The 144,179-nt window shown below is 41.7% G+C and overlaps 7 protein-coding genes and 1 long non-coding RNA gene across 16 annotated transcripts in view; 2 read left to right on the top strand and 6 right to left on the bottom strand.

Annotated features, from left to right (window-relative positions):
• The window catches only part of LOC310878356 (ras-related protein Rab-11A), a 9,984-nt gene extending 3,060 nt beyond the window's left edge, over positions 1 to 6,924 (bottom strand). The window contains exons 1-4 of the mRNA XM_083792666.1: positions 6,784 to 6,924; positions 3,993 to 4,188; positions 1,899 to 2,092; positions 240 to 320 (exon numbers count right to left, since the gene is read on the bottom strand). Coding sequence (XP_083648792.1) covers positions 240 to 320; positions 1,899 to 2,092; positions 3,993 to 4,188; positions 6,784 to 6,823 — 511 coding nt within the window. The 5' untranslated portion in view covers positions 6,824 to 6,924. The remainder of the gene's footprint in view (positions 1 to 239; positions 321 to 1,898; positions 2,093 to 3,992; positions 4,189 to 6,783) is intronic.
• Positions 6,925 to 18,178: 11,254 nt separating this feature from the next.
• LOC310877548 (BTB/POZ domain-containing protein 1-like) lies at positions 18,179 to 25,367 on the bottom strand. 2 transcript variants are annotated; one of them, XM_083791455.1, is made up of 8 exons: positions 24,774 to 25,367; positions 22,044 to 22,200; positions 21,149 to 21,254; positions 20,854 to 21,051; positions 20,458 to 20,587; positions 20,106 to 20,193; positions 19,853 to 19,999; positions 18,179 to 19,122 (listed from the first exon to the last, which is right to left on the bottom strand). In XM_083791455.1, the coding sequence occupies exons 1-8, from the start codon at positions 25,196 to 25,198 to the stop codon at positions 18,964 to 18,966; spliced, it is 1,410 nt and encodes a 469-aa protein (XP_083647581.1). In that variant the 5' UTR covers positions 25,199 to 25,367; the 3' UTR covers positions 18,179 to 18,963. The 2 variants fall into 2 exon arrangements, with proteins under 2 accessions (XP_083647581.1, XP_083647580.1); XM_083791454.1 differs by having other exon boundaries at positions 20,458 to 20,650.
• A 9,037-nt stretch (positions 25,368 to 34,404) lies between these two features.
• On the bottom strand, positions 34,405 to 36,564 carry LOC310878443. Its single transcript, XR_014570901.1, has 3 exons — positions 36,470 to 36,564; positions 36,104 to 36,262; positions 34,405 to 34,451 (listed from the first exon to the last, which is right to left on the bottom strand). It is a non-coding gene; the product is annotated as an uncharacterized lncRNA (long non-coding RNA).
• Positions 36,565 to 38,043: 1,479 nt separating this feature from the next.
• Positions 38,044 to 80,224, top strand: homer2 (homer scaffold protein 2). Of its 2 annotated transcripts, none has more exons than XM_083792756.1 (9): positions 38,044 to 38,437; positions 53,594 to 53,750; positions 64,225 to 64,356; positions 65,447 to 65,539; positions 68,395 to 68,537; positions 69,392 to 69,548; positions 71,050 to 71,160; positions 74,145 to 74,225; positions 78,277 to 80,224. In XM_083792756.1, the coding sequence occupies exons 1-9, from the start codon at positions 38,433 to 38,435 to the stop codon at positions 78,463 to 78,465; spliced, it is 1,068 nt and encodes a 355-aa protein (XP_083648882.1). In that variant the 5' UTR covers positions 38,044 to 38,432; the 3' UTR covers positions 78,466 to 80,224. The 2 variants fall into 2 exon arrangements, with proteins under 2 accessions (XP_083648882.1, XP_083648883.1); XM_083792757.1 differs by having other exon boundaries at positions 68,428 to 68,537.
• Positions 80,225 to 85,522: 5,298 nt separating this feature from the next.
• whamm (WASP homolog associated with actin, golgi membranes and microtubules) lies at positions 85,523 to 106,337 on the bottom strand. The gene is made up of 11 exons (XM_083759510.1): positions 105,703 to 106,337; positions 103,352 to 103,525; positions 101,906 to 102,056; positions 100,536 to 100,705; positions 97,604 to 97,796; positions 93,340 to 93,524; positions 92,423 to 92,509; positions 91,103 to 91,198; positions 90,546 to 90,900; positions 88,580 to 88,719; positions 85,523 to 87,747 (listed from the first exon to the last, which is right to left on the bottom strand). Exons 1-11 carry the CDS (start codon positions 106,288 to 106,290, stop codon positions 87,595 to 87,597), a joined length of 2,292 nt encoding a protein of 763 aa, XP_083615636.1. The 5' UTR covers positions 106,291 to 106,337; the 3' UTR covers positions 85,523 to 87,594.
• Positions 106,338 to 107,163: 826 nt separating this feature from the next.
• On the top strand, positions 107,164 to 122,318 carry fsd2 (fibronectin type III and SPRY domain containing 2). 3 transcript variants are annotated; one of them, XM_083759851.1, is made up of 14 exons: positions 107,164 to 107,272; positions 107,621 to 107,905; positions 108,859 to 108,948; positions 110,785 to 111,018; positions 111,182 to 111,204; positions 111,463 to 111,584; positions 113,170 to 113,334; positions 113,749 to 113,883; positions 113,991 to 114,144; positions 114,879 to 115,012; positions 115,772 to 115,904; positions 116,058 to 116,234; positions 117,263 to 117,480; positions 119,212 to 122,318. In XM_083759851.1, the coding sequence occupies exons 2-14, from the start codon at positions 107,648 to 107,650 to the stop codon at positions 119,220 to 119,222; spliced, it is 1,854 nt and encodes a 617-aa protein (XP_083615977.1). In that variant the 5' UTR covers positions 107,164 to 107,272; positions 107,621 to 107,647; the 3' UTR covers positions 119,223 to 122,318. The 3 variants fall into 3 exon arrangements, with proteins under 3 accessions (XP_083615977.1, XP_083615975.1, XP_083615976.1); XM_083759849.1 differs by lacking the exon at positions 119,212 to 122,318 and having other exon boundaries at positions 117,263 to 118,074; XM_083759850.1 differs by lacking the exon at positions 119,212 to 122,318 and having other exon boundaries at positions 107,621 to 107,896; positions 117,263 to 118,074.
• On the bottom strand, positions 117,867 to 135,271 carry LOC310855022 (KH homology domain-containing protein 4-like). The gene is made up of 14 exons (XM_083759852.1): positions 135,134 to 135,271; positions 130,859 to 131,105; positions 130,169 to 130,288; positions 126,833 to 126,906; positions 126,356 to 126,408; positions 125,782 to 125,984; positions 124,486 to 124,694; positions 124,041 to 124,101; positions 122,828 to 122,885; positions 122,336 to 122,571; positions 119,198 to 119,302; positions 119,022 to 119,107; positions 118,791 to 118,933; positions 117,867 to 118,338 (listed from the first exon to the last, which is right to left on the bottom strand). The coding sequence occupies exons 1-14, from the start codon at positions 135,160 to 135,162 to the stop codon at positions 118,214 to 118,216; spliced, it is 1,749 nt and encodes a 582-aa protein (XP_083615978.1). The 5' UTR covers positions 135,163 to 135,271; the 3' UTR covers positions 117,867 to 118,213.
• Positions 135,272 to 138,277: 3,006 nt separating this feature from the next.
• pde8a (phosphodiesterase 8A) overlaps positions 138,278 to 144,179 on the bottom strand; it is a 72,510-nt gene continuing 66,608 nt past the window's right edge. For 3 of the 5 annotated variants that reach the window (XM_083759620.1, XM_083759622.1, XM_083759623.1), the window contains exons 21-23: positions 143,316 to 143,480; positions 142,011 to 142,140; positions 138,279 to 141,472 (exon numbers count right to left, since the gene is read on the bottom strand). In XM_083759620.1, the coding sequence (XP_083615746.1) occupies positions 141,366 to 141,472; positions 142,011 to 142,140; positions 143,316 to 143,480 (402 nt within the window). In that variant the 3' untranslated portion in view covers positions 138,279 to 141,365. Of the gene's footprint in view, positions 141,473 to 142,010; positions 142,141 to 143,315; positions 143,481 to 144,179 lie in introns of all 5 variants that reach the window. The other 2 variants (XM_083759624.1, XM_083759621.1) reach the window with 2 other exon arrangements.

Consider the following 144,179-nt stretch of genomic DNA (forward strand, 5'->3'; position numbering starts at 1 on the left):
AACACGCGAAAGAATATCGTGATAATATCGTTTATCATGATGCGGCTTGAAAGAATATCGTGATAATACTTTTGTCCATATTGCGCACCCCTACGAGAACGCCTGCGTCACTAGCTCCCCATCTGAAATGGCCTCAACAGTGAATTGTGTGTGCGTGCGTGCGTGCGTGCGTGCGTGCGTGCGTGCGTGTCTCTCTCATGTGTGAGGCCAAAGTTGGATGTCAGAAAAGGCACACAAACCTGTAAGAATAGTCTGGAATGCTGTCTCCACGTTGGTAGAATCCAGGGCCGACGTCTCCAGGAAAGATAAACCATTCTTTTCTGCACGGCAGAGCAACAGACACAGTTTTATCAGTATATCACATGTTTAGAATTCCACAGATGTCAGGCGAAATATGCAATTGAGAAACCTACACACAGCATAATTGCCAGAGCTTCTTCAGTGCATCACACCTAACCCTTTTTCACTGTCTTTTTAATGTTTTTATAGCTTTTAGTGTTTATTTTTTTCTAATAAAGTTGTTTTTATTTTGTTGTTACCTCTGTAAAGCCCCCCCCATGTAAAGTGTCTGGGGTCATCCCTGTTCCCCAGGTTCTATGTTCCCCACTTACATTAGGGTAAGTGGGACTTCAGGACTTAAGTGTTTTGTACTATACAATTGTATGAATAAGTACAAAATGTTTGTTTTTGTTGAGTCTGAGCAATTATGTTTTATTTTATTTTATGCCAGTGTTAATTTTTTGTTGGCTAAGACTAGATAGTTTAAGTAGCCTAGGCAGGCCTAACGTTCAATGGAGTGTTCAAATAATTTGCTACTAAAAGTAACACTAAGACTAACTTGCTAAAATACTTTTAGTCTTACTAGAATTACTCAAATTACTAGGTTAGGTTTCTGGTTTAGGTTTATTCTAAGTGGGGAACAAAGAACCTTTTTTGCATGGTGGGGAACATAGAACCTGGGGAACATACAGTAGGTACGCTCCCAAAGCGTCTTTGGGTACTCAGAAAAGCGCTATATAAGTTTGAGATATTATTATTATTATTAATTATTACACAATTTACAATTTAGGCATTTAGCAGACGCTCTTGATCCAGAGCGACTTACATTTAAGCAAAAACAAAAGCATGGTATACATCACATTATATATAAAAAGTAGTTATCATGAATCATGTATAAACTAAGAACGTAACAGTGGAGTATCTATGTCAACTCTACAATATACATGTGTACTATAAAGTGCTATGACTACATAAAATGCAATTCTAGTGCTGTCTACATAACGAGCTATAAGTCTGTCTAAAATACTATCTAAGTCTACATAAAGTGCTATCTAAGGGGCTAGGCTAGGGCAAGTGCTACGGGCCATGGTGGAGTCTGAAGAGGTGGGTTTTCAGACTAAATGAATACTGAATGCAGCATACTAAATGAATGAAGTAGTTCTTCTTTATCAAATACATATAGCACATTCCAAGCATGTTCCACTGGTTCCAATCTGGTTCCCCACTACCTCCATCATGTCCCTTCCCCCTCCATCAGGTCCAGTGAAGCCAACCTCCTGGTGTCCCCCAGGATCAAGCTCTGTACCTGGGGTGATAAGAGCTTTCTCTGTAGCTGCCCCCTCCCTCTGGAATGCACTCCCCAACCATATTAAAGGATGCACCCTTTCTTCCTTCAAAACAGCTTTTCCCAGCTGATTTATTTTGTTTTGCACTAATTATCTTAGAAAGGTTGAGTATTTAGAAAGGCGCTAAATAAATCTGAGCTATTATAAATTGAATAATCATAACATAATCGATTATGAAATGGTTAAGATGAAGCCCTTCTTCAGGTCCACCACGGCAGCCAAACACCTTTTGTCACAACAACACCACGGTTGCTTGTTTTATGCTGATCTCACCTGCGAATGCCCGTGCCTCGTCGGTGGGCACGGCCCTGAGGTGGCGCAGGTCGCTCTTGTTGCCCACCAGCATGATGACGATGTTGCTGTCGGCGTGGTCCCTGAGCTCCTTGAGCCAGCGCTCCACATTCTCGTAGGTCAGGTGCTTGGCGATGTCATAGACCAGGAGCGCTCCCACCGCCCCGCGGTAATACCTGCACGGAGGGAGAGGACGGAACAGTACATCACATGCGGTGGATTAGATACAGTTAAAAGGATACGTTTGGACTAAAATCCACACGAGCCGCCATAGTCTCTAACACCGGCGTCATGACCAAGTCTCACGAGGAGTGGATGGAATTTCCCCGAAAGTTGGGCCCGGACGGCTGGCGTAGCGGTCTGCGCACCTAGGCTGGTAATCCAGCCTGACATTGTGTCGCGGGTTCGAGTCCCAATACCGACCACCTTTGCTGCATGTCCCCCATCTCTCTCCCCATTTCCTGTCAGTCTATATCTATACCTATCAATAACGGCATAAAAAGGCCCAAAACATCTTAAAGAGGGAATACATTCTTCCAAAATTGATCTGTTTTAATTAGCACTACGACAGCTTGTGTAGGACAACCATAGCATAAAACACTTTTGACCGCAACAAATAGTGTAAGTACGTATGGGCTCTGCTCTATGGTATGGGGTCTGATTAGGACTGCTGGGGAAACTGGACGACTAGACTCTGCAGGAGTTGTGTTGGATCGGTTGTAGCGTAGCGCAGCCCAGGTAACGCACCCATTGAAATCACAGTAACTAAACGGCATTACTGAATGGAAAAAGGTAGCTAGTTATTACCGCAAAAAGTAATTGTTACAGACAGTTGCCCGCTACTTTGCAACGCGTTAGACCCAACACTCCACTCATTTTTAATTGATAGCTCTACAAGTTACCCAGGACCACAATGGAAACAAGCCCTCATGGCTTTCTATCTATGTAAAGCGCTTTGGATAAAGTGCTATATAAATGCACCATTTACATAGTAATACAAAAATAAGGCTTAATCATTCCATCCATCAACGAGTCACCAAGAAAGACCCACACTGTGTAGGCTGTAACATTGCTGTTCCAAATGAAAGTTAGTTAGTTTAGTATTTTATACGTCTGATCCCTGCCTATGCACCCATCACTGAGCTGATCAGGTGTGCATTGTGCATAACACTTTGCTGTTTCCTGTAATTCAAGTTAAGTGAAAATGGTGCTTTGGCATCACAATAGAACGTATGGAATGGAAAAGTGAGGAAAGGTAAGTGTACCGGTATGTGTATAGCACATTTCAATGAGTCACTTCAACACAAAATATTGGCATTAACGTTAGTTACCGGGGTCTGTGACATGTGACCTGATGCATACCAAACCGGGAGTCCTTGACATTAAAAGATAGGTCTTCAAGAGGGTGTCTGGGGCCCCTAGGGGGTCCTCAGAGGCACAACACGGGGGGCGCCAAAACCCTAGCATCTCTATTCTGAGGGTAACATAGGCCGGAAATAGAAGATCTACAAGCTCACAACGAGAATGGGAAGAGACAAGGCCGGGGAAAACATGCGGGCGGCCCGGTTGTAAAAAAGAAAAGACAGGCAAACTGGGGCCCGCCGACGGCCGGTCCCTGATATACACATATATATATATATATGGATTTTATTTATAATGCACTTTACATTCCATGGAATCTCAAAGTGCTACAATAGAAATGCATAAAAGAAGATTAAAACATTGAGGGAAAACAAAACAGTTAGGAACAGAAGCATAGCACATTTTAACAAGAAAGCCTTGTTAAAAAAGTAGGTTTTTAGTTATTTCTTAAAGGAGTCAATCGACTGTGGAATATATATAATATACCGGTATATATAGCTAAACTCTAAAATGCAGATTCTTTCCTGGTTTGAATGGGTTAACCGATTTTGGGCGGGAACCCTTTTTGGTGTTAGCACTATGTTGTGCTTTAGCTATTTTTGGAAACATAGCTTTTTCAGAAAACTGTCAGGACGTAGAAGACATTTTTAGAATCTGATCTCAGGTCAGAATGGGTTAAAAAGGGTTTGAGAACCAGTGTCCGTCGGTACTCACGCTGACGTGATAGCGCGGTAGCGCTCCTGCCCGGCCGTGTCCCAGATCTGAGCCTTCACCGTCTTGCCGTCCACCTGGATGCTGCGCGTGGCGAACTCCACTCCAATGGTGCTTTTGCTCTCCAGGTTGAACTCGTTGCGGGTGAAACGTGACAGCAGGTTACTCTTGCCCACACCAGAGTCACCGATCAAAACCACTGAAAACACACACAATGAAGCTAAGTTAGCCAGCGCCACGACCAGCACACCGGCAGTTCTGTTGGTTATTACAGTAAGCAGGGCAGTAGAACAGGGCAGTGGCACACTCAATGTTTCACTGACATTTGGCCGACACCGATATTTAGAAGTTTGAACCTACTTGCTCATGTAGGTTGATAGAATAATCAAGAAGCAGATTTTGTTTTAATTATGTAGACAAATATAATATATAATCGCACATAATCCTGTCTATTATACTTTGTTGAACAATGGTGGCATGCAAATGGCGTGAAAATAACAGATCTACAAGCTCACTTAGATTTTATTTATTTTGTAAGTTAATTAATCACAATCAAGGTTACAAAGTCGTCTCGCCCAGCCCTACACTGAACTATGAAACACACTAAGAAATAGAGTTTCATGCAACAGGAGGACAGTATAGTAGGTTTGAAAGCGGTTTGCATAAGCATAGTTGGTAGAGTAGTATCAAATAGAACACTACAGGAACTAAGCATGTTCCCTGTTCATAGGACACAACATATACAGGAACCTGTGGTTAAAGGCTGTGTAGGTAACCGGAAGAGTGGGGAGGACATCTAAACATTGTTAAATGTTAAATTGTCTATTTTTCCCAAATATATTTTTGTATTGGAAAATGGTCTTAAGTTAAGTAAAGTACACATGATTTTGAACATGCTTGAACATGTCACTTTAGGCCTAATTTTTCAACTGCTACAAACTGCTATACAACCTATTAGCAAATCATTAGGGGCCTAAACAAATAGTTGGAGGGTACATTTTAGGTCTTATTATGTTTGCATGTTCAAATCATGTATACTTTTATTTTTTTCATCAATTCTCAGAAACAAGTACATTCCCAATCAATTATTTAATATCTTGTTAACTAAATAAATCACCCAAAAAACATTTGCCAGCAAACTTTGCAGGAAACCGGGGTTCAAATCCAGGGTAGAAGATGAAAGTTACATGGTGCAGCTTTAAACAAATAACCATACGGTTGAGAATGTAATTCAAATTATAACAACAACATTAATAATAGTCACATTAGACACATTACACTTAATATGACATACTGTATATCCAAACACGCAGACAATATAAGAGTTTGAGTTTAGTCATAGTCTCTTGAATAGTTTATTTAGTTCTTGTCACATTTTAGTCACCTGCAATGTTTTAGTGTTAGTCTACTTTTAATCGAGTAAATATAAGATTTTAGTTGACTAAATCTACAGTAACCACTAGCCCTCCAAGCAGAACCCAAATGCTACTGAAGTTTCTGACATTTGTTCGACCCAGTGCATTGGGTCCTGTTCCACGTCGTCCATGCCACCTGATTAAAACATTTACTGGCTCATGTTTACATGTTTACCGCCTCTCCGCGCTCTTTGACGATATTCTTCAGTATGAGGCTTTCTGAATATGTAAAGTATAAGTACCCATACATGCCGCTGCGAATATCTCCTGTGGCGCGGAAGCCGTTAAGTATTTTTAATATATGTTTGCCCGATTTGGAAGCTTGGATTCTTCTTTTCCTTCCTTGTTTATTGACACCTCATTGTACCGCCTATCTGGCTAGCTAGTGGCGCTATAGCTATGACACAGCAGATCAGAGGCAGGGACGTAGCCTCACAAGCCAACCGCACACCGGGAGGCGGTACAATAAACGGTAAACAAACAAGAAGAAATAAAGCGACCAAATCGGTCAAACAAAGATTAAAAATACTTAACGGCTTCCGCGCCACAGGAGATATTAGCAGCTGGATGTATAGCTACTTAAAGTTACCGAATTCAGAATAACTCAAGGAAAATAATGGCGTCACATGCCGCGGGTCCTATTTTAGAGAGAATCTCCACTTCCGCATATAGGAATTTCCATACGAAAATACAGTAGTGAGCAGGGACCCAACGTAAAAATCAACAAAATATCAGAAAAGTTTTACGTAGGGTCCCGAAAGGGGCTAAGTAACCACTTAACTGCCACATACTGTTGCTTGTCAAAACAAGAGCAGGTCTACAAGCTATATCACATAGATATTACAGCACGCACACACATTATGAGTGTTTCATAGCTTTAAAAAAATATATAATTATTTTACTAGTACTTTTCTGGGTGTTTTATTGTATTTGTATATTTATTTATTGTCCTGAATGTATGCATTGACCTGAGCAAAACAAATTTCCCTTGTGGATAAAGACATCTAATCATTTAGCTTGGAACCGTTGTTCTACTCTACTGGAACTGTAGCAACACCGTCGTACTGCGGGGTTATAAATGAGTCCTTCTTGTTTCTTGTTAGCAACTATCAGCTAACATTAGCCAACAGGTCATTTACTGTCACCATTAACCTAAACGTATATGAAGAATTGCTTCAACATTGCGAGTGCTACATCTTATTATAGTTGGCATCATTCGGCAAAACACAAGAGGTCACAATAACTGATAAATGTGTTGAAATACAACTGACAGCTAGCCAGATAGCTAACTAGCAAACAAACTAAAAAAAAAACGTTAGCCACCCAAGCTAACCTGGCTAAAGGGACAAAACGCTTAGGTTCTACATATCGGTTTTTACCTTTGAACAAATAATCGTATTCGTCATCTCTGGTCCCCATTGTCCCGCGGAGCAATTAAAAATCCTAGGATTAATTACAAGTCTATTATGAATCAATCTTTGTTGCAGTGAGTCTGCTGCTGCTTCCAGCGAGCTAACGGGATTCTGTTTGGAAAACCCTACTTCCGCGTTGGCTTCTTCTCTACGGATATGGGAGGCTCATTCTCCGTCTATGGGTGAAGGGGGTCAGTAGCGCCTCTCCCGACAGAAAGCGGCATGACACTGCAATGTCGCCCATCTGAATACTGACCCTATAAACAATTTAGTATTATTACTTGCGCAAGTAGAGCGCGCAAGTAATAATTTCGCCCGGTCTCTTCCGCCGTGACAGCTGTCCCGCCATTCGATGTTTATGCAGAAAAACATCAAATCTGTGCCTGTTTTGCTGGGACCAAACGACCACAAATGACCATATCTCTTACGTCATCATTTAGAGCTAGTCATACGTATACTATATACATAATCAGTAAAAAAAAAAATAGCAAATTGTGCCTGATCTGCTGGGACCAGAGTACGTGGTGTGTATATGTATGACTAGCTCTTAATAATGACGTAAGAAATATGGTCATTTGTGGTCGTTTGGTCCCAGACTCCCAGCAAACCAGGCACAGATTTGCTGTTTTCTTGCATAAACATCAAATGGCAGGACAGCTGTCACGGTTTTTGGCGCAAAGTAGGCTAACCACAGTATACCGCTAATCAACTTACAACTACACACTCTATATAGTATATGTATATGTATACGTATGTCCTACGTCATCATTTACAGCTAGTCATACGTATACTATATACATAATCAGTATAACATAAAATAACATAAACAATTAAATACAAATCCAACTACAGATTACGGAAGTATTTTAGATCATGTATATTTTAACAAATGTGAAAGTATTATTACAGAAATTGAAGTTAGAGACACATATTACTCTGATCATGATTTAGTATTAATATCACTATAGTCCAACATGAAATACATTTAAAACAATTGACAATTTACAATAAGTAATACAATAATTATACTGTATAATATATTTTAATTCAGTTTATATACTTTTTTTTCATCACATATCAATGATTTATTTTTCTTTGAAAATAAAGATAGAAACTTGAACCATACTTCATAAGTCTAGGTGTTTACATGCATAAAGTAGATAGGTAGCAAATAGTTACACCTAATAATTAGACATTTCAAACGTTCCTTCACAGAGATATTGAGATTCCACCGTTTACAGAATAATTATACTGTATAACATATTTTAATTCAATTTATATACCTTTTTTTTCATCACATATCAATGATTTATTTTTCTTTAAATAACTAAAAAGGGATCCAGAATATATCTACATCGATAAAACTGTATTTCTTATATAGATAGAAACTTGAACCATACTTAATAATACTAGGTGTTTATATGCATAAAGTAGGTAGGTAACAAATAGTTACACCTACAGCGGTTGCGCGCTCTGCTACAAGCAAGTATGCACTCGACAGAGTGCAGTTCTAGTTTAGTATAGGTTTTGCCCACTCAAATTAGTACTGCGACAATGGCCCCCAGAAGTCGGCATACCCCTACCGGAGTTAGGACCAAACACAACATAGTTTTTCCTCATCTCTAAGGCCTCCCATACATGAAATGGATTCTTGTATAAAAATATTTTACTGCAAAAGTGGTGAAATTGTTATTTAAAGTTATACACCTCAAACTAAAAATAAAGCCTGTCCGTCTGGTGGTTGAGGCACTTAAAGGCATGTAGATTCACAATGGAAGCTCTGAGAGGTTCAAAACTTGGCATACTTGAAGCCAGAACATACCTCTACATTCTAGAAATTCTGAATGTCAATATCTGAATGTCAATATGAGATATAGTCATTTGAACACATACCTACAGTAGGCGGAATTGTACATCTATGTAGATGTCTTCTCTACTTTGTAGTGACTCTGGAATGGATTGTCATAGCAACACATATGATGGCTTGTATGAAAGGTGAGGTTCTACTGAATCCAGCAATACCAATTGTGTAAATGTAGCTTGCATAATCGTGGAGTTATGCCACAAAACATATATGGTGTCCCAAACGGGGGGAAATAAAACTAATGAAATCTACAGTATCACATTAGTTTTATTTTTACTTCACTTATCAAGGGTGGGAAAACATAAACAAATCACTTGAGTAGAAGTCCCTAAAATGTATGAAATGTCTCAAACTTGAGAAATGAGAAATTGTGAACAAATAGATGCCGCTTCAATAGAGAAATATGCAAGCCTAGATTGGAACTACTAACTATTATTATGTTGCAGCACATGACCTGGATGTTCCCTCATCAAGCTCAAATCTCAATATTATCCTCATAAATATAAATAATCAAGTTATTCATTTCTGTTATTTGAGTTATTTGGTTACAGTCAAGTTATACTACAGTATTTGACTCCACTTGCATCTTATTGCCTACAGTATGTGGCTTTCTTCATAAAATGACAGGTAAAATAATTTCACATATTTTGGAATGTGAAAAGATGAGATGAACCTTGTCAAATCAAGTAGCTATTTAGCTGACTGGAGTGGAGAGTGACCTAGCATTTAGTTCTCTTTAGTGTAACAGAGCCTACTGCCTGTCCAGTACATTGACAATAGCAGAACCCTGCCCTGACACTATTTCACCAGAATGGAAAATAGACTTAATTAGTATCACTTGTAATATGGTTACTGCACATATACTATAGCCTAAAAATAGTGTGCGCAATGCACAACATAGATACTGTACAAATTCTGAAGTGTGTCTTTAAAATTTTACCAAAATGGAATATTGGATCCAAATCTTTGTATCATCTTTGCTAAACAGTTGGAAAAAGGCACAAAACAAGACCCATAATGTATAAAGCCCACGGCAGAAGACCTTCAACACATACTAACTGTTGTTCAACAGAGAGATGATGTTCATAAAACCCTGGCAAACCCAAATTCAATATACTCTCCTCTCCTCATCATATACTGTATCATGTTGAGAAAACTACTCCAGTAAGACCAGAGTGAGAGCATGCCGTCTCGTCAAGAAGACTGAATAGGGTACAACATTGTTGAATAGGATACAACATTGTTTAACATACAAATATATTGTTTCGTTTGTGGGAAGGCCAGCACAATTGATTGATTGATTGATGGATTTAAAAGTTTATTAGACATACATGTAAAAACAGCAACAGAGTACAGTCATACAATCAGTCCAAAAGGGATAGCACAAAAAAGTCCTTGCGGTCTTGTGCAATCAGTTCATAGACAAAACCAGGACTACTGGTCAGAGTACCAGAGACAGGGCCTTCACATGGTCACTGGTCAGAGTACCAGAGACAGCGCCTTCACATGGTCACTGGTCAGAGTACCAGAGACAGGGCCTTCACATGGTCACTGTTCAGAGTACCAGAGACAGGGCCTTCACATGGTCACTGGTCAGAGTACCAGAGACAGGGCCTTCACATGCAGCATCAGAAAGATTGGTGAAGTTGTACATCGGCTGCTCTCGTACCCAGATCTCTTTGCATATGATGACAAATATCATAAATGCTACCTAAAACACTAAATATCTAAACGAAATATAGCAGCTATAAAACAAAGAATTAGAACAGCAGACCAGTAGCTATGTCAAAGCTTTTATTAATCTCACTGAAGTAGTTAACATCTTTCTTTAAATAAATGAAAGTGATGACAAGTCATCACTTTCAATAAATAAGAGTTATGACATACTGAAGACACTGGTCCATGGTTTTCTTCATCGATATATCTGCAGGTCTATGTAGTAGTTCTGGATTTTCTTGGAGATTTGCATCTTCTCTCATTGTGCCCATTTCCCATGGGCACACTTTTAGAGCATGCAACATCAGACTTTCCATGTTCTACAAATTATAATGCTGTATGTTTCCAGGGTTTGTATTTAGACAATATCATCTTCTTCCTCAGAGTTAGTGTCTTCAGTATGTCATCATAACCAGTGTTGGGTATAACGGCGTTTAAACAAACGGCGCTACCTAACGTCGTTATTTTTTTCAGTAACGGGTAATCTAATTAATTACAATTGTCATTGTTACAACGCAGTTACCGTTACTGACAATGAAATGTGCTCCGTTATTATGTTGTAGCGTCCCCAAGCTTTCTGTTACCACGGGCCGGCTGACAGTGTGTGTGTGTCTGTGACTCTGTGTGTGTGTGTGTGTGTGTGTGTGTGTGTGTGTGTGTGTGTGTGTGTGTGTGTGTGTGTGTGTGTGTGTGTGTGTGCGCGTGTGTGCAATGGGACTGCTGCTGCTGTTTCTCCTCCTGCTGCTGCACACATGAAGCCCAACACACACCGGCTCCGTCCGTCGCGCCGCGTCGCGTCGCCTGGTGCGCCGATAGAATCAGTTCTATTTTCCAGTCGGCGCCGCGCCGCGTCGGACGGAGCCGGTGTGTGTTGGGATTCACACACGGTTAGAATAAAACAAACATAGCAGTCAGTTGTGAAAGCTTGATGCTACACAGACCATGCTAATGCTAAAGCTAATGTTGACAGCCTGACTGCATGCGTGCTTGAGAGAGAGAGAGAGAGAGAGAGAGATGCAGGGGAGGGCCTCTCGTGTGTGTGTGTGTGTGTGTGTGTGTGTGTGTGTGTGTGTGTGTGTGTGTGTGTGTGTGTGTGTGTGTGTGTGTGTGTGTGTGTGACTGACCACTGACCAGTTCTGAGCCAATTTGTGTCTTTAATTAGACAGTATTGTCTACCAGTTGTCTTGTCTGAAGTTGTTGGACTTTTGAGGTCCAAAAAGTTTGAGAGCCACTGGTGTAGGCAATTACACCTGGTTTACTGTTGAGGTTCAATAAATATTATATTGAAGTGCAATACATATATTGAAGTTGAAATTTATTTCTCCCTCATGGCAAAAGGTTATTATGTCTTATGTGTAAGTTGTAACTTGTAAGTACCTGTCTATGCTGTTCTACTCTATGCATCTTGTGAAACCTGCTCCCAAAAACAATCCAAATTCTTAGACATATTACAACTTTTTTTACGCAAATAGTTACTTTTCCTAGTAACTAGTTACTTTTACAATAGAGTAATTCAGTTACTAACTCAGTTACTTTTTTGGAGAAGTAGGCCTAACTAGTAACTATAACTAATTACTTTTTTAAAGTAACGCGCCCAACACTGATCATAACAGTCAAGGAGTTTATATACCGTAAATGGAAATTGGTGCATTTACAGTATATAGAGCTTTTATCCAAAGCACTTTACATAGATTGTGCATTACATTCACACATTCAGTCACACACCGATGGCAGAGGAAACCATACAAGGCACCGACCTGCACATCGGGATCAATTAGGGGTTCAGAGTCTAACTCTGGGGGAGCCCTGGATCGAACTGAGAATATGGTATGATATAGTACTACCGGTATATTGTTAGTTCACACTGAAATTTGTCTTGCGAACCTCACGGTTCTCCATCCAGCCGCTCTATTGGCCACTCTATCCCTGAGGCACTGCCGCCCGGCATATTAGCCTACCGGTATTATACTGTATATTGTATATTTGTCATCATACACAAAGAGATCTGGGTACGAGAGGAGCAGATGATGTACAACTTCATCAACCTTTCTGATGCTGCATGAAGGACCTTAAGTCTCTGGTACACATACCAGTACCAGCCATAATGGCTGTCAGATGTTCTGGTCTTGTACTGGCCTTCACACAAATGAAACAATCTCTTTGTATGTTAAACAATGTTGTATCAACCCTATTCAGTCTTCTTGATGAGACTGCTGCAGGCATGCTCTCACTCAACATTTGCAACTTGCTCATTACTGCAGCATATTGTCTGTATATAGAGCCACGGTTTTATGAACATCATCATCTCTCTGTTGAGCAACATTTAGTAAGATCATTTTAATTTTGAGTATCTGCCGATACCGATTTTTCCCCATCTGAAAATTATATTTTTATGCAACTCCTCCAATATCACAATAGTACAATATCCCAAATCACGGACAATATACAGTCTAATATCATGATATGGATATCATATTGATACTAGGGATGTCCCAATCACATTTCTGTGCTCCTGATCTGATCATTTAAACATGTCATGATCGGCCCCGATTTCCGATACACTTCACGTGACATTATAAGATCACATAAGATGCACATAGGTGGAGCCAAATACTGTAGTATAAATTGACTGTAACCAAATAACTCAAATAACAGAAATTAATAACTTGATTATTTATATTTATGAGGATAATATTGAGATTTGAGCTTGATGAGGGAACAGGCTTTCGCCTTTGCTGCCCCAACCCTGTGGAATGCCCTCCCTAAGGCACTCAGAGATGCCCCTACCCTTCAAACCTTCAAATCCACCCTCAAAACCCACCTCTTCAATATTGCCTTCCCTAGCTAACCCTTTTCACTGTCTTTTAATGTTCTTTAGCTTTTAGTGTTATTTTTCCTTTTTCTATTAAAGTTGTTTTTAATTTGTTGTTACCTCTGTAAAGCCCCCCCATGTAAAGCGTCTTTGGGTACTCAGAAAAGCGCTATATAAGTTTGAGATATTATATTATTATTATTTAACATCCAGGTCATGTGCTGCAACATAATAATAGTTAGTAGTTCCACTGTAGGCTTGCATATTTCTCTATTGAAGCGGCATCTATTTCTTCACAATTTCTCATTTCTCAAGTTTGAGACATTTCATACATTTTAGGGACTTCTACTCAAGTGATTTTGTTATGTTTTCCCACCCTTGATAAGTGAAGTAAAAATAAAACTAATGTGATACTGTAGATTTCATTAGTTTTATTTCCCCCCGTTTGGGACACCATATATGTTTTGTGGCATAACTCCACGATTATGCAAGCTACATTTACACAATTGGTATTGCTGGATTCAGTAGAACCTCACCTTTCATACAAGCCATCATATGTGTTGCTATGACAATCCATTCCAGAGTCACTACAAAGTAGAGAAGACATCTACATAGATGTACAATTCCGCCTACTGTAAGTATGTGTTCAAATGAATATATCTCATATTGACATTCAGATATTGACATTCAGTCTTTTCTAGAATGTAGAGGTATGTTCTGGCTTCAAGTATGCCAAGTTTTGAACTTCTCAGAGCTTCCATTGTGAATCTACATGCCTTTAAGTGCCTCAACCACCAGACGGACAGGCTATATTTTTAGTTTGAGGTGTATAACTTTAAATAACAATTTCACCACTTTTGCAGTAAAATATTTTTATACAAGAATCCATTTCATGTATGGGAGGCCTTAGAGATGAGGAAAAACTATGTTGTGTTTGGTCCTAACTCCGGTAGGGGTATCTCGAAAACTAAAGCACTTTTTGACTGTTTGTTGCAGGAATAAATGGCACCTCGTCAGATAATCCCCACACAACTTCTGTGAACAGACTTTACTGTAGTAGCTTTTCATAAATTATATTTGTACTTAGGCTGTCTGCTGTCATGAAAGTTTATAGTTAGATAGCTCTGTAGTTCCATACCCTTCCTGCTTTCGATTCTGCGAATTTATTCGCAGAATCGAAAGCAGGAAGGGTATGGAACAGAGCTAATAGTTAGAGAAATTCAAAGTCCAGCCGTCTGCTGTCCAGCCTCTCCCACCCCTCACTGGGGAAAATTCTGGCAGGAAAACAGAAACGGGGCGAGTCATCTTGTTACCGCCCATCTCGCCCTGCACTCAAAAAGCTGTGTGGTATGGTTCTATTATGAAAAAGGATAAATATAGGATATCACAATGTAGAAATACTCTGTTACAAGTAAGTAAGTTGTATTTGAAATCTTACTTGAGTAAAAGTGCAAAAGTATTTGGCAACAAAATGTAGCCTAGTAGTAGGCTACTTATAGACTACTGTTACTGTAGTAGTACTGCAGATTTGCAGCATTACTGTACATTTGTACAATGAGACTCATTGTACAGTAATGCTGCAAATCTGCAGCATCACTTGGAGGGAGGCAACCCATAGGCCTTCCTATATCACATTCACAAATGTGGTGGATTTTGAAGCAATGGATAATAGCAATAAATAGCAATGGATAATAATAATAAAGGTCTTTGCTATTAGGTGGTCTTTAAATTGGCAAACTTGAGACTTACCCTGTCAAGTTTGACAACACTAAATCACAACTGTGACTACTGTTCATCTCTACTCCTGATTCATTTGTTCAGCAACCAATGTTTTATAACTGAGACCTTGATATATTAATCTAAAGCCTATGTGCCACCCTAGTCTAGTGCACAAAAAAAGGAAGTACACAGAGTATGAGTCACTAAATTTGCAGCCTCTGTACCCACGTTTATATTCTCGCGTACCTCACGTGATGTCTTCAATTCAAAAGACTAGAATTTCGCGGGCCTGCGAATGCATCCTCGATGCATGGCAAATGGGAAGGCAATAGCAGGAGGGCGATGCGAGTGCAGTACTGTACCCCTTTGTACTGTACTGCACTCCTTAGTATTGTACTGCACTCCTTAGTATTGCACTGTACTGTAATGTTGTCCTCTGTACTGTACTGTACTGTACTGTACTGTACTGTTATTAGTGTTGTTATTATTGTTGTTATTATTACATGGATTATTGTTCTGATGTGAGCTTGTTTGTAAATTAGTGAGTTTACAAAGAAGCTTATTGTTATTATTATGATTATTATTAGTAGTATTGTTATTGTTATTATTACATGGATTCCAAAATTGCTAAATATAAAAAAATATATATTTTATTATTGACATTTTTACAAACAAATAAATAGGCTAGTTACAGTAGCTAAGCTGCCCACTTAAGCACCCTGACCACACCCAGCACAATGACATTAGCACCCCTGGCTAGTTACAGTAGCTGCCCACTTAAGCACCCTGACCACTGCAACAATGACATTAGCACCCCTCCCCACCCCAAGGATGGCCTATAGGTGAGGAATGTTGTTTTTCCAGTTCTAGATGGGAGATCATTAAGATGCTGCTGCATCCTGTATTAAGATGCATCCTTACTTCCTTCCTTTCAAGCAATGGAATTTAATTGAATGCCTGGAAAGGTGCAAAGGTTGCACATGACCTATAGGCCACACTGAGGCACTCCAACACAAACACATGAAGCTTCAGCTGACACAAAACAACACCACGCTGTGTGTCCAAAACACACAATAACTCCTCTCCCACCGATGTCATGTGTTCATTTATCTTTAGCCATAGACTCCATTTGACCCAAATCAACACCAATGCTAGCCTGTTTGTCCAAAACATACTATCTGCTCTCCACGTTTCTACTTCGCCACAACCTAATGTTAGTAATAAATCTATTGTTGTAGATTGTGAGAAAGGGATGTCAGAAAGCCAAGCGTTGTCTCACAGCACAGCACAGCACCATCACTCCTGTCAGCTAGGGTTGAGCTGCAGGGTCGAGCTGCTTACGACAACACTGTCTGTCAGGCGTACTGTAGTAAATATACAATTTACAATTTACAATTTAGGCATTTAGCAGACGCTCTTAATCCAGAGCGACTTACATTTAAGCAAGAACAAAAGCATGGGAATACATCACATAAAAGCATTTATCATGAAACATGCGTAAGCTAAGAAAGTAACAGTGGAATATCTATATAATGAAACTATACATACACTATACATATAAACTATACATATTTACTACTATGCTATACATATGTACTATGGCGTGCTATGACTATATACAATACAATTATAGTGCTGTCTACATAACATGCTATAAGTCTGTGTCAAATGCTATCTAAGGGGTTAGGGTAAGTGCTATGGGCCATGATGGAGTCTGAAAAGGTGGGTTTTCAGGCTACGGCGGAAGATTGGGAGTGATGCTGCAGTTCTGACTGCAATGGGAAGTGCATTCCACAGTTTTGGAGCCAGAAGGGATATATATATAATATATTAATATATATTATATTATTATTATTATATTATATATAATATATAATATAGGACTAATATGTGCATGGAATGGATAGTGTGAGAGTCTGGGTTCAGCACACACTCGCAATTGCGGCTGGAGGGCGACGCGACACACACACACACACACACACACAGGGCAATGTGTGGATAAATCACTGAGAGTTGTAAAGTAAATAAGACATTTGAGTGAATGCAATGTAGCCTATGTTAATTCTGGGAGCGTGCAGAAATTATTTTGCATAGAGAGATGTGTGGTAAAAGTGTGGTTCGGTCTAGAGCACGGATAAACGGCCATGTGCTCGTGTACCCCCTGTCTATTAGGGTAGCAGGATGACAGTCACTGTATACTATAAGGGAAAATCAGCTAAAATGTGTGGCAAATCTGCAAAAAAAGAATGCTTACCACTAGCTTTCTTCACAAATGTGTTTATAATGGTCGAATGGTGTCACCTATCAATTTGATGACAATATATGACAAATTTGTTCAAATTTTTGTAAAAAAGTTCTTCATCTTTTAGGTTTTCTGAGCTCCAAACTGAGCAACCAAAAAACTTTGTGGTTTTCTGAATAATTAGGCTAAAACAAGTGCTCTGATTTGCCTGTGGACTGTGATGTAACAGTTCACGAATCCAATATATGACATAACAATTTGCCAGCAGATGTCACTGTTGAGGGATTTTGCCTGTTTTCATTGCAGCTCAAAAGGATTCAGAACTCACACAGAAAACCCCAGCCCACAGAAAATCAACTGAATGTTCAAAGTTCAGGTTGTTTGGGTCTAATTGAGGTCATAAAACCTAAAAGAAAAACGAAAAATAAATGAAACTGAATGTTATGAAACCTTTACAAAATAACATTCTCAAATTTCTATTATGATTTAAATAGCAAGTGACGTGACAAACTAGGGGGTTTTAATGATTCTGATGTGGCCATGGCCGAAATGTACATTCTGCATAATGAGTAGCCTACTTTCTACTTTTGGGACTTTAAGTAATTTTTTTATACCAATAGTTTTGTACTTTGACTAAAGTAAAATTTGAATTCCAGACTTTTACTTGAAACAGGGTTTGCTACATTGCAGCATTGATACTTTACAAAATGTGAGTACTTTTTCCACCTTGTAGCAGGTGAAACGAGATGCCATGCATTGCATTCGTATCTTTGCATGTCATGCTCTCTCTGTCGCTATTTGAAATGAATAAAAGCAAATAATTAAAAGTAAAAAAAAAGTTCATTCAATATTTTTGTCATACACACTCGCCTTTTATTAGCCCTTGGAAGTAACTCCTAACCCTATGGACCATAGCTAACGTTTATATAAACCCATCTGGTCGATAAACTACACGGTATACCGTGTAGATACTGTATATAATGCTCACAAAAGCGTGATGTTAAAATGAACACAGAAGTGTTTTGAAATACCCCTTTTATTGCAAAAACAAAAAAATATAGCCAACTATACACTAACAACTTTATCCTAATTATTTGTTGTGCAACAGTGGCTGAAAATGACATTTTAAATGCAATGCTTTATTTTTATTTATTTTTATTTGCTGGAAAATCTGTTCTTTTTGGCAAATAACATGTGAAAACTATTAATTAGGCATTCATTTTTTAATGTTGTTTTTCTTGTACTTAATAAGTGCTAAGCAAACAACACAGTAAGATAAATTACAGCATGTAATTTACCACTGGCAACGCACACTGGTACACAGTTCTCATCGTTATGAAACAAAAAAACTTGAAGACACCTGCTGATAAAATGAAATAGTAGTGCGTAATAAAATATGGAGATTCTATAGTTTCTGTAATCACACTAGCAAACATAGGATGAAATGACATTGATCAAAAGTGAGTGGATGCCTATGGTCTTACATATTGAGACTTTTGCACTAGGTCATGACTCTTGACAGAATATCAGTATTTTGATCATACTAAATGTGCCTCAAAAGATCTTTTCTAAACAAAATAAAATTGATTTCCCTCAAATGTAGGCATTGCCAGATTCCAGCCCCGCAAATACATGCACACACACAGATGCATACACACACACAGTCACACACACACACACTCTTTACTCCAAGCGAACACGAGGCACAGTCTCTCCAGTACTCAAGTCTTTCCAGCAGTCTGAGGTCGTCCTGTACAGTGTACCTGGCTGACACGATTTTATGTTTAGGTAGGCTTATGTATAGTATATGATCTCTGGTATCTGCCCATCTTCCACTGAAGTACCATTGTTATTTCCAGGCGAGCTGAAGAAGAAAAATGTTGTCTTGGTCCCCGTTGCTGATTCCTGGCTCACTTTCTTCAACCCTTTGGTGCCATAATGGGAGTCGGGGCCCTGCGTATAAGATAGCGGAGCATTCATTGCACTTGCTCAGTGGTGGACAAGTGTAGATACTATGACTAGTGGAGTCAAAAGTCAAATGTTTGTCAGTGAAATGTAGTGGAGTGAAAGTCAAGTATCCAAAAAATACAAAGTACAGAAACAGTACTCAAGTAAATGCACGTCATTAATGTCCCCCACTGGGGGTCCGTACGCTTTTTCGACCCACCAATAGTCCGACATGCGGAAAACGACCGGATTAAGATTGGTGAACATGCGTTAAGATTGGCTACCAGATTAAGGTTGGCGAACATGCGTTAAGGTTGGCTACCGGATTAAGGTTGGCGAACATGCATTAAGGTTGGCGAACATGCGCTGCTCCGTGCTTGTGGTTAGGTTCGGGTTTGAGGTAGGTTGTCGTTGTCAGACCAATGACTGGTCGGAACTTAGTACTGCACCCCTCCACTGCACTTCGTCAAGCCTGGGCATTCGTAAAAACATTTAAGTGCTATTCATGCATTTCAGAGTATACAAAATCACTGGAGCTCAATTAGGTGCCATGGAGTTTAGGTCTATACAGGTCCTCCCTACAATCAAACACTAGTAGGTTGTTAAATAAATAACCTTTATCTTGCTGAATGTTTGCCAATTACTGAAATCACCCAGGGCAGTGTAGTGGTGGGGCTTGAATGAAATGCATCCTCATCCATGGCACTTCATTGATCCCACTACAGCAAATACTAACCTTTAAAGTGGCACAAGCTGTGTAGCTGACATTGGGTAAGATCTCCACAGGTTCTTTAAACATTACTCTGAATGTATTTGCTGTGCCGTCGCAACTGAAGCCTGTGTCATTCTGTCCAAGTGTTAGGCTTTTGTCACTCTCTATGATCTACATAAAAAAGAGAAAAAGGACAATTACTGAATGGATAAACAAACTTGCATCTTAACTTGCATACTTAAATCTTTTATCTTTAACACAGTGACATTTAATTTACCTGTATGTTGACCTGATAGTCAGTGGGCCCATGTATTGAACCATAGAGGCCAAATCCCACTATTGATATTCTTCTATTAACATTGAATCTGCAGAGACAAAGTAGAAGAGATTGTCAGCACTATTGCATGTTAGCCATATTAGTCAATGACATTAAAGCACTGGCTCTCAACGTTAGGCCCGGGGACCACCAGGCATCCGAATTTACTCTTATTTGTCTGTAACTCGGAGAGTGTACAAATGGAATCAAATCAAATTTCTACACTCAAATGAACACTGAGGATTTTACAGTGTACATTGAATGGGATCGCTGCATTAAAATGAGCTAACCATGATAGGGCAATGAGTCTCACCTGATCCTGTCACTGGTACCACTGTACCCCCAGCGACTCTCAACCTGCTGGAACCTATTTATACTGCATTCCTTTCCCCTGAGGCAGCAGCGAGGTCGGTCATTGTAGTCTACGCGCGGTTTGGGGTTTACTGTAAAGTGTAAAAACAGATTTACCACCTCCCGATCGAACAATATTCCAGACTGGGCAGGCCCTGTTGCACAAGAAAAAATGTCAAACTGATTGTTTTCTTTGAAGTTTTTCTTTTGGACAAATCAGACACATGAAAAATAACACAGCACAGGAATACTTTAATTAATGTCCACACAAGTAGATATTTACGAGGGCAAGATTTATATATTTTAATAAAGAAAATAAGTGTCAAAAAAAGGTTTTCATTTGGGGTTTAAATTTTACCTGCAGCAAACTCCTCTACAGTCATGAGTGGAAAGCGGATGAGTTTGAGTGCTTTTCCTAGAACCTTCTGTTTGTTCTCTGAGGTCAGGGGAAGCTGTTGCCTGTAACATTCAGCATCTGCCCAGCGCACCACTGCCCCAAACAGACGGTTCTCGCGAATGCCCAGGGTGTCTCTTTCCAGCACCGCACACAAGGTGTCTGCACATGCAAACGGACAAACAAAAATGTGGACCGATTAAGAACTAGGGAGTACTTTTTCAGCAAGACAAACATCTGGTGATAGCCATTTACATACCTAGGTCAATATCAGTAAAGCCCTCTGCGTTTATGGCATCAGCGGTGCTTTTGTCAATTGTATCCAAGCAGAGGCTGGCAAGCTGAGGTTCATCAAATAGCCGGGCCTGTGGTGACGATACAAAAAGAGATTTCTCTTTTTTTTTTTGAACAACAAGTCAAATACTTTCACTTTCTTTGAGTATTTCAGCAGATTAAATCCTTGGGTTCTTGCTCCCTTCAGCAGCACACCTAATTTGAGAAATTGTATTTTTTTATCCATCAGATATTTTGTGTTTCGTTGTAGCCCACTGTGTTTCAATATGGTGGACTGGACAAAGCTAGGTTTAAAAGAGCAACCGTTTTCTTTTTTAGATTGTCGAGTGATGTGAAGACCCAGACAAAGAGATCTATCTCGTACAGTTTGACATCCAATCACACCCTGGCTTGTTCGTTTGAATGTGAACTCTAAAACCCATATCAGGACACAGAAATATATTCATCTCAATTGCAACTGTGCAGTGATAGCAAAGAAAGGGACATTTATTTTGTAATACTTTCTGACAAACCTCAAATGATGTCTTTTCCGACCAATACTGAACTGAGAAAAATAATGGTCAAGGAACTGAAACTGATTATGTGTGCACTGTGCACGAGATGAGTTGATCACTATTTTGCCACTGAAAGGAAACAAGAAGAAAAAAAAATCTGTCGTTTGTGGAGTTCGTAACAAAACGGAACCTCCAACGTTTAAACTCGAATCCATGACTGACAGCACCCCAGCCATGAAGGGCTGTGCTCACAAAGCTCAGATTTCCCCCATGCCTGGCCAAAAAGCGGCCAAGTAGCTTGCATGCCTGAAAACATTAGATCTTCCAACCCTGGTACAGTACAGGTACAGTATGAAATAAGTTTACCTGAGTTAGAAGCATGAATGCATTGTCAGCTCTGAGATGTTTTGTGAGGAATTCTACACAGTGCCCCTCCAGTGCAGGTACCGCATATTTCTTAGCCGTGTACAGAGTTGTCATCACAGTCTCTGGACCTATGTGAATCTCGTCAGAATACAGAAACCTGGAGCGAAGGAAAAATAATGGATAATACATTTACAAGTGTGGGTGGATGGTAGGCCTGTCACTATGACATATCACCTGATTGCAATTATTTGAGACATGCACAATTATTTAATAAATCGTCATAATCGTGAATCGTTTCCACATTGAAGAATGTCGATACATTTTCAAACAATAGCAAAAATATCAGATGTGTTGCAGTGCGTTGTGAGCTTGTAGATTGGCTATTTTCACTATTATTGTTTTAATAAAATGTTATTAAATGTCAGTCATTTCTTTGTATATTTAATTGTTATATATCCCAACTCTTGCAACTTGTGCAACCTAGCCGCAATTGACATCACTATATATTTTTTATAATGGGTTGAATCTAGAGTTGCAATACTCCATTGACAGCCCATTGATCAAATTGAAATTTCTGATCTGCTTGAATTAAACAACGTTAACATTTAAGCCGTCGGGCAAGCTTGAATTATCCTCTTTCAATCTGCAAAGTGTTTGTTTCATAAAAATCCATCGTAGATATGTTATGAGCTACTTTCTGCTAAGAAATGCCATGCAGAGTTGCAGTGATATTTTAAAATGTTGGAGTTTGGAAGCACTCGTTTTTATTAACGGTCGTGCTGCTGCTTCCTGCATTATGTGCAAATTCGAAACAGGTCGTACACAGAACCGTTCAGTGACTTTGACGAGCACTTCCAAACTCCAACACTTAAACAAAACATAATCACCTGCACAGATTCTCTTGACAGAAAGTAGCTCATAACATGTCTATGGTGGATTTTTATTTAATACTCTCACTACCCGTTCAAAACATATCAAAATAAAGGTAGTGGGTCGCACACACCAAGACTTCCGTTCAAATTGTTTATTTCATATTTGAACAGGGACAAACGTTTCGGCTATCCAGCCTTCATCACTGATTTTTATGAAACAAACGCTTTGCAGATTGAAAGAGGATATAATTCAAGTTTGCCCTGCAGCTGCAATGTTGGTGAGTTTAACGTCGTTTAAGACAAGCAGATCGGTATTGCAACTCTGGATTAATCCCATTATTTAAAAATCTAGTGTTTTGGAACTTGCAAATTGCGGCTATGTGCAACCTTTGTTTACGGAGCCTAAAAGCCAAACATAAATCTTGTGACTTTAATTTACATGTTCTAATGTTAATGTTAATTAAATGGTTTATCGCAATAATTTGTGTGACAACTAATCATGACACACAGTTACACCTGGCCTGAGCTAGAAGACTACACACAGTACAGATCTGTTGTACATCAAGTTGCATGCAATGACAAATCAGTCATCCCCACAGCCCACACACACTCGAGAGCACCAGTCATGACAGTAATCTGCTCTTCTGTCTTGTAATAGCATGCCAAATCTACAATAATTTGTGAGGGCATAATGAATATTATGTCCTGTGTGCATCGATTAACTCGTTGCAGTATACTCACACCCCGCTGTTTAAAGACATCCCCCACCTCACAAATCTGTATAGCAATTTGCAGTTTTGAATACATGGTACTCACTGCAAGGTAAGTTTATTTGTATAGTATATTTTCAACACAAGACAATACTTTCAAGACAAGAATTGCCAAATATGTTGATGAATTGATTGAGTACAAACATGAGCAGACCTTGATTGTAGGCTACTGTAGTTGCCTGTCCATTAGCCCCTCTCGGAACCCTCCATAAAGCTTTTCTGAAATTTGGATGAGATTTATGTAGGGTCCCTGTTCATAACTATATTTTCGTATGGGAATTTGGGAAAGCGGATATAAATATGCTCCGTAACATCGTATCTGCGGCGTTTGACGGCCTGTTTTCCTTTGAGGGCTTTTGAATACGTGAACTATAAGTACCTATACATTCCGCTGCGAATATCTCCTGTGGAGCGGAAGTATTTTGTTTGACCGATTTGGTCGCTTTATTTCTTCTTGTTTGTTTACCGTTTATTGTACCGCCTCCCGGTGTGCGGTTGGCTTGTGCGGCTACGTCCCTGCCTCTGATCTGCTCTGTCATAGCTATAGCGCCACTAGCTAGCCAGATAGGCAGTACAATGAGGTGTCAATAAACAAGGAAGGAAGAGAAGAATCAAAGCGACCAAATCGGTCAAACAAAGATTAAAAATACTTAACGGCTTCCGCGCCACAGGAGATATTCGCAGCGGTATTTATAGGTACTTAAAGTTCACACATTCAGAAGCCCTCACACGAAAAAAAGTCCTGAAAGAGCGCAGAAGGACTTATCCGAAGTTGTTTACGTTTATATATGTGTGCTTACCAGGTGGCAGGGTGGAGGTGGAATAGGACCCAATGCTCTGGGTCTAAAAAATGTCAGAAACTTCAGTAGCATTGGGTTCTGCTTGTAGGGCTACCTGTCCATGTAAACTGTCTCTCAATCAATCTATCCATCCATCAATCGGTTATTTTGGCGAAGAGCTTTGGTGTGTAGAGTAAAACAGAGCGTACCAAGTACAATCAATCAACTTTATTTATTCAGACTCAGGCAAATTGCATCTGATCTCCGTTTTAGATGGTCTTTAGTAAGTGGTTAATTAATCATACCAACCTGAGCAAGGCAAGAAAAGCTGCCGGCTCCACGTCGGGCAGTTCAATCTCAGCCGAGGTGGTCGCCATCCCGCCGTTGAACATGGCATCGAACACGGCGCTTCCAGCGGCCAGGACGAACTTGTGGGCTGGTATCCTCTGGGCCTGTCTGGCTTTGCCCACGATAAACCTAACGTCACTGAGGAGTTCGTTATTGAACAGAAAGGCGAAGCGCTCCTTCAGGGAGCTCTTGGTGGCCTGCCAGTTGTACATGGGCTCCCGGTGGAGGCCCTGCATCTGCGCCGGAGAAGGGGAAATGGACGCCGGGGCAGGAGGCAGATTGCTGGGCGCCGTAGCAGCAGCATTCCGACCCGCTCCGGACTGCGCCAAATTGGATGCTTGTTGTTGTCCTTCGAGATTCGACGCCACTCGGCCGCCTGTCGCCATCCTACACTTCCACTCACTCGGCTCCTGTGGCTGTATCGAAAGAAAATTGAGAAATGGGTGCAAATGGATGCATATTTACGGTCCTTCGGGAGGCTTCGTCATGAGTGAGGGCCGTCGTGCGTGTGTGTTGTTGTTGGATGTTTACTTGCTACTAGCTGAGCTCTCGTCTATACTCCAGATCCAGAAATGACGTGCACTTCCGCAGCTTACACCTTCCTGTGTGGACGGACTTCTTCTTCTAAACCCTTCTACTTCTAACTTTAAGCTTTTGCTGCCACTTGCTGGTAGCTCCTGAAGTTGGAAAACGTTCTGGAGTTCAGTTATGTTCTGCCCATAGAATGTGGTTCTGCCTCATAGTCAGTCAGTCATTACTCATTATGCACTTTGTTTGCACTTTGTCTGTTTTCGTATTTCATCTGACTGCACTGGCAGTGTTTAGGCTATGTCCTTTGTACTAGCCTATAGGCATTCTTGTGTTGTACATCTGTTTATGACGTGGATACATAAAGTGTGTGTGTGTGTGTGTGTGTGTGTGTGTGTGTGTGTGTGTGTGTGTGTGTGTGTGTGTGTGTGTGTGTGTGTGTGTGTGTGTGTGTGTGTGTGTGTGTGTGTGTGTGTGTGTGTGTGTGTGTGCGGGGGGGTAAAGATTATGTTTTTGCCCCTGTCTGTTTTTTGTTTAGTTATTTTGTCTGTCTGTCTGTTTGAGGCTAAACTCACAAACTGCTGAAACGATCAGTGCCACATTTATTGTACAGATGTGCACGATGTGCTCACAGTGGGCCAAATATACCTCCAAGCAGGGACGAATAGTTTTCATAATCCTCATGGGGGCCCGTGTTTGTGAAAGCCACGCCTCCGTCAGTATAATACTAGTATATGTACAGAGTTTTGGCTTTTCTAGTCGTGTATGTACTTATTTCTGTGCAATCAGGCTGACCGAGCAGTCAGCTAATTGGGGTCGCATTTGGGTCACACACACACACACAGCCTGCCCTGCTCAGTTCACACGGGTGTAATTTTTACTTACTGTTTCACACACAAACACACAGACCAAAATATCTAATAACCTTCATGCGTGTATGTAATTCATAATAATTGGCATAATAGTGTAATAAGGGATAATAATTGAATACAACACTCTCAAACAATAGGCAAATAATTATGGCACAATGGAACAGCACAGCCATTAACTGAATCACTGGTGACCCATTGTGCATAGGCTACATAACAGAGTCAGCTGGCACATTCTCACTCACAAAAGTAGAGGCCTGTGCATCGAAGAGCCGCCTTCTTGCACCTGTAGCGCACATCCAAGTATAAAGCTCGGTCTGGGCGAGCTGACTTCGCCCCGAGCCCTTCCAGACCTCCCGTTCTTATGACAGCGACTGGAGGTGTGGTTTTGAGGACAACTGCTTTGAATTACTATTATTGTTCACACACAACAGAAACCAACGGATTAAAGAGTATACAATAAAATTCCTAATCCTATATGATGAATTCCTGTTCTGTTCTTTAGCTACATAGAAATGTCTATTTGTATGTCTCTAAATGTTTTGATGAATTGAACAATGTGGACCCTGTTGTAAACAAGTGTAATGCTTAATTGGGTCGTCCACTCACAGTTAACAGTCTTTGTATTGAGTTTGTGCTTGAAATGTACTGTAATTCTGCAAACTGTTAATAAATATTTCAATCAATCCATCAAAAATCATTCTTCCTCCACACTGGGAGTAAAACAGCATCTGAAAGTTTGATGGGGCATTTTTTACATGTGAGTGCAGTTAGAACTTTTCCATTGCATCTTATGAGAGGAAGGGTTCTTCTGCTGCCGGTATGCGCACGCATGCTGTTTCTTATCAGTACTGTGACGTTGTCTGTTAAGGCGTATGCCTCTGCACTATACCTACAAGTGCATGTTATGCTGCATTCACAATTGACCAGTAGATGGCAATAACATACTATATAAAATGCACCATTGCACCCAGTCTGCAATGTAATGTTGCATAAATACCCAGGAATTTAAAAGATTTGACTTCAATGGTCAACTGACATTAATGAGACAAATCAGCTACTGAATATGGTGAGCTTGCTTTGAAAGCCCCTCATCAAATTTAATGGAATGCTTTCTAACAAAATGAAAGAATGGGCGCCCGGTACAGGCAACTATGGCCGCCGCCTACCACATATAAGGCTCTCTTTTCGTCCATGCTACCACTCCTATAGACAGCTATGTGTGTCCCTGGGTCCGTCTGTCCCTGGATGTGTCCGAGCACGAAAATAGCTTTTGGTTTGTTTTCACCACAAAGTGTCACTGTTGTGCAACCTACACCACACACACACACACACACACACACACATTAACTGTATATATGAGGATTTCGGGTGTGACAGACAGTACAGTACAGTACAGTACGTACTGTACTGTACTGTACTGTACTGTACTGTACTGTACTGTACTGTACTGTACTGTACTGTACTGTACTGTACAGTACAGTACAGTAGAGGGACCCCCTGGAGACCCCCACACGGAGTTGCACCACTCACTTCTCACGGGTGTGATTTTTACTATTTAAAAAAACGTTTTTTAATAGTAAAAATAGCCCATCTACAAGCTCACAACATGTCGATGTAGATTGGCCATTTTAACTATTCAAAAATGTTTTTCCAAATTGTAAAAAAAAAAAAAAAAAAAAGTATTTTAGGATAAGCGTTTTAGCATAGACGAAAATAGAGCCTATATAGGCTCTAATGCAGCCTGACAGCGTGTTGCGGGTTCGAGTCGCGATCCTGACGACCTTTGCTGCATGCGTTTCACTCATTTCCCGTCTCTCACCTGAGAGCTGTTTGCTGTCAATCTCCACTGTGCAGAAAAGCCCCCAAAATCTTTCTTGGGCTAAAGGGTGTTGGTTGCTGCTTGCCTATCGGGCTGTCTCTTTAGTCGACTGCTAACGTACATGCCTTGTTGATACGAGGTCCCGGGTTCACCTCCTGGCCAAGGCAATGATAACAAAAGAATCAACAATTTCGACGTACAATACAGTATATGTAGTGCCATACTGTTACACTACTGTACAATGTGTGACAGCGGAGTGTAATAGTATAGTGTAACAATGTGTAACAGTGTGTAATATGGGGGGGACGATATACCTCATATATCTGTGGCGATATTATACCCTCGATAATGATACTATCACGATATTCGATATATTGTGATATTGCAATATTCAATATGCTGAAAGAAATTTCATCAATGATAATCACGATATCTGTAACTGAAAATGAAAAAAATAACCATAAAAGGCGAAAATCTGTAATTATGTCTTTATTCCAAAATCTTACTCCAGATTACTCCACTCTGCTCCACGTCTGCTCATGAGGGGCGAGACAACGCAAGTGTAAAAAAAGCTCAATAGTCTACTCAGTCTGCGTGTGCATGAAACGAGAACGAGCGCGACAATTTCACGGGGCCGCGAATCCGCGATCACGTAAATACGCTTGCGTTGTACTTGTCGCCCCTCGACTTCTCCGTGCGTACAAAAGAAATGCAGGTCTCATCGAAAATGTATTACTAGGCACGTTAATCGCTGCTCATCACACTTAACAGTGTGTAACACAGTAGTGTAACAGTTACAGAGTAGTGTAACCACGTAGTGTAACAGCAGTGTAACCGTAGTGTATATGGGGCATGCCTGTATGTCTATGCCTAGTACAGTTGGCACAATACTGGTAAATGGTGCATTTACCCCTTTACAGATATTGTGCATTACATTCACCCACACACATTCACACACCGATGCCAGAGGAGACCATGCAAGGCACCAAACTGCACATCGGGAGCAATTAGGGGTTCAGTCATTCTCAAGGACACTTTGGGCTGTATTTTGCGTGTCTTAGTACCAGGTCTTATTACTTAACTTAAGACCTGGAGGCGTGGTCAATGCTCTTTGGCCACTCAGAATAGCCAAATGGCATTGATCACGCCTCCAGGTCTTAAGTTAAGTAATAAGACCTGGTACTTAAGACACGCAAAATACAGCCCTTTGACACTAACTCTGGGGGAGTCCGGGTTTGAACTGGGAACCTTGCAGTTCCCATCCGGTCACTCTACCCTTGAACCACTGCCACCCCTCTGCATCATCATCCCTGCAATCAATGACACATTCTGCCTATTACACAGCCCTGGGTAGGCCAGTCGGCCTGGTGGGGACATGGATAGATTATTCAGTAATGAATTCCTGAAGAAGATCCCAGTGATCGAAAGAGTGAATTAATAAACCAGTGGAGCTGAGTTATTCCTTATAGTGTTGCGGACTCTATTTCTTTCTCTTGTACTGCCATTTGCCCAGCACCTGGTCTAGAGTGGATGTGCATTCTCTATTACCTTTGATAGTGCCCACTGCCTAGGGTTACCTAGGAGTAATGCTCAAATATGTAGGCCCCTCAGCCTATAGGCCTACAGTAGGACTAACAGCAGTTTTTGTATTTGTAAATGTACCCATTCTACATACTGTGAAATAAAAATGTCAATCAATCAAACAGACCTGACACATATTTTTTACATGCAGCAAATATAATGTAAATACTCTAATACTTTACTTTATAGACTTAGACTGTAAGTCCTGTATGATCAAATGCTTTCTTCACCCACGTAAGCCTTACAACTAGAGTAGTGTATTTTTGTTCTCACCCGACTGCCTGTTATGGGTAGGGCCGCTAGGGGGACCCTAAAAGATAAGAGTCTGAATCTATGAGGATAATATGAGGTGCGGGCACCTTTCTTGTTTAGCGATAACAAAACATCTGGAGCAGATGGAAGACAGCTGTGTGTGTCCCACTGTGTCGAGTTGGTGTTTGCAGGAGTTATGCAAATATGCAGTCCTAATGATGACTTTGTTTAATTACCATGCATAGGGGCTCTATGAGCCTCACTCCAGGGCTCCTGGATCACTGGGTGCAGAACAAATGCCTTTTCATTTCAAATAGAAAATGTGGAAATTAGAAATTATTTGAAGTAGCTCTTAGAGGATATTAGAGGATCAGCCTCTGAAAGCAGCAGTCTGAGCACTCTGCCACGTCCACTTCTCACTCAGTGTTTTATATTGCTGCGAAGAAATTACACAGACAATTGAGTCACCCACTACAAGGAGGAAATCTGAGCAGAAATATTTATGCTATTCTATCATCCTCTTGAATTTGCTCATGTGATCAGCAATGTAAATAGTAGGCACATGAGTGATTATTAGAAGCTGATTTCCATTTGCACTGTGTTACACATCATACAGCTTGCAGCCTACAGAGAGCAAATCACTGGAAATTAGGAACTTAAATGATCACAACCGGATTTTAGAACTGAAAAACCAAAGATGTTGAAGTTTTGACCCCTTTAACCTAAAACATGAGATCACAAGTTTCATGTTAGCAACAGAAACAGATGACAGGCCAGCACAAGCCTGGGGCTGAGCATTGCGTGGGAAGATATAAATAGTGCTAGACTGAACATCAGACACAACCACATCTCAAAGCAATCTGCTTATCTCATCTGAAACTATTAATGGTTGTTTTTGAAACACATAATATATGCATGTACAATATGTGCATTTACTTGCGTTATGTTGGTGTGTGTGCTCATGTGAGGCTACATATTTGCACAGTTGCATGACCCTTACAAAGCCATTTCAGATTCAATAGAAAATGCAGTACATGAGCAATGCTTTCTTCACTCATGTCATGTCCTACATCAACTGGCTAGCCTGGGCCAACCTTATAGCGACTGCACTCCGACACCACATGTAGGTCGTCAATTGCTGCAGGGCTTGGGGGATGTGGTCTGTTTGTATATGTGCTTGTGTGCGTGTTGGAGGTGGTGGTGGGGGCTAATGCTTGCATTCAAGCGCATGTGTGCGTGCACTTAGATGGGAGACATGGGAGCACTGATTGTAGAAGATGAGTTCATCATTGAGGACATGCCTGCCAGCACGCTGTCACATTGCATCACCACAAATGCACAACATGAGCCCCGACAGCCCAGCAGACCTAGCCAAGGGTACTCTCTCACTTGAGACAAGTCCCTTAGTACCTCACCATACACAGTGGTGTTTATAGGTTTATTTTTACATTGATTTAAATTAGGCTAATTAGCATGCAATATATTGTAGCAATTGTCTTTAATCTCTCTACAGCTGTATATGCATTTGACTATCAGAGAATGTGTTCCCTATGCTATTTCTATCTATAATATTATACAACTGAACTTTGTTTAGTCTCTCCTTAAGATGAACAGCACAGTGACAAGATGTCATCAAGAGACAAATCTGTAAGCTGCTCTGTAGACAATTTATAATTCCTAGGCAGATCCCTAGATCTACCAGGATATGGGCACATTAACTGATCCAGAGTTGTAAACCCAACATTTAAATGGTTTGATTTGGGTGTACACACATTTGGCGCACCCACAGTAATATCTCAAATACAAGATATATGACCCCACAAAAACAGCACTCAATGTCAGCACTGGTCAAGTGTCATCTGACAATGTCATAAATTCAAGTCCTTTTGCTTTGATTTCCAGCTCAGAGAAAGTTGTCTACTCTATACTGTATTTGTAGGTGTATTGGCTTAACTGTCCAGGATCATTGGCTGATCATACTGAGTCTAGCTGATGTCCACAACACGTCCGCCATAATCATCCACAAAGACCCAACAATAGCATGTGTAAAATAATTCAACATACATGGTTGTCAGATACTGTACTAGAATACAGTAGTAGGCTATAGAACCATCCTCCAGGGTATTATGTTGGTATTAAGGTCAGATTCTCACCTAATACTTCGGTAGACTCAGATCCGTATGGGCGGGGAATTGGGATTCTTGCATATTTAATTGGCTGGGGTTTGCCTTCACACTGTCATTCGCAGCAATTGGAAACGCAGCAGGGGGGACCTTTATCAATGTGTTCCATTCATAAACTATAGCCTACACAGTGACATCTATGGTGATAAAATTACACTCACAACGTGCATGTGTCGTGCCGTCTGGGACCCCCCCCTCTCTCTCTCTCTCTCTACGCACGCAGCCGCCACACACTGTTCTTTTGGGCATGCAGCACAGCGCTGCATGAGCGCACTGATATAACTCCCCAGTCCCACACAGTGACAGCACTCCATGTTTACGGCACGCACAGACAGACAGACAGAATATTATGTAGGCTATAATACACTGCAGTGTTTTATGTGTTTTCTTAAGCAATTGATTAATGTACACGTCCTAATTTTTCGATCAGGGCTTCAGTCTCCTTATTCGACCACGTCTATCCACAGTAACGGGACATCTTTGCGCTGCGTAAAATATGCCTTCTCCGTCTCCAACTGTGTTCAGCTCCTCACCCGCCACATTATGTTTGCTTCATTTCCTTTATTTACTGCGGATTGCATTCACACCTGCACCGAATCGTAGTCAAGTGCGATTGGAAGCGAAGCGAAACCCACGTTTTTGGGCGGAGTAAAATGCGGTTATTTGCTGCGCATTAGGATTCGAATGAGCCTTCACACCTGCCAAACGAAGCGCACTTTCTGACAATGCGCAGCAGGATTCGTTTTAATCGCAGCAAAGCTCTCTGGTATGAATGTGACCTAAGAGAAGCAGATTCACTGCTGTGAATAGTGCACATCCGAGTAAGGAGGCTGCACCAGCATTATCTCCTGATAAGGCTGTGTACTGAACACTTTTCTAGACTGATTAACACACAATATACATGTAGTTGGCAAGCCCCCGTCATTTTGTGCTAAATATACATTTGGCTGATGAGGAATGAGCTCCATAACATCACAAAATGAAAATAACAGTTAAAAAGCTTTGTTTTTAATATTTTTGGAGATGACCACGAAAGTAAGTGTACAACTTTGAATTAGGAAAATACAGTTTACCCATTACACATTTTCTGCAGTGATTCAGAAGTACAAACATCCAGACCTGCTGAATATCTCAACACTGACAAAAAAATGTAAATGCACATTTTCCAACTACATAAAATGTCACTTGTTGTGTGTGTGGTACTGCAACCACAGACAAAATTGTGACTGCTTTCCAATTATGTTACCCGTGTTAATTTGCAACAAAAAGGAATTCCAGGATTAGCAGAAGAAAATCCTTTAAAGCTACAATCCAGGATTTATATGAATGAATAAGACAGTTTAACCAATCTTGTATGGTAGAGTATGTTACTGCACATCTGCAGACAGTGTTTGGAAGTGATCTTCCATCGATACATTCCTTCTTTTTTTTAATTTTTATCCCACAATTTTGTAACCCAGTTTTCTTTTCACCCAGTGCCAATTATCTAATGTAATCCTGGGCGCTACACTTCCTCTGCCAACCTGGGGGGGCAGCGGACTGACCTCATGCCTCCTTCTATGCATGAGGAGTCCAAGCTGCTTCTTTTCACCTGACAGATGGGAATTTCACCGGCCGGACGTAGCGCATGGAAGGGACACGTTATTCCGACCAGTTCCTTTCCCCTCCATCAGGCGCCCCGGCTGGCCAGGGGGAGGTAGTTTTAGGATTACGGCATGTTTTTGTGAAGATATCTACCCTAGGGGATACATTCCTGGTGCTGGATAGGACATATAATGCACTGGTTGACAATGTCAATACTGTAGTTATTTATTTAGAAGCAGATGGCACATTGGATTAGACATATGAGATATATCAGATATTGCAATTGCCACGTTACGTCTGGAGAGAGAGAGAGAGAATAGACATAAATCTTATGGATTGTATAGCTTTAAGAAGTTGTAAGGATCTCTAGTTGTCAAATATTATGACAGTAACACTGAAAAAGGTTGTGGACCGTAGCAATTTGTGCCCTCTACAATAATCTCCCAGTGGTATCATTACACATTTATACACAAATTAGTGTATCAACAAATTATGTCTGTTAAACACTTTAGCCATGAGAGACAATTGAAAAAGAAATACAAGTTATGAATAGACTATAAATACAGAAAATAGTTCAACAGTGAGCTAATTCAGAAAATATCAGTAGCGGCCATGAGATGATCTCTGGTTGTAATCCTGAGGTCTTGAATTATATCCACCCTGAGGTCCTGATGGATACCCACTACCATGCCCGTGCCCATGTCTGTCTCTATCCTGTCCACGATATTCTCTGTCTCCACCCCCTCCTCCCCAACCCCTGTCTCCACCCCCTCGCCCCCCTCCCCATCCACGGCCTCTGTGTCCACGCTGGTCCTGATACCTAGGAGTTAGAAACAGAAGTACAGATAATCAAACAGACATTCTCAATGTATCGTCAGTGGACTGTGGGTTTTTGAGGGGCGCTAGCCCCTCCTATGTCCAGCTTTGAGGGTTTGTGTTAACACAAACATTGAATGCCATTGACAATGAATGGCCAACTTTAGTGTTTGTGTAAACACAGGCACAACACAGGCCTAATAATAACCCACAATATATATCACCTTTACTTGCATAAGGGGGGTATCCTACTTTAGTGCTGTCATATGCATTTACGCACAGAGGTAAATGCACTGTAGGCCTACACCTACAGTGAGGACAGATGAGCCAGGACTGTGGCTAACTCTACTGGAAATCTAGCCTCGAGATAACTTCCTAGTCTAGGAGTGGGAGTGAACTACAGTGCAGAGGGGTGTCGCTCGAAATAATGGTGACGTCAGTTTTCTCTGCTGTTTTCTACCAGGGAGGGGAGGGGCGGGCGATCGGGCGATCAGTGAACCAATATTCTCCAGCGCTTGCTCCATGAGCGCCCGGCGCCCGCCCCTCTAGACCAGAAAGCACGCTGGCTGGGTCAGGCTACTGGAAATCAGACCCCTAGGCTTACTGACCTGGGGGGGTAAAGTAAGCAGTCAAACTCAGCCCACCCTGCCAGAGAATGACGAGTTCGCTTAATCCAAAAATCCTTTTCATCTGACTATACTTCAAAAATTAGTTTCATAGAATATAGCAAATAAGCAGATGTGTTCTTCCGTTTTCGTTTGCAGGCACTTTCAGTGCAGCAGTGGCACACGCTAAAGGCCACTTTTGTAAAACAAATGGTGGTGTGGATTGGAAAAACAGAAGCAGAGAACAGTACGTGTCTTAGCCGGGAGGTGGACGCTTTTCAGACAGGGCATTAGTCCGACATTCATCCACATGTCGGACTAGCGTCTGCTCCCATGCTTGCGGTTATGGTTAGGTTAGGAGATGAGGTGGGTTGTCATTTGTCGGACCAATTCCATTACAAATTAAATTACCCAGTTATATTGATTCACACAGAGGGAGCTTTCTACATGCATGCCCCTATTTGTACAGATAATATATAAATGAATTAAAGAACTATTCATTAAATGTCTTTGCTTTTGAAACAGAATAATTGTGTTATTTAGCCTTCCCTAGGCCATTCGGATGGTTAATTAAGTACATTTGTATTTCATGAAGGTCAGTAACTTTATCCTGGTGCCGTAATAACTTTTTGGATAGGATGTGCAGAAAAGGGGCCAAATGGGCAATACATCATCACCATACACATCATCAGTGTACTTAGCAAGCACACTTGCAATTTTCCAGAATTGCTCATCTTCTAGTTACTTTGTAGATTTTGATTATTATTACAAAACATATCCACTTCAGCCACATTTCGGCCATTAGAAAATAACCGGTATGATGCATTGTGAGCTTGAAGATCGGTTATTGTCAAAAGATACATTTGAAAAGTTATTAATTGAGACATTTTGCATAATGAGTTGCTTTACATTTGTATTTTAAGTATACTTTGATACCAATACCTTTGTACTTTTACTTGTAACAGAGTTGTTACATTGCAGTGTAGGTACTTTTTCCACCATTGAATGGTCATGTTTAAATAGGTAATTCAGAAGCAAAATGTGTAGTTACCGATCTCTGCCTCTTCCACGCACCCAGTCGTCAACAATAGGCGGTGTGTCGGCTGGCCTATTAAAATACAGCTGATACTCTTCGTCTTCCGTGGTAAATCTATTGGCAAACTTCTCCTCGTAGTGGTGTAGTGCTTCAATTTCTGCGGCGTCGGCCATTCTATAGAGATACAACGAGAATATGCCACCCATGAAACGAAGGCTAGCCTAGGCTAACATAACTAGCACGTGACATACATATAAATCCACCGATACAAAGTCATGATGCAGATGTACTACGCATATTCGACAACGACTCAACTAAAACCACTTATGATAACATGAGAACATCATTTAGGACAATCAATGCAACAACATTTAACCGTACCTTGGTCCTGGATAATTATTTCGTTACTAGATTACTCTGGTTAGAAGTTAGAACATATTTTGAAGATGAGCATTGTCAATAGTACGTCACCGAAGGATCTCCGTGGAAAACTCATGAAGTAACATCAATGGTTCCGGGCGCGCACCGATCTTCCCCTGCTGGCGGCTGGCCATGTGGGCTGGCCTGAAGCCTTGAAAATAGCACATCCACAAGCTCACACCGCGTCGCATCAGAGACGCGTTGTGAGCTTGTAGCTCAGCTATTTTCGACACCGAGGAGCAGTGAGCACACCTGTAAAATATTGATAGGCCTCAAACCCTCAATTCTTGTGTGGGCTCACCTTACAATGCAGACAGACGCCGTGTGGTTTGTTTATCGTGCAGTATAGCTTGTCCAAATCTGCAAGTTTAAAGCTCATAACATCAAATGCAACGGGTCCACATGGGGCACGTTTGCCTTATTATTTCGGCTTTCCGATCTGGATATTGAATAATATATTAATTGATTTGACTTGGAACTTTCGCCATCTTGCTGAGAGACATCTGCACCTCTCAGCACATGGAAAACATGTAAGTACTAAGTAGCCGGCAGTGAAACTAAACATAGTTTATCCTCTGTTTTATTTATTTTAAATGTAAACTGTTATTAAAGCTGCAATCCATAACTTACATTCCTAACCATAGGCCTACTGACCTTGAGACTCATGGGGGTCCCTGACACACTGCCAGTAGCCTAGTAGGCCTACCTACCTTTTAACAGACTTTAGGCTACAGTCTAGGAGAGCCGGGCGCTGTTATGGCCCTATATGGGTGATGCTAATTTTCGAGCGTCTACCTATTGAGCTTGAGGACGCCATTCAAAGTAATAGCTGCAGCATGCTGCAGCATGGCAGGTGCCTGAGGTGGGTGAGCTTTAGGCAGTAGAGTTGTCAACCCTACACCAGGAGGAAGACTAGGATCAGGTGTATGCTACTATATTGTAGATTAATACCTTTGCTTTTAATAGCAAGATGGTTAGAAAATTACGTTTTATTCATTCATAAGCTCCAGATTGCAACTTTAACAATAACACTGATAATTGTACTGTCAGTGATTCTCAATGTGGGGTCCGCGGACCCCCAGGGCTCCTTGCGTGCATGGGTCCCAGGGGGTCCCCAGCCAAATTAGTTAATATCACTATTTTATATATTCCAAAATAGCTGATCTACAAGCTCACATAGATTAGCTAATTTATTTTTTCTCTTTTTATTATGATCATTTTATAACATAAGAACACCACACTATACACCTAGTCTTATGGGGGAGACAACTTTTACATAAATTCGTGGGTCCTTGACATGCTGATTTTTTTTGCGAAACACTGTAGGAAACTATTAGTTCAACAACAAGTCTGAATGCTTTGCGAGGTTTGCGTTTTAGTGATGTAGAGATGCAGTGTTCAGAAAACGGTGTGGGTGGTATGGTACTAATGGTAGGCTACTAATGGTAGAAATATGAACAGGTGAAAGCATAGACATAATAAAGAAGCCAGCCTGTCAGGGGCGCTGCTGCTCCCACCGCACATTAAACCCACAACTCCGATTGACACGCAAGCAGGGAACAGCAAACACACTAACTTAATTTACACGCACGGTGTTGGAAGAGAGAGGGAGCATATTATTGCATAGCGGGACTGTACCTAAATATTAAAAAAAGGGGGGAAAAACTTCTTGAAATGGAGGGAGGCTCTATAGAAGATTGACAACCCGGTGAATCGAGTTTACGAAGTGTTCTCACATTTCAAGCCCTCTCGTCTCGTTTAAAGCCGATAAGGACTTGTTCGAAGCTGGTGGTGGAGAAATGCACGCTTTGAACCGCTAAATCACCACTGGATTTGTATTGATCTTTTTTGTTTTGTTTTGTATTATATTGTAATTAATTTAAGATCAAAGTCTACATAGAACGAGTTCCTGAAGTCTGTGGCAATGGGGTAAGTAATCCACAACGATAAATGTCCATGTTTATGACACCTGCGCTGGCTGAAGTATTCTATTTACAGTTTCTATTTACAGTGTAAACATCTTGACTGCTACTTATTTCTTCTGTCAAGCCTTTGAATTAATGTATTGTCCACGACCGTGCATATATAAGTAGGCTATTATAAAAGATGCGAGCTAAGGAGATCACCGCTGGCTGCCTAATATATATTTTTTTTTTAATAAATAATAATAAATAAATGACAACACAAATGTATAGGCATCCATGTGTGTCTATACTGGGTACTGGTGGTTAGCCTACTATTGTCATTAGGCTATATGATAATTAAATGAAACGTTTCACATTGGCAACATGTGGAGAAGTGATGAAGTCGAATTGACTGCTACAACTCCTTGAAAACATGCCCCTCGATCTCCACTCCCACTCGCGATTGTCCTTTCCTTGGTACTGTGTGGGAATCTAGCTTTAGTGGGGCGGGTGTGTCAGTCAACAGACTCAACACTGCCCACCACGCACGGCGTAGCTCCAAGCCAGCACTAGAGATGGGAAGAGAGAGGTGGAGGTGGTTCTGTACTCGGTAGCCTACATGTGTCTGTGGTTCAAAGAGTGTCAAAGCCCCTCCCACAACTGTTCAGTAAACATAATTCAGATTTATAGCTTAGTACTACTGTGTACATGATGAATTCCCTGTTACGGTATAGGCCTAAATTGCTGTATTTCACGACACAATTTATATTGCCCCCTCTGGCTTGGCTGTTTAAGTCATGTGACTCATGTCCAATATTACAGAGCTTTATTTTATTACGGTACTTAAATAAAATAAAATAATTGTCCAGCGTAGTTTTCTACTTTTCTTTAACCCAAAGGGAATACCCAGTTAAATGTTCGCCTTTCACAATAATTACAATATGAAACATTGCACTGTTTAGCACAAAAATGCTGGGTGCAATTCCCTTAACTGCATAAAAATGTCATGATTAACAATTAGGCCTATGATAAGAATAAATCGAGCGCAGTCCTTGCCACTGCTTGAATTTTTCCAAGAAGTTTATGTAGGAAGGAATTTTAGGTTCAAACCAGTTCAACAACCCTGACTGCCTCAACGTTTGGCAGACTTACTTAGCAGGTTTCGAAAGGAAAAGAATCGATGCAGTATTATCTCCGAGAGTGTCATGAAACTGCCCCACTGGACCCATGGTTACACCCACAAACACCTCTCTGCGCTCACACGCTGCAATCTTTACCCAAGCTCATGTTTCACTTGATTGTTGTTTGTTTTTGATTATTTTAGAAGGTATTTGAAAGTGTGTGTGTGTGTGTGTGTGTGTGGGTGTGTGTGTGTGCTGGCACAACACATTTTAATTGCATTTGGTGATTATGCAATCTGTCTGACAGTGAATGTTTGGCTGACATTGATAAAGCAGTGTACAGTATGGGGAGGGGTATTGGTATTCTGTCATGTTTTTCCTGCATTTACTCATGTCCTGAATAGGGTTATGGATTAACTATGCCATTCACCCACCAGTGCCACCACCACACAGTTTGCAGTTTCACTCTCATGCTTGCTTACTCACTCTCTTGTGTATCTAACGCTCTTTCACTCACTGTCCATCAGGAAGCTTCCATTACGGTCTCTCGTGTCACACATTGACAGTCAGTCACCATCATGCCACCTATCAGTAACCTCTCCTTGACCCTGCTAGTTTGGCCATTCGTGGCCCTATGCTCCTATCTGACGCTCGGTTAATTTGCATAGATAACTCTCACATTTGCTTTGACGGATTGGATCTTTGGTTTGACTGTAACAAAGAATGAGAACTGATAATGAGAACTGATAATGCTCCAAACCTATAGCAATATTATCAGCAGCAGAAGATATATCTTTTTTTTTTACCAGTAACTACCCAAATTATATGGCAGATTTATATTACAATTTATCATTTACGCGTTAGGAGACTCTTATTCAGACTAGAGTGACTTAACAATATGCGACTTATATAGGCTAGATGCTGAATAAAAAGTGATGGTATTTGTGTTAGCATAGTTTTAGAGTTTAAAGGTGATATAGATAAGTTTTCAGAATTTAAAATATATATAAATGTATTTTTTGGCCTTTTCCCCCTCTATCTTTCCCTATATTATGATGCTGAGGTGTTCTCCTGCAACAGCACACTCTCCCTTTGGCCCCCTCTGGCTGAATGAGCTGTTTATATCCACTACAGTTTACTAGTCTGGACGTCGGGGGGGGGGGGGGGGGGGGGGGATTTAAACTTTTAGCCAATTGCAGCGCAAAGCTGTGATGGTGTGTTCAACCCAGCAGTATTATAATGAAAACGCGATGCGATTTCATTATATTATATTATTTTATATTATACATATATATTATTATCCCCATATCTTAGTTTCACCATTGTTCATGTGAAATAGTATGTTTATGATTTCATATGTAAGCCTATTGAAATTATGAGAATCGCTATGTATAGCGAATGGTTGGGTGGTCCGGCTGGCTTGAAGCATGCATTCAACCCGTGCTCGCCAACGGTGACAGGCCGTTTATTGCGATTATGCTACAGTTACCGTTAAAAAACATGTCAACTCAATGTCATTGTTGTAACTAAGATATCGATAGAAATTCATACTTTTTTACTGTCATATTTAGCCATACGAGCGCAATATCCATAGCGTCCCTCCCAGAAGCAACAACAATCCCATAGCCTGAAGTGACCTGGCTCGGCCAATAGAATGACAGGGGGAGGGGGGTGGAGCAATTTGAATTCTGTGTACTACAAACACTGGAAACTTGTCTATATCAGCTTTAAGTATTGCATGTCTTTTACTTCTGTAATCAAAGCTCAGGCTGCCCAAAAACCTGTGCTGCCTTCAAGTAAGTTGTGCTGACAGAGCCAGGACTACGACAGGGATGGGTGTTAATCTCTTGGCTGGCCTGTGCATGACAGCTAAAGGCTAACACTCATTGATTAGGCTATGTAATGTGACGTAGTGATGGGCATTATCTTGGCTGCCCAGAGAGCTGTTCTGTAGTTAGGCTACAGAGCATAGGGGATTGTAAAGCTAAGTGCAGAGTCTGTTCCCTGTTTGTGTTAATAACACATAAGAGGGACAGTGTGAGTGGTGGGGCTCAGAGCAGAGCTGCAGCATTTACTGTACAACCGGGTGAATGAAAGGGGACATACCGATGGGGATTGGACATCAGCAGATGGTTTGGCTTCTGGGAGACCATCTGCCGTGGCGCTTTGCTTCTGAGACCTCCCCTCTTTCTCCTTGAGGATAAGAATACTGTGTTCTCTGGTGGATAAGCAGGCTGGGGTTCCTGTCACTGTCACGGTGGTTAGAATCCAGTTTGTGGCCTTTAACACATGTTTCCCTTTGACCTCCTGACATCAGTAGTAATAGCAGTCTATTGCATAAAAGCCCAGGTGGCATTGGTATTAGAGAGATCCTCGCATATGGACACTGTTCATTTAGACAAACATAATGCAGCTCTCACTAATGAGACAGCTTTGTGCCCTAGCAGGCTTCTCGGATAAAATGATGGAGAGTCTTAACTCTCTCCATCTGACAGATGAGCAAAGTAAGGGAATTTACTCTTGGGGTTAATAATAATAATAATATTGCCTTCAATGCCTTGGACAGTTGAGACAAAGTTGTTTTATGCAGTGCTTTTGCTTTTCTATGAGATTTGGGAGAAAATATCCTCTCATTACTCTTTTGAATGCTGTCACATTGTATTTATCAACACGGCCAGAGAACAAGAGAAACGACCACCACATACAGGTGCAAAATACACAACCCTGTAATGTCAGTGTTTTCACAATAAACAAAACACTGGCTGCGATCTTGTTCCATCTTGTTGCTAACACAAACATTAAATGCCATTGACAATAAAGATAATTTAAGGTTTGTTTTTAGTTCAATGTTTGTTTTAAAAACGCCATTGACAATGAATCGAACATTTACGGCATCTTGTCCCCAACACAAACATTAAATGCCATTAACAATAAATTAATGTTTGTTTTACATCAACATTACATCACCTAATCAACATGAATTAGACTTTAATATATTAGTGCCCCTCACTTCACACAGGTGTGATTTTTAAATCTTTATCCCACTATTTTGTTAACCCATTTTGTTTTTTCACCCAGTGCCAATTGTCTAGTCAGTGTAATCCTGGGCGCTACATTGCCAACCTGGGAGAGCAATGGACTGACCTCATGCATCCTTCCATACATGAGGAGTCCAAGCCGCGGATAAAATCGACCCCGGTCCGAAAAAACCTTATACGGACAAAAGTTTAGGCATCAAACAACTTTATTGTTATTTAAATATAGCTATTTTAAAATATATTTTTTATGAACACCACGTTGTGATTAATCAAATATACCTTCCCGATCTGAAGAGGCTGAGCCGATGACAGCTTCCTGTTCTCAACTTTTACACGGTGGCATTACAGACTCTGTAGTATTCAGCTATTGTGGAAGAGTGTCTGGCCCACTGATCACATTGTAGTACAAATGTTATGTGTTTGCCTACTAGCATTCAACACGTTCATTTCATATGCTATCTTGTTACTCAGTGTAAAACTGTGATTTGCAATAACTACACATACCATATTGGTTATGAATCCACTATGGATGTTATGTATTCACGGAGACCACAGATGTTATTTCCCCTTTTTTGTCTGATTGTCATCCTAGACTTCATTACCAGGCATAGTTTAAAGTGGAATAATAACCTAATAGAATACAAGCAATTTGTCGCCGTCTCAGATTTCATGTAATTTATCTCTTGAGCTGTGTGTGTGTGTGTGTGTGTGTGTGTGTGTGTGTGTGTGTGTGTGTGTGTGTGTGTGTGTGTGTGTGTGTGTGTGTGTGTGTGTGTGTGTGTGTGTGTGTGTGTGTGTGTGTGTGTGTGTGTGTGTGTGTGTGTGTGTGTGTGTGTGTGTGTGTGTGTGTGTGTGTGTGTGTGTGTGTGTGTGTGTGTGAGAGAGAGCTGGAAAAGTAACATTCCTTTGGTGTTTCTTTGTAGGAACTCAAAGAATGTTCCTGTGCACATCTGAGACAGCTAGGACTGTCTATTAGCACTAGCAGACTTTATGACCAGTTGCCCACAGTGGTTTCATATATTGAACCGCTTAAAATAGACCCCAACCGATATATTTGTCAGCCCAATCTAGGTTTTTGAAGTCCTAGACCCACCGATGACGTTTTAACTGATATTTAGATTTTCTTTGTTTAAGGGAAAACGTTTCTAATCAATGTGAAAAACGTTCGTTTTAACGACTTCAGACCTGTTAAAAAAATAGGCAGGTAGCTTATTGTAGGCCAGCAATATTTTGCATTTTGTTCTAAATGGGCCACTCCTGCAAACTTTGGAAGCCAATCTTATTCAGGATGAATTACCAGTAAGACGCCCTGAGTGCGAGAAGCAACCTTGCCCTGAAGGGCGAGGTCGTGTGCACGGATCCGCCTGGGTGACGGCAGACTGTTGGGCGAGCGCTGGTGCTTTGGCATGGGGGGGGGGGGGGGGGTGGTCAGATCAACATATGAAATGAATATACTGGCCATATATGGAGCGTGTCTTGAGTGTACAGGGTTTGATGAGGTCAGATCAACATATAGAATGTCAGAACAGGTCAGCTCCATATATGGAGATCTAAGGGTGGCAGCGGGGGCAATGTCTTGAGTTTACAGGGTTTTAATTTTCTGCCTGTTGAGAACTCTAGTTTTTGGCGGCTGCACTAATAACTTTGGGGCGCGCCCGTCCAGAGTTTGAATGGACGGGTATCAGTCAAAAGGGAGACATCGAAGATTAAAGACGGGTGGGAAGGATCAACCTATGGAATGTCAGAACAGGTCAGCTCCATATATGGAGATCTAAGGGTTTGAGGGTTGAGGTCAGATGTAGAGTTGCTGGCCGGCTTCATATAGGCAGATCTAGGTCTTCTCCATGTATGGATATCCAGGGTTTGATGAGGTCAGTGTCGCGATCTTTATATATGGAGACGGCCATATATGGAGCGTGTTGCGAGGCATGATGGATTGACGGCCATCTATGGAGGCGTGACCTGACTGACGGACAATTTTGCACGTTTTCATGGTAATCTGTGACCTATGGTCGCAATAAATTCCAACAGATCCGTTTTGATCACATGACTATATTGTATACCGATTGGCAGTTTAGTACAGGTAAGGTCTGAGGATGAGCCTCCCGGCTTGAAACGTCACCATAATAATAAATATAGCTGCAAGCAGCGATAAGGCGGGACCAAGAAAGAAGACGTTACGCAATAAGAACAATATGCACAAATAATCTTCGGCTGAGTTGGCGGTGCCCGGATATGAACCCATGACCTTGTGCTCCAAAGGCACAAGCTCTACTGACTGAGCTATCCGGGCACAGTCAGTTTTCTCATTGTAAACAGTAACATCATTCAGTGTTTTTGGTAACCAGTATGTATGTCCTCGTTTTGGGCATGTCATTATCCATTTCTCAAAATGGTGGAAAATCTGAGGGCGGAGCTTACTTTTCAAAGTGACAGATGTGTTCCCCATGAGTCAAGGAACATGTGGAAACGAGTACCATTAATTTTGGCCAAACAAAGCATGAGTTATGACTGTTCAAAGGTTTCATTTAAAAGAAATTGCTATAGCGCCCCCCCTTTGGCCTATTGCAGTAAGACTGCTTTCAGTGCTATTTGGCATGACCCTCTACTATACTGTAAAGTGACATAAGCATACGACGCTGCATTCAATAAGAATTTTCACAAACCAGCAATTTTCATTGGCTCATAAAAACTTAATTCTTTCACTTAAATGTACTACAATTTTCTGTCCGTATAGGTCCAAAGTTCACGTGTAGAGGTTTTTGTGCATTTTGATCAAAGATCCTGGGAGGAGATGCATTTTAACTGATTTTCATATAATTCAAAATGGCGGGTGATCTAAAGGTCAGAGGTCAAAAGTCAGAACACAAAACTTGTTCGGCATGAGGAGACACATAAGCCAAATTCCAATACCCAATATCTCGGCCACTCGCTCACTCCAGCATGGCAAATGACGGTGAAATTGGTGACCTGCAAAATATGTGACCATCTTGTTCACACAACTATTACATGGAAGTCTTTAAATACATGGCCTAAATACAGTTAGGTTGAACTCTGCTAATGACCAAACTGCAACAATTGACATTAGGACACATTTACATTATGTGATTGTCTACACGGTTGTCACATATTTCAGCAGGTCACCAATTCCACCATAACACCACCTTGCTGGAGTGACTGAGTGAGAGTGAGCGAGTAGCCGAGATTCTGGGTATTGGAATTTGGCTATACTGTGTGTATCAAAGTGTCATTGCCAACGGTCAAACGGTTCATGAGATATGCACGTTCAAAGTTTGCATTTTCAATTGAGTGCTATAGCGCCACCATTTGGCCAATCGTCATGGGCTTTGCATAGTCACCATTTGGCATGGCCCTCTACCAGATTACCGCATTTTGCGAAAACCGACTGCACGGTTCAGCCAGAACTGCTATTTTTGGCGGAAGAAGAAAAAAACCCACAAAAACAATAAGTGACAAGTCACTTTGTGACTTCTTCGTCCCTTAATAACAGGTAATAAATGACCCACGACTCACGAGGGGAGCATCGTTCTGGTGTCTGGATTTTATTGTTACCTTATTAGTACAGGTTAATTTAACCACTTAGCACAAATGGGAAATGACAAAATATGGGTCTTGACTTGAGAAAATGTGACTCAGGTTGATGTAATGAAGACCATAGACCGTATGGGTGTGGCCAGGCAGGTGCTTGTTGATGGAATGCATATTGGAAACTGTAGGAACACTGAGAAAGGCCAAAGCAGACAGACAGGAAATGTGTTATAGACTATGATAATCCTCAGGCATAAACTGAAAAGCACATGCATGAACGGTTTATTTTAACAACCAGGTCTCGACATAGCCCAGTGGTGCCGAACACTACATAGCAGCAGCATTCTGGACCGGAGAGTCTTTAGACCAGAGACTTGTTGGGTTGTTGGAAGAAGATATTGTGTTTTTGTCATGTAATTAAAGGAGTTTGTGGGCACTGGGCAGTGGCTGCTAAGCCAGTGGCTCTAATAGTGCGGTCCAGTGACCTCCACGGGTCTTTGAGGGGGTTCCAGTTTAACCACTTTAATAAATACATCGGCTATTTGAAAATGTGTTGCATCACGGCTTGGTCTTTTTTTGTACGAATTTGGGAAAAGTTGGGAATCTTTTGAAAACATTTAAAGCAAATCTTGTATGGGGGTCCCTGGCACAATGTTTTCAGATTGGGTTCCGCAGCCAAATACCGTACATGTTAAGTTAAAAAGGAGGAAAACATGTTGCACAGTCCGGCTCCATATTCAATAATTTAATTAGGCCTTCCTCGGAATCAACAATGTGGGGGTCGTTGACAGTCACTTTGGCTGTTTGGTTTGAGAGCCACTGACTTCGCCTACAGTTGACATCCAGGTCTAGCTTTAAATGACGCAGTGCTAGATTATTTTCATGAATTAAGTAATTCACCCTGGAATCTGTACTGGGCTGATTTCACAATTATTGTGTTTCTACATGCAAATACAGGTACTGCGTGAAACAAATATAATGTGACTGCAACACATAAAATGTCCATCCAGACTTAATGCTAAATGCTGGGACTCACTCTCACACTTGTGCTTAGTTAGTCCAATGTCAGCAGAATTACTCAAACTTGTCTCCATAAGTACTGTTCTGGCCATTTTGTTGGTTCCAAACATTTCTACCTTAGCCAACAAACCCACTGATGGGATTATGGATGTACGCAGACATAAGAAACAGATTGTCCACAGGTTCAATGTCATTTTGGTTTGCATTTACTTTCCAAAGTGCAGTGAATGATACATTACAAGCAGTAACATCTTCTCTTCCTTGTTGTGGCATGATTTCTGTGCTGTCATTCTCTCGGTCTGTATGTCGGGTAGAAAATATTTGTCCACCAGGTGCATGCCGCTCCCCAATCACCCAGGCCTACTTATACCCTCTGTCAAGCAATTGGGCCTGGGGAGGCGTGCCCCTGTTGTCCAAACAACAATTCAATTATAACCCATAAAACCAATGCCCACTAATGCCAAATAGAGCTCTACAACAATTGTGAATGTGATAATAATAATAAATAGACATACAAAACAGTGAGGATGGCTTCTACAAGTACCAAACATATCTTTTTGCTTATCGAGTGGGCTACATGTATATTTCCTAACTAGAATATAGGCCGTTTTAGAGAGGAAGACCTTAAAATGGTAGTCTGTTTAAAGTTTTGTAAATGCAGACCTGCTTTTCCTGTTTTCCCAGAACAGTCTGTTCATTGAACCTGAGTAATCATGTTAATTGTGTGTGTGTGTGTGTGTGTGTGTGTGTGTGTGTGTGTGTGTGTGTGTGTGTGTGTGTGTGTGTGTGTGTGTTAATGGTAAATGGTGCATTTATATAGCGCCTTTATCCAAGGCGCTTTACAGAGATTGTGCATTACATTCACACACACATTCATACACAGATGGCAGCGGAAACCATGCAAGGCACCAACTAGCACATCGGGAGCAATTAGGGGTTCAGTGTCTTGCTCAAGGACACTTCGACAGTAACTCTGGGGGAGCCCAGGTTCGAACTGGCAACCTTGCGGTTACCATCCAGGCACTCTACCCCTGAGCCGCCGTGTGTGTGTGTGTGTGTGTGTGTGTGTGTGTGTGTGTGTGTGTGTGTGTGTGTGTGTGTGTGTGTGTGTGTGTGTGTGTGTGTGTGTGTGTGTGTGTGTGTGTGTGTGTGTGTGTGTGTGTGTGTGTGTGTGTGTGTGTGTGTGTGTGTGTGTAATTTCACTATAGGCAGACTTTCCAATGATACGTCATTATGTTGAGGGAACATGCCACACCGTTAAGTCGAAAATGGCTAACCTACAAGCTCCCAACATGTTGCATCTGCAATGCATTGTGAGCTTGTGGGTCTGCTATTTATGACGCACGACACTGTCGTGTGACAGCGTGCATTTTTGGCTTCACAGAGCTAACCATCCCCTGCGTTTCTAACGAAACAACTTGTATGTATAATCAGCGTGGGAGAGTGGACTGACTCAGACCTCCTTCCCTTGTGAGGAGCACACACACATGCACCTGTAAATTATTCAGAGCACCAGATGGGTGGGGGGGTGCAGAGACGGGAAGAATTATTCAGTGTTCTTCAAAAAAGTCCTCGATAGTTTCTGCCACACAAACGCAAAAGTATGTGGGGGGGGGGGGGGGGGGGGGAGAGGAGAGGGAGAGTCAGTCACTAGCCTGGAAAGACGAATCAGATGAATCTGCCAGTGCGGGAAAGAAAATAGCCCTACGCAGTGATTAGTCTATCATTTCAGCTTTTCTTCTCTTTTTCCTGCCACTGCAAAGGTCAACGTATGCATTCAGTATGTCTGATAATAAATTATTATAATAATATAATAACTAGAAATTCTTCATCCCACAGGGGAAATAAAGTCTTCAGCTTCACCCTACTCAGTGATTCTCAAGTCAAGTCAATTAGATTTCTAGAGCACATTTAAAACAACCAAGGTTGACCAAAGTGCTGGACAGCATAAAAAACAAACATATGCAGAACAAGACTGTAGAATGGGAGAGCACAGCAACACATTATTAAAAAGTGGGGAGGGGCAAATGGTGTTAAAAGGCCAGGGAGAACATGTGTGTTTTTAGACGAGATTTAAAAATGTCCATAGAAGGTGCAGATTTCACAACTAGTGGCAGGGTGAGCCAAAGTCTGGGTGCAGCGACCGAGAAAGCCTTTTGTTTTCAGTCTGCTGATCTGAGTGCCCTAGTCAGTGGAGTCGGGGGGGAGTGATGAGGGCAGATATATAGGGAGGTGCCAGACCATGAAGTGGGGGGTGTAACCGCAAGGTTGCCTGTTCGAACCAGGGCTCCCCCAGAGTTGGTGTCGAAGTGTCCTTGAGCAACACACTGAACCCCAAATTGCTCCTGATGTGCTGGCTGGTGCATTGCATGGTTTCTGTCGCCATCGGTGTGTGAATGGGTGAATGTAATGCACAATCTAATCTATGTAATGCACCTTGGATAAAGGCGCTATATAAATGTACCATTTATGAATAATGGGTTTTGTTGTCCTTTTAAAGGAGATTAGGATTAAACGGGACAAGTTAATTAATTTGGCTTACATTTCTATGAGGATTATAATCCCAATGAAACAAAAGCTTTCATTAGCTTTTTGCTGCCTGTAGTCTGACACTCTATTGGTGCAACTCCTACACGGCACAGTCCTGAGTAGGATTTGGCAATAGGACTTCAAATCAATAACCATTATTTCAAACTTTTGCCGTTTACGATTAATAAACAATTCTTAAAAGAAAAACACTTTTGTACACCACCCCACCACACTTTTTTTGGCTTCCATTCACATTGTAATGCCCAGAGGTATACTGTATAATAATGGCTCCTCTCAAAGTGTGTTCTGGGTTAGTTCACATTCACATGGTGGCCATTTTGTTCCTATGTCAAATATAAATTCATCCCCCCCGAGTATGGCATGATGTAAAATGGAAAGTGGTAATGACACATCCATTGTACTAGAATGAGAATCTGCTCTATTCATAAATAATATCTAAGTAGTATTAATAATAATGTATTATTCATGAGTATGTAGTGTAGGATGTTATGCTTTCAACAGGGAACAGTATCACACAGTAAAATCGTCAGCGTTCATTTAACACACATTCTAGAAATGGACCCGTAAGTGCTATTCACACTGAGCAGTATAGCTATATTATTCACCATTGTGGAACTACATTGCTGGTAGATGAGGGCATTGTGGAACTACATTGCTGGTAGATGAGGGCGTTGTGGAACTACATTGCTGGTAGATGAGGGCGTTGTGGAACTACATTGCTGGTAGATGAGGGCGTTGTGGAACTACATTGCTGGTAGATGAGGGCATTGTGGAACTACATTGCTGGTAGATGAGGGCATTGTGGAACTACATTGCTGGTAGATGAGGGCGTTGTGGAACTACATTGCTGGTAGATGAGGGCATTGTGGAACTACATTGCTGGTAGATGAGGGCGTTGTGGAACTACATTGCTGGTAGATGAGGGCGTTGTGGAACTACATTGCTGGTAGATGAGGGCATTGTGGAACTACATTGCTGGTAGATTAGGGCGTTGTGGAACTACATTGCTGGTAGATGAGGGCGTTGTGGAACTACATTGCTGGTAGATGATGGCGTTGTGGAACTACATTGCTGGTAGATTAGGGCGTTGTGGAACTACATTGCTGGTAGATGATGGCATTGTGGAACTACATTGCTGGTAGATGAGGGCGTTGTGGAACTACATTGCTGGTAGATTAGGGCGTTGTGGAACTACATTGCTGGTAGATGATGGCGTTGTGGAACTACATTGATGGTAGATTAGGGCGTTGTGGAACTACATTGCTGGTAGATGAGGGCGTTGTGGAACTACATTGCTGGTAGATGAGGGCGTTGTGGAACAACATTGCTGGTAGATGAGGGCGTTGTGGAACTACATTGCTGGTAGATGAGGGCGTTGTGGAACTACATTGCTGGTAGATGAGGGCGTTGTGGAACTACATTGCTGGTAGATGAGGGCGTTGTGGAACTACATTGCTGGTAGATGAGGGCGTTGTGGAACTACATTGCTGGTAGATGAGGGCGTTGTGGAACTACATTGCTGGTAGATGAGGGCGTTGTGGAACTACATTGCTGGTAGATGAGGGCTTTGTGGAACTACATTGCTGGTAGATGAGGGCGTTGTGGAACTACATTGCTGGTAGATGAGGGCGTTGTGGAACTACATTGCTGGTAGATGAGGGCGTTGTGGAAATACATTGCTGGTAGATGAGGGCGTTGTGGAACTACATTGCTGGTAGATGAGGGCGTTGTGGAACTACATTGCTGGTAGATGAGGGCGTTGTGGAACTACATTGCTGGTAGATGAGGGCGGCAGTTGCTTATGACTAGGAGCTAGAGTGGCCGTCTGGGAGCCTGAAGGTTCCCGGTTTGATCCTCCTGGCTGTGTATGTGTGAGAGGTGAATTTAAATGTATGTTGTGAAGCCATTTGGATAAAAGGTGCTATAGAAATGCAGACCATTTAGGTACGTGACCGAGATAACTGTGCCTAATGTATTTGCAACGTGATCTGTAGCATCCCTATTCTTCGCAGGGTATAATATGAGAAATTTCAACAAAAATATAAAAAGAAATTAGCAGTGTCTTCAAATTAATTATAAAACATGATGTTATTCAATTCAAGAGGACATTCAAGAGGACTGCTCTATTAAAAAATGAATCATCTATCAAAACACTTTCAGTTTCTATTACTTCTGGTAAAGCCATTATGACACATTTTGTGGAAAAGGAGGTGCAAAGTAAAGGAAGTATACTGTGTATATATATATGGTTTAAGCCGTTAAGCACACATGCATGCACATACAGAAATGCATAGAGGTGTCAATGTAGGCCTGGCCTGTGCTCAGAGGAAACGGCAATCTGAGGTGCTGATGTGTTAATGGGTGTGTGTTGCCATAACGGATCAGAGTTTGTGTTACATTAACACCTGGCGCCCCAAGGGACGGCAGCACAATGCTACTGTAGTGTAGACATAATGGGATGGAGACAAAAAGTGTGTGTGCCCGTGGGCCGTGTCTACTATCAATTAATCAAGGTGCGATTAAAAATATATAAAAAAAAGGCCCTGTTTTATACTTTGTCTATGACATACCCAAAATAGGGATTGATTACCAAGCGATTATTTGTATTAACTTTGATCGATTATATATTTGTGGTGTTTGCGGGGCATTTTTGGGGTATTTTTTTTTTTTTTAAGATATTTTTTTGCGGCTTACGCCTTTATTGATTTTTTAAGGGATAGAAAATAGACTGACAGGAAACGGGAGAGAGATGGGGGGATGACATGCGGTAAAGGCCGTGTCGGGTCCGGGAGTCGAACCCGCGGCACACCGCGACTGGATCACCAGTCCGGTGCCCAGACCGTTACGCTACGGCCTGGGCCTTTTTGGGGTATTTTGACAGTGGAGAGAGACAGAATACAGACAGAGAGAGTAGGGGGATGACATACAGCAAATGGTCTGGCAGGCCGGGAGTCGATCCAGGGACTATTTAGTCAAAGCATTGCGCTCATGTGAGCAAAGGTGAGCAACTCTCACAGCCACAACACTAGAGGGAGTATAAATAATGATCTGGTGCCACCCGCATATAGAACAAATATGGGTAAATCCACTTTCCACAGCACTGCCACTCAAGTGTGGAATGCCCTGCCCCCTTCCCTAAAAACAAACAAATCACTGGCTTCCTTTAAAACCGGTCTGAAAAATCAATGTCAGCGGGTCAAAAGGAGAGAAGATGACTGCCCAACCTCCCCATACCCCCCTCCGAGTGATTTATTTGCATTTAGATTTTTTGGTACTTACACCTGTAAATAGTTTTCATGTTTTTTAGGTATCGATTACTGTCAACATTGTTTTGTGAATGAATGCATGGGACCCGAATGGAAACAAGACCGCAAGGTCTTTTTTCGGGGGCTCCTTTTGGATAAATGTGCTTTGACTGTACCATGTACTGCTTTGCATTTGTTATTATCTAATAAAATAATCAATAAAAAATAAAAAAAAGTGGACGGCACGGGTCGCCAAAAAAATTGTTTTTGTAGAAGAAAAATCTGTAAGGGTCCATTTGGGTATATTTGTACGTACATACACAGGATTTTACAGTGCAATGCAGTTTGTTGATCAACAGATTGTTCTGTTGACTCATCATATTAATCTGGTCTACTCTGCTGTCGTCTCATTCCCTGGACTGATTGATCATTTAGTTTAGTTCAATTTCAGTTTAGTTTTATTTTGTGAAAATGCTTAGTTTTAGTGTTTTAGTGCTTTGTTGTAATATGGGGTAGTCGGGGCCAAGCTCACAACTCTTGTAGCTCGCAAAGCCTCATTTTCTTTTAGTTTTTTTTCTTCAGTTTTGGCAATTCTAGTTTGGGTTATTTCGTTTAGTTTCAGTTAACTATAATTAACCCTCTCTTTTCTGTTCTCTAGGGAGCAGCCGATTTTCACCACCAGGGCCCATGTCTTCCAGATCGACCCGACCACCAAGAAGAACTGGGTCCCTGCCAGCAAACAGGCTGTCACAGTCTCCTATTTCTACGACAGCACACGCAACAGCTACCGCATCATCAGTGTGGACGGATCCAAGGTACGTGTGCGTGCGAGAAAGCGATAGAATGGAATTAAAGAGGGCCTGGTCAGTAGAAGTAATGAGTGCATTTGCAGTGAAGCATTGTGATGTAACATCAGTCAGTATTCAGTGGGTGATATTCCATTAGACCCACACAGACCTCAGAATCACAAACAGTTCTGAGGTCCAAGGTTACGATGGCTTAGTGCCGTCACTTGACGTCAGTGTGTGATGGGGGGAGAATTGGGTGGGCAGAATTGATCAGAAACAAGTGCAACTCATGCTTTAACCCGTTTAAAGCGATGGTTCACCCCCAGGATGATTTGAATTCATGGATATATTTGTTTTTCTCGCATTCCTACATGTCAATAATGTGATGACCAGCAGTTGTTCCCTATGGAGACACAAAGGAGACTTTGTTTTTTATATTCATTAGTGTAGATTGTCGTCTTACACAAACATTAAATTCCCATTGACAATAAAGGAAGAATTTACGTCATATGTGGACGAGCAAATCAACGTTACGTCATGATGACAGGAGCGCCCCTCACTTCACACGGGTGTGATTTATTTTTTAAACTCTCCATGGGATGAGTAATCGATAGGAAAAACATCACACCCTACTGTAATGTAGAGAGAGAGAGAGAGAGAGAGAGAGAGAGAGAGAGAGAGAGAGACTCGCACCTCAAGGCTACATGACACATCACAGTTGCTTCACCATGAATGGAATACGTTTTTTAGGCTACTATATAAAATGTACCCATTCGTGCACGTTAAAGCAGTCATGTAGGTAGGTGAAGGCGATCCCAGTGAGTGAGTGATGCCTGTATCCACGCTAATGAAAGATAGCCTGGCAAGGCAGTCATAATCAATGTTTATGGAGTGATTCATGGATGAATCATAAACATATGGATGAAGGCTGGTGTCGCTGTCCCGAGTCCCGAAAATGATATCGCATAAGCGCTAAGCCTATCTGACCCAGATGACCAGATCTGCCTTTTTGACTGTTAAAGCACTTATTTAATCAGTGAATGATTAAGCCCCTTAACACATATAGGCCTATAGCTTGCAAATAGGCAAGCTATATTGTCATTGTCACAAATAAAGGCGTGCAGTCCATTTATGCCTAAATAAAAATGTTATAATATCACAAGGATTATAGGCATCTGATGTCACGCTGTGCTCCCGAATCATCTCACAAGTTGCTTGCATATATTATTTAACAAGGCCAGTAAAGCATTGTTTGATTAAGTATAAACTTGTAACATTGTAAACATGTTAAATATTTTTTTATTGTGCAATTTTGGTTTGGTTTGTTTATTTTCACATACAAAGATATTTAGAAAATGATACACAAGATCAATAAAAATGTGAAGGAGAAAGCCTAAAAACCCTCCAGGGGCTTGCAAGTGGCATTCTCCAGGCATGTTTATACATTCATAGTTAAAAAAAAAAAAAAATCACATTGAACATGCCGATCTAAAACATAAGAATGACTTACTTACTTAATCCTCTTCGTGCTGGATAGCACATAAGGTCTTCACCAATGAACACCAATGCTGTCTGTCTACTGCCCAGTGCTGCACTTGGCCCCAGGTCCATCCGAGTTCTTTCATCTCTTTCTCCACTGATCTTCTCCAGGTCTCTTTGGGTCGGCCTCTTTTTCTCTTCCCTGGTGGTGTCCATCTCATGGCTACCCTTGGGATGGCACTTGGGTCCATTCTGAGAGAGAGAGAGAGAGAGAGAGAGAGAGAGAGAAGGGAATGGGATTTTAATGTTTGTTTAAGACTACGTTTGTGGACGGTAACCAAAAGCTGGATGTCCAAAATAATAATCTTTGGGGTTTTTTGAATGGCTGGAAAATGGAAATTAAGAGTTTACATATAGTACACATAGTACATGTACCATTGTACCAGTAAGACACCCTGAGGGCTGCATGCATCCGCCTGGGTGACGGCAGACTGCTGGGCGAGCGGTGGCGCTTTGGCATGGGGGGGTCAGATCAACATATGGAATGAATTCTGTACTGGCCATATATGGAGCGTGAATTGAGTGTACAGGGTTTGATGAGTTGCTGGCCGGCTCCATATATGCAGATATGGAGGTCTAAGGGTCTCCATGATGTCACGAGGCGTGATGTGCAGGTCTTATTGTTCTCATATGGGGGTCATGCTTGCTTGTGGCTACTGGTCCAGTGGCTTTGTGCTGTGCAGAGGAGGGATGAGTCTTTGGCTGAATGTGCTCCTGATCCTCTCTAGCCCACAGGAAGTGTTTGTTTAGTGTTTTAGTGTGGACTGTGGGTGCCAATGCTCAGTTGAACAGAACAAAAAATACAATGTTAAAATAATAATAGATATAGGAAAAGAGCTCTGGCCTAGGAGAATAGCCTTGTGCTACATCCATTGTGACGGACTGTCGCCTTATATTTGCCTGTCTGGCTCGGGCAACTTACATGATATGGCAAGTATCAGCAAAATGCCCATCTGAGTCTAACTCAACGTGAAGCCCAGTGCTCCTGAATCTGATTTTAAGGTCAAGCCACTGCAGCATTTCTAGGTTGACTTTTGCTTGCTGCACTGCATGGATTATATGCCTGTATAACCCTGACCTGTTCTTTATAAACCAAATATCACAGAAGAACTGCGGAATGTTCTTTGTGAGAGTTTATTAAGTAACTTGTGTGTTTATGTAACTCTAGAAGACCGTGTTGGTTGAAACGTAACGATAATAAACCTGGGAGGAAGTTATTCTAAAGTGCGCAGACTCTTATTTATTTTTATCTACCATGTTTTTACCTCATCAGTATTGGTTTTAGCTTTGCTCTGACTATGCAGATTCTCTCTGCAGACACAAAATAATCCCAAGTGAGAGCAGAGGTGTCACATAACTACTGTGGTATAACTGCTCAAGTGACCCTCCAGCTAGTTCCCTGCAGCCAAGCCCCGCGCCAGTTGATACCGCTGTTGAGCCTGAGTTATACTTGGTTATGCATGGGTGTCGCGCACTCATAGCTATTTTTGGTTTGCGACACTGGCTCCTCGTAACCAAGTATAAAGCCTTTACACCTGCCCCTGTCACTATCTTCTTCTCTTTCTCTCTCCCCCTCCCATAGTAATATACACACGCCGAATGTTATGTTAATTAATAACATAATCGACGCGTACGACTTGGGACCACGTTCGAATCTGTCTACTCACCTTTCTACATTTCAAAACATATTTATTTAAAGGCCTTTTTAAGCGTCGTACGAAGCCAACTCTTGTCGTGACAAATCATGACAACACACACAATATAATGTGACCAAACAAATGATTACAAAGAAGAAAAACAACAAAAGTGTTAAAACCTGCCGTTTTGTTCTACTTTCTAATTTTGTGTTTGGCCTGAAAAATTGTGTTTGTTGTCATGATTTGTCACGATAAGAGTTGGCTTTGTCCACGGCGTAAACGTCTTTAAATAAATACTTTCTGAAAAGTCTATGAGGAAAATTAACGGGGATTTCTTTTCCGGGTCTCTCGAGGGGGCGGGACTGCGACGCTCTATTGGCTGGCAAGTAGACAAAGTTGGAGCTGACCTGTTCTGACATTCCATAATAATTATGTTGATCCTTCCCCAGCAGTCCTTCCGCTTCGATGTCTCTCTTTTTGACTGATACCTGTCCACTCAAACACTAGACGGGCCCGCCCCAAAGTCATTAGAGCGGCCGTCAGCCGGCGAAATCTAGAGTTCTGCCTGGCCTTACTAAGTAGCACACATTTTACGGCCTACCCAGCTCGAAAACGTCACTTAGAAAGTGTGTTTGTGGAGGGGGGGGGGGGGGGGGGGGGGGTACCATTGGGCCTGTATTTCTCTAGTGCAGTCTTCTAGTACTGAGTTAATAAGGTACAATAAGATCCATAATATAATGAATAATGATGCCAGACACTGCATGTAATTAAAGGAGTTTGTGGCCACTTTTTAATGAGAAGTATGCTACTTTCTGCAAGTGTTATTTATGGATCCCACCGGAGTTCTTCTGGGCAGTTGGCCGCTAAGCCAGTGGTTCTCAAAGTGTGGTCCAGTGAGCCACAGAGGTCATCGAGGGGGTTCCAGGTGGTCCCTTGCAAAATGAGTTAATATAGCATTGAAATCGCCTTAACTACTTCAACCCTACAGGGCTTCCTGCTTTCCTGCACAATGTTATTGGCATGGCGCTGCACTTTTTTTTTTTTTTGAGGGGGCTAGTGAATCATGGTGTGTGATATGAAATGTCCAGTACCTCCCCAGTGCCTCCCCCAGTGCCACCCCAGTGTCTGCCCAGTGCCCGCCAAGTACCTCCCCAGTGTCTGCCCAGTGTCCCCCTGAGTGCCTCCCCAGTGTCTCCCTGAGTGCCTCCCCAGTGCCTCCCCAGTGGCTGCAGTTTCTCCCCAGTGCCTGCCCATTGCCTGCCCAGTGTCCCCCCGAGTGCCTCCCCAGTGTCCCCCTGAGTGCCCTCTCCAGTGTCTCCACAGTGTCTCCACAGTGCCACCCCAGTGTCTCCCCAGTGTTCCCCTGAGTGCCTCCCCAGTGTCCCCCCAGTGCCTCCTCAGTGTCCCCCCAGTGCCTCCTCAGTGTCCCCCCAGTGCCTCCCCAGTGTCCCCCCAGTGCCTCCCCAGTGTCCCCCCAGTGCCTCCCCAGTGTCCCCCCAGTGTCTCCCCAGTGCCTCCCCAGTGCCTCCCCAGTGTCTCCCCAGTGTCTCCAATAGCAATACAAGAGCAATAATACAAATTAATCTTAATTTATTAATCATCCCTTAGATCTGGTGCAACATGAATATGGTAAAAGTTTTTCCAAAATAGCATACAAAAATTTCACACAATTTCCAACTCTGAATTTGAACCAATTCGGTAGAATGGCCCATATATGTCTGGTGCATGTGTTTGGTCTGACGTACTAACAATCCGACAGGCATTAGAACACCCTACCCAAAACCCAACCCTAAACCTAACCTCACTGGAAGCCACAGGTTTGTTTTAACCTGCCACGCATGTCGGGAGCAACGGTGTTGTCGGACTAATGCCAGTCGGACTGTTAGTATGTCTACAGTCTAACCAAGGTATGCACCCCATATATGTCGGCTATTTGAAAACAATTTACAATTTAGGCATTTAGCAGACGCTCTTAATCCAGAGCGACTTACATTTAAGCAAGAACAAAAGCATGGGAATACATCACATAAAAGCATTTATCATGAGACATGCGTAAGCTAAGAAGGTAACAGTGGAATATCTATATGATGAAACTATACATACACTATACATAATAAACTATACATATTCACTACTATGCTATACATATGTACTATGGCGTGCTATGACTATATACAATACAATTATAGTGCTGTCTACATAACATGCTATAAGTCTGTGTCAAATGCTATCTAAGCCAACAGAAATGCTATCTAAGGGGTTAGGGTAAGTGCTATGGGCCATGATGGAGTCTGAAAAGGTGGGTTTTCAGGCTACGGCGGAAGATTGGGAGTGATGCTGCAGTTCTGACTGCAATGGGAAGTGCATTCCACAGTTTTGGAGCCAGAAGGGAGAAGAGTTTGGGACGTGTGGAGCGTTGTCCCGGCGTTTTTAGTGAGGGTACTTCCAGTTTCCCTGCGTTGGCTGATCTGAGTGCGCGGGAGGGTTTGTAGGGTTCAATCATACTTGTAAGATATGGGGGAGCCATACCTTTGGTTGCTTTGAATGCCAGCATCAGAGTTTTGTATTCTGTGCGGGCAGCGACCGGGAGCCAGTGGAGGGAGCGGAGCAGGGGGGAGACATGTGAGAATTTTGGCTGGTTGAAGACCAAGCGAGCTGCTGCATTTTGGATCAGCTGGAGAGGCTTAAGTGCACAGAGACAATCTACAAGCTTGTAGATCTGCCATTTACTTATTTCCTTTTAAATAAACTCAAATCTTCTCTTATGGAGGTCTACGGCACTACATATTTTCAGATGGATGGAGGTCTGTAGCCAGATATCAATATGGGGGGTCCTTGATATGAAAATGTTTGAGAAGCACTGCGCTAGCTGCATTGTGGTGAATGCTCTGTGTACTGATTAATAAGCTCTCCTGAGAGTTCCTCCGGGGCCAGACAGAGAGCTGCTAGTGAGCTGCCGCTGGGTGTTGGTAAAAGCAGGACCGGGGCCAGACAGAGAGCTGCTAGTGAGCTGGGTGTTGGTCAGAGCAGGACACTGCTGTCACTGTGCACTGCAGTGCATGGTGTCGGGTGGCTTCATTGGTGTAAAGTGGATTATGTTCCACCCGGGTCTTTATCCAATTACACACCACATTACAGAGTAGGCGAAACAACTATCGGTCCTCCTATAGCTTACACTCTCTGTTTCAGACTCTGTCTGTCTGTCTGGGGGGGGAAATACATTGGCTCCGTATTGGTTTCTCTCACCTTCGGGTTACTCGATTGTTTCAGTTTTATAAAGCTCATTACTATACTTGCATTTCACTTACACTTCACTACACACACACATGGTCGAGAGTAATGAAACCATTTCATTATTGTGTGCACGCGCGTGCGTGTGTGTGTGTGTGCGCAAAGTGTCCCTGACGCCTGTGTGATATATCCATGGGCTCTGTTTGTATCTAGTTAAAACAAAAATATTCCCACAGAGACGATGTTGCAGAGCTAACCTTGCCTTAAGGTGGACTGACGTAAGGTGGAACAGCAGTTATCATTTAGTGACAATCTAAGCTGCACCTGGCACACACATAAGACACATTAGCTGCTCTTGTTTCCATCAAGCATCCAAATCAGTATGGTGATTCCTTAAACCTCCAGTGCTGATAAATAATGTAATAAAATCCTTCACTGAATAAATGCCCCCACTCTAGTGAGGGTCGTAAGCTTTGGATAAATGTGATCTTTAATTTATTTTTAGATGGGACAATGCATTAATATGCATCGTCCATTAATATGAACAAGGCCTACGTACATGATGTAATCGCAAGGATGCACATTTCCAACTGCAATGACCTCAAATGAGTACAATTCACATTGACTATGGTATTCTTATGCCTTTTTGAGTGGTGCAACCACTCCCTTACGGAGCTATGTGTGTGGGTGGGTGGCTGACTGCAGTAGCTGGGTGGGTGCCTGGGTGGGTATTGGCACGAAAACAGCATGGTTGTTTTTCACCACCTGTGCGCAACCTAACACGCACACAAACACACATGCACATATTAACTGTATATATGATTTCGGGTGTGCCGTGACAGTACAGTACAGTAGAGGGACCCCCACAACTCTGTCATTTCTCAACTGTTTCGGACGCGGGGCGGCACGCCGGAACCGGCCCGGCACCCTGGGTGCCGGTCTGGAACTCCCAACACGGAGTTGCACCACGGGTGCTCCACGGGTGTGATTTTTTTTGTTATTTCTGACAAGTGATACTGTCATGACAAAGTATAGGCTTTAGTGGTTCTGCTGTGACTGATGTGCCTAGATGAGTTGGTAACCAAATGGACTCTTCACCCTTATAGATCTCTATTCTGTAACTCCTGAGACCGTAAAATGTACAGGGAACAGAGTGGCATTCCACTATGTGGCTTTCCGCGTGCGGTTAGTCTCAGGGACAGGGTTAGTCATGAGTGCGTCGGAATGACGGGGCGTCGGAATAGCGGGCTTCGGAATGCCGGTGTGTAACCCATTTTACACAAGAGTTACATTATTGTTAAACTTATGCATTACTTCATTTACAAGAAGTCTATACAATTAGAGAATGTAGAAGTATTGATCAACATTTGCCTCTCATCTCTCCTATGGTATACCACATCAATACAGCATGGAATTGTGGCCAAAATCCTATCCAAAACTATAACAAACTAGAAAAAGTGCCCTTCTGGGCATAGGTCTCCACCAGGAGGATAGGAATGTTTAGGAGTAATATAAACATGTTTTTTGTTTGTTTGTTCCAATCTTTGCTAATCAGGATGGAATATGGGAAATGGTGCAGATCCGTGTTGATCGCACGCATGCACAATCCACCTGTTGGTGGCGCTATAACAGGCCAATGTGAAATGGGTGGGCTATATTCCTCAGCCTAGTAGGAAAGTGCGTTCATGATTTGAGGCTTTTTGTTCAAAACAGGCCAATCCTGCAAAATTTTAAAGCCAATGTTAGCCAATTAGGATGGAATATGAAATATCAGACACATCCGTCTTGAGCACATGACTATGGAGATACTGTGTAACGATTTGAATGTGTTTTACAAAAGTCGGCCTCCTGGTGGCGCTCTAAAAGCCAGATGTGAACTAGAGAGACTGTGTACCAATTTGCGCGATGTTTGGACAAAATCTGTAGGTGTACTGTGCAAAAACTTGTTTTGCACAAAGCGGCCTCCAGGTGGCGCTATAACAGGCCGTTCTGGAAATTTTGGGGCAGAGGTTCATCGTTGGCATCCAGGGAGTGTGTGTGCAAAATTTGGCATCGACCGGGTTAACGGTGCCGGAGATTAGCTGCTCACGGACACACACACGGACGGACACACGGACGGACAGACGGAGTGCAAAACATACTCTCCCCCCATGCCTTCGGCCTGGTGGAGACAAATATTGTCTAGTCTTGCGGGTCGGGAGGGCTAAATGTCATCAAATGGTGGTCCGTGAATCAAATGCAGAATAAATAATGGACCTTGATAAGAAAAGGGTGAGGAGTAAAACGGAGGCAGGCTGTGAGAGAGGACATTATAGACCGTCAGCAATTTAAACTCTTGTGTTCTGAAACCAGGTTGCTATGAGACAACGGGTACATTGTGATTAAACTGTCTTGTGGTGTTGGTAACATGTCATTGGTTCCCGAGCACGGGAGCAACGCATCCCTCACCAACCTTAATCTGGTCGTTTTAACGCATCCCTCACCAACCTAATCTGGTCGATTTAACGCATCCCTCACCAACCTTAATCCGGTTGAACTAACGGAACTAACGGAACCTTTGGGCAGCCCCTGTGGTGTTATGTAATTGTTGGGATAATTTGCATGTGCCATGTGTCTGACCTCTGTTGTGTACCCCTTATGCATGCAAGGGGTTGAACCGTTGGAAGTGAAGTGAATGGCTTTGGCTGTGGTCTGCCTATTTTTTTCCTGTGTTCACAATTTGGAATGGGCAGCGGTGGAAGTAATGTGGACATCTAGGAGTTCGATCCCTATGCTCCTCTTGTCTTTCTGTCGAGGGAGTCCTTGATCGAGACACTGAACCTTAACTGCGCCCACTGCCTAATGAGCAGGTTTCGTGCCTTGCATGGTTGCCTCTGCCGCCCACCGGCGTGTCAATGTAACACGCATTGTAAAGTGCCTTGGAAAAAGACACTATAGAAATGCATCATTTACATAGATTTGGAGTACTATACAATAAGGATACACAAGCACAACAATGCCTGTGTCATTTGGAGCAGCTGTTGCTGTCTCTCAATTAAGCATCCACTATTAACATCCCATTAACACTGCTGTCTGTCAAATACACTAGAGAGGTGAATTGATAATTTTATACAGCAGCAAATGTTTCCTGGCTGCTGATAGATACAGTATACTACAGTATGCTGCAGTGGTCCAACAGCTGAGCGGGTAGTGTTAGTGTATCAGCAATGGATGGAATTGCACGGCAGCTTATGAGGTTAGTGGATCACCGGTGTGGGCTATATGTATGCATAGCATGTGTGTCTGTGTGTCACTGGGAGACTGCCCAGTGGCAGCCAGTGACACACATCTACTATTTTAAAAATAGTAGATGCTCTTTGATACTGTTAGGGCGTGAGAGACTTGTCAGTGCTTGCAGCCACAAATAATATAAAGGTATATTGATTACTGGCCTCTCTAAGATTTATTTTTATTTGTATCAGCAAACTGTTCTAAAGGAATTTGTGATTCCTTTTTATACAAAGTTCAAAGAAATGTAATGTCACTGGTGAGTTGCTAACTTGCTAGTGGTTGATCATTTTGCAAATATTGAAAAATTGAATTTGTGCATCTTTTGAAGAGGGCATTTGTTAAATTGCATTTGTTAAAACACAGTAAGACCAAAGTAATAATATTACAGTGCTATCTATTGCAATACAGACACAAGACCATCTATTCTACGCATTTGTTGCAGTTAATTCTATAGGCAAACCCATCAGTCCAAGTGTAAATTGAGAAGCTTTGTAATTTGTATCAGTCAAAGGATAAGGTAGCAGAGTGGCCTTCAATCTAGGGCAGACGCAGAGCACAGAAGATTCACTCTAATGATATGAATGGAACTACGATCCTTTGGTGGAACAATAGGACTATTCACCACTGAACCGCCGCTGTGAATCATCCTCTTTGAATTCATCTGGTTTTGACAATACGCAGAGCGTTAAAAACTTGCGCCAGTGACATCACATTTGCCATTCATGTCATAGGCATAATTATTCTTTAAAATAATTGCGACTTCCAATCGAGCTTAAGGGACTGCATTGTGATTGAATCAGCATGCCATAATGCTCTGTTTTCAGGTGATCATCAACAGCACCATTACACCCAACATGACGTTCACCAAGACGTCGCAGAAGTTTGGCCAATGGGCGGACAGCAGAGCAAACACCGTCTTTGGCCTGGGCTTTGCGTCAGAGCAGCAGCTGGCCAAGGTCAGTAAACCACGGCTCAACAATATGACCTTACATGGACATGTAGGTCAGTAAACCACGGCTCAACAATATGACCTTACATGGACACATGTGACCTAAACCACGGGTCAACAATATGACCTTACATGGACAAATGTGACCTAAACCACGGCTCAACAATATGACCATACATGGACACATGTGACCGTAGGTCAGTAAACCACGGGTCAACAATATGACCTTACATGGACACATGTGACCTAAACCACGGGTCAACAATATGACCTTACATGGACAAATGTGACCTAAACCACGGGTCAACAATATGACCTTACATGGACAAATGTGACCTAAACCACGGGTCAACAATATGACCTTACATGGACAAATGTGACCGTAGGTCAGTAAACCACGGCTCAACAATATGACCTTACATGGACAAATGTGACCTAAACCACGGGTCAACAATATGACCTTACATGGACAAATGTGACCGTGGCAAGACTTCTCCTCAGTAAACCACGGGTCAACAATATGACCTTACATGGACAAATGTGACTCTTCTCTAGAGTCTACACTAGTCCTTCTCCGTGACAAATTATAATGTTCTTATTTTGATCATAAGACTGAATGTCAGTCTCCAAGTTTTCTTCAGAATATATATGACACTGATTTACTATGACACAATGGGTGCGTTCGGAAATGCGCACCGGGAGTGCACTCGCCTATTAGTTTGCATTGCACAGTGTGCTCAGTGCGCTCTATTTCCGAACGCGCCCAATATGTATGGAATATTTGGAGTCCACTAGTACTAGTGGTTCACACACACACACACACACACACACACACACACACACACACACACACACACACACACACACACACACACACACACACACACACACGTAGCAGATCTACAATTCTCGAAAATCTGCTATTTTCACTGCGACCAAGTTTCTGCCCCATCGCAACAACATGCCTCTATTTCTTGTCTCTCAGTTTATCATATCTGAACCCGTCTAGAAATCTATCATAACCTTTCCAACATAGTGAAATTTAGGCTATTGTTACTAATCAAAAAACATTCATCATATATCTTGTTTATTTTCAGTTTGCTGAGAAGTTCCAGGAAGTGAAAGAAGCTGCCAAGCTAGCAAGGGACAAATCTCAGGAGAAGATGGAGACGTCAAGTAACCACTCCCAGGTAAATTCCATCTTATGCCACTCTGGAATTCTCTGAGCAACTGCCAGGTGTTTAAACTCTTTAAACCTGTTGTCCCTATTTTGAGCATACCATAATAGGCTAGGTGAAAGCTTGTCACTATATGTAGAGTGAGCAATGCTCACGATGCATCACATTGTGATGCATTGTGCAGTGATGTAAATTTAAAATAAAATCTATTTTTTAAGTGGTTAACAAAGCAGCCGTGGACAGTAATGAAAAGTTAAACCAAAAGATTTACACCATATTATAAATGTGTCCCCTTTTCCACTCAAATAAGCTTGTGCCTCTTGTGTTGAACCTGCACTTAGTGTTAGTATTATTCAATGAATATAATTAAAAACTGGTCACAAAAAGGGGACGGATGTGGAGCCAAAAATGCTATAAATGTGCATTTTAACTGACAACAGGCACAGACATAACACAGTGAATCAGGGTATGCATGTTGTGTTTTATGATTTATTTGTAATGACTGATTTGGGTCAAAACTCAAAAGGCTGATGTATGGCGGTGTCACCTTGCAACATGCTGTGAACTTGTAGATTGCCTTGTATAAATTAGGTTAAATGTGATTCCAAAGCTACTCGGCACAAAGTATGCACTGCAGACATGAATAATCACAGATGGCATGAAATTACTATCTTGGAAAGCGCAGGTGGGCAACATCAGTAATGTTTGTTGACTCATCCAACTGGAGGCAGAAAGGCACACAGGTTTTGATATACTTTTTCAGTTGAGCCTCCAAGTCCTCTGAAATCCCCTCACATTCTCTGTGTGTCCTTGTTCTAGAATCTAGACAGCTGAAGGCTGCTGAAGCGGTACCATATGAATGGTTGTTTTGTCTGGGCTTTCAGGTTGATCGCCAATCTAGCAAAAGCTTGTGAAGATTGAGCGGTGGATCGTAAATTCACGGTTGCTCACCTGTGCTGTAGACACTGCCCAGTTTCAGGTTACAAGGCCCACTCATACTGTAGCTCCATGTAATGTCTTGACCAGGGGTTCTCCTGTGCTGTAGACAGGGGGGCAGTGAAGCCAATACTAGTGTCTGAAGCCAGTAGGAAATCCTGACTTCCTGAAAGTTCATATAATGGCCTGTTGTGGCACTGTCATTGGGCCCAAAAATCCCCATATCCCCATAGAGGTCCATGTATTTGGGCCCAACTTCACCTAGACTGTATTACCTTAATAAACATGGGCATTAATACTTTCTGCTTCCAGTCACTAGTTTAAAGTCTCATTTCTCATGTCATAATATTCTTTTTGGAAAATGATGGTCCCATTTATTAAAAAAATAAACATCGAGTATGTTCTGAGGGGTGTGGCTACCTTTACAGTCTATGATCGGGATCCACCCCCCACTCGAGTCAAAATAAAAACCAACGAAGAAGAAGGGGGGAAGTCCCGCCTCGTTGTCTGGGGCAGCCAATGGCCAGCTGGGCCCAAATGGATCTAGAAAGATGGCGATTTACAATTCAAGAACTGACAGGCTTCATCTTACGTCCATATCAGACCCGGAGAACGCTTTGTCCATATTTGTTTACAGTCTATGGCTGTAGACCAGTGGTTCTCAAACTTTTTCATGTCAAGGACCCCCAAATTGACACAAATGAGCCCGCGGACCCCCATTTGAAAATATGTGCCAAGGACCCCCATGAGAGAAGATCTTTATGGATCTAGCAGTGATTCTCAACCATAGACTGTAAAAAATATGGACAAAGCGTTCCCCGGGTCTAACATGAACGTAAAATGAAGCCTGTAATGATATGCTAATTCCTGATGTAAGTCGCCATCTTTTGGTACCAGCTGGCCATTGGCTGGCTCCGTTTTGTACCAGCTGGTCATTGGCTGCCCAGACAACGAGGCGGGACTTCCCCCCTTCTTCTCCGTTGGTTTTTATTTTGACTCGAGTGGGAGGAGAAGACTCTTGAGTGGGAGGGGAATCCCGATCATAGACTGTAACGGTAGCCACACCCCTCAGAACATACGCGACTTTATGGTCATTTTTTTAATTAATGGGACCATAATTTTCCAAAAAGAATATTATGACATTAGAAATGAGACTTTAAACTAGTGACTGGAAGAAGAAAGTATTCATGACCATGTTTATTAAGGTAATACAGTCTAGGTGAAGTTGGGCCAAAATACATGGGCCTCTATGGAGCTATGGGGCTTTTTGGGTCCAGTCCAGCGCCACAACAGGCCATTATATGAACTACCGATTTCAAATGACTCTTCACGAAATATCTGGCTGACTGCCCCCCTGTTCTCAACCCGGTTAATTTCAAGGAACCCCAGTTTGACATGCATTAGGCTACGGACCCCCATTTAATGGGATTTCTATCCCTGGGACACCCAATATATATTGTAAAATCTATGTTAATGTAACTCTTAGAGTGTACACTCTTATGGGTCTCTAGTTACAGACCCATAAGGGTCCATTTGGTTCCAAACTGTTACTTAGCTGGGGACCCCCTGGAACTCCCTCCCTGTAGACACTGCCCAGTGTCAGGTTACAGGCCCACTCATAGCTCTGTGTAATGTCTTGACCAGGGGTTCAGGCCAACACTTTATAGCTTTATATCCGTTAGATTTCTGTAGCAAGATCTTTTTACGTGGCAAGGTTGCTGGCCCTGGCGCACAACCCTTGTGCCATTACTGGCCTTTGTGAGGTGGGTGGAGTTGGTTTGTTAGTCCTCTCCCCAAAACCAGTAGTCCTCCGGGCAATGGATTACAGACTCACACCACATGACCAGACAGTTTGGGCAAACTAATAAACAATTGGCTTGAACTCTTACAGACTAACGTGAAACATCTTCTCCCTCTGTTCTCCATTTGAGGAGTCCGGCCGCGAAACCCCTTCATCCAATCAGGCATCCAGTATCAACGGCAACGGCACAGATGATGAGAAAATCTTCCATGGTCCGGAAGCTGCCCTGCTGCAGAGCGAGAATGATCGTCTCAAGACTGCTGTGGAACAGAGGTATGGTTTCATTTAAAAAACAATTAGCTGAATGATTACATGGGCTCTAATATTACACAAGACCACTTCTAATATTATTATTCCGTGGATGAGACATTGAAGACAGTTCATATAGGCACTTGCTGCACTTGTTGGATTTGGATATTAAGTAGCCTTTGATTTAAAAAAAAAACCATAATGAAGTGACATTATTCCGGTAGAGTGTCTCAGCCCTGCAGTCGCTATCGCCTTTAAGGCGTCTTACTGGTTATTATACTAGAGTATTTACCTCTTCTGCCAGTACACTGAACAGGACAATGTATTCGTTGCTCCATAATAATTATAATTATTAAATAATTAGCTTGGCAATGGTGGACGCTGGAAGGCACTCAGGTGTGCCTGGGGATGCTCAGAGTTTATTACAGTGATTTAATTAAATGTCAGTACACTGGCCTGTCCCTCCAGTTTAATGTAACACGGGCCAAGTCCAGCAGCTGATTGTGTTTTGTGGACTTGTAAGAGCTTCCAGTGCTTTGGAATTTAGCTTTCGTGGAACTAACAAGTGTACCAACGCAGCACTAAAATGTTCTAGTACAAGTCTGTCTACATTTGACAGCAAATCGGAAGGAACAGTAAGACAAACTAAATAAACATCCCAACCTCTACAAATTGTTTTGCTGTGACACCGTGTTCTACAGTGTTGCATGCATGCCAAGTTTGCCATGCATTAGTTTCACGCTCATTTATTTTCCACAGTAAAAAGAAAACATTTCAAATGTCAGCCTAAGCCAGGTGTAACAGTATTCTGTAGAATAAAAATGTCCTTCTCATATGCTGGACCTACCGCCTCCCTTTCGATCAATCGATTACGGCAGCAACACCAATGCAAAGAAGTGGGAGACAGAACTACAGACCTTAAGAGAGAATAATGCCAGGCTGGTGGATGCACTGCAGGAGTCCTCCGCCAACGTAGAAAGCTGGAAGAAACAACTCTGCGCCTGCAAGGAGGAGAGTGACACGCTCAGGGAAAAGGTAAGAGTCCTCCACACTCACAGGGAAATTAATGAACGCACACTCACAGGCCCATCGCCCTCACCTGCTAAAATATGTCTCACAAACACCATTGTCAGGAACACATGTACTGGAGAATAGTGATTCTCAAACTTATTCATTTCATGGACCCCGATATGGAAAATATTTTTTGCCAGGGATCCCCATACCAGATTTGTGTATGTTTCTAATATATTAAAAATCTTTAAGGATTCCAATATGTTTTTGGAAATAGCAGATCAACAAGCTCACAAAACGTTGCAAACTTGCGATGCATGTGTGCTTGTAGACATTTTTCAAATAGTTATGTATATAGTGTTAAGTAACAAAACAATCTTGATGCTATATTAATTCGATTTGCGGCGGACCCCTGGAACCCCCTCAACACTTTGACAACCACTGTTGTAGAACTTGTAGAGGCCTCGGCCACGGGCGTTGTGTACAACTATAATTTAATTAAATCTCTGCTTTGAAATATTCACAGTGGGATGGATGACTAATGATAACTAATAATTATTTATTTTTATAGTGCTCTTTTGAAGACCTCACTAACCGACATGTACATTGATCTCTAATGACTGTGCCTCTCCTCAGAACATCAGGGTACTTTAGTTAACATCTCCTGTATCATCTGAGTTCCATAATCAATGTGGGCTGATGCAGATACTGGCCTGGTGGTGAAACAATACAGCTCATTTCTTTATTTTTTAACATCCTACAGATCCCTCACAGAGGGAATATCCACATTGTATCTTCATTCATGCCACTGCCCTTTTATTGAGACTGATTTCTATCTGCACTGTAATTTCTTATTTTTGAGGGGCGCTAGCCCCTCCTATATCCTGCTTTTGGTGCGTGTACACAAACTTTCTCCTACACAAACATTAAATTCCCATTGCCTTTTGAATTTTACGTCAGTGTCTGAGCAAATACAGTGTCTATTCTACGTCATGATGATGTACGATGATAAGAGCGCCACACGGGGGTGATTTTTGAGGGGCGCTAGCCTCCTATACACAGGTTTAATGTTTGTCTTTAGTTCAATGTTTGTTTTGTAAATGCATTTGACAATGATAAGGGAAAATTAAGTCATAATGTGCCTCATTATATCATATTGTCTCTTTATTGTTAATGGCGTTTAATGTTTGTGTTTGCACCGTTTGTTTTACATCACCTAATCAACATGAGTTAGACTTTAATATATTAGCGCCCCTCACTTCACGCGGGAGTGATTTTTCTATTTCAATTTAGCTTATTTTGTTCAAATGTCTTTTATATAGTTTTGTTTTACTCTGACTGTGTCCTGATATGTATTTCCAAATAAGGATATAGGTGTTTAACTTCTTTCTTCATTTTTGCTGAATTCTAAATGTCCTTTTGTTTGTTCTTTTGCTTGAGGGTTTATGTAAAGCACATTGAATTGCCTTGTTGTTGTTGAACTGTGCTATACAAATAACCTTGCCTTTGCCTCTTCTCTCTCTAGATAGCAGAGCTAGAAGCTCAGTGTAATGAAGCCAGTCAGGAAAAAGAGAGAAATGCTCAATTGACCATACGAGTGCAGGAGCTGGAGACAGAGTTACTGGACAAAGAGCAGGTACGTTTCTACCCAGACCTGAAGTGATCCATTGTGTGTAATCTATTTACCTGCTACAGCGCCTCAGGAATGCAATGAAGCATATGCAAATGGAATCCAATTTCATCCCATTTGAAGACAAAGACATTTGGGAGGGGGGCCATCGGTACTGAGTAGCGTACCAACGGGTGTGTAGCGTTAGTCCGATGTCCCAATAATCCGACACCCATAAATTATCCGACTACCCAATATTCCGACCATATAGAGCCCCATACTAACCCTAACCACACGTGGAAGCCAAGGGCGAGTCTTAACCAGAACTGCCAACATTCCTGAATCCTGCAGGTGTCTCCTGCATTGTCATTTCTCAATTCTCTGGTATTTCTCCTGGATTTGGTATCTAACTCCCCAAATTCACCAGAACACAGGAACAGGAATCACAAAGAATAAGACAAGTAGAAGCCACGTCACCAAAAACTAATTCGGTTAAAGGAGCTTTTAACCATATCTTCGGTCCGCAATCTTATAATGCTCAAGATGGTAAAATGTCCATCTGCTCATTCTGCAATGAGCAGAATGAGAACCTTATCCTCAATTTTAATAGAGGCATTGCTTTATCGTATACGTATACTAGTGTTCACTGCAGCAGTGTACCTGTCTCACACTCCTTTCCTCTCCCTCAGGAGGTGATTAGACCCCAATAGAAAGTGATGGTATCTAGTGCTCTCTTTATGGATTTGGTTTCTGCGCGTCTTCACTTACTCAGCTAAACCCTAGAATTTATATTGGCTGTCATTTTTCTTTCTCTGAAGTAACTTCCATGGTACAGAACTTTGTGTGCGTCCGTCTGTCCGTCCGCATGGGGATGTGCTACGTTTCTGACATAGGCCACATTTTTGCACAAATTGTGGACATCAAACCAGTTGATTGGGGACAACATTTGTGATTACAGTTGATTTAACATTAGATTTTAATTTGAGAATCAAAATAGTGCATTTTATTTCTTGTATTTAATTTAATAATATGACTAGGCCATTTTATGCACTCAAGCGTAGATAAAAATGATGCCATGCCCAGCTAGTACAGATAACCTGTGTTGATTTCTTTCCACAGTGCAACTAAGGACAGCAGATGGCATATTCAGGGTGTCATCTGACACAGCTATAATAGTGCTTGTAAATCAGTAGACTGTTCAATGCATTTACATAAAATGCCACATTATTTCTTTCTCCATTTTTATTTTTACCAGTACACTTTGGGGGTTGGTACTGTACGTCTTTCCCCTCAAAGTGGGCTTTTTGCATACAGTTCTGCCATTGCTAAGGTCATTACAGTCTATCTACCAATGTAACAAAGCAGAGAGGATAAACGGTATATCTGGACCACAGAGGCGGGAGGCCAACCCGGAACCTCATATCAGTAAGGCGCGTACGTTACCAATCGGCTAAAGAGCCATGGCCCGATAGGCAATTAGTAATGCAGCCACCTATAGCCTGCACTAACACAACACAACTTGAACTTGACTGAATTGAAACCTTTACACATTCCCGAGAAGGGTGAAGGACAGTTTGTCTGTCATGCTGTTCTTCAGTTTGATGGCAATTAAAATCATCGTAGTTTAACGAGTGACACCTGGAAACTTGCCATATTTGCGCTTACATTTCTTGCAGAACAGGAATTAGCTGAGTGAATAAGGCTAGGGGCCAGTGTGAAAGATTGCAACACACCAGTTTTATATTTGGCAGTACTTTCACATTACTACCCATCAGCAGTGATACTCGTAATACTCAGCCAGGGTTGTACAGAGTGTGCTCTCGCTGTTGGCCACACAATGCTGCAGCCTACAGAGGCTGGAGGCAGAGAGGAAAGTGACTCAACACAGTCTAGAAAAGCACACACACCAAATTTATCCATGTAACGTCATGATGAATTATTAAGCATTCACCGCCATGGTCTCGACCTCAGCTCTGACCATCGCTGTGCTCGCGGAATCAGGCTGCTTCGACAGAGTCGACAACCAATTATTATGTAGCTAAGAGAGGTATGAAACTGGATTGCTTTTCTGAAGACATGCAGGGTTAATTGAGCCATAATACATATCTTTAATTCTTTAATAAAAAATAAATAAATGTGTAAAATTCATTCAAACCACTTTAATTTGTTTATTTGTATTGCATTTATATGTAATCCGCTCAGCTGTAATCTGAAGACTCACCTCTTCAAATAATGTGGCAAAATGGAGTACTTGTGAGGTGGAGTTTGATCGATACTAGTGGGGCTAGATAAAGGGCCTTGCAAACGGGGAGCGATAAAAACGCGCCTATAGTTCATTTTCAAATGAGACCTGCGTTTCTGCTTGCTCGGAGAAGTCTCGGTGCGACAACGCAAGCGTATTTACGTGAGCGCGGTCCTGTGAATTTGTTGCACACGTGCTCGTTACGTGCACACGCCCGCGACTCACCAGACCTGGATTCTGTTTAGCTTTTTTTTTACGCCTGCGTTGTTGCGCCCCTCTTCAACAGACCTGTGTTGATCCAGGCAACGCCTGCGTTCCTCGCTTCATGTTTGCAAGGACCTTAAGGCTGCTATGCAAAATATACCTTGGTCGCTCATTCTCATACCTTCTTATTTCTTAGAATTGTTTTTCTCAACCACAAATGTCAAGAATGTTATTTTGATGGCATCTTAAGAATGTGGTTAAGAGATGGCATGTTACTTAGACAGATACTAGGCTGGTTGTTTTAGCTGGTATCTGAACATTTCAACGTACAGAATGTTATTTAAATAGCATATTGATGCTAGCTACAGTAGGTTCATTGTTTACCTGGTATCCTAGGTTCCAGAGGCACTACAGTGACTAGTGACTACACTGTTCTCTCTGCATTTTAATTGTGTCGTTAATTACCTTGTTTATTGTAAGTCGCTCTGGTTAAGAGCGTCTGCTAAATGCCTGCAGCATCATTCTGCATTTTAGTTGAACAGATTGTTGATTTTGTCTCCACCAGGAACTGGAGAACCTGAGGAAGCAAGCAGAGATAATTCCTCAGCTCGTGAGCGAGTGTGAGAGCATCACTGAGAAGCTGCAGGTACTGTCAAAGCACTGCTAAAAACCCACAGACACATGCTGTAAGCCCCACTGACTTGTATAGCAGAGGATAAAGCACCGTAGATGACACTGCCTAACACCCACTCAAGCTCTGAGGCACAAGCTATGCTTTCAGAAAGAGCTGCATCCTTCATTCAGTCCCAAGCCTTGGGACAGTATATTCCTGTCATATGTCTCTCACTCACACACACAGACATACACACAAGCACGCACGCACATGCATACATTTTATGACAAACAATATGGCATACTGCGGGCACGCACGTGTGTGTGCCATATTGTTTGTTGTACCCATTATACTGTATATGGGTATTATTTTCTCCTTGCACTTGAAACTACTTATTCTTTTCATTTAGCAAGAACTTGCCTGATTACAGAAAAGTGGATGCGATTTGTAGGTTTTTGGGCAAATGAATGAGGGCGGCTTGCTTGAAAGACAGACTTACAGTATGAGATTTCATGCTTCAGATCCATGTGCATGCTGATGTGCTTGTCCAGTGTAGGATTAAATATTGACAAAACCCCCTCACACATTATGTTCATGTTCACGTTCCTCTTACCTCCCACCCAGTTATCACATTTTGTGACTCTTTGTGAAATCTGAAGTGCGAGGCTTGGCGTATGATTGACCATCTGTCTGGCTAGTGATGACTCTGACATGATTAATTGTGGTGCCTTTGTTTCTGACCGACTGAAGCTGTATGAGTGAGGCTAAAACCAACATCAGAATGCCTGAAGCTCTTGTGCCTAACTAAGCCCCGTTGCCAGGTTTGCTTCTGCATCGGCCATCACCACATAAAGGACAATCACAACAGAAATGGCTGAAGCAGAAACTTATCTGGCAAACGGGCTATGCGGAGGAGTGGAATAGACCCAACAATGGCATAGCTCAAATGCCTCTTTCTGTCGACAGAAAATACACCCTTAAATATTCACCTGTCAACAAGCAGTTACTGAGATTAATTAATTTGGTATCACATATATAAATATCAAAAGCATGCACAGAGCCCTCCTCTTTGCAAAGGATTTCTTTCAGGTCTGTGTGTTGTAGCTCTGTGCTCAGAGTTCTGGCTAGCTTCTATTTAAACTGTTTGTTGTAGCTCTGTGCTTGGAGTCCTGGCTAGATTCTATTTAAAGAAGACACCCCACAGAGAGATCAGGTTTCAGGAGTCAGCTGGAGAGTGCCATCACATTGGCACAACACCCATTTGGAAGGTCCTATTTGAACCCCTCCCTCCAGTGGTATCTGTGGAATTAATGTGTCACTGGAGTTGCCAGGCAGTCTGAAGGACTTCTGCTGGCCCACACTGTGTACGCGTGCGCGTGCGCGTGCGTGTGTGCATGCGTGTGACTGTGTGTGTGTGTGTGTGTGTGCGTGCACGTGCACTATACAAACGGGTAACAAATTAAAATAAACGCTCTATTTAGACAATCTATTATCCATTAACTCTAAAACTTGGTGGCAATGGCAAGGAAATACGGTGTCCAATTGGGTTTGGATCGGGTGAGTGTGAAGGCACATGATTCACATCATTGTAATATTCATCCAACCATTCAGTGAGCCCTCCTCGTGCCCTGGGGGTGGGGGGTGGCATTGTCATCCTTTAAGAGATGGCTCCCATCGGAACAGAAATGTTTCATCATAACAGGATATGAAGGTGATCACTTAAGTTAGAATACATTTGTAATGATCTGCAGTGACCCTTCCCTAATGCCCCCACAGCATAACGGAGCCACCTGACCCCCTCCATTATAGGGGTCAAGCCTGTGTCATTCTCTTGGTGTGCACCACACATGATGGGTGCATGTGTTTGTGCTGCAGTGTTGATTTTGCCAGCAAATTTTGTCTTTATGACTCTTTTTAATAACATTCGGTTAGGTTTTAGTCATATTTTAGTCTCCTGAAATGTTTTACTTTTAGTCTAGATTGTAGTCTACTAAATGGAAGAAATTGCCTGTCAGATTCATACATCCTGTATAGCAGTAATCCACAAGCATCACGGGCATCGAATGTGAGCTTTCGACCACGGTTTCCATTTACTGATGTCTTTCCCTTCGATCGAATTGCAAATGTCATGTTAGTCACTGACTGAAGCTCCTGCCGTCCATCCAGTAATGAGCCATTTTTCATAATCTTTATCTTTCTTACTATCTTGATCAAAGTTGAGGTTAACCCATTTAGGACTGAGGTCGATTCTAGAAACGCCCTCTAAATCCTGAACCAAGTTATCTGAAAAACTCAATTTTTGAATACTGTACAGAACCCCGTTGTGTGTGTGTGTGTGTGTGTGTGTGTGTGTGTGTGTGTGTGTGTGTGTGTGTGTGTGTGTGTGTGTGTGTTAGGGCTGGGTGCAATAACCGCAATACCGCATTTTTCTTTTCTTTTTTTTGTGATTTTTCTTTTTTTTTTATGAAATGAAAAGTGTATCATAATAAACAGTGACGCTCAGTCAGTCTAATCATGCCAGCAACACAACAACACCAGAGGGAGTTCAAAAAACAATGTGCAACACAGATTCAGCACAAACAAGGATTGATTGATTGATTGATTTAAATATGTATTAACAGTTTGCAGAATTACACTACATTTCAAGCACAACTCAATACAAAGACTGTTAACTGCGAGTGGACACTTGTTTACAAGAGGGTCCACCTAAATTAATTTCACTCCTATGCCACAAAAATGTGGAACGCCCTACCAACTGTCATTAAGACATGTAAATCCCTTGACTCCACCCCCACCCACCCCTTTCCCCCCTCACTGTATACGTTTTTCCCCCTTTTTACCTCCTTTATGATGATTTCCTGTTTTTGGTTTTATAGAAGTGCATAGTGTACAAAATTATATGATTAATTGAAAATGGTGGACCCTCTTGTAAACAAGTGTAATGCTTTATGGCAGGGGTATTCAATTAGATTAGGCCTGGGGCCACAACTGTAGAATGATTGTGTGTGGGGGGCCGCACAGTGTGCGAGCGAAGCGCGGAAATTTGTTGTTCTCAAAATGCTTTTTGTGCTCAAACACGAAGATTTATGTATATTTCCGCACAGTAATGAGCAGGATAATATGTCTAAACAGGTACCGTATATGCTACCTTAGAATAGATGTAGGCCTAGACCTATTTGACAGTGCATAAACAGCATTGCTTTGACATTAACGACCATCAGCTGGACGGACACACACACACACACACACACACACACACACACACACACACACACACACACTCTGCTGTGGGCAGTTCAGAAACCCGTCCACGACCACCAATGACATCATCGTTAGGCAGATTGTTTTTTAAACAAGATTTATTTACGTGAGAATAGTTTATCAGACTATAAAGATCAGATTACATAGAGCAGTGATTCCCAAAGTGGGGTTCGGGGTCCGGGGACCCCCAGGGTCCTTGAGGCAGTTCCAGGGGGTCCCCAGGGAAATTATGGTTTGGAACCAAATGGACCCTTATGGGTCTGTAACTCTGAGAGTGTACAAATGGAACCAAATGGACCCTAACAGGGTTTATTATCGTGAGAATGATGGCTTCCATTTTCACATTGCAACTTTTCAGGACTAGAAAGCCTGCAGTTTCTATTAGCTTGGATTCTCCATTGATGTCACTGTTGGGTGGGTTTCTGAACTGCCCACAGCCCTCCTATGTGACGCAGTGGTCCTTTAATGATTACCGTCATTATGGTAATCTCACAATTAATATCGCACACACCATACCTGTAACTTTTATTAGCCCTCTTATTATTCCCAAAAACAAAAAGGGGGGGGGGGGGGGGGGGGGGGGGGGCAATAACTGGTAATAAAAATCCCATACCGCCCCAGCCCTAGTGTGTGTGTGTGTGTGTGTGTGTGTGTGTGTGTGTGTGACTGTGTGTGTGTGTGTGTGTGTTATTTGGGCAGACATATTTTGTAAAGTAAATGTGCACTTGTTGTGTTACGTTCTGTCTGACCGGACCTTTGCAGTTCTGCTTTAATTGAGACATGAAGGGATCACCTTGAATTGCTTTCTCCTCCTCTTCCACAGGCTGCAGAGTTGAAGAACAAGGACTTGGAGGAGAGGATAGGGGGTCTTCAAACGGACATAGCCGACAATCAGCAGAAGCAAGGCAACATGAAGGGAGAGCTGAAGAAGTTCATGGATATTCTGGATGGGAAGATAGATGAGCTGCATGAGTTCAGGCAGGGGCTCTCCAAGCTAGGTATGGATAACTGAGAGAGACAGATGTGATGTTATTACTTTGTGACCTCAGGGGAGTACTATGAGGCACCCGCTCCCCCACAAAGGTGCAGTTCACCCATAAACAATTGGTTACAGACACTGTACTTACTATTTTTGAGAGCGAGAGCAACAAAAGGGGGGATGAGTCTGAAGGGAATACCAGAATGCTCTACCCAATGACTCCATTCTATGTTGTCGTCATTCTGGAGCACTCGCAGGTTATTTGTTGTGTTTCTGTGGAAGGGGGAGAGCGTTAAACACTGGTGGTGGGGGGGTTAATATATTCTGTCTTTTTCCAATGGCTGCAGCAGTTCTACAGTGACAATCTGACATTGCAGCATGAAGAAGTGGGCTTAAAAACAAAGGGCTAACACAAAGAACTTACAAAGAAAATGCAGTTCAACACTAAAGTAATAACTGATTTTAACTCTTCTGTCCAACTCAGACATTTAAAGATGATAGTATTTTTGAAGCACGCCCATTCTTCTGCCACATGTCAATCTCAGGTGTGTTTGAAGACGGTTTGTATTCATGAAATAATATGCACATAAACGACAAATGGCCGTGACACAAAGTGCCTACAGGTGGGTTCACTCGCACCTGGCTAGGAGAGCTGGCCAAGTGATGACCATCACCATGATGATTACTTTTATATGTTTGTGAGAATGTGATTTCAGTATTTAAAAAATAAATTAAGGTGAAAAGAAACCACCTGAGGCCACCTTTTAGGATCGATGCTCCTTTTGAGAAGAGGGCAAGAAACATGAAGGACAGAACAGGGCGTTTGCTCCAAAACTACTGTGCTACTGAAGATTGGAGCAAAAGCGTCCGGTGTTTTGAATATGCAGCCCTCAAGATTGTAATTAAATGGAGGAGAAAAAGGAGGCACGCTCCCCTTTAGTTAATTGAAGTCTGTACTTAACAAGGGGGAATAAATAAATGATATATTCATCCAAAAATGAAGATATGTTCAAAAGGATTTGTGCATGTGCGGTGGCGTTTTCATCCTTTTGTGGAATAAAGAAGTATGTCTTCGCACCTTCAGACTTGTGGACATGCTTTCTCACACTTTAGTTTTTATTATGGTGGTGGTTATTTTCGGTGAGGGAAGCTTGTTGCTGCTATATTGGTGAATAATGTGAAAGTGTACTTCATTGGTTCAGACGGCATGGGCTTTGAATAAAACCTTATGAGATCTCGATTCTTTTCTTTTTTTATTTGAAACATTTACTTATTTTGGTGCCTATTTTCCAGATTCTACCCGGTACATGAAGAACAATGTCAGCCTACAATACTCTTAACAAATGCATTGCACAGACAGAATACTGTACATACTACATACCAATTTTCTTTGCTTTAGATGTTTTAATAATGGATTATTTTGACTTGTCATATTTATTTTCTTTTTTTTTTTTAATATGAGATGTCTAACTGTTTAGAATATGCTGTGCTGAAGAACTGTATAGTACTTTCACAGAAATCAAAGGGATGTGTTGTGGAATATTTGTGGTCAATCACTATCATGTTATAAGAGTATATTTTCTTTCACTGAATCTTGTTTTCACAAGACAGTGTTGTCTACCATGGAACTTGTGATTATTGCCCTTTGTACCGTTCCTAATACGTCCTCTGAACTGAGAAACATAACGTACAAATGTTCCTGTCAAACATAATGTCTTATCCACTTGTGTGTGTGAATCCGGTTCAATACTGTATTATAGAACAGAATTGTTAAAATATAGTTTAATTACAATGCAGCGTCTTGTGTCCTCCTTTCAATCTATTACCTTTAACCCATTCTGACCTGAGATCAGATTCTAAAAATGTCTATTAGTACATCCTGACAGTTTCATTATTAACCATTGGAAGGCCAGCATCCCTATTCTGGAGGGAACGGTCGGTCCATGTTGCAACTCTGGTATATTTGACTAAGAATAGAGGGACAACGTAGTTAAGACATGGAATTTAATATGGAATACAAATGGTTACCTTGCTGCACAGTTCCAAAGTTACAGCACAGCAATGTTTGTTGCAAGGCACAAAAAAACGAATGAATGGAACGCAACTTGTAACGTCTTTTACTTGTAACAGTATTTCTACAGGGTGGTATTGATGCCTTTTACTCGAGTACTTCTTCCACCAATGGTTCTAAACTTGTACTGAGCTGTAGCTGCTACACCAGAGGCTTTGCAATCCAAGATCATAGGTGAGGTGGACGGAACTGCTCGCTCATAACTCCACAACTGCCTCCAAAAGACACACTGAACGGAACAAATAAAAACCCAGTCTGAAGAAGCACATGAATAACTCCTATAAACTTGTCTGGGTTTAATCCTAATGCTACCTCTGAAGGGAGGGTGATAATGTTGTTTGAGGAGCCGAGAAGCCTGCAGACCAATCTCCACATCGTGCAGTGGAAATCGCTGTTGCCTAGGCAACTTAATCCCACTAACTCCTTTTGTTGTAAATAGCGGTGTGGAAATTGTGAATGTGATTGACGGTGGGATGCACATGTCTAACCCTGCCTCCCTAATAAGAGAGATTTAATTAAAGCTAGAATCAGTCATCCCCCCCCCCCCCAAGTCAATCAGGCTTGGGGGATGTAAGTTGTATTCTCTGGAAAAAAAAATTTTTGCATTCCCACTTTCAGAGATCGACTGATGGGTTTTTATAGAATGCTTCAGGGTGGAATTCATCCTGATGACCAATAAAGGAGCATTGGACAAACATTTACACCTGTGTTGAGTTGAACAGTCATCTAGATTAGTGGTTTAAGCTACTGTATATTCCAACCCTGGTGCATGCACCAAAATGCATTCACAGCGCGATAAAAAACATGCACAATTCAACTACTATAACACTGCTTTATACTTTCGCTATTTTTAGCCAATCTATGAGCTCCACAAGTCCATTGTGAGTTAGATCTGCTATTGTTTTAGGAAAATCTTGAAAGATTGTGAGTAAATAAATACTTTATTTTATCTGATTTAGAATAACGCTAACGAGTGAAGTGCTCATTTAACAACAGAGGGGCATCTCTTTCTCTATTAACCTTCTACTATGGTCCCCATCTCTCCACCTTCATGGGAAAGAGGCTGGTTGCGTGACGACTGATGAGTGGGCGAAATGGTGAAACATTAAGAGAATGCCGTGCGCGCGCACACACACACACACACAAGATGACACTATGGGCCACCAGTACCACCACTGAGACGTTCCTGTTACCATAGTAACAGTGGCTACCGGAATCCCATGCTGATAGGATAGCCTTACGTTAAGGTGCATGCAGGGTCTGCTTTCACCTGAATACTGCCGCCACTTTTTTATATCAATGCATTTCTGTATTGACATTTAGAACACTAAATGTTTATATTTTAACAATTGCAATAATACTATGGTATATTTGAAATTCCAAATTGTAAGTTTGTTTCCCAAGAGTCCCTTCCTAGACATGTAGTGGAGTCAAAAGTACAAGATTTCTGTTTGGAATGTAGTGGAGTCAAAAGTAGGCCACACTATTTCTATTTGTTTTGGAATATAGTGGAGTGAAAGTCGTGAAAAAGTTCTTAAGTAAAATCAAGTAAATGCACTTAGTTGTACATTTACTAGTACAAGTACCGTAATTAGGTATTTGTACTTTAGTAATTAAAATGTCCAATACTTCTACTCCACTACATCTCAGATCAAAATATTATACTTTTACTCCACTTCATTTATTTGTAAACTTGAGTTAGTTACTTTGAAGATTCTGACTACTATTACAAAACATACATTACCAACTTCAGATCTATATACTGTACATTTCGGCCTTTTGAAAATAGGCGATCTACAAAATGCGTCGCGAATCGTGAGCTTGTAGATCTGCTATTTCCGAGAGGTTACTGTATACATTTGAAAACGTTAAATGGAACATTTTGCACAATGAGTACTTTTGCTTTTGTTACTTTTCGATGCCAATAATTTTGCACTTTTATGTACATGAATGAATTCCAGACCTGTACTTGTTGTATTCCGGACTTTTACTTGTAACAAAGTATTTCTATATTGCAGTATTCATACTTTTACTTAAGTAAATGATAGGAGTACTTTTCCCTGTGCACGCAAAGCAGCACACTCACACACACACTTAAGGGGGCTGGCAACAGGATGTGAATGCTAACAGATTTTCAATTAAACGACAGGCGTTCTGGAAACATGATGATACTGATGAGTAGTCATTATGGTACAGAGCTGCATAAACACAATCACTACTGGCTGGGGATGCTTTACCTCTTGCTGCATGATGGAGGATTATAAGAAAGCATTTTATATTGCATTATTATTATGAGTCATGTGGGCTGTGCATCATATATCACAAGTAGAATTTCTTTCCTTAACCCATTTATGGCAGGAAACCCTTTTCGGTGTTATATTATGCTTTAGCTATTGAAAAATTGCAGATCTACAAGCTCATGGCGCGCTACGAGCTTGTAGGTCTGCTATTTTTGAAAAATCGAAGAACGACTGAAATAGAAACATTTTTAGAATCTGATCTCAGGTCAAAATGGGTTAAATAACCCTGCGGTAACACTTGCTACGCATCCCATGTCTATAATGCATTATAAACGTACTTAATGCATGCATTATAATCTGCTTAACACTGAATTGGCAAAATGTGCTCCTTGGAGCACAGGTCTCTGCCATGTCAGGTAGATTATTGTGGTCCACAGGTCTCTGCCATGTCAGGTAGATTATTGTGGTCCACACTAGGTCTCTGCCATGTCAGGTAGATTATTGTGGTCCACACTAGGTCTCTGCCATGTCAGGTAGATTATTGTGGTCCACACTAGGTCTCTGCCATGTCAGGTAGATTATTGTGGTCCACACTAGGTCTCTGCCATGTCAGGTAGATTATTGTGGTCCACACTAGGTCTCTGCCATGTCAGGTAGATTATTGTGGTCCACACTAGGTCTCTGCCATGTCAGGTAAATTATTGTGGTCCACACTAGGTCTCTGCCATGTCAGGTAGATTATTGTGGTCCACACTAGGTCTCTGCCATGTCAGGTAGATTATTGTGGTCCACACTAGGTCTCTGCCATGTCAGGTAAATTATTGTGGTCCACACTAGGTCTCTGCCATGTCAGGTAGATTATTGTGGTCCACACTAGGTCTCTGCCATGTCAGGTAGATTATTGTGGTCCACACTAGGTCTCTGCCATGTCAGGTAGATTATTGTGGTCCACACTAGGTCTCTGCCATGTCAGGTAGATTATTGTGGTCCACACTAGGTCTCTGCCATGTCAGGTAGATTATTGTGGTCCACAGGTCTCTGCCATGTCAGGTAGATTATTGTGGTCCACACTAGGTCTCTGCCATGTCAGGTAGATTATTGTGGTCCACACTAGGTCTCTGCCATGTCAGGTAAATTATTGTGGTCCACACTAGGTCTCTGCCATGTCAGGTAGATTATTGTGGTCCACACTAGGTCTCTGCCATGTCAGGTAGATTATTGTGGTCCACACTAGGTCTCTGCCATGTCAGGTAAATTATTGTGGTCCACACTAGGTCTCTGCCATGTCAGGTAGATTATTGTGGTCCACACTAGGTCTCTGCCATGTCAGGTAGATTATTGTGGTCCACACTAGGTCTCTGCCATGTCAGGTAGATTATTGTGGTCCACACTAGGTCTCTGCCATGTCAGGTAGATTATTGTGGTCCACACTAGGTCTCTGCCATGTCAGGTAGATTATTGTGGTCCACAGGTCTCTGCCATGTCAGGTAGATTATTGTGGTCCACACTAGGTCTCTGCCATGTCAAGTAGATTATTGTGGTCCACAGGTCTCTGCCATGTCAAGTAGATTATTGTGGTCCACAGGTCTCTGCCATGTCAGGTAGATTATTGTGGTCCACACTAGGTCTCTGCCATGTCAGGTAGATTATTGTGGTCCACACTAGGTCTCTGCCATGTCAGGTAGATTATTGTGGTCCACACTAGGTCTCTGCCATGTCAGGTAGTTTATTGTGGTCCACACTAGGTCTCTGCCATGTCAGGTAGATTATTGTGGTCCACACTAGGTCTCTGCCATGTCAAGTAGATTATTGTGGTCCACAGGTCTCTGCCATGTCAGGTAGATTATTGTGGTCCACACTAGGTCTCTGCCATGTCAGGTAGATTATTGTGGTCCACACTAGGTCTCTGCCATGTCAGGTAGATTATTGTGGTCCACACTAGGTCTCTGCCATGTCAGGTAGATTATTGTGGTCCACAGGTCTCTGCCATGTCAGGTAGATTATTGTGGTCCACACTAGGTCTCTGCCATGTCAGGTAGATTATTGTGGTCCACACTAGGTCTCTGCCATGTCAGGTAGATTATTGTGGTCCACACTAGGTCTCTGCCATGTCAGGTAGATTATTGTGGTCCACACTCACAGGTCTCTGCCATGTCAGGTAGTTTATTATGGTCCAGCAACGTTGGCAGAAAACTGGTGGAATGGAAATGGGAGTGGCTCATTTGGGGAGTTGCATCATAATCCATGGAATCCGAGGGGAAATAATTTGGATTGTATGGCCTACGGTTAAAGAGCTATAGTGCTGTATCCTGGTGTCAATATACTGGTCAATATCTGAACTGAAACCTATACTGCTTAGTAGATACTAAATAGTAGGCTGCAAACAGCATACTGGGTAGTAGTACGTTAGTATGTGATTTCAGACCATGGTTTTCTTGCACTATACACAAAATCTCTCCCTCTATAGTTACACCACCTTGACAATCACTTGATTGACATTATTCACCCACATTAATTAATATATTCAGAGCTTTGGTGATCCATATCTTACAATGACTATTGAATAGTTGTAAATGTAAGATCCTGACCAACTACTTGATCAGTTTTATTGATAATTTCATCTTTTTTAAGCAAGTTGAATTATTTGGTACAAAGATTTTGGGTTCCATCGTTTAACATTCAATATTGAATAAAACCAGAGATTTTAGACTAGGTCCTAAATGAATTTAAAAAAATATATAAATAAAATACGACAGAACTATTGTTACATTATCTGCAAACATTTTAATTGTAGATGACATCTGAAAAGTAATCAGAATTGTCAAGGCACTTATCTGATTTCACACTGTAATGAATCAGGAAAAGAGATAAAATAAAATAAAAAATATCAGTGCATCATAGTCATCTTAATTGTTAACCATCCATCTGTTACAAATGTCCCAAGTAAATCAAGTGCTGTGTTGCAGGTTCAAAATAACAATGTTATTAACATTTAACATTAACATGTTTGTTGGAGATTTCAAGTTGCACCGAACATGGTATGATATTAATCCATTGCGATGCAACAAGTGTTTACCAAAGTGGTTTAGGAAGGGCAGGAAGAATCCAGTATTAAAGATTCGTCTCTTATGGCATCATACAGTATATATATACTATACATTTTTAACTCAAACACAAATAACCGTACACTAAAACAGCGTAAACATGTAGATTGTAATGAATAGTATGCACTATAATACCTTTAATATCGACTGATTAGTAACAATAGACAAACCTAATGGTTTGTGGAGCATTTATGGGACGTATATTTGTCAAATCATGAAGTCCAAGACGATAATGTCAGTAAAGAGTAGTCAGCTAAAACATAAAAATATATCCCGCCCAGGTGGAAACCTCATAATATGTTCCAAAACTGTTACTTTTGAGGCATTAATATTCAAAAATAGCAAAAGTAGCAGTCTGATCTTGCAGATACTTTTGATGCTTTTGTGTGATGCTCTAGTGTAGTGTGATCAAGTAGGGCATTAATTTACGGAAATAACAGAGTTAGAATAATATTCTAACTCTTATTATGGATAAGAGGTTTCTGATATTGATATTGGGCGATAGTTGAGCTGTAGCGGTTAAAAGAGATGTCCCTCTCTTCTCTGCTTGAAGCACACACTTCTTTTCTTAGACCTACAAAGCTTCTCTAAACAAAGTTCTGATCAATACAGTAATTTACATCAGCGATTCCCAACATTTCTGCTTCAGCAGCCACTTGAAAATCTTGAAAGCGTTCGCGGCCCACCCATCTGACCACTTAACACAGCAGCCGAATGTGTTGGTTCAACGTAACTAACATAGAATACTTACAGTGCATATATATCGGTATCATAATGCAAACTAATTGTTCAAGCTTTTAAAGAAAAATACCATGACCTTTTTGTCTGTCTTAATATTATTTCATAAAAAAAAATCAGGGTGCATTCAGACCTGAATACCGGTATATTAGTTTTGTTCAAGGGGTGTGATTACGCACAAAGTCAATGCAAAGACGCGACATGGTGCGACCGCGCAATGTTACATCAAGCAGTGCAAACGAGGTGAATGGGGCGTCGTGAACGAAGTATACTGATCTTATCTCCTCAAGCGGTTCTGCTCAATCTCCCTGGGCAGTGGGAAGGAGGTGAAACACATGCCCGACTCGGCATGTGTTTTTTTGACATCTTGATTATAAACGATGATGAGATCTATATATTTTTGTAGCGTCCTAGGGTTCATGAAAGGCGCAATATAAATTCAAGATATTATTATCAATATGTCAAAATAAGAAGTAGAAAATAGTTGCTCAATCTTTCTCTCGTTTTGGGTGTTTTTGTATCCCCAGAGAGGGTACACAATAAAATAAAATAACACAGTCAATTAAGTCCACGTGTACTTTCGCTCTGTCAGGTCAGTACAGTTGCTGCGCCGGACTGGGATGGAGGAAAACATAGGGTCGGTTGGTGTGTGCGTTTTGACAACAAGATTGTTTTTTCCCACGATCGAGTCGCAAAAAAGTGACGGGACACATTTTTAGCAGCGCTGACCAGCGCGACCAAAGTGAAGAGATTGAAGTTACTAGAAAGACAAAAAAAAGTTCTGAACGCACCTTTAGTGTTTGCCAGTTGTTTGGGGGTCCACTTGAAATAACCTCACAGCCCACCACAGGTTGGGAATCGCTGATTTCTATAGTGCAGCATTTCTGTGTTCTACAGTAGATGGGTGCTACATGTTGATACTACAGGGGAAATAACCTAAATCAGATATGATCATATTAGAGTGTGTGTGTGTGTGTGTGTGTGTGTGTGTGTGTGTGTGTGTGTATAATCAGCTGTCCCATTCTCCAGAGGGTGTCTCTTCGTCCTCTCCGTCCTCATCAGAGTCGGCCGCCACCTTCTTCATCCTCTGCATGGCCGCCTTGATGCTGCGCTCCAGCTCATTATCTGCACTGTCTGGACTGTCTGGACGGCCAGCCACCACCTGCAGCACCACCACAGTTTACCTTTTAGTTTGGCCACTTCAGACTCCCATTCTGACCTGAGATCAGATTCTAAAAATGTCTTCTACATCCTGACAGTTTTCTGAAAAAGCTATGTTTCTATGTCAGTCATTCTTTGACTTTTCGAAAATAGCAGACCTACAAGCTCGTAGCGCGCCACTCGCGCTATGAGCTTGTAGATCTGCTATTTTTCAATAGCTAAAGCATAACATAATGCTAACACCAAAAGGGGTTCCAGCCCAAAATGGGTTAAGCTCTGAATCCTGGAGTACTTTGAGGTCACGCAATCTTATTTAGGGTTAAACGCCCTCTCAGATCATTACCCCCACCATTATCACGTGTACGATGCTGCCAGTTCAGGCGCCACTAGCTTTTTTTTGGGGAGGGGGGGGGGGGGGGAGGCTTCTTGCCTTTATTGATAGCTCACAGTAGGTTGACGGGAAACGGGGAGAGATATGGGGAAGAATACACGTAGCAAAGGTCGTTGGGATCGGGACACAAACACGCAACGCGCTGTCAGGCTGGATAACCAGCCTAGGTGCCTGGACAGCTAGGTCCAGTGACCGCGTCACTACCTTTGAATGGATTTCATGGTACAATGTGAAATATTTTCACATTAAAAGGAGCTAAACGACTGTCACAACATTCACAAAAATTTGTGAAATGACAAGAGAGATGGTACATTAATAGATTCATAGGCTACCAAAAACTCAACTCAAAAACGCTTCAACACTCCAGTTGAAACCACGTTTAGTAAACACAACAACACATGCCAATCGTATTCACTTCAAACCCTAGTGCCGCATGTCTCACCTTCTTCAGGGTGACCCCTTCGCGAATGGCAGACATCAGATTGTTCCTTAGGTCCCCTCCAGAGCGCGCTGTGGGAGCTGGGACCTTACGAAGATGGATCTGACCACGCTGTAAAGAGGCCAACACTTCATCCATAGTTCCTAGTTAATATGGAGAGAGAGAGAGAGACGCTGATTATTATTCACTTCAAAGAACAGACCACCATACACTATGGGCTCTATTTTCGTCCATGCTAAACCCCTTATCCCTAAACTACTTTGCTACTTTCAATCTACATGTTGATGTAGATTGGCTATTTTAACTATTCAAAAATGTTTTTCAAAATAGTGAAAAAAGGCAAAGTAGTTTAGGGATAAGGGGTTTAGCATGGACGAAAATAGAGCCCCGTGTCTCTATATTGTATAACGTTTTCTATGCTTATCTTTACTTTCACAATATTTTGGAAAACTTTTTCCCGGGAAACCAAAGTCTTTGGGTTCCGGGGGGAGTATGGTTGCAAAGCTGAAACTTAAAGGAATTGAGGGCACCACCAGAATAAGATATGCAGTTCATCACTGCTTTGACTACAAAACAAATCTTTACAGAGCACTTTCCCACATGCACATTGATCTACACGTCATACATACTCAATGTTCCAACATTTTCTCAAATAAGGTTCAGCTAAATAAGACACTGTTCCCAAGTCTAAACGTGAACATCAACAGGGCCTCCCTTGGGCCAGTGATGATAAAGGACAGTGTGGATTACACACACACACACACACACACACACACACACACACACACACACACACACACACACACACACACACACACACACACACACACACACACACACACACACACACACACACACACACACACACACACACACACACACACACACACACACACACACACACACACACACACACACGTGTTTTATGTTTTTTACATACAGTAAAAGTCTGTAATTTAAAATGTCGTTAAAAGTTTGCACTCATTGTACAAGTCAAGTACGGTACTCATTTTACTAGTTCAATATGTATAGAAATCTTTTGAAAATAGCAGATCTACATGCTTGTGAGCTTGTAGATCTGCCATTTTCAAATGGCTATAGTACAACTAAAGTTGTTGTAATGTTTTTGTGATCAAAATCTACAAAGTAACAAGTAACTAACTAGTTACATTCCACCACTGCACACAACCTTCAGAGGGGTCAGGAGTAATAGTTCACACATCCTAGCTTGAACTCACACTTACTGAGATGGCCACAAGTTAGGTTTGGTTTACTCTGCTGGGAGTTTGAGCCAAGACTGCACTGCACTGCACTTTGCACTGGTTAGGAAAACCAGGAAAACTCAATAACCCATTAAAATGGGAAAAGTGTCATTTTAGATTTGCGCTAAAAAGCATTATTTTAAACTTTTGCCTTGATCATGTTTAATGAACATTAAATCCAAGCACAGTGCATCGTGTTGCGATGGAGCATTGTGAGCTTGTAGCTCAGCTTTTTTCACTATTTCTGTAGTATAGTGGTTGATCAGACAGTCGATTACAAAAAACATCTATTACAATTTCTTCATTTGCTTTTTGATTTGTTGATATAAGAGAGAGAGAAAGACTATCAAAAACCAAGACCTTACTTCTCGATAATTTGGCTAGAAGTCGGCTACTGGTTCTAAATAAGTCATTTAAATATATTTTGGGTTAATGGCCCAGCCTTAACACAGAGGGCTGAGCATGGAGTCATTGCTCACCTATGTTTTGATGGCCCAGCCTTAACACAGAGGGCTGAGCATGGAGTTATTGCTCACCTATGTTTTGATGACCCAGCCTTAACACAGAGGGCTGAGCATGGAGTCATTGCTCACCTATGTTTTGATGACCCAGCCTTAACACAGAGGGCTGAGCATGGAGTCATTGCTCACCTATGTTTTGATGGCCCAGCCTTAACACAGAGGGCTGAGCATGGAGTCATTGCTCACCTATGTTTTGCTTGAGGGTGCTCCTGGCCGGGAAAGGGGCCGCCTCCTTCTCACTGAGCTCCTTGGGCGCGTCCTCGTGAGCGGGAGGAGCGGGAGGACGTGGAGGTGGCGGAGGCAGGTTGGGTGGAGGGAGCGGGGGTGGGGGGGGAGGTGGTGGAGGGGGAGGGGCATAGATCTGGACAGGGATGTCTTTGGGTTTGGTGGACTGTGGTTGTCTCTTGGGGGCCTTGTTCCCTGCAGACAAGGGAGAGGGGGAGGGGCCCAGGGTCACAATGGACAGAGGCTGGGACAGGGAGGGCTCGGAGGAGGACGTCCGGCAACGAGGGGTCTTCATTATATAGTGGCCCGGTCGCTTCTGGGGAGACGAGAGAGAGAGAGAGAGAGAGGGGGGGGGGGGGGGGGGGGGGAGGTTTAGAAACGAGGCAGTGAAAACATCACAGCACAGTCACACGCAATCTTTTCCTGTTTCCTAAACAGTAGGTTTTTAAAGAAAATGTAAAACAATTTTATAAATTTGAAAACAGTTAAACAAATCTAAGAGAGAGAGAGAGACTGACTTCTCTGAAGGATCGTAACCGGCTCAGGGTCTTCTCTCGCTCCTGGTCCACCCACTCCTTCCTCCTCTGGTCCTCCTCTTTCCTCTTCTCTCGTTTCTGCGGACAGGAGACAGAGTGAGACCACCGCAGTGGTCATCTTTCTTCGACTAAAAACCATGACGAAAGATGTTCGTTGACTACCTTTTTTCACAGGCGAAAACCAAATAAAAACTAAATAAAAACCAAGCTATGCTGTCTAACACTAAATATACTGACAATTTTTTGGCAACAAATAAAAACTAGACTAAAATGTTAGGGAGGGACTATTGGAGAAGAGATCCAGTAGAACTAAAAGACAAGTCCTTTTATGTTTGGTTGCGCTCGGGTGTCGCACTGCTACTCTACAAGCTCACAACGCTTCGTACTGTGAGCTTGTAGATCGGCTATTTTCAGCCTGCAACCAAGTGTAAAGGCACCGCCAACTGTATATTTAGTAGACTAAAATCTTATGATATTTAGTCGACTAAAACTAAACATTTCAGTTGAGTAAAATATGACTAAAACCAGTCCATTCTCGTTTCCTTCTATCTATTCATATGGACATATGGAATGTCAGAACAGGTTTTGAGGTTTGAGTCAGAACAGGTTTTGAGGTTTGAGTCAGATGTAGAGTTGCTGGCCAATATTGATGACATCAGGGATCTCCATATATGGGCCTAATTGCGACAGCAGGTCGCATTTACTATGACATCAGGGATCTCCATCACTGATGATATCATAAGACCTGGGCACCATATATAACTGACGGACATTTTTTTTTACGATTTCATACAGAGATTTTAGTTGTCACTTAACATAACAGTTGTCATGTTGCACACATGCCTAAAATTGCTGATATCTGCGCCTTGTTGAAAACAATGTACCGTAATTTCCGGTAAAAGCCACTACTTTTTTCCCATGCTTTGAACCCTGCAGCCTATACAACGGTGCGACTAATCTATGGATTTTTACAGCAACGGCCACTAGGGGACCTTCTAAATCTATCTATATGTCTATGGCATCTATGCGGCTTATAGTCCAGTGCGGCTTGTATATGTACACATTTGTTTTTTTCCCTACATTTAGCTGGTGCGGCTTATATTCAGGTGTGCTTTATAGTCCGGAAATTACGGTATTTGAAACTCCAGCTTGTCACAATCCAGGACTGCATGAACAGAGCTCGACCGCTATTGTCTGCCCACCACTCTGCCCCCCCAAGAATCAGTGGTGTTCAAGTGGTTAACAGAATATCCATCTCTCTCTCTGGTGGGTGTGTTTTCCCCTGTTGTCATAGCGACTCACCAGGTGGACGTGGTGGTGCTGGCTGAAGGAGGTGGAGCCCTGCTGTTCTGCTCTGCTCTTCTGCTGCTGGGCATCCACACACTGGTCCTACACACACACACACACACACACACACACACACACACACACACACACACACACACACGGTTACAGCGAGTCGCAGGTTCGACTCCCCAGCCCGATAACCTTTGCAGCGTGTCACTCCCCGTCTCTCTCCCTTTAATTCTTTCTATAACTTAATTTTTATTTGCAGATTGCCATACAGTTACAGTAACAGTAAGGGTTCATGTAAAGGTTCAATGTCCATCAGTATTATTGGTGTTGTTGGGTTCTATTATTCAGTCCATTTCTCCCATTGTTTGAGGAATAGATCCTCTTACAATCTCAAGTGATGAGTTAGTTTCTACATTACAAATATCTCCTCCACACTTCCCAGCCACCGCTCACAAACTGGAGGGTCACATATACATGTACTGTAGCCTTGCAATTGCTTCTTTTTTTTTTACTACATGCCAATAATAGTTTGACCAGGCAGGTACATATCTTCTCTTTATGTATTATTATCCGGGGTCAAGTTAGTTAAATGTACTATCCCTCCCCCCCAAAACAAGATATTAGAAAAAAGAATGACTCAGTCAGTCATAACTGCCAACAAGATAACTGTAACAAGGTCTTGTAGCGCCCGTTTTCGTTAGTTTCCGACATTCTATTGTTGGTTAGCTCATAACATTATCTTCTGTTGCCACTCGCTCCGCGTTGCGGTGTTTAGACTAGTATGGTTTTTATGCGGTTCAGAGTAGACTATGGGTTTTATGGGTAAGACTCCCATTGGCTTACGAGTGCTTTTCAAGCACTTGGCAAAAATAAAAGGATTCAAACAGGCCAGCACAGGCATCGTATGATGTTTGCAGGGGTACCTTCTTGTTGCGGAGGTACGCCCTCCGAGCACAGATGCTGCCTCTCTTGGTCTCCAGCGTCTGCAGGCGTCTCTTCAGCTGCCGGAGGCCAGAGGAGTCCGCCTGCTGGACACCAGTGTACGCCAGGCTCTGTAGCTCCTCAGGGTCCTCGCACACATCGTAGTAGACCACCTCCTCACGCAGCTCTGGAACAAACACACATTGTAGTACACAACCTCCTCACGGAGCTCTGGAACAAACACACATCGTAGTACACAACCTCCTCACGCAGCTCTGGAACAAACACACATCGTAGTACACAACCTCCTCATGCAGCTCTGGAACAAACACACATTGTAGTACACAACCTCCTCACGCAGCTCTGGAACAAACACACATCGTAGTACACAACCTCCTCACGCAGCTCTGGAACAAACACACATCGTAGTACACAACCTCCTCACGGAGCTCTGGAACAAACACACATCGTAGTACACAACCTCCTCACGCAGCTCTGGAACAAACACACATCGTAGTACACAACCTCCTCACGCAGCTCTGGAACAAACACACATCGTAGTACACAACCTCCTCACGCAGCTCTGGAACAAACACACATCGTAGTACACAACCTCCTCACGCAGCTCTGGAACAAACACACATCGTAGTACACAACCTCCTCACGCAGCTCTGGAACAAACACACATCGTAGTACACAACCTCCTCATGCAGCTCTGGAACAAACACACATCGTAGTACACAACCTCCTCACGCAGCTCTGGAACAAACACACATCGTAGTACACAACCTCCTCACGCAGCTCTGGAACAAACACACATCGTAGTACACAACCTCCTCACGCAGCTCTGGAACAAACACACATCGTAGTACACAACCTCCTCATGCAGCTCTGGAACAAACACACATCGTAGTACACAACCTCCTCACGCAGCTCTGGAACAAACACACATCGTAGTACACAACCTCCTCACGCAGCTCTGGAACAAACACACATCGTAGTACACAACCTCCTCATGCAGCTCTGGAACAAACACACATCGTAGTACACAACCTCCTCACGCAGCTCTGGAACAAACACACATCGTAGTACACAACCTCCTCACGCAGCTCTGGAACAAACACAGGCAGGCTGAGGCAGTGGAAAAAGTGCTCACATTTTTGTTTTACTTAAGTAAAAGTATCAATACTGCAAGGTAGAAGTACTCGAGTAAATAAAAATGTACGCCCACAATACGACACATTGTGAGCTTATATATCAGCTATTTTCTAATTGCCGTAATACTGTATATAGGGCTGAAATGGGTAATGTATGTTTTGTAACAATATACTATAAATTAATCTACAAGTACAATATTTGCCTCTGAGATGTAGAAGCAAAAGTAAATTTTAAATACTAAAGTACAAATACCTCACAATTGTATTTAAGTACAGTACTTAAGTAAATGTACTTAGTTACATGCATTACACCACTGTGAAACACACAGGCAGGCAGTGGCCACAAGTGTGTGAGTGCAGTAAATCTCTGCTGGCAGAAAACCAGCTAACTCCAAAATGTTCATTGTTCAGGAAAAGAAAACCATATATTTTTAAAACAAAGCAATACACTGCCTCTCAAATGTGGTATTTCGACTTTATATGTTATCAGATGCTTGCCTGCGAACTACTTTTCATTCATTACATTTTTTTTAAACCAACACATAGACATAAAGGGTGTTCAATAGCATTGATTTATGAAAAAATAAAATTGAGTTAGCTGGTTTCTAGCAGTGCTAAATTTGTTTTGTTCAAGCAGCGTGATTACCTACAAAGTCAGCTGATTAGCTGGTTTCTGCCGGACAGTGACAATATGTGTTTCCATAATTACAATTCATTAAATCTAGAAATGAAAATTAACCTTGTGTTCTCTTCTCTCTATGATTTGCACACAGTCTGTGATAACCTCGATCCCGCCCATTCCCTTTTATTATCGCTCACCTCACCTGACTTTCTAACCTCGGAGCATACCTATTTACACGCACCTCGACAGTGGGTGCAGGGCCAATAAGGCAATTATGGAAGGAGGTAGGGCCTGCACACCATTCTTTTGGTAAAGAATTACTTTATTGAATCGACAACGTTTCGATCTTGACAGATCTTCGTCAGGTCAGTATTTCTAACCTCGCCCTGTTGTGTACTTTGAATGTTCTGGTTATATGAATGAATCCATGAGGAAAGTAATGTGTCACATCTAACACGCTGGGCTAGACTAGACTCTAGAGAGACCTTTGAATGACGGAACGCCAGAGTGTGTTAAAGTAGACGGTAAAGGTCATGTAGTAGAACTGCTGTTTGATCACAACTAGGCCTGTCACATTTATTACATAATCGCCTAATCGCAATTATTTTTGCACAATTGTCAATCGTTTCCATTTTGAAAAAATAGCAGAAATGCCAGATCTACTATCAGATCAACTATTTCCGTTTCTTTGGAAAGAAAGAATTATACAAAATTCTTGAATGTGTCAGCAACTTATTTGTACGTTTAAGTTATTTGTCATAACTGACAAATAAGAAAAAACATAAGAAAACAGTCCTAATCACAACAGACGATTGCTCAGACAGGAGGTGTTGCAACCGACCTACAACCCAGCATGATCTAGTATGAGAGTGACACTAGCGTTGACTCCCATTGAAACAATGGAATGCGGAAGTGCTCATTCTATCTCAATGGGATAGTTCCAAATGTACTGTATGTTACAGGTCCATTCTGTCACCACTGAACTACAGGTACATTCTGTCACCACTGAACTACAGGTCCATTCTGTCACCACTGAACTACAGGTACATTCTGTCACCACTGAACTACAGGTCCATTCTGTCACCACTGAACTACAGGTCCATTCTGTCACCACTGAACTACAGGTCCATTCTGTCACCACTGAACTACAGGTCCATTCTGTCACCACTGAACTACAGGTCCATTCTGTCACCACTGAACTACAGGTCCATTCTGTCACCACTGAACTACAGGTCCATTCTGTCACCACTGAACTACAGGTCCATTCTGTCACCACTGAACTACAGGTACATTCTGTCACCACTGAACTACAGGTCCATTCTGTCACCACTGAACTACAGGTCCATTCTGTCACCACTGAACTACAGGTCCATTCTGTCACCACTGAACTACAGGTACATTCTGTCACCACTGAACTACAGGTACATTCTGTCACCACTGAACTACAGGTCCATTCTGTCACCACTGAACTACAGGTCCATTCTGTCACCACTGAACTACAGGTCCATTCTGTCACCACTGAACTACAGGTCCATTCTGTCACCACTGAACTACAGGTCCATTCTGTCACCACTGAACTACAGGTCCATTCTGTCACCACTGAACTACAGGTCCATTCTGTCACCACGGCTCAACCTGGTATTCCTAAAGTAGCCCAGGGAAATTATGCTTAAAATGGTTAAACCTAACCCTATTCCTAAACTTAACCCCAGTAAAACTATGCCAGCCTAATCCTAAACTTATTTCTAATCTTGTTCTCAGCAAAACAAAATAAAGAATGCAAGAACCGCCACACCGAGGGGTCAGTGTGAGGTTGGTGGAAAGAAATGAAGGCGAGATGGATTATGGGCAACGGTACCCGTTACCGTGGGGACTTTAAGCAACGCAGGTCCTTTAAAATGCGGCTAAAGGCTAAGCCATCTGGAATAAGGTTTGTCTGTATGTAGGTATAGCTAACTATGCATGTATGTTCACTCAAAAATAGCTCATGCCACTATGAGAATGATGTCACACCTCTGGACATAATGTGAAACTCATGCAAGTAAAATCTATGCATGTAAAGTATCTTGTATCTATTACACCTACTTATAGAAGTCAAGTAAGTAATTCTAAAGATTGATATTTCATTTTGACCTAAAGGAGATGTAGGTATCACCACACTAGGACCTCGCATTAGTGTGGCTTTGTTCACAAACTTTACACATTTTGCACTTAACTTTTGATAGCAAAACAAATTGATAGGAATGACCCCCCCACCCTAAGAAGCACTTGGAATTGTAGGAGTTGAGGCATTACATTTTATTTTACTCAGTTCCACAGACCAGTTTCTATAGTATAGTTTGTTGATTACATTTGATGCGGGAATGGTCTAGTTTTTTCTTTCTTTCAGGTATTAAAAAAGGTATTAAATTGTCATTTCACTGTCATCTGGGGACCCCTCCAAAATCATGTGGGGCAACCCCGACCCACAGGTTGACTACAGTGTACCTTTAATCTGTCTTCGTAGGGTGTCTATCTGAGCCACCAGTAGCTGCTCCTCATTCTTCAGGATCTCAAACTTGGTGTCGTAGAGCTCCAGCTGAGCCTCATAGAACCTCAACTCCAGTTGGTCTACGGTTTCCTGCTGCTGGCCCTCACCACACGCAGACTGGGCTGGCTCACAGGCAGACAGAGCAGCCATCTATATGATACAAGAAAGGGGAGGAGGTAGGGTACTAAATCAGTGGCTGACGGACGGTAACAAAATACATTTACTTGAGTATTGTAATTAAATGAATAAAAAAAAAGATCATGGCCCAGGCCGTAGCGTAACGGTCTGGGCACCGGACTGGTAATCCAGTCGCAGTGTGCCGCGGGTTCGACTCCCGGACCCGACACGGCCTTTACTGCATGTCATCCCCCCATCTCTCTCCCGTTTCCTGTCAGCCTACTGTCTGTCCCTTCAAAAATCAATAAAAGGCGTAAGCCGCAAAAAAATATCTTAAAAAAAAAAAAAAAAAAAAAAAAGATCATATCTTTACTTTTGAGATACTTAGGTCTTTCAGTCCACAAACGTTCAAAGACAAATATTGTACTAGTATAATTGTTCCGCAGTCTTTCTTTAAAGACAAATATTGTACCTTTGACTCCACTATATTTCTACGAGTTTTTCAGGAATTTCAAGGAAGATTTGCTGTCAAAATAAACACTGGTCTCAAATTTGCCTTTGCCCACCGCTGGTGCTAAATCAGTTCCCTGAATGTTTGGTTCAGAGAATGGTGTGTTGTTTGCATTAAAAATGCACAACCATCTGATATACATGCACATGTTGTTATGCTGTCATGATGACAGGGTTATTGCACACCTTTATTCACACGTTATCACCTCTGTCAACCAGCATCCACACAAATCATATGGAGATATACAAGCCAGATCAGCAAGGGGCCCTATTGTTCTTTTTGAGTGGTGCAGCACTCTATGATTGCCCAGCAATGTGTGTCTCTGCCTGGCTGTGTCCCTGGCTGTGTCCCTGGGTCCGAGCACGGAAATAGCATATTTTCACCACCAAGTGTCACTGTTGCGCAGCCTAACACACCACCAAGTGTCACTGTGGTGTTGTGCAGCCTAATACAGTAACACAGACACAGACACACATACAGAGGCCAGGGAGGAGCGCTTGTACAGTACAGTACATACAGCACAGGTACGGTACAGCACCACTCACTTAAGATGGGTCTGATTGAGTGGTGCAGCCGCTGCACAGCTTTAGCTTTGTGTTATGTCTGTCTTTCTGTCTGTCTGTCTGTCTGTGTATTTGTCCGTTTGAGCACGGAATGTCCGCGACGTCATGTTGTATCATCAGACGTCATCATTGAGATGAAAGACACCGCTGACTTCACACAAGTGTGATCTTCATTTTTGGAGCGGTGCAGCCACCCCTATGCACAGCTTTGTGTGTATGTGTGCTCATTATTATGATTGGACATCATGTTGTTGACATGACATCATACGTGATCACTGATCAATGTGATGAAAGGCACTGCTCACTTCACACAAGTTAGATTTTCTTCCATCATACTACATACATGTCGGTTGCCGCTCGAAAGATATTTTGTGCCTCTACTCGTTTTGGGCTATCTACTGTGTCTATCTACATGGCTCCCTGCGGTCATTTCAAATGGCCAGCAGGAGGCGCTGAAAGTGTACAGCAATACAATATAAAAGCTAAACATATGTGATAGAAATCACACACGGGTGTGATTTCACCGCCGACTTGTTACTGACAGTTGAGAAGTTGAAAGCATATACAACAACGTGTTACGCAATGTTTGTGTTTACATTATGACATCAAATTGTCCATTCATTGTCAACAGAATGTAATGTTTGTGTAGGACAAAGTTTGTGCACACTAAAAGCTGGACATAGGATGGGCTAGCGCCCCTCAAAAACACATTGATAGTACTAGCCAGACATTGACAGACAGGCAGACAGATACTGTAGACATATGTCTTTATATAAGGTGGTACGTGAATCAGAATGAATAGATGCATTCTGATTATCACAAAGAAACCTACCACAGCTGACACCTTTGTACACACGTCACATATTCTCTCATAAACACGAACAAAAGGGGGCCGTGGCGGAGCAGCATCTGGGGGCTTCCAGGGGCTTCTAGTCAAGTGTATAAATAGATCAAAGCCCTGTGGCTGCCAGATTCACATCACTCTGGAACACACCGAGAGAAGAGAACGGTATAGGAGTCAGGAGAGCACGTTGGCACTGTGCTAGCTCTCTAATTCTCTCCTGTTGTAGACATGCAGACATGCCGGAGAGGAGCGAGCGTACACAAGTATGATTTGGCACAGCACTGGTGATGCCTGAGAGCACATGCACATTTGGAATGAGGTTACAGTCAGATGGAGATATACTATGGATGGGCAATTATTCGGTCATCAGCTGGCCTTAAAATGTGGTGTTGAACCACCGTTTCAGTCAATATTTTATTTCATAATAATTATGTTGGAAAATCTAAAAACGTATCAGTGTTTTCTGGGGAAGCTTTCAAAAGGGTTAACGAGTTGGAACATTTTAAAATAAAAATATTACAGTCAAGCTGTTTGTTGGGATATGGGCCAACATTTCAAAATCTCTAGTTTTTCAAATTCAGTGTTTATAAGCCTTTTTCATAATGGACAAAATTATATACATTTTGGTGTTAGCATTATGTTGTGCTTTAGCTATTGAAAAATAGCAGATCTACAAGCTCATAGCGCGCCACCGAGTGGCGCGCTACGAGCTTGTAGGTCTGCTATTTTTGAAAAATCGAAGAACGACTGCCATAGAAACATAGCTTTTTCAGAAAACTGTCAGGATGTGGAAGACATTTTTAGAACGTGATCTCAGGTCAAAATGGGTTAAATGGGTTAAGTGAGGCACACACCTTCTCCCTGATGCTGTCTTTGTTACGGCTGAGGCACATCTCCATTGCTCTCATGTGCTGCAGTGTTTCTTTGGCCAACATGAAGCGCAGTTTCTCCAGCCTCGGAGTGGCAGCGGCCCAAGCAGCCGGTCCGAAGCGATTCTTATCAACCTCCATCTGCTTCACCATACCTGGACATGTAAATGATGCTCTGTTAAAACACTACAAATACATACTGTATGTAATACCAGTAAGACGCCCTGAGGGCAATAAGTGTGAAAAAACTACAGGTCTGTGAATGCCCATATATGGATTTTCTTTTTTTTTAATTGATGTTTTCGGGCCGGGTAGGGTGATAAATGTGTGCCAATTAGTAAGGCCAGACGGGGCCTCGGGTTAGGGCCCAGGTAGGATCCACAAGCTGGAGACGCGGTGCTAAGTGATGCAGTTTTTGCTCGTCTATTTGCTACTTTTGAATTTGATTTTGAATCCTGAAAAGTAACAGTTTTGGACATTATGAGGTTTCAATCCGACAGTGACGATATACAAAGTGCTTGTAACAGAGTAATAATAATATAATTATGGCCAAATATTCACCATCCATACATCTGTGCTTCCTAATATTTCATTCCTTACTTTTACCAACCTGACCTCATACCGCATACAAATAAAACTACGGAAAGCCATTTTGTACCAAATTAAACATGCATACCATTACTGGCTTGTCCCAAAAGTATAGCCTATAGGCCCTATACTGTACCTATTATACAGTAACTGAACACTGTACCTGCTGTCAATTTCCTTTTTTTTACCTCCCCTGCTCGCCATATGGCAGAATATTATGTAAACAGCTGCATATAATGCTAATGATTCTACAAGAACATGTACACATCTGCATATGATGCTTATGTTCTCAACATCATGTACATAAATACTATGACTGCTACTACGCCATCTGTACATATTGTATATGTTTGATTATTTTACATGTTCCCGTTTTTCTTTTGTTTTTGTTAAATATCTCCTGCTCTTACTCTACCTCTCTTCTCACATAAACTACACACTATGTGGTTCCCAAACTTTTCAGTTCGAGACCCAAAAGAGAGATTAGCCGTTTACTCGGGACCCAAACTAGTGAAAATATCTGATCTATGGCTATTTTCACTCATTCTTAATTATTATTATTTTCATTCATGGTATTTATTAAATTAGCTTGTTTTAAAATGTATTCAATTATTATTTTGTTTTTATTTACAAATAATATATATTTTGAAATATATATATTTTTTTTAATGTAGCAAAAGTCATGACCAATCAAATTGGTCTGTGACCCTCAAATAGGCCGTTTAAAGGAACAGTGCACTAAAAGACTCACAGAGGGCTGTCTATACCTGCCAGAGCCTTTGAAGTCGATACAAAGTAGCTGACGGTGATGTCCTGAATAGAGGAGACTGCATCGTCCGCTCTCCGGCTCCACTCTTCCACTTCCTTCTCCAGCTCTGCAATTCTTTTAGGACCCAGCTCCTCAAAGTCCAAACATTTCTGCAACAGAACACCGACATTAAGACTTAACAGAATATGGGTATGGGGGAATGAAAAACAGATATATGTAATGTAACAAGCAAGGTTTGAAACGCAATGTCAATTTTATTTTATTTCGTTTTTTTCATGTTTGTACTGTATGTTTCTGTCTTTTGTCTTTGTTCAAAAATTAATAAATTTTTAAGTGATAAAAAAAAGAACACCGACAGTAAGGCAAAGAGCAGACAACTTTGCTGATTTACTGCAGGACTTCTACAGCAGCGATTCCCTATCCTCGGCCCGTGAGGATAATCTCGTGAGCCAGACTGTCCTAATATTAATCTAAATATTAGAAGCATATATATATATAGCTTGATTCTTTGCACAAATGGAAATTCTAAAATAAAATGTAAAGCTATTTTAAAATATGTTGTCGTGAACGGAAATGACGACAGCTTCCGTTCTCGGCTTTCGGTAACTGGGATGTGTAGTTTCAGACTCTATTGGCCCCATCTTACCACATATCCATAAACATATGCCATTTTTTACTATTTTGAAAAACATTTTAAAATAGTTCAAGTAGCCGATCTACATCGACACGTTGGGAGCTTGTAGATCGGCTATTTGAGGTAAGGTTTTTCAAAATAGTAAAAGAAGTAGTAAAAGTAGTAAAAATTTATAAAACAGCATCTGTGTAATCTTTTGGGGTCCTTGAGTCATAAAAGAAGTTTGAGCACAACTGAGTCAACAAATAGGTATTAGGTACTTACAGTATACTATGTTGGTTCCATTGATCCGAGCCGGAGCACAACCGATTATATTTATATTTATTTTGTCATCATTACAATAAAAAAATATATAAATAAATGTATAATAATAGAATAGAAGAATGAAGATGCATGCCCATCTGACCACTTTCAAGATTTTCAAGTGGCCCTTGATCCAGACAAAGTTGAGAACCACAGTATACAATTATCAAAATATTATTATTTTCAGTGACTGCAAGTAAATATTGCAACACAGTAATACATGATAGTGGTTACAGTGCCTGTATACTGTATAATATTGACAGATTAAGCAAGCAATTGCATTATGGTTCCCGCGGGAGTGGACTTTCACTCTCATCCCAATCCTGTTGGAATCGGGAATGTCAGTCCTACTGGGTGGGCAGTAGTGGCAGGTACTGGCTTGTTTGCATAACTACTAAAGGGATTAAAGCTTTTTCTCCACACTCTTTTTTGATAAACACACTATAACACCTTGTCACAAGTAGGCCAGAGACAGGTCTGTATTAGGGGATAAAGTGTATTATGTACCAGGATCTCCATCTTGTACAGGCAGGCCAGCTCTCTCATATCTCTGAATGGCTGAAGCAGATAATGGAAGAAGGTTGTAGCAGTCGTTACCAGGTCCTGATAAGCCTCGTCCTCCTCCTGGTAGATGTTGAGTAGCAGAACCATTCTGTCTGCACTGCCATGGCTCTGTGTAAACTGCGCGCGCGCACGCGCACACACACACACACACACACACACACACACACACACACACGACACACACCACACACACACACACACACACACACACACACACTCTTTGTGCTCAGAGTTAAAAGGGCTCCGTGTTCATATTCACACAGTAACTGTCTTCTCAAGTATATGCGTGTCACACTTATATTATTACATAATCACCTAATCGCAATTATGAGATTATTTTTCCATGTTGAAAATATGTTTTCAAACCTTTTTTATGTATGGGCTGTCAATGGTTGGGGTTGCAACTCTAGATTGAGACCAAAAAGTGTTGCAAATTGCTCAGGGGATGACACTAAGGTCTCAGAAGCACTTGCCCGTCAGGCTTTTTGATTGATTGATTGATTGATTAACAGTTTGCAGAATTACAGTACATTTCATGTACAACTCAATACAAAAACGGTTAACTGTGAGTTGACGACACCATAAAGCATTACACTTGTTTACAATAGGGCCCACCATTTTCAATTCATCAAAACATTTGGAGATGTACGAAAATACACTTCTAATCTATATAGTCAAAAGGGAAAAGTAACATATACAGTGAGGGGGGAAAAGGGGTGGGTGGGCGATTCAGATTTTATGGGGGCCAGTTTCGAATTGCAGACGTCCGTAGGTGCCCTTTGAGAGCCGTTTTGAAGGAGTCAAGGGATTTGCATGTCTTAATGACTGTTGGTAGGGCGTTCCACATTTTGGTGGCATAGGAGCGAAATTAATTTAGTCCCTTGTTTGTGCCGAATCTGGGTTGCACATGGTTTGTTTAACTCCCTCTGGTGTTGTGGGTGTGGACTTCGTTAACATTAAGGAAGTATTTAGACAGGTACATGGGTATCTTGGTGGTGTAGCGAATCTTGTGGACCAGACCCATTGCAAGATGCTGTACTCTGTCGTCAACCCTAAGCCATTCCATCCTGTCAAAGTGGGCAGGGGTGAGGTGGGTTCTGGGAGTGAGGCCAAGTAGTAGCCTGACCAGTTTGTTTTGGGAAGTCTGGAGCCTTGTTTTGAGGGCCTTAGAGGTGCTGTAGTACCAGGAGGTGCATGCATAGTCGAAGAAACCTTGTACGAGTGCTCCTGTTAAGGTCTTCAAGGTGATTGTGTTGACCAGTGAGGAGATCCTGTATAGGAATATTGTTCTTTGGTTGAATTTTTTGATTACGTTGGTGGCCATTTTATCACCGGAAAGATTTGCCTCCAGGATGCAACCTAGGTAGGTAATATCATCTTTTCGTGTGATAATATTGTCACCCACTCTAACCAAGAAGCCATCTGCATTGCTGAGATTACGATTTGATCAAAATAGAACGGATTCAGTTGTTTTTTCTAGTCTACTAAGTTCAGAGCTGAGGGCCTTTTCAACCTGCAGTTTGTTCCTGTCCGAGACCAGCAGTGCTGAGTCATCTGCGAACAGGAACAAATTGCAGTCACAAGCTGATGTCATGTCGTTTACATACAGTATATTAGGAACAGGCAAGTACAGGTCATGTTCTACTTGCCCAAAGATCATGCCAACTTGCCCGAAAAGTAAATTGTCCATTATAAAATAATGTGTAAATGCGATACAAATATGTCATACCTAATTTATTATGCAAAAACCCTAGATACTACGTAGCTATGAATATGACTATGGGTTATTTTATATTTTTAAGTGTAGCAACAGTGAAAACAGCACATTATAGGTAAACAGTGCTCTTATTTTACATTCCACAGACCAGAAGACAGAGAGAGAGCTCTGACCATGTTGAAGTGTTTACACAGAAATCTCGTGTTGTGTTTATAGACGGTTGTGTCCCCTCTCAAACGAGCACTTGCCGGTAGAAAGCAAACTGAAAAGCAAACTCCACCTGCCCGAAAGTTTTATTTATCTGCCAGGGGCAGGTGGGCAACCCTTAGTGTCAACGCTTGTTGCGGCTAGGGTAGTAGGGATGCAGGTGGGCTTGGTGTAGGGAGGCTGGGCTCATGGCTAGGGATACATAGGGATGCTGGTGGGCTTGGTGTATGGATGCTGTGTGTGTTTGCTGGCCTGGGCTCATAGTCATGGCTGGATGCTGGGCTCATGGCTAGGGATAATTTGGGATGCTGGTGAGCTTGGTAGAGATGCTGGACTCATGGCTAGCCTACACACTACACCTGTGCCTCACCTTCCGCAGGCTCTCCTTGGTCCTTGCCACTTCATCCTGCATGGTCTTCTTCCTAAACTCTTGCAGATTCTCAAAATACTCCTCGATGTCAGGCTCATCCTGCGTGAACAAGAGATCGAGCACGATCTTGCGTCCGCAGACATCGATCGCAGTGCTGAAATACTTTTCCAGCTGTCGACACGGCGTGTCAAAATCCCTCTCTTCCTCCGAACCACCACCTGACCTGTTCCGACTCAAAAATAGCAAGTCCCAAATGTTGCCCTCTTCAAACGCGGACAGATCTGGGAAATAAGGTCCCAAGACGTCCGCGATGCATGACAACTGGTGGTGGATGTTGTCCAGGTCGTTGACAGAGAACAGTCCGGCCCAGCTGGTGTCACCCTCGCCGTCCACGGTGTCCAGCTGCTCCCTGCGCTTCAGCCGCTGTAGCGTTCTGTTGTGACAGGTGACAGCAAACTTACACTCGATCACATTCCACTGAACGATGAATCCCAACTTGAAGGTCTCGTTCTCAACAAATATGTTGCTTTTGATGGCGACCCAGCCGTCCAGGCTGTCCAAACGCTCAAACTCGACGTTGTTCATCATGTGCGTAAATATATTATCCACACACTTTAATGTTCTGTGTTGTTTACACCGTCCGCCATTTGCAATGACGTAGGACTCCTGTGTTTAGGTTCAACTTTGACCTTTGAGTCACGTGGTCGGCCGGGGATTTCCCCTCCCCCATGGGATTTCCTAGACCTGAAACCTGACTGTCATGTCGCAACTTCACCTGTTCACCCTGTTTTGCTACATTTACAACGTTTAAGTGTACATAAACGTTCAGATTTCAAATATAAAGTGCTCACCCACGGGGCTCGGATGTTAGAATTTTGCTCGGGTGTGTTAGCACCCGAGCATTCCGTATTGTTCAATAATAAAACCCATCTTTTCCCGACCGCCTGCCAGTTTCTCCGTTTTTTTCACCATACCCCTATCGGTTGGGAGGTGTATTGAACTCTGATACATGATTACACCTTTTGGGGGAAATGTCAACCGATCGGATTAAAATGCTTTTTATTGAAGAATACGGAAGGCCCGGGTGCTAATATCCGCTCGTACAACATTCTAACATCCGTGGCGCCGGGGTGAGCACTTTATATTTGAAATCTGAACCTTATGTAGACGTTAACGTTGTAAATGTAGCAAGATGCGCAAAACATATAGTTCCGCCGTGACGAGCGTCAAATGAACCACTTTTGCAAAATGCAGCAAAGACAATTAGGATGGTAATGTTGACAACAATGTCAAAACCAAAGCAAACTAAATGGAAAAATAGAAAATAAAAGAAAAATGTATTGAAATGCCATTTCGCATTTATTCAAGTCAGGTCTGACTGAGACGTCACCTGACGTCCCTCTGTGCTGAATACCGGCATTGTCATTTGAGCTGCCAGTCTATTTATGTCATCATGGGCCATAGTTATTTGCTCTGCCACTTACAAAGTTTGGGCTGACGACCACCGCCGCTCTTAATGTGCATTTGAAATGGATATTAAAACAGATTGAATACGTGATTCATCGTCCAGGTAAATTTGTAATGTTATTTCGTGCACAATGAAATGAAAACGAAAAAGCTTAACTGTAGCTGATTAGATTAATACTGGGAAAAGTAGTGAGTTGACATCTCGTGCTTGTGTAACTTGTGTGTATAATTCTGTGTAAGTTGTTTGGTGTACTTTTGTTTTTATTAATACAATTTACAATTTACAATTTAGGCATTTAGCAGACGCTCTTAATCCAGAGCGACTTACATTAAGCAAGAACAAAAAAGCATGGGAATACTATGACTATTTATTAATACATGAATGTCAGATGTGTCGCCTATACTGCATGATTTGTTTGTTTTACGTCATTAATGAATTTAAAACATGTAGTCCCATAGGGAGTAACTCAAGGCTGTGATGGAGCAGTTTGATAACCCTAGAGGTGGCAGGCTGGATGTGATCACAGAGATCACAGAGGATGGAGAGGAGCATGAAGACATCATGCAAGGCAGTGAAAGGAAACAGAACCAACCCAATTTGACCAAGTACCAGCATTTTTCCATTGACACCAATGAGTCTTTGCATTTTGAGCCTTGCGAGGACTCCCCATCCCCCACTGGGGCTGAAGATGGACACAATAGTGTGTTTGACGATCAAGAACCCGAGGTAAATCAGGTAATAATAACCAGTAAGACGCCCTGAGGGCGAGAAGCGACCAAAAAAAGGGTGAGGTCACGTGCACGCATCCGCCTGGATGACGGCAGACTGCTGGGCGAGCGCTGGCGTTTTGGAATGGGGGGTCAGATCAACATATGGAATGAATTCTGTACTGGCCAGTGGCCATACTGTATATGGAGCGTGTCTTGAGTGTACAGGGTTTGATGAGGTCAGATCAACATATGGAATGTCAGAACAGGTCAGCTCCATATATGGAGATCTATGGGTGGCAGCAGGGGCAGTGTATTGAGTGTACATGGTTTGATGAGGGGTGAGGGCTCAGGTAGGTCCAGGCCTTAATTTTCGGGCCTGTTGAGGCGGGCCTTCTAGAGATTGAATGGGCAGGTATGAGTCAAAAGGGAGACACCGAAGAGGAAGGATGGATGGGGAAGGATCTACATATGGAATGTCAGAACAGGTCAGCTCCATATTTGAAGATCTAAGGGTTTGAGGTCAGATGTAGAGTTTCTGGCAAATATTGATGACATCTGGGATCTCCATCCCTGATGATGTCACGTGATGTCACTAGGCATGACCATATATGGAGGCGTGGGGTGGCGACCTGTAGTCGCAATAATACATTTTATGGTATGTGGTATAGCGGTTGATGTTGACAGTCCGTTGGGGTCATATAGCCTGTGGCCACTATCAACCCAAGACCTGAGCCCGATTCTACAAATTACAGATTCTAAAATAAATCCTTCTAAATCAGTAGCCTAGTTCTCACACTAATTTCGTAATTCAAAATTCACTTTCAAGATTTAAAAAATATATAGTCAACGCTAAAATCTAAAGATTTTAAATGCTTAATTAATGTTTTGTGTTGAAGATGTTGTTGAAGTGGTCCGATTCAAGTCAAGAGCACCACATTATGTGACCTGAATAGTCATTGTCATTGTATCTGCTTTCAGATTGAGACTACCAGAAGAAAGCTGCAGGAGAAGGTTGTTGAGATGGAGAGCTTTGCGGGTCATCTGGAGGAGATCTTTCTCACTGTGGAGGTACACACACAGACAGTCATTGGCTACGTTTACATGAGCAGTTAAATCCCCTTTTCATTCCGAATAGAAGTTAAATCGTATTAAACGTTGTTATGTAAACACCTACAAAAACTTACATCCGAATGAAAACGCTCGATGCGATCTAAAAACCATTCCGATGTCACTGGCCGGATTACTCCGATGTTCAATGCGATTGAAAGAAAATTGGACTCATGTATACACTGCTTCGGATGTAAATTAATTCTGGTCTTTCTGAGCATGCTCATTTCCATTGCGCTCCAACTCCAAGGCGCTCATAAGCCTCATATCCAAGGCGCGCTGAGGAGTTTGCACATAGAGCGCGTTATTTCGTGCATTTTGTGTGTGTGTGTGTGTGTGTGTGTGTGTGTGTGTGTGTGTGTGTGTGTGTGTGTTCAACGGTCTCTCTCTCACACTCTCTCTCTCTCTCTCTCTCTCTCTCTCTCTCAAAAATAACGAGCGACCCGATACAATAATAATCAGTGTGTTGCGTGCCCTGGCCGTGCTGTAGATAATAAAGTAGGCTACACATAAAAACGAGATGATCACCTTCCCAGCGGAGAAGGGGAGCCGCAGCAGGTGGGGAAAAAAAGACGGTAAACATAGTATGTCCGTCCTTATCCAAGCAGCAGCCTCAAAACTACTGCGGAATGAAATGATGGGATTTCAAAGTGTCGTCTTTCGTCTGAAAGTCACAATGAATGAATGAACTGCCTATATTTTATGTGTCCAACAGATGGCGTAGTTTCACGTGAATTAACATGTATCATGTCTTCTATCACTTCTCCATATAAACACTCATTCGGAATGACCATTTCCCATGTAAACTCGTGGCAAAAAACATTACATCGGATGTATTTTATTCTGAAGTATTTATTCGGAATGATCACCCTTCATGTAAACGTAGCCAGTGTAGTAGTTAGTGAGCTTCATTCAGTTTGCGGCTGGACATTGAAACTAAGAAATCCTACCATTTTGTTCATATTATGCACACACTTTCCAACTGTGACTCCCTGCTTTTACAGCGTACTAATAGCCATGAATGACTTACATTGTTTACACACCTGCATACACAGTTGCCTACAGTTTTATTATAACCTTTGTTTAACCAGGTTAGTGTAATTGAGATTAAAAATCTAATTTCCAAGAAATGCCTAGCCAAAATAAGCAGCGTTAAATTAGTACAGATTAGGCCTCAATTAAAGCCTCATCAAGTTACACAACATCACATTTGAGCTCGTAAAATCCTATACCCCGGCTAGAGCTCTGCGCTCCGCTGATCAGGTACTGCTTGAGTTCATTTTAGGTTTTTCTGTATCTTAGCTCTTTTTTTGTTTTTGCTTATTTTAACCTTTCATGCTTATATTTTTGTCATTTCTGATTGTGTTTCCCGTTTACATTCTGTGTTCTCTTGCCTGTTCTTTGTTTTGCCACTGATGTACAGCATTTTGGTCAACCTTGGTTGTTTTAAAATGTGCTTTATAAATAAAGTTTGATTTGATTTGTTTTGAATAAATCAAGATTTGGTCTGGTATAGTCTACTATTTATCCTGTCAGTTATCAACTATGTATTGCTTCTTTGTCTTTGCACCATGTGGCAAAGTTATGTTTTGGGGGTAACTCAGTTCTATTCTATCAGTAGTCAAGTGTTGTTGACTACTGTGTTCCTTCTCTGTGTCCCGCTGTAGGTCTGAGCCCTAGAGCTGTCACAGGCTCACAGCCCACACAGCACACAGTGTCTTTCATCTATTACGCTCTCTTTGCAGCAGAGTAGTAACTTGGCACTTAACCCATATACCTTCCTGATGTTATGTGCAGGAGAACTTTGGCCGTCAGGAGCAGCACTTGGAACAGCATTATAATGATGTGCTACAGACTTTATCCCAACGCTATGATGAGAGGGCAGCTGGGCTAGAGGGGGAAAAGAAGAGCAAGCTGGAAGCCCTGTACAAACAACTGCTGAACTGTGGCCGGGCACTAGATGCTTCCAAGGAGCTAATCGAGGCTGCCCAGGAGATCTACAGGACCCAAGACAAGAGACTCTTTCTCAAGGTCAGTTGGTGCTTCTCCCTCTCACCCTTGTTGTGGCAGCTCTGTATAAAAGCTCTTCGCAATGTCCAGAAAATAACAATTGTTAATAGTACATTTACATGATTAATGCTATATGGTTGGTATAAGTGTTTTTAAATTGCTATGTTTTGAACTTTGTTCACAGGCAGTTACTCCCACCGTTAACAGGTAATTTGGTTTAATGTTTTGCAGAGGTTATGCATAATATTGCATGACGCTGACTGCGATATGATGTGATGCCGTCTTGCACAAAAAATAACAGTCCACAAACAAAGTCTTTCTTTGCAAGTGTTTCCAGTTCCACACAATTCCTGCACATAGTTTTAAAAATAACATTGAGATTTGTATTCATTGTCTTTGAGTAATCCATCTATTGTTGATGTCTTCATGCAGTTAAATCTCATTCAATGTGTTTTCTGTCATCAGAATTGAGGAGTTTGCTAAAGAGGAGACTGAACTTAAAGTGCACACATCAACTGAGTTTACCACTACACTGGCAGACCTGTCTGATGTCAAAACCATGATGGACTCCATCAACATTGTACCAGGTCTGATGCCCATGATTATCCTCCATTTCAAACATACTATAGAGTATAGACTATGTTTTGTTGCTGTGTATTAATGAATGATCTTATCTTTAACTCATAAACTTAAACGCTTCTGAGGACAATTTCCCAGCATTTGGTGCTAAAACTGTGTGGAAACAATTAGACAAGACTGGAATGAAATCCCAGTTACAGCAAGCTACCTACTGTATGTAGACATGCTATTTTCTCTTGGCAATTTGTGACTTTAGTCAGATTTTCCATTTTTAATGCACCTCTACCTGAGACCACTATACACACACTACTAACCCCACCATCATAAAACAGGTTATCTGAACTATAATCTGTATATCCAGTCAGTGACTCAGTTCACTGGTAAAGAGTTGTTGTTGTTGTTGTTTTTATTATTGGTTTTTTTGAGGGACGCTAGCCCCTCCTATAGGTTTAATGTTTGTTGTTATGCAAGCTCGCAATGCATTTCCAATGAGAGTCACATGGTTTGACACAACATTTTTGTTGTATGGCTTTCGGCTGTGTTTCGACTGCCCCCCTCCCCCTCATACAACAAAAATGTTGTGTCAAACCATGTGACTCCCATTGGAAATGCATTGCGAGCTAGCTATACATCAATCTGTTGTGAAGGTGTGAGTCAGGCCTTAGATTTTGAACAATACTATTGTTCAAAATAAAAAAATAGACAAACAATAATATTGAACATGACAATAACAAACTCTCAGTTCAACCAGTTGTCTTCACGCTATATTAAGCTTTATATTCCCAGAAGGTTCAATCAAAGAATGTGATTCTGACTCTTGGATGGTAAAAGGTAATTAATTCACTTAAAGGGTTCTTGGGATTGTGCAGTTGGATCCCCCAGACTCCATCTATTATGTTTATATAATGTATGTGGTCAGCCACATGTTCCTTCACTTTAGGGTTATGCTTGGGGTTATGGGTTGTGGTTAGGTTTGAGGGAACATAGGACTGAGGGAACATAATTACAGTTTACTTTAGAGAGAAATCTGTGGTTGCCTGGAGAACAATTTACTTTTCTTTGTCTTTTATTTAATGATCTCTATTGTAATAGTGAGGCTGTCAGCACAGGGACATTCATGCTCACTTACTGCCTTCTCTCATTTGCCCCTGATCACTTTCATGTTTGAGTCACTGTTGTCAACTATCCTATGTTCCTGTGTGTGTGTGTGTGTGTGTGTGTGTGTGTGTGTGTGTGTGTGTGTGTGTGTGTGTGTGTGTGTGTGTGTGTGTGTGTGTGTGTGTGTGTGTGTGTGTGTGTGTGTGTGCGCGCGCGTGTGCATGTTTTCAAAAGTCATTAAAGTTCCATGTTCTGCAAGAATGCATACAAATTTGAGAACGCATTGTGTAGATTATTCCATAAAGAATATATCCATAGAAATGAGAAAAATTAAACAGCAAAGTCAATTAATTGTCTCAAATTGACATAGCTTATCAATTTGCTGTTTCAAAACACTGGTTACTGTGCTGCTGGTGTGGTGTGACTGTTAATTATGCAGTTGATCAGGGATTGAAATGTTTATTTTTTTCTTCTTTTCCTCGGATGTGATTCTAGCCCCAAACGCACCAGTGATCAATCCCCAGATTCCCAACTCTGCCACGCAGACATCCTTGCGTGTGTGCTGGAGCCTGTTCTCCGATGATACAGTGGAGTACTATGAACTGTACTACAGACCCGTACTGGAGGATTCGCCAGCAGACAGCATCTGTGGACCAGATGGTACAGTACCGGGCAGGAATAATGCAACATAACTGTTGCAATGATAACATGACACTGTCATACTTAAATGTTGAAATTGTATTTCAACATTGTCAAATGGACCCTTATTATATCTTTAACTCTTGAGTATTTACACCCAAGAGTTAAATTTTTGATAAATATCTTACTTAATTTGCGAATGTAGAATTGTTATTGTATTGTTTGCCTGTTATCTCTCCTATGCTACCACATCAATACAGCATGGAACAAAATCTTATCCAACGATAACAAAATATTCTTTAGTCTGCGAGGCTAACTCATCAAATGGTGATCTGTGGCTCAAATGCAGAATGGGCCTTGGTATGAAAAAAGGTTGAAACCCACTACATTAACAGCACACTATGGTCTAATTGGTCTTTGTCCCTTCTTTTTAAGTGTGCAACATAAAGGTGAAAGAGACTCACTGCACTGTGACAGACCTGCTCCCTAATGCTCAGTATGAGCTCTGGGTGACAGCTACCAACACTACTGGCATCAGTCCAGCTAGTGAAAAGGCCCTATACATGAGTGGTAATATATTTACATTTCCACCCTCTAATTGCTTGTACAAATGTAACCACTATAAACTTCAAATGTGTCAGTATTGACCTGCCAAATTCCCTGTGCTTTTACTATAGTGCCCTCTCCCCCGGTGATCGAACAGAGGCAGTGTACCACCTGCCCAGAGGCTGCTCTGATTCGTTGGAAATCAGGAAATACCAACCCTGTTGACTCCTACACCGTGGAACTCATTGAGATGGGTACAGATGGTGGGCAGAGTGGTATAACAGAGTAAGAATGCCCTTCCAACACACACAACATTATCGCATTCCATCACAAAACTGAGTTGACTTCTTGCTTGTAAACGATGTAAATTTGTCTTTGTCATGCTGATTTTCTTTACAAGTTTCCATGACATGCTTTGACGTCATAACCTAATCCGAGATGACCCATTTAATCTGCTATGCTTCAAGCTACAGTAGAGGCTGCATCCCATGATACTCTACTTCTGCTCTGTGTGCCACCCGTAACGAAGACTTTTGCTTCAATAGTTACATCCATAAACAAGCCTCTGTTAGTGCTTGCCTGGGACTTTTTGAGGTCCCATGGTTGTAGAGCTGCTGATTCAAGACAGTGTGTCCTAGAAAAGCTATTATTAGCCTCACCTCCTACAGCAGTGTTGATCGCCACTGCAATATTGTCCTACCATTTTGCAGTCATTTTTCGTTGGTCATTTCAGTGTTAGCTTCGGCATCCAGGCTTTCATTTTCGTCGGTGTGGACCGAAATAAAATAAGCCATTCATCTATTTTTCACTTAAAACTAGAACTAGAAACCTTCTGAATGGAATGAATGAATGAATGAGGTGCATTGGAACTTTTTGAATGACATTCACTCCTTCAAGCCACAACATGGAAGTAATTATAACAATGTTATATTACAAACTGTGCCTTGGTCCATTGATGGAGAAGTGAGCTGTACCAGTGTACCCTGTTAACATTATTTTGGAATTGTTTGATCTCTCAGGTCAATAGTGGCTGTGCCTACCTGTCAATGTCTGATCCAACTGCAGACAGGAAGACGATACCTCATCTCTGTTAGAGCCGTCAATATCGGTGGGCCTAGTGACAGAAGCGATGCTTTTACTGTCTCCACAACGGGTGAGAAGCAAGACAAATCAGCCTATGGTGGAAAAAGTACAAAAATGTTTCAATATCAATGCTGCAATGAAGAAATGCTCTGTTACAAGGAAAAGTCTGGAATTCAAAATGTACTTGAGTAAAAGTACAAAAGTATTCGTATCAAAATGTACAAAAGTAGAAAGTACTCATGTAGAATGGGTATGGGGCTCAGGCTTCAACTCAACCGGGTCTGTTTGGGTTGGATTGTCACTTTCAGAACTGTTAAAACTCTAAAGCAGTGGTTCTCAAACATTTGTACATTTTTCACAATCTTTCAAGATCAAAATGTTTCGAGAGTAGCTGATCTACAAGCTCAAAACAGGCAGTAATTTGATGTATTTGATCGTAGATCAGCAATCCCAAACAAAGTATAAAATAGGGTTAAAATGGTAAACTGTTCCTTGTTTTGCTGTGGACCCCTTGGAACTCCTTCAATGACGCCTGGGCATCCCCAGACCACACTTTGAGAACCACTGCTCTAAAGATATGACAAAAATATTATTGTAAGTTAAATCCTGTATTATACAATTATTGTAGAACTGAGGAAAACAGATATCAGCACTCAAATGTGCCTAAGAAAGAGTGCTGCTTAGTGTGAGTAGATGCTGCTCTTACCCAAGAACAAATCACAGAACATTGGTGCATGCCAAAATCTTCTTGAAAAGTGGGTCAACAAACAAATTTCCTCTTGAGAACAGTTGGTGAATGAGGCCTATTGGGTGTCTGGTCCTCATGCAGGTACATTCTTCCATCTTCTGGAGGATACTGCCCACCCCTGCCTGTCCATCTCTGAAACTGGTTTCACCATGTTTTATGGAGACGAAGAGCTGCCAATAAGTGCAATGGCCTTTGATGATAACACATTTGCCAGGTGAAATAATCAGTCAATATGTACATACATAGGATCTTGGATTTCAATTGACGCACGTCGTCTGCTGAAAGCATAGTGAACAATGACTGTTTAGTGTCCATAGTATCAAATTAACATGCATGTGACGTGTGTGCTGTACATGCATGTGCGTAGGTGTGTTGCTGTGCTGGGGGATCTTATTCCAGTACGAGGCAGACATTACTGGGAGGTAGAGGTGGACGATGAGACGGAGTACAGGATTGGAGTTGCATATGAAGACACCCACCGGAACTCATATCTAGGGGCAAACGCCACATCTTGGTGTATGAGGCACATTCTCACTCCATCCAGGTACCAGCTTGCTTTTAATGCAATTGTATTATTTATAGCCATGCCTTGATGCTCCGACTGGCTAAAGGAAGACTAGAGCTAGACTACGTCATTTTCACAGTACCCGACAAACCCAAGTACTGTAGACACAAATTTAATTTAGTAATTTAGTTAGTCTGATAAGAGTTACTAGTATACTGATGGTCTCACAGGGACTATCCCATACAGTATCTGAAAAATGGGCCAAGAGGGTATTTTTAGAAAAGAAAAATCCTTTCCTAAGCAAGAATTGTTGTACCTCTTCTTTGTGCACAACTAAGCCTGTTGGAGGAATTCATAGCAGATGCTGATAGTGCATCCATGACTTCTTCACGGTTTCCATAGCAACTCTATTCTTGGCACAGATCAGTTGGACATTTGGACTGTCACTTAAGCCATTTTGACCTGAGATCAGATTCTAAAAATGCAGACCTACAAAAATAGCAGACCTACAAGCTCGTAGTGTGCTACTCGGTTGCGCGCTATGAGCTTGTAGATCTGCTATTTTTAAATAGCTAAAGCATAATGTAATGCTAACACCAAAAGGGGTTCCCGCCTAAAATGGGTTAAGCAGACCATTCATTAACACATGCCATGAATGCACTTTACATTCTTATGGCTATGTATATAATAGTGTAATATCCTAAAATGAGTGTCACTGCCTATAGTGCCTAAGCAGAAACTTATTATCCTAAATCCACAGTAACATGAAATCCTGCCAGGGGCTATCTAGTAAATTAGTTCATCTATGGAACTTTATTCTGACTTTATGGGCTGTATTTTGCGTGTCTTAAGTAACAGGTCTTATTCCCTAACTTGAGTAAACCTGGAGGCGTGATCAATGCTCTTTGGCCACTCAGAATAGCCAAATGGCATTGATCATGCCTCCAGGTCTTTAGTTTACTCAAGTTAGGGAATAAGACCTGGTACTTAAGACACGCAAAATACAGCCCTGACTCTGAATTGACTTAGGTTATGAGTCTGACTAATACTTGCTTCACTTTCTTCAGGCACAAGTATGAGTTCCTTCACAATGGGTGGAGCCCTGACTTAAGGATCACAGTAAACCCAGTGCGCATAGGGCTGGCACTGGACTACAACAGGGGTACACTGGCCTTCTACAATGTGGATCTGAAGCAACATCTCCACACCTTCCATGGTCATTTCCAGCATTATGTTCACCCCTGCTTTGCCATGGACAACCCAGGAGCCCTCACTGTACACAATGGTATAGAAGCCCCTGAGTACACACATATCTAATACCATGGATTTGTTAATTATCTTTTCTTTTTTAATATGTTCACACACACAAACCCATTCTAGCTTTTAAAACAATTAAAAAAAAATGCATGGCTTGCATGAAAAATACAAAGGACCATACTGGTGGTTTGGCATGTTTAGCCTATTGTCTCCAACTCACCATATACCATTTTTCAAAGCATACTGTGGTTTGTTCGATTGGATTAATGAGTAAGGCTAATAAGTATGGCTTGACTTGAAAAGTCTTCTTTAAATTAAATGCACAACCATGGTTAACAAATGACAGATGCTCGTACGGTTCTTTAACATGTATTATCTGTTATTTAAAATGGAAGGATTAAGCAGCACAACAAAGAATTTTACCAATTTCTTTATTACAGTCGAGTATTCCATGGGAACAGGCATACACCATTTTCCAAGATAAGAAAAAACTTCCACTGAAACTTACAATATGTATATATTTATATCATCAGCAACTGGCACAAAGCAAGTGAAATTGGGCTCATGTATGGATAAAATATGCTTTGCAAATTAAAATAAAAAATGGCCTGGCTGAAAACTGTGTCAATTGTACAATTGTATTGTGGTCCTGTGGTCGTTTGGGTTAGGGCACTGTGATGTACACAGAAGAGCTTTAGACCTTGGGCTGTGATCACAGGTTGGGTAGGATAGGGGTGTTGAAGGTTGGGGGGGGTTAGGAGTTAGCTGTTCTTACTGCTGCGTGTTCTCTCCTCCTCTTCATCGGAGGAATCTCCTCCATAGGGCACCAAACCAGACATGTCTGCAACAACTTTAGACTTCTTCTCACGTACCTCTTCCAGTACACCTGCGGGCACAATCAAATGGAGACGAGAGAAAAGCAGAAAGAAGGGGAGATTCAAGAGAAAGGTAGGGCGACAAAGAGAGGGGTGGGGGGGTGGGGAGGAAAAGGAAAAACAAAAAAAAGAAACCCATTGTGGAGCCCCATGTTAGCGGTGGTTTTGAGTGGATCCACAGCCAGGGGGAGATATCAAATGAAACGGCAGCAGAGCACACATCCATAACAGGCAGGTCCAGGGACACATGTTGAGAGAGAAAACAAAGGAAAGACAAAGAACATATACAGGAAGAGCATGTTAGAGGGGTCTACCAGTTGGGGGATGCAAACAGGTCTCCATTACCCTCCCATTCTCCTCCATAGGCAGAGAGGACATTTAACACACAAGACAAAAACAACACCACTGAGAAGAATGACTCAATTCAGGGTTAGAAAGTGCAAGATGGGAGATGGGTACATACCCATCAGCGCGGCGCTGCTGGGCTGAGCGGCTAGACATTCCGTAAACTGGGCGGACTCTCTCGGCCTTTTGCGTGCAGCAGTGGGCATAGCAGGTGGTGGTGGAGGCGGCATCATGGGACGCGGCGGTGGAGGCATTAGCACTCTAAAAGTAGGGCAAAGTAGCATTAAAGGAATCTGTAACACAAAGATGAAGATGGGAACTCAAAAGGTGATGAAATGTATAAACCAACCTTTCTGTTCCTTTCTCCTCTGCAATTTTGGTGGCTGGAGGTGGGGACTTCTCTTTAGCAGGGGGTTCCGACAGGGTGCTAGTGGACTACATTGAGAAGAAAACATTAACCATCGACTTTGAAGAGTGCATAATCATATTAGTAAAGTGAATTGTGTGCGTTGTGACTCTATTCACCTGCTCTTCCCCAGCCTCCTCTTGAAAATGACGCTTTGGACTTCCCGACTCAGGGGTGCTTGGTGAGGGTTCTTCAGGCGCCACAGTTCCACTGTTCCCCGGATCCTTGAGAAGAGAAGATGTTGCATGGATTTTGTTTTGGGCTTTTCAGCAGCAAAACTAATCTGGTTTTTTCGCAAAGCATACCCTGCCGGGAGAGGTTTCAGTGTGTGCCAGCACCAGAAGTACATAATACACAGTAATGAGCAGGGCAGAGTTGAACTTACATTTGATAGTATGATCACTGAATAACATTTCTAACTAGAAAAGGGCACACCTCAGCACACATATGTCCAGGCTGGGTTGCCTAGCAAGGGCTGTGTAAGTTGTGAGTTTGTCAGGCCACAAGGAAACTGAGGGTGGAAATAGCATTTCTATGACATATGGTGCAACTTTTCACAAAGTGAAAGCGCTTTTGCAAATGTTTGAAGCAAATTACAGGCAAGCAGTATGGGATATCAATATCCTGTTTGACATCATAATCACACAGCTCACAAGATCACCTGTATAAACTACTGTTTAAGAATCTATTCTAGGGAATCTACGTGGAATACGTTTTTAATTTTACAACCTACGGTTCAAGAGTTATAAAACAAAACATAAACAGGCCTGGTATAATGCCACCATGAGGCCCATATGAAAGAGTTGGCCTACTGTTATTGTTGTGCATGCAAAGTTTGACAACTATAGATCAGGCAATTTGCATGATTAGCTGTACAGACACACAGAGACAGACAGGCAAAAACCATAACCTGTCTAACATTATTTGCCTCTTCGCTTGGCCAGTTCACACTTGTAAAAGAGACGTTAGGCTCAATGTGGTTTTTACTGGTTAAATAAAAGGTCAAACAATCCTGCTCTAGCGGATTGATAAAACAACTTGATAAATAATAATTTATTGATAAACAAATCTTCTAATGTTCTATATTTCACAGGAAAGGTATTGCATTTCTGCTACATTAGCGTTCAATAATGACTAAGCTGCAGTTTCATTGCAAATACTAACATTGATTGCTTCATTGTTGACATCTACCTGATGCTTGTGGATGTTGTGCCAAGTACTGACATCAGGTAAATGCAAAGTGTCTTCTTTATATGCTATGCTCACAGGTGTGAATTCACCTAGATATAAAAAGTCTGTAGTACAACTATTTTTCCTAAAGAAAAAACGGAGGAGGCCTCTCTACACATTTCAGGTACATACTAAAGGAAACACTACATTGGATTAAATTAATTTCTGTACGGTATGAAAACCAACGTGTAGACTTGAAACCTGCTTGAGATCGGCCATCCAACAGAGTGAATTTTAGGGTGCCTTTGTTTTTGGTCAAACGTATATCATCGCATTCTAAGCAAGTATGGATTGATCTAGGTGAAAATACTCCCTGAAAAACAGATTGGTTTACAAACAAAAATCAAATGACTGCAAAGATAAACGTAATAACTCCTCACCCTTAAAAATAACCTCATCTAAAAATGGAAAATTGTCTTTATGTACAATATATGTTCGAAGCTGTAGATAAACAATGATATATAATGTGCATTGATGGAATGCATTACCAATTTCCATTCAGCGCAACACATTTAAAACCCAAAACTGACATAGATAGAATTTATACATTTGTGTATGCAACACCATACCTGTATGTGATCAATGACAGTAACACATATATATTGTATGAATGTGCCATTTTGGTTGCATGGTGCTACAAAATGGTGTGGTTTTGCTGTGTAAAACAAAATAGACTTAAAGGACGACTTCACCTTCATTATGGTACCATTTTGTCTATCCCGTCTGTGTTTCAGAGGGCGGCTGTGGACAGTTCAGTAACCTACCTACCAGTGATCATTGATAGAGAATCCAAGCCAATAGGCTTTCTATTCCTGGAAAGTCAGCATGCTATAATAGAAGCTATTGTTCTCACAAAATACAAATTGATAAATAAAAAATGTGACATTTTGCTTGAGAAAGAAATAAACCTGCCTAATCATGAGGTAGCCCTCCTATGAGACACAGACTGAGTAGAAAGAAATGATACCATATTATCGTGAACATTAGTGAGGAATGAAGATAGGTTGAAATTGGGTGACGTCATCCTAAAGAGACTTCTCTGTGGGCCTGTATTCCAATGAGCATTCATACTCATTATCATGGAAGTGTATTGAAAGGATGTCAGCTGTGTGCAATAGCAGTCACCCGTTATGGCAAAACTTGATTTTACCAATGCAAAGGCTCCCCCATCGCAACATCCCTAGTATTAAGAAAATATCAACTTCAAAGTATGAAGTGAGGTCACAGGATACATGATTGCCATATGTCCAAAGATATGTGGACACCCCTACTAATTACTGAGTTGGTGGATAATATTCTGCGTCTGATTTTCAGGGTTTGGCCTAGGTCCCTTGAAGCGTAATTGAAATGCTACAGTTTAAAAATATATTTTAGACAATTTGTTGCATCCAACTTTGTTTGGGGAAGGCTCTCTACTGTTTCAGCATGACTATCTGTGCAAAAAAGCAAGGTCCATTAAGACGTGGTTTGGAGTGAAGCAACTCCAAGAGGACTGCACGTAGAACCGCACTTAACCTTTGGGGTGAATTGTAATGCTCATTCAGTGCCTGATATCACAAATGCTCTTTATATTTATTTATTTTTGTTTTTTGTTTGTGTATCGTGTCTAATATTGTATTAATTCCTTCTATTTGTGAATATGTATATTTGTATGTGCCTAGTATTTCAGATCTTTAATGGTACAAGATACCAGGGTTGTGGCTCTTTCAGAGTGGGAACTCTGGGGGGAGGGAGGGACAAAATGCTCAATAATTTTTGTATGCAATTTTTAATTCATATGTGACTTGAAAAATGAATAAAGAAACTTTGATTTATATATATTTTTTAAAGCTCTTTAGCGAGAATGGTGCATTCCCATGATGCATTCCCAGACGTACTCCAAAACTTGTGGAAAGCCTTCCCAGAACTCCATATCAACGCCCGTAGTTTTGAAACGGGATGTCCAAGAAGCTCGTATTAGGTGTGATGGTCAGGTGTCCACATAATTCTGGCCATATTGTATACATCTTTAATATGTAAACTCTCACCTGGACCATATATGGGTGTGGTTTCCGAGGACACACCACAGGATACTGAACCATTGCCTGAGAAGATTGAGGGTTTGTCGACAGGTTAGAATGACTTGGGGGACCATTTGCATTACTCCAATAACCACCGGCTCCTGGGTACGCTGAATAGCTGCCAGCATACCCATTCGCTGAGTAGTTATACCAGGATCCCTGGTTAGAGTAATTGCTATTAGGTTGAAATCCAGCTGCGTATGCTGAAATGAAAGTATAGAACACAGAGTTAATAGCATGTCTGATACGAGGCAATACTCTGGGTTTTTTGAAAAACCCATGGCCTACTATTCCAACCTATTGTTGAGTGACTAAAGACGTCAGGAGAGAATGAATTACCACAAGAAGAATGCATTTACATAGCTAATATCCGATATTGGGTCAGCCTGTTGAGCTAGTATCTGATATTGGGTCAGCCTGTTGAGTTTGCCTGTTTAGCAAGTGTAAGTTGATACTTACATTGGGTGGAGCCAGTAGCTGTGTAGATGGACACCATACGGGAGTGTTCGGCTCTTACCTGGAAAACAGGGGGCGGGGGGGTATGGACGTTTTAGATTAAATATCTTTATTTTTTATCCCATGATTTTTGCAGCCCATTTTTTTAACCCAGTGTCAACTATCTAATATAATCCTGGGCACTCCCTCTGCTAACCTGGGGAGAGCAACGGACTGACCTCATGCTCCCTTCTATGCATGAGGAGTCCAAACCACTTCTTTTCACCCGACAGGGGGAGTTTTCCCGGGTTTGACATAGCTCATGGAAGGAACACATTATTCCAACCAGTTCCTTTCCCCTCCATCAGGCACCCCGGCTGGCCAAGGGGAGGCAATTCTAGAGACCAGGCAGATCACTCTAAACGCATAAGGAAGGATATGATGTACATTGAACGGTTAACATTGTCGGTAGGCAGATTACTCTAAACGCATCTCTGGAGATAAAGTATTTTATCTCCACTACCATTTATGCTCTTGGAGGTGGGTATCGGTGACAACTACACAACTCAGTGGTTTCACCTTCTTATACCTCCTATCAGATTATATACAAAAAAACACCCATGTGAAGTGAGGGGCGCTAATATATTAACACAATCAGCACCGGGATTTCTTTCAAAATAGCAGCTCGGGGGGCTGCGCAGATGGCAGCTTTTACTCTGAAACCCCCCCTTCCGTTCCTTGCTTGCTTACCTCGCTACGATTGCGATAAAGTCACTCGATAAGTTCATATTTTAAACGAGAGGCATGTTGAAGTCAGAAATGAAGAGCTTAGTATATCCATCTTGTCAAAACCACAGAGAGCTCCCTAAATTAGGAGATACGAGCCTTTCTTTCCGAGCGGTAAACAGGGAAGTGAACGGCAGCACCCCAAAAAGAAAATCACAATATTTTTTCTCTCTCGATCAATGAAAATGCGCTAGGACGTGCAATCCATCGGTTGGATTAGCTAGGACGGCTCCACACTTCCTACGGTCTAAATGGGTTAAAGTCTAACTCATGTTGATTAGGTGATGTAATGCCATTAATTATAAAGAGACAATATGACCTAATGAGTTACAAAATGATGTAAGTTTTCCATGTCAATGGCGTTTATTAAACAAACATTGAACTAAAGACAAACATTAAACCTGTATATAGGAGGGGCTAGCGTGAAGCGCCCCTCAAAATATCAACTTACAGTTTCCAGCAAACTCTCTGTGAGTTTCTTTGCCGACTCCAATCCAGCTGCATTTGGGTGGCTGTAAACAAACAAGTGACCATAAATTAGACTTGGAGGTTAAAAAGCACACCCGTGTGAAGTGAGGGGCGCTAATATACTAAAGTCTAACTCATGTTGATTAGGTATTGTACAACAAACGGTGCAAACAAACATTAAATGCCATTAACAATAAAGAGACAATATGACGTAAATGACACATTATGAATTTTCCCTTCATTGTCAATGCATTTACAAAACAAACTTAAACTAGTTGAACTTGAAATTGAACTAAAGACAAATATTAAACCTTTGTATAGGAGGGGCTAGCGCCCCTCAAAAAGTTAACAGGAGAAAATGTTTTAAATACAAATATACACATTTGAAATAGCTAGTCCAACATTGAGCAATCTCAAATGCACATTACCTAATGTACACATAAAGTGGCTCAAAGGACTCTCGTCTTGAAGCTTGTTCAATGTAGCCGGAAGTCTTTCCCCTGAGGAAGACTCGAGCCCCCGTCTCTGTCTGGATGTGACCCAGGTATGTTCCGCCTGGACCTTCAACCTTCTCATTCACATTGAACGAGGGCAATGCCTGGTCCAACCCCACAAATATCTTTATGTGCACAAAACTCTGAAAGACAAGGAAAAAAGCTTACTAGTGGCTCACTTGGTAGGAGGCTTACTATTAACGCTTATGGCTTATGGCAACTAGAGGGTGAGCCATCTAGACGAGTCTCTCGTCTGTCTGCACCTCATCTTGCAAACCAAACAACCAAATGTATTGTGCAAGATCTTAAACAAATCCCTTAATATTTTTCACATCTTTTGTGAAAAGGTTTCACATCGTTCTATAGATTATGCAAATCTCTGTTCTTCGTGTATCTCGAGAATCGCTTTTGACCGATCGACATAAAACATTCCCTCGCCTGAGGAAAGTGCAGTGTCCGTGAAATCATTCGGTAGATAAAATCCACTAAAATATAGAACAAGCTGGTGAAGAAGGGTTGGCTACCATATCTAATCAATTTTGATAACGAAAATGTGTTATACATATATATTAAATATAAAACAAATTATGAAGAAAAACATTCTCCTCTATTATTCGATATTTTACGAGACCACAAAAAATGTTTTTTTAACCGAGACATGTCGACCATCTGAAAAGTATAGTATATTAATGTATGCAGTCAATACTTGGTCTGGGCTACTTTTGAACAAATTATTTCATCAATGGGGCGTGGCATGGAGGTGATCAGCCTGTGGCACTGTTGAGGTAGTTATGGAAGACCAGGTTTGTTTGATAACAGCCGTAAATTTGTTGCGAATGCAATGAGCACTAACTATGAGACCCTGCAGCTCATGTCTGTGTGTCTGTCCCGCTGTGACACCACCCGCCCGCCACCAGAGGGCGCAGCAGTAGCACACACACACACAGCTGCGTTCGCTTCCCGCGTTTGCGCGTTTTACTTGTATTATACTATTAGTATCTTGTTGCTACAATTAGCTGCATCTCCTTTTTTCTCATTGGCCTATGCTTCTTAATGCTGTACCGCCATTGGCAATTTAATTTCCTACATCTGCTACATTGTTTAATTACAAACATCCCACTGTTGCTTCTCTGTAGAAACACGTCACTGTCCTTGAAGCCACAGCTGAAGAGCAACTAATTGTTAGCTGCAGGGTGAAGTTGATCATGGATGCTGTGGCCATCTGCCTACCCCTGAATGTGGAGCTGCAGGTCGGTGGCCCTGGGCTGATGAGTTGTTGCTGGGCATGCGTGGCATGGGTGTTGGATTGACGGAGCGAGGAGGTTGAGGGTAGAGTGTGAGAGGGGGAATCACTGGGACCTGCTGTCCTCCTGATGCAGCAGACATCCTCAGCACATCCTCTGAGATGATCTCCTTTATCCTCAGCACAGCCTCTGATGTAAAAACAACAAACACTGTTTGGATACACGCAGCTACACAGACTCCGCAACAACTCTGATAGCAGTGGGGTTGGTAGGTGAAAGTAATTTGGTAACTGTATGGCATTAGAATGCCAAAAGGTCTGCTCTACATGGCTTTAATATATTAGGCTACTACAACCCCATATTTTGAAGAATTAACAGCGGCGTAAAAACGCTCATTACCTTTTATGTATATGTACTGTACGTGTATGACAATAAATGCGGTCCCTCATATTTTACAATATTCTATTGCATTATGGTCATGATACAAATAAGAATTTCCAATTCCAAATTGGAACAGTCAAAACATACATGTAGAAATAAAGGGAAGTGAAGAGACTTACTATTGACCTGCTCCTGGTTCTTTCCCTGGACATGTAAATATAAAGGTCTTTCTCTAAAGACAAAATAAATATATAAACACAAGTACAACATGGAACAATGCACAGCCATCCCAGAATTCAGCTTATTAAATGAATACATAGTTGATTGTCAACCTTTTGTTTATTTTTTTCTGAGAATTCATGTAATTTACTTATATTACTTAAATTACTTATAATCATAAAAATCACACCCATGTGAAGAGAGGGGCGTGCTTCTCATTGTACATAATCATGACCTAAAATTGACGTAAAATTCTCCATTGATTGTTTGTGTAGGACAAAGTTTGTGGACAGACACCAAAAGCTGGATAAAGCTTCCTATATCCAGCTTTTGGGGTCTGTAAGGCACAGTATGTAAATAAATACAGGCTGTGTAAAATTACGTACTCAAAATAATTAGCAAAGAGGTTTTCAGACAAGTTTACAGCGAATACATACCCTCCTTTCCCCTTCTGTGTATCAGACATGTAATGTCCTTTTGTTGAGACTACTGCGCCACTGAATTGACGGATCTGGAAAGAAGGTATAAGTGTCAAAATGATGTACAACGGGTCCATTTGTTTCCATTTGTACGCTCTCAGTTAAATTAGCATTGATTTTACAATATAAATTGGGGGTCCCAGAGATAGAAATGCTATTAACTGGGGGTCCTTGAAATTAAACGGGTTGAAAAATCACTGCTAGAGCCGTAAAAACCTTCTTATGGGGGTCCCTGTGTAAATGAGTCAGTTTGATGAGGGCTAGGTGCACAGAAAAATGACATACCAAAAATCTCCATCGTTGCCAAAGATTTATTTCTTCAAAGGTTTCCAAAAATAATGTTAAAAAAAATGCCTCAGGAAAATATTTCTTTCACAAAAATAAAATATAACTTCCAAAAATGAAAATAACAAACTTACATGCTATGCTTTAAATTCAAGCATCCAGTCTTGACATTACCAGTCCCAACCATAGACTGTAAAAAATATGGACAAAGCGTTCCCCGGGTCTAACATGAACGTAAAATGAAGCCTGTCAGTCCTTGAATTGTAAGTCGCCATCTTTCTAGATCCGTTTGGGCCCAGCTGGCCCTTTGGCTGGCCCAGACAACGAGGCGGGACTTCCCCCCCTTCTTCTTAGTTGGTTTTTATTTTGACTCGAGTGTGTGGGGAATCCCGATCATAGACTGCAACGGTAGCCACGCCCCTCAGAACATGCGCAACTTTATGGTCATTTTTTGTTATAAATGGGACCATAATTTTCCAAAAAGAATATTATGACATTAGAAATGAGACTTTAAACTAGTGACTGGAAGCAAAAAGTATTCATGACCATGTTTATTAAGGTAATACAGTCTAGGTGAAGTTGGGCCCAAATACATGGACTTCTATGGGGCTATGGGTTTTTTTGGGCCCAATGACAGCGCCACAACAGGCCATTATATGAACTTTCAGGAAATCCCGATTTCCTTGTGGCTTCACAAAATATCTGTCTAACTGCCCCCCTGGTCCCAACACTGTCCTAGGGCAGAGCTTCCCGCATTGTGCCCCTCTCCCCCCATGTCTCACCATGGACTGACTACATCAACTCAAACCCAGGCCTCTGACTAGTGGCCCATACCATCTAGTGAACATGCAACACAGAAAACATTTCCCAACTTTTACAGTATACTTGTCAATACCAAAGTAATCAACAAACCAGGTCTTAAACAACCCGTCTCGTTGCAATCATACTAAATAGTATGTATTGCCAGACACATGCACCCCTGCAACATGGTGCAACCCAATTTGAATCCTCCACCTATAAAAGGAGCAGTGGATTCAGTGGTGACTCTTTTGTTTAACTTTGACCAGGACATGAGGATGGTGTGAGTAGTGGGTGTTTTGACATAGTAATGATAACTTAAAACTGTTTGACTTTGAAAGGAATAAAAGTATGTTTGACCAACCAATTGTCTCTGTCCAAATTATGAAATGAAATTAATGAATATATGCATATAAAACTGTAGAACAAGTCAAGATCAACTGATTGCTAACTTAGCCGGCATAGTTAAACAGCAAACTGTTGGATAATGACTGAATACGGAGGGAATGTTGAGTATGAAATGAGGTTATGATAAACAGAAGATGAAAAACAATTAAACATGTGTGGCTCAAGAGGAAAAGTGAGAAAGCAGTCTGTCTTCATCACACCCTGGCATACAGGGCTCCAGCGTGCGACCTATTAGGTCGCATATGTGACTTAATTTCTTATGGTGATACTTAAAGTTTAATGAGGTCGCACCGGTGATACTTGGAAATGTGCGAAAAAAAGAAAGAAAAACGAACCGTTTATTTATTTATTTTTACTCCGTCTCAACACTGAGGCACGGGCGCCGGGCGGCTATTAGTAGTGCGATAATAAAGTATTACTTTCTTTTGGCTCAATCGAATCCCCTCTCTCTCTCTCTCTGCCTGCCTGCAAAGTCAACGCAAAGACGATAATTGCGCAAACAGGCGCAGCGCGACCTGCCGCGGTACAAACGGGACGAACCGAGGAGAATATATATTCAGGTCTGAACGCAGTTTATCCGACACAAATTAACTAATCTTTCTCAGCTGTACAATATCACTGCATGATGATAAGTCATGATCTACACAGACAGCCGACTCCCGACCTTAGACTGTAAGCTCCCGACCCAAACAATGAGTGAGGAGGTAAACTTGTTGTTTGATTAAACCACGAAAAATAGCTTCCAAAGCTTGTTATGTTTGCATGGAGGAGGTAGCCTGTGTCCATACATGATGATCGGCCAACAAAATACATTAATCTCCCTCCCAGTGAGTGAAGAGCACTGATGCCTGATTTATTCTTCGTCGTACAAAGTGTGTGCTGAAAATAGCTGATCTACAAGCTCACAACGCGTCGCGTCCGTGACATGTTGTGTGCTTGTAGATCAGCTAGTTATGCAGGCTCTGAGAGCATTTAGAAACTTTTGCCTTCACAATAAAAGTAAGCAGCTTTCACAAGTTGGCCAGCTTGGCCCATGAAGACAAGGAAAAGGATTAAGAATTCGGTGGCATTTCACATTGCAAAAGATTTTTTCCAAAATGTAAAAAAATTATAATAAGGAATTAATTTGGATAATGGTAATGGGATATTGTACAAATTGTCACTTTATTAATCCCAAAGGTTTGGACTGCATTTCATTTTCAACACAAAACCTTAAACTGACTTTCTGTGTGTGGAATATAAATATTGCCTTTATTGACTGAGTGACTTTGTGTTGGGTTCAAACCATCTACAGTGTTTTGAAGTATAACCAGGTAGGTTGCTGTTTTTCACACAGTGACCTTTGTAGGGGGTTTTATGATTCAAACCTTTAATGGTGGAAACCACTACAAAAATAAATGGCGCCCGATGTGGGGGCATGATAAGATCATGTAATAATACCACGAAAAAAATGGTGCTACCTAATTTCTGGTGGCGCTACCAAATGAAAAGGTAGGTGGCACCAGTGCTACCTGTGAAAAAGTTAGTCTGGAGCCCTGCTGGCATATCTTTTCAAAAGGGGGTCCGTGGGCTATTTAGTGTCAATTTGGGGGTCCTTGACATGAAAAAGTTTGGTAACCACTGACCCAAACCATGTTTAATTTAATAATATATGGGCTTTATTGTAGTTTTTTATTGTAAACTTTGGTCATTTTGCATAACAGATGGAACCATAAGGACCCAAATTCTTTGTGTCTTAAGATTTTTTCCCCCTTTTTAAAGTAGAACTACAATAAATATATATTAAACATTTCTTCCATTTACCTCCTCCTGTGTTTTGCCTTTTGTGAGCAGGTCCCTACTGTTCATTGGTACATCATTGATGTCTACTTCTGTGACCACAGATTCTTCTGTAGCGGAGGACATGGGCATACTTTGAGGGGCCTGAAAGGACACACATTAAACACCAAATACTATTATCACACTGGACACCTGACCATATATTTAAAATAATATATCACTCACACACACACACACACACACACACACACACACACACACACACACACACACACACACACACACACACACACACACACACACACACACACACACACACACACACACACACACACACACACACACACACACACACACACACACACACACACACACACACACACACACACACACACACACACACACACACACTCCATATACTGGGGCGGGGTTGGGGGCATTCATCAAAAATAGAATAACTACAAGCTTGTAGATCTTCTATTTTTTGCCAAAGAGTAATTTGGTGTGGAGTGGAGAAAAAAAAGAGCATACAAAGTACAACTCTGGTCTGGGCTTTAGGCCTGACGTCGCAATAAATAAAAAGTCTTCTGAAAGAAGATATATTCAAAGATTTGTGCCACATTTTCACGATTCTTCAAAAATAGCTAAAGTATAACATAATGCTTAGTTAAAACACCAAAACGGGTTTCCTTCCAGAATGGGTTAAGTATGTACCTTTGCAAGTAATGGCGGGGGAGTCAATAGTTTTCCTTTAGCCATAAGCATGGCATTGATTTTGGCAGCCATTGCAGCGGCCATTGCAGCCCCTCCCTGAGCCTCAGGTGCTGACTTTTCCCCATCAGACATGAAAGAATCAGGCTCCAAGTTGTTGGGTGCTACTGTTGTCCCAACACCACCCTGCTGCCTACCGTCCACGGTCTGATTGGGTGGGGCAGGTTTATCCCACCGGCTGCTTAAGCACCTACGAATAGAGAATTATTGATCAAGTAATACAAATTTGCATATATTTTTTAAGGGGCGACACTTATTCATTTGCAATGAGTATTGAGGCATCAACTTTTCAAAAGCACTAATAGCCTAGGGGGGTCTTCAACAGCGTTTTTCAGCCCATGCAAGGCGAGATGTAGCATTTTCGGGACCCTCGGTTACCGTTTCTGAAGTCTGGTCGACGGTACCCCAGGGTCCCTGATCGGTTATTAAGCCCTCCGTGGGATGCAGATGTACATACCCTTCGACAACGCAAATGTGGGAGGAATCGCATTAACCGCCGATGCCGTTAAGTATTTTTAATATATTTTTTAAAGTTTTGGCTTCTCTTAAATTCTCTCTCTCACTTCCCATGTCCCGCCTCCCATGACACAACAGCATTATAAACATCCTGCATGCACGCGGTCGGCCAATCAGAGGCAGTAACTAGGACGCGCAGCTAGCCAGTCTGAGAAGTCAGAGAAGCCAATACTTCAAAAAAAGATTTAAAAAAACAGCATCGGTGGTTAATGCGATTTCTCCCACGTTTCCGTTGTCTCCTATAGCCACGTTATGCATCTTTGAAACATCTCACCAACACTCAAGCGGCGCGCCGCTCTCCATGAGGGCTTAATAACCGATCAGGGACCCTGGGGTACCGTTGACCAGACTTCAGAAACGGTAACCGAGGGTCCCGAAAGGGGCTAGGCGAGATGAAGGGTTGGCTACCCATATCTAATCAAGGAAAGATGAAGTAGGGACTTCACTACATTATTGTATAAAATGTGTTGCGTAAATGTTTTTGATAAAGCCACCCATGCAACTTGAAGTTCATAAGAGGCTTTTTCAAATCCAACGCACACAATATTAAGCCGATTGTCTCATCAATGTCCTTCATTGCTACCACAAACATAACCTACATAAAGCTTTTCTGAAATTTTGATGAGTTTTATGTTGGGTCCCTGGTCATAACTATATTTTCGTATGGGAATTCCGGAACGCGGAAGTATACATGCTCTCTAAGATTGAATCTGTGCCGTGTGACGGTCTTTTTTTGCTTGAGTTATTCTGAATTCGGGAACTTTAAGTACCTATACATCCCGCTGCGAATATCTCCTGTGGCGCGGAAGCCGTTAAGTATTTTTAATCTTTGTTTGACCGATTTGGTTGCTTTATTTCTTCTTGTTTGTTTACCGTTTATTGTACCGCCTCCCGGTGTGCGGTTGGCTTGTGCGGCTACGTCCCTGCCTCTGATCTGCTCTGTCATAGCTATAGCGCCACTAGCTAGCCAGATAGGCGGTACAATGAGGTGTCAATAAACAAGGAAGGAAGAGAAGAATCAAAGCGACCAAATCGGTCAAACAAAGATTAAAAATACTTAACGGCTTCCGCGCCACAGGAGATATTCGCAGCGGCATGTATGGGTACTTATTAAGGATGTGACGGTTTGAAAATTACAAAACCGGGTCGATATTGAATAAAAAATCGACCGAAATGGTAAAACCGACTTTGGCCACTGGAGGGCGCACTTGAGTCATTTTCGTTTTTTTCCATAGCGGTGTAAAGACCATAATTTGAACAACAAAGTGACAGATTTAACACATTTGTCTTTATTTCTCAATGCTCACACAAATGGAAACAAGCCTTAGTGTTTTCTTGCCTACTTGGGATCAATTCTTGTATCAATCAATCAATCAAGCATTGTATTTGTATTAAACAATTAACGCATCGTGAATTCGTGATGCATCTGCACCAGGCCAGCTATATAGGGTCCATGAGAGTCCAAAACATATCGCTGTCGTGTCCAGTGTCCAGTCCAAATGTGAGCAACTGTACCTACTGTTTAAAGCCACTGGCCGCTTTACTTTTTGCTGACGAGAAACCCCTCTCCCCTGTCGCAGGGTAAACAAAACGTCATATATAGCACATGGCTAATGTGCCAGGGAGGAGGAGGAGGCGCGCGGCTGTAACTTTCTCCAGGCCAATAATGGATTTAATCATTCCAAATAGGTCTCTCCATTCATTGCTACGGTCGACATGCTCGTCTCGCTGTCTGTTTAGTTTTGACTAACGCAAAGCTACTGCTGCGCTGTGCAGAAGAGCCATTGAAGTTTAAGACTCCCAGATTTGCGACATTGAGGGGGCAGAAAACTGAGCGCTCGAACACTGTTCATGCAGCCTGGAGTTAAGTGGAGTGGGACTAGCTGGAGTTTAAGAGTTGAGATTGTAGAGCTTGTAGATCTGTCTGTTTTTGCAGCGCCGGTGTCAGGGTAACAAAATAAGAAATTACAGGCAGAGATGAATGAACTGCCAAGCAGCAGCAGCAAGTAGAGATGAGTCGGTCATGAACGAACGAATCAAAAGAACTAGTTATTTTTGGTGAACGAAACCGATCCGGTCACTTCCGTGAACGATCCGTTCAAAATGCAAATGACGGGGAATCGCCCGGCCAGCAAGCTACGCTAAGCTATTAGCTAAGTTAGCTAACATCACCACCACCATGGCTGGTGTTGTGTTAGCTTAGCAGCTAAGCCTTAGCTTCTTGCAATGCTATAGCATTCTCACTGTGTGGTCTCATGGTGCGGGAACTGTGGGCTGCTGCTTGGGGAGATGAGGGGTTTCTACAGGCAGCTGCCGGCTGCTATGACCAAATTGATTGTGTGCAACATGACAACTGTTTTAAATTATTGTACAGTGACTATTGAAACTTTATTGTAAACAAACAACACTGCGTGGTCCACCCAGCTCCACCCCCCTGCCCCCATTCACTTGAAACCTGACACCTGGTGTGTGTGTGCTGGGCTGCTGGCCGCTCTGCAGGCTACAGCAGGCAGCCAGCAGTGAGCCTGAGCACCGCGGCGAGCGTTGCGATCGCTTCCGTCGGCAAACATAAAAATACGGTTCGGTCGGTTTAAATAAATTAATCCGGTTTACTAGATGAAACCGGATCGTTCCGGTTGAACCGGAAACCGTCACATCCTTAGTACTTATACTAAACATATTCAGAAACGCTCACACGAAAAATGTCGTCACAGAGCGCAGACAGGCGCTAAACATGTTGTTTATGTTTAAGAATGGCTGCGTACCAGGTGGCATGGTAGTGGTGCAACAGGACCCAATGCACTGGGTCGAACAAATGTCAGAAACTTCAGTAGCATTGGGTTCTGCTTGGAGGGCTACCACAAACATAAGGTGAGGCCCCCTCTGCTCTAACCTAACCCTAACGCAAAGACAGCCGATGTATGTGTACCCCTAGCTCTGGTCCATAGCTCCAATGCGTTACGGACCAGAGCTAGTGTACCCCCAAATCATTACCAAAATAATGTAAATAGTTCACAAGTCACAAACTGCACTACGTCATTTAGTGCTGTTATATTGACTTGCTAATGTAGATTAAAAAAAACGACCGTCAAAAGCGAACACACACAAACTTAGATCACCGTCTACCGCAGTGATCAATTACATTATTTTGGCAATACGTTATCTCCCCTTAACCACAGTTCTTCTCGGCATGTAAATACTAGCCGAGCTTTCAGCGAATATACTAAGTCTCACGAGCTTAATGTTGTAGAACGGCTATTTTAGCCATTTAATTTAAGTATGACAGGGTTTATGTGACTAGATTGGTCCACACAGCCTTCCGCTATGGACCAAGAGCTACTTAGCTAGCGGACCGGTGTGTGTGTGTGTGTGTGTGTGTGTGGTGTTGTGTTTGGACAAGCTAACGTCGTCTACTCTAACGGACCACTCATTTTATTTACACGTCGTCGTCGTAGTTTCTGTCCATGCGACACTCGTCGAAAGAAAGGGTCGCGCGACAAAAACACAACAGAGTTCCTAATTATTTACGCTCGCGACTGCGTGCGAGCGAGGCCAACTTTTTGATATACACGTTAGCCAAGCTAACGTTAGCTTAAAAACTCTACGAGAGTCTAAATATTGGGCTAACGTTAGCTCACTGCATTGCTGCTTTCCCAAGCCGCACGTCCCAATCGGTGGAAGACAAATAAGGTGTAAACTTACGGTGTTTGTCCAGTCATCCCCGAAGACATAGCATATGGTCCGGGAGAATAAAAAGAAAAGAAAAACAGATAATTAAAATATGTTGCTTTGCACAGCGTTAGCCATCTAGCACTAGCACATCTTCGACGACTGGCCCGTTTCTTCTGACGACCTGTCGCAAAAAAAGCCAACCGGAAGTCAAGGCATCGCGCGAGACCAAAAGAGTTAGATCTTCAAGTCCGACGGGGTGGTAGCTTGTAGATCTGTCATTTTTGGCGATTGATTGATTGAAGTATTTATTAACAGTTTGCAGAATTACAGTACATTTCAAGCACAACTCAATACAAAAACTGTTAATCAAGGGATTTGCATGTCTTAATGACCGTTGGTAGGGCGTTTTAACCAAGGGGCCAGCTATGCACTCCAATGTTGAAGCGCTGGGCCCTAGTGGTAAGAGGAAGGACTGCAGGCGGATCCGTGGATTCATGACGAGGAAACCCCGTGCAGCTGAGCTTAAACATTGAGCGCTCGGTTGCACTTCCGCATTTGACCCAAGGAAGCTCTTAGGCCCAATCCCAATCCACTCCCTTGCTGACTCAATGAGCCCTCACTGACTTAGCTGCGCGTTCATGTGAAGTCTGCGAGGGCTTGAGGGATGTCCCATTTGAAATCGGTAAGTCAGTGAGGGCTCAGCCCCGCCCCTTTATGTGCCCTTTGCCAAAGTCAGCGTCGATGCTGACTTTGGCTGACTTTGGCAAATAAATTACCCACAGTTCATAGCGTTACCAGTGGAATGAGGGGGATCCTCCGAACGTCAATAATTTAGGTATGCAAATTAGTTATGTATCGCGATTAGAATGTCAACAAACACAATAGTGCTTTCTTACTGTTCTCAAAAGGAGACGGAGTGGAAGGATATAGGCTATATATTTAATAACAATAATAATATTAAGGGAAACATGATGAGAAATGACTAATGAGCAAAGTAAAAGAATATGGAAATGAAATGTATAATGCACATTATTATATATGAATATTACAACTCATATCACACAGGAAAGTGTATTTATTAAACTAATAATAAAACGATCATCTTAAATACTAAAATAGACATGATAGACATGTATAAATAGGCTAAGCATGTAGGTAGGCACTGGCTGTGAATGAGGACAGTTTGTATAAAGTGATGCAAAGTGTCATGAATGGCGGACTCATCTTCAAAGTGCTGTCCCATTTCTTTCACAACAATTTGGAGCCCTTGCAGCCTCTCACCCTCAAGCACTTACAGCTGACGTCACTAAAGTCAATGAGGGTTCAGGGCTCAGGGCTTGAGGGAGGCAATTGGGATTGGGCCTTAAAAGGAAGTGAAGTGTTCACGTGACTGGGCTGCGCCATGACACTTTCATGGACACTTTCACGGGAGCCAAACTACACCCGGAAGTTCGGCAGAATGCACTGGAGTCAATGAGAGCTCAGTGACCAGCTCATGAAGAAACATTATTTATGAATGACTGAGACCTTTTGTAAAGTGATCGCTTCTGGAAAATAAAATAATATATATAACACGTTATTTTAGGCTGTCTTATTTTTTGATGTGCATACTACTTAATACTTAATGTGCTCTTCTATAAATACCTCAATAAAAATAAATAGTTATTAAGTCGAAAAACAACCACTCGGAAAAAACGTGTGATATCACTTATGTCATCTTTCATATTCCTGAACCAATTATATGACAAAGCTTGCAATCGTTCATGTATAATGTTTGTTATGAGCTGGTCCAGCCGGCTCCATTCACTGCCATGTATTCATTGCACTACCGCCTACCGGTGTGAATTTGGCTCCCATGAAAGTGTCCATGAAAGTGTCATGGCGCAGCCCAGTCACGTGACCACTTCACTTCCTTCTAAGAGCTTCCTTGGGTAAAATGCGGAAATGCGCCCAAAAAGGCGGAAATAGACGGTCCCTCCGGCGGCTTCAAAACGCCACTGAGCAACTTCCACTGACATGAATAGAGGATGGGGCGGAGCTTCGCGCCAGTTCAGTCTCTATCCTTTTAATACTACTATTATTAACTTCAGTTTTTTAATCCCTTTGATATGTTGTCTTGGCTTTCATTCTTGTTTCTCTTTCTTCATTCTTCATTCAGAATTTCTTCATTCTTGTTGCTCTTTGGCCACTCAGAATAGCTTATTACTTAAGTTAAGTAATAAGACCTGGTACTTAAGACACGCAAAATACAGCCCATTGTCTCATGAAGGGCAGCTACACTGCAGAATCTTATGTGAAGTATAATTTAAACAAAAGACAACTGTAAAGGAGTTTTTGTTGTGGCTGAATTCATATGTCAAGCTTGGGAGAGAAGACAGAACACTCTGTATAACTCTGAGCTGTAATTTAATGTATTATGAATATAATGTAAACATGCTGTAAATGTGAAATGGTGTCTTATAAACCCATGAGGGTTGGACACTTTGTGTGCAGGGCACGGAAATAAATTAATAATCAATGAATTAGAAACTGTTATTGTGCCTCTGTGTGTTGTTTACTATTGTTTGTTTTCTGATGAGATGTTCTGCATAGCAATTTGAAACGAAAGCTGTTTTTATGTGCTTTATAAATAAACTTGATTTGATTTGAAGATAGATAGATAAGGTTGATAATGGATGAAGTGGTCCTTTATCTAGTTTTAGTTATAACATTAGACTTATTAACTTACTAGAATTATAGCTATTAAACCTTGGTCCCTCCACATGTGCCGGAATCCACAAGCTGCGTTTTACAAATAAACATATCACATGTACTGTACATGATGATGTAGGCCCATGGTAGTCTCTCGAGATAGACTGTTGACTCGAGGGCATTGTCTTTCCTTTCGTTTTGCCAATGGGTTCCCAGATTGGGCCCAGGGTGACAAGAGGCTATGTACAGCAGCCATATTGGAAAGAAAATGCCTTACTTCCTTTACAGCCATTCTAATCAGAGTGTTGATATTGTGTATGTTGGCTCACCGAAACACTCCGCTACACCAGTGGGTCTCTTGAGGGGATTGAAGGGTTCCCCTTATTGGTATGTTACTCTGAGTGTACAAATGCAACTTAAGGGTCCATTTGCTTCCATTTGTACACTCTCCGAGTTATGGGGTTCTTGTAAACCTGTGAAGCAAGTAAGGAAGAGACCCCCTCCCCTTCCAGGGGTCCCCAGTTAAATCATTGATAGTCAGGAACCAAATGGATCCTTACAGGTCTAACTCTAGAGTGTAAATACATTCGTACACTATCAGACTTATAGGGGTCCAAACAGGGTTTGTTTTTAATTAAAAAGGTTTGAGAACCACTGCACTAGCCTACTTAGTGGCACTGATGGACAAGACAGTCAGAATAATGAAAGAGCAAAGAGCAGAGGTGAGTGAGACTGGATCATGACTGCAAATTACAAACATGTAGTTGACTTTATTTTATTTTCCATTGAATAAGTTCTAATTTTTCTTATTTATTTTTTATTTTTTGTGCCTTCAGTCCAATAAGTGAATCAGAAGGAGCAAATCCCCTGATTGAGTGGACAATTCTGTCATAAGAGAGAAACAAAGACCCCCATGGTACAATACATCTTAACCACCAGTTGCTTACTTTTTATGGCAATTTATATACTGTTTAAATAGGAAATATTCTTAATAAGCAACATTCTTTACCATATATTAGTAATAGTATCCTAATCTGAAATCAACCTTGGGTAAAAGGTGTTCTGTGCATAAGGATCTTGGACAAGTGCCAAAACAGAATGATGTTTGTCAAAATCAAAACAAATTGGCCTCTAGACTGGTTAAAGACAGTGATAGACAATTCTGTAATCCACATCTTTCTAAACCATTTAGTTCTCTGTATACATGACTAAAATGCCACTTCATGACTATCCACTTCACAGGTATTCAGATAGCTATAATGGTAAATTGCTGTAAATCCAGTGTAAAATTCATTGTCTATAAAAATATTGAGATTTACTTGAACATAACTTTTTTTTCTTCACTATGTAATAATAAAAACTCCAGGTGTCCGTTGCAGTTGCACAGTGGGATGTACTGTATAAATATTGTATAAAATAAGGCAGTCTTTTCAGTAGGATAAACCAGATACAAACATTTCTGGGAGAAAAACATCTTTCAAGTCCAAAATGTTTTCACATATTTCTGCTATTTTCAATCAAGCAGTTTACAGCATTAAACCAAGAATAAGGGATTGCCGCAATGTTACACACACACACACACACACACACACACACACACACACACACACACACACACACACACACACACACACACACACACACACACACACACACACACACACACACACACACACACACACACACACACACACACACACACACACCTCTGATGATCAACAAGCTTATTCTCCAATGCAACATCCCATCCCTGGACAAATCACTGAGATTCAAGCCTAATTTATACTTCATAGTATGACGGTGTCGCATGCCAAAAATAAGTGATCTACAAGTTGCACCACGTTGTTAGCTTGTAGATCAGCTCTTTTTGGCTTGCGGCATCCTCACACAATGGAGCATAAATTAAGCTTTACACATTTCAAACATGGTATAGGCCTACAGTGCAATACATAGGTGTTCATTCAAACTGGTACTGTAGTATTTGATAAGAAAATAAAATGTTTATAATGTTAATGTTTCATATGAATAATAATATGTGTGGACAAGACTTTGAGAGTTATAGTACTATTCATCTTTAATCAGTTTTGGCTTTAATCTCTCATTTATTTTGTTCTCATTTATTCATCAACTAATCTATGTATCGTTAGCCTCATACCGTAGCATAATTGCGTAAGTCATATTTTTAAGGTTTTCAGTCAAGAAAGAAAATGAAAAATTGACTTGAAGAAATCTTTTGACTTGGGTAAGTAAAAACTAATTTAGCCTAAGTCATGTTTATCTGCCTTTTTTATATCTGCTTACTCTACTCTCCCAACACTGCTGATTCATCCTGCCTTGCTTATGTTCTCTGCCTATCAGAATGCTTGTTACAGGCTGGGGAACTGGGAATTGGCTTAATAATTATCAAATTGAGATATTTTTTATTTTGGTCTGGGAGGGGCGTGGGGTGCTCAGCAACATAGTCTTTTAATTATTTGCCTACACAGAGACTTCTGTCATTGACAATCACTTTCTGCCAATCTGCCATAGTAATTTTGGAATGCAGCAAGCATTCTGGCTGAGGATATAGGCAATAAGGCACACCGAAGCAGCAGTTTTAAGATATCGAGTTAGGAAGAAATATCAATTTGGCCAAAGAACTATTACTAAGTAAGAATTACTTATGCAATTATGCTATGAGGCTAACGGTATGTATTTTTAGTATAGAAAATATTGAACATCTAAGACAAAATTTATATTGACCAAATAATCTGTAATTAGTTACCTAATGATCATGATGTTTTCAGTCTCTCACCAGTGGCCTAAGTACAATTCCACCCCCCCCCCCCCACACACACACACACACACACACAAGAAAACTTCTTGACCCCCTCGTCTCTTATGACAGCCTCGTGTTACTACATATATTCCTAGCCAGGATTAGTGGACGTGTTTCTGAAGGACATACAAAAAATATATAGATTTAAAAAACAAAGCGGTGGAGTGTAGTTCTGTGGTTCTGCGGTGCGGCCTTAGGGGGCACAAGGGAGTATAGTCAGGTTTTGTAGTGGATAGAAGGACGGGATGGCGATCCAAGATTTTTTTTTTCTTTTTTTTCCTTTTTTATGCACGTTGGACATCTGGCTCATCGGACCAATGCCTCGATTCAATCAAAGACTTCTGTCTGGACAGCTTTGTGTTGCCCGGTCAATGTTCACCCCTCTGCAGGGGGGGGGGGGGGGCTCTGATGACCATCTCTCAGTTATGCCACAGTACCACATGCACTAGAAGTTCATAAGGATACTGTGTGTCCATTTGCCATCCATTTTTGTTTGTCTCAGTTCCCCTAGACAGGGCTAGAACTAGAAGCCAATGGAGTCAGCACAGCTGTCGCTCTTTGTCAGGGTGTCCTTCTGTGGATCATTATGGACGGACATATGGACACTTGGGCATGCTACAGAAAACAGGAGCGTGGACCCTTTTTGGCTGGACTGGCAGGGAAGAGCGAGACGACCCCAGCGGGGAGAAGAGAGGAGGGCCACTCCGGACGCCAGGAGCCGAGGATCCAGGGCTGAACCCACACACGTCGCATCTACTCTGGAGGAGGTCGCAGGCTGGTGAGTTTCCTCTCATCCAGGCCTTTCCAGTACTTAAAGTTATTGTCCAGATGCTGCATGAGGTTGGGCAGGTCAGCGAAAGCTAGACGCAACACACAGGAGAGGCGAGGCTCAACGTTAGGTGGGAAACCCACATAATACATTTACTCAAGTATTGTACTTAAGTACAGTTTTTAGTTAGTTTGATTTCAATTTTGGGATATTTTATTCTTGTACTTGTACTACTACAACATCCCAGAGGCAAATATTGTACTTTTTACTCCATTACAACAGATTTATTTAATACTTACCTTTTCAGATTTACATTACTATTACAAAACATGTATATTAACAAATTAAGCATTATTTTATACTTTGGCAAATTGAAAAGAGCCGATCTGTTCTGAGCTTGAAAAACATTTTACAAAATTGGAAAGATTTGATTAAATTTACTTTGGTACTTTCAATATATTTTGATGCCAACACTTATGTACTTTTAGTCGAGCAACACTTTGACCATCTACTTGTACAAAGCATTATTCTATTGTGGAATTGCTACTTTTATTTAAAGACAATAAATTAAGAGTAGACTACTTCTTCCACCAGTGATCAGATGTTGTAGCTGCAGCATCCAGTCTTACCATCCCAAGCATCAAACATGTCTGTGATGAAGTAGTCTATGAAGGAGATCTGGGACTTGGGAATGCTACAGGTGTTTCTCTCAAACACAGGCATGACCACCGGTAGACCCTGACGCTTCTCCTCGTCCGTCTGCACAGAAGACAGAGAACACACAGTCACAAATATTAATTGACAGTCTCCACGCCAAGCACTATCTATAATATCAGTGGCTCTCTGACCTTTTAATTTCAAGGACCCCCATAACTCTGAGAGTGTACGAATGGAACCAAATGGACCCCTTATGGGTCCATACACTCAGGTCAGAGTTACAGACCTGTAAGCGTCCATTTGAGACCCCATCAAGGAAACCAGAGGGTCCCTGGAACCCACTTTGAGAACCACCCATCGATGTCTATATACTTAACCACTGTCGTTATTGTTGTTGTATGGACTCCACTTGAGTTAGTACGCCATTCACTTGAGTTAGAACCATTTTTTAAACAATATCTGTATAGTTATAGTGCTTGGTGTGGACAGTCCATTAAATGACAACGAAAAGAAAAATGGTTGCTAATTCCATTTGCAGTATATTCAGGTAGGTTTAATGCCACTCCCGAAGAAGAGAGATATTGCTTGTTTTGTGATCTTGATGAAATTGAAAACGAAGTTCACTTTTTGTTTTACTGTTCTAAATATAATAAAATTATTATTGTTAAAAAGGGATATTTTGGTTAATAAGATGTCTTATATCTATAGATGTCTTATATCTTATTCCTAGATTTAAATGACTATGTAAAAATGGAGATATGTTTTGCCAAAGGGACATTTGTTGTGGCAGATTTTATTTGACAAGCTTGGGAAAGAAGACAGAGTACTGAGTTGTTGTTGTAATGTAATGAATTATGTAATGTAAACATGCTGTAAATGCAATTGTGAAATGGTGTCTTATAAACCCACATTGTGTGCAGGACACGAAAATAAATAAACAATAAATTAAAATTATTCCTGCAGCATCATGTTTTTCTTTTATACACAACGGTATACAGTATACTGCATAGTACTGTGCATACCGTACATATTTTCAACGAGAAAGTAATGCACTACAGGAATATTGATGATGTTTTAATCACAGAGAACTGTGAACGAGGAACAAACTTCTGCAGTGCATATTTATTTTATATTTGATATTTATATGCGATCTCTTCAACGCTGGATTGCTGAAATGTCATCAATAAGGAAGAGATACATTATGGAGTTGGAGTGTGAGACACTTCTTTCCATCTTTTAATGTGGATTTTGAATGTATTTATCCCCGCTGCATTTACCTGTGCAAAGTATTCTTCTGAGATGCGTCCAGCCCATTCTATGCAGAGCTCCAGCTGCCTGCATGGATTGGAGATGTCCGCACACTTTATCAACATCCGCTTGACAAGTATCCTGTTCTCGGGTGATGTCAGGACACCTTTGACGGATTCCTCATCATCGTTTCCCTGAAATCAAAGGTAAACCATCAGCGGCCTTGAATTTATAACGTAAACCTGCATTCTGTGGTTCTCAAATAAGAACCACCAGATTAATATGGATTTGGCCACAAACTCCCCATCTGAAAGTATTTTGTGATGAGGACCTCCATACAAGATTTGTGTTGCTAAAATGTTTAATCCATTTAGACCTGGTGCAACCTATACGTTGTTACCACAGCTACCTCTATGTCTCGATGGATAGATAAGATAGATAGATAGATAGATAGATAGATAGATAGATAGATAGATAGATAGATAGATAGATAGATAGATAGATAGATAGATAGATAGATAGATAGATAGATAGATAGATAGATAGATAGATAGATAGATAGATAGATAGATCCCTGCAGTTTAGTGTAGGTAGGGTCAAAGGCCCACTCACATAGTACCAAAAAGTTATTCATTTATTAACTAATTAAGTGTTTCTAGCATTTATTCCTAATATCCAGGCCCTAACTGAACACCAACATGCACATTCTGGGTAGAACATTAGCCAAACATAGCCGCCCAATACACAATCTCACAATGTGTCGATCGCGAGCTTGTAGATTGGGTATTTTTGGTGTAGAGTAGACTGAAAAGAGCGGTCCAAGCACAGGGCCAGAGCACTAGAGGACTTAAGTGGTTAAAAAAGCCAGACATCTTTTAAATGGCTGTGCCGAG

Source organism: Protomyctophum parallelum (assembly GCF_964188405.1).
Source record: "Protomyctophum parallelum genome assembly, chromosome: 2".
NCBI classification, from domain to species: Eukaryota; Metazoa; Chordata; class Actinopteri; order Myctophiformes; family Myctophidae; genus Protomyctophum; species Protomyctophum parallelum.

Excerpts from the sequence above, each read along its gene's own strand:
- LOC310877548 (XM_083791454.1), bottom strand. The coding sequence starts at position 25,198 with ATGGCGACAGGCGGCCGAGTGGCGTCGAATCTCGAAGGACAACAACAA. Across the intron at positions 21,255-22,043 it reads CATTCATGCTTCTAACTCAG|GCCCGGCTATTTGATGAACC; the intron begins GTAAACTTATTT and ends TCGTCACCACAG. Across the intron at positions 20,194-20,457 it reads GGTACCAGTGACAGGATCAG|ATTCAATGTTAATAGAAGAA; the intron begins GTGAGACTCATT and ends TTGTCTCTGCAG.
- homer2 (XM_083792756.1), top strand. Across the intron at positions 71,161-74,144 it reads AGTTACTGGACAAAGAGCAG|GAACTGGAGAACCTGAGGAA; the intron begins GTACGTTTCTAC and ends TGTCTCCACCAG. Across the intron at positions 74,226-78,276 it reads GCATCACTGAGAAGCTGCAG|GCTGCAGAGTTGAAGAACAA; the intron begins GTACTGTCAAAG and ends CCTCTTCCACAG.
- whamm (XM_083759510.1), bottom strand. The coding sequence starts at position 106,290 with ATGATGAACAACGTCGAGTTTGAGCGTTTGGACAGCCTGGACGGCTGG. Across the intron at positions 102,057-103,351 it reads TGTACAAGATGGAGATCCTG|AAATGTTTGGACTTTGAGGA; the intron begins GTACATAATACA and ends GTTCTGTTGCAG. Across the intron at positions 91,199-92,422 it reads AGCACCACCACGTCCACCTG|AAACGAGAGAAGAGGAAAGA; the intron begins GTGAGTCGCTAT and ends TCCTGTCCGCAG.
- fsd2 (XM_083759849.1), top strand. The coding sequence starts at position 107,648 with ATGGAGCAGTTTGATAACCCTAGAGGTGGCAGGCTGGATGTGATCACA. Across the intron at positions 111,585-113,169 it reads CTCCATCAACATTGTACCAG|CCCCAAACGCACCAGTGATC; the intron begins GTCTGATGCCCA and ends ATGTGATTCTAG. Across the intron at positions 113,335-113,748 it reads CAGCATCTGTGGACCAGATG|TGTGCAACATAAAGGTGAAA; the intron begins GTACAGTACCGG and ends CTTCTTTTTAAG.
- LOC310855022 (XM_083759852.1), bottom strand. The coding sequence starts at position 135,162 with ATGTCTTCGGGGATGACTGGACAAACACC. Across the intron at positions 125,985-126,355 it reads GAACCAGGAGCAGGTCAATA|AGGCTGTGCTGAGGATAAAG; the intron begins GTAAGTCTCTTC and ends TTTTTACATCAG. Across the intron at positions 119,303-122,335 it reads CACACCCATATATGGTCCAG|GATCCGGGGAACAGTGGAAC; the intron begins GTGAGAGTTTAC and ends TCTCTTCTCAAG.